Genomic DNA, 144179 nt, shown 5'->3' on the forward strand with positions numbered 1-144179 from the left:
TTTTTAGTCTATTTTTTTTTTATGGATGTTGATCCTAAAAATGTTGAGGAAATGAATTTGGAGGATGAAAAACTTTGGGAAAAGGTCATGGCTAATGAAATGGTAGTCTTGAAAAAAATGAGGCTTTGGATCTAGTGGAGTTTCTAGCTAGAATAAAGGCCATTGGAAGAAAATGAGTTTTTAAGAAGAAGTTGAATATAGAAGGAAAAGTAAATCTTATTCCTAGGTAGAAGGAATTGACTTTTGTGAGATTTTCCCCTATTTCTAAGTTAACAATATTATATTTATTTTATCTTTTGCTACTATCTTTGATTTTGAAGTAAAAAGATGGACATGAAGACAACATTCCTACATGGGGATTTGGAAGAGATAATCTAAATGAAGCATTCATAAGGATTTGTGGTGAATGGAAAAAAAGAGTTGGTATGTACCTTGAAAAATTCCCTCCATGGGTTAAATTAATTACCAGGGATGGGCATAAAAAATTTGATACTTATATATTTGGACTCCACCTTCCAACTATGTGCATTTCAATTTAGTTGGTGATGATCTTATTTATTTGTTCTTGTATGTGGTTGATATGTTCTTGGTTGGAAATGACACTAAAATCATATAGGAAGTGAAAACTTAGTTTCCTCTAAATTTGAAATGGAGGATCTTGGTATTGAAAATTTCATTTTTTGGCATGGAAATTAAGAGATATTATGCAAATAAGAAACTCTAGTTAAATTAGAGGAATTATTTTGGGAGAAAATAACAGGCAAGAATGTAAACCAGTAAAGGTCCTATTCTTGTTGGTGTAAAGTTATATGAAAATCAATGTCTAAATACATAGGAGGAGAAAGAGGACATGTCTGGTGTTCCAAATGTTAGTTTAGTTGGATGTTTGATGTATGGACTAGATTGTACTAGATTAAACATTGCACATAAAGTAGGAGTATTTTACACAATTTTCCAAGATGTAATTTTCTATCATTTGATAAGGTTAAAAAATATTGGTGTCATTATGAATAACAACATTGCATATCTCCACACAAATTTCTATGGTTAAAACACACTACTAGATTAAAATACACTGTGGATTGGGAAGATATTGCACATATTACATTTACAAAAAATTAGTTTGATAGATGTGTACGTGAAGTGAATCCACACAATCAACACCAAAGAAATATTTAAGTTAGACTAAAAAATAATGATCATCCTTGATTAAAGGGAATTAAATAAATATTTCAATTTCATCTCAAGATGGATCATGAAGAACTTTTTAATTGTGTTGAGTGTTAATTAACCTATAATGATAAATATTTGAATGAAGGAAAGAAAAATAGTATTTCTTCATGTAAGGCACCAAGGGATCTATGTGATGAGTCAAACTTTATGTTAATGAGAATGGAGGAAAAAGTATGATATTAGATGAAATAATGATAGATTGAATACACACAATCATGACACATTAATGATGTGGAGGGATAAATAGATTGGGAACATACTCTTTCAAAGTGCTGAATCATTAATTACATAGAAAAATATGTAGAAAAAAAATAAAAATTGACTAGAAACATTCAACAATTGTTGATGCTTGTCTTATCTACTGAAAATCCAATACTGAAAATTCAAATGAACCTTGACAACACATACATAGAAGAGTTTTTTGTGTGAAACCATCGATCAGGACAAAGGTGCATATAATATGTTTCATTTACTTCTAGAGCTTACTCTTTCTATATGTAGCCATCAATTTGTGGTTCTAAATGTTGGTATGAAAGTTTTCAAAGTTGTGAACATTGAGGGATATAATGTTGGCAATAATAATTCTCTTATTGATGCATATATAAGTGGTTGTTGGATATGGAGAACCTTGTATTGATATATGTTGCAAAATCATGGTCATATGAAAAATATTGTTGTAGCAAATAATGGTTACCACTAAATAAAGTAGTTAGCATATGTTTGTTTCCTCGATTTAACTTTGTTCCATATAAAAAAGATGAAAAAGTTTGTAGAATTGTTTTGGTATGAGTTGTTTTTGTACATGAAATTTGTGCACATTTGTATGGATATAGGCCACACATCTAATGATATTGTGCATAATTAGGAAAAAATATTGGTACAACCTTGGCATGTTAATCGCAATACATTGCTTCTAGTGGATTTACTTAAATATGATGAAGAAGGATAAGTTCCAAATGTGCATAGATATTATAGGAAGCATGAGTAGGAGATTCTTTGTGGATCTTATAAATTACAAAGTAACAAATTACAACGAGTTTGAGATACTTGAACATATGATCATGCTGTTATGTATAATTGGAAAATTAATTTTGTGGATGAGGGCACTTACCACGTTTGATTTTGAATTCGATATGATAGAAAAAAATATCAAGAAAAATGTTTCAATTTTTTTTTCTACCAAAGTTCATTAGTATATACCAAGGAGTTACGGTATAAAATAAAAGCAATCTAAAGATAGGAAAAAATATTGTAATATTTTATGTTAAATATTTATAAATGTACACAAAAATTAGAAATACACTCTTTCAAATATATTTGAACTTCTATAAACACAAAAGAATAAACTTAATATTAGTAATGCAAATTATTGACAAAAACATCACTTCTCATTAATTAACTAAAAAATCTTGGGTACAATGGGAATAAGAACCCCAAATTCTAATGGAATCCATAATCTTGAGTTTCTCTATATTTATAAGTCACTCATAATAAAGATAAGAATATATATTCCCTTCTGTATATTTACCAAAAAATTAAACATCTATCGAAACCTACTGAAACACTTTTCTCCATTGAAATACTTTCCTTTTCTAAAAGCTAATCTCAAAGGTGTTTAAGGTTAAGGGGATATCTAAGGACAAGGAACATATTTGATATCACCTCCATATTTAGATCCATATGAATCACTTTATTTGGTGTAGCCAACGCATAAGGAATAATATTTCATGAGAGACCTTAGAAAAGAGGAATAATCCATCCCTTTATCACCTTGATTGTGTGATTAAATATAAAACGATTGGAATGGATATATGGGAAGGAATTCTTGATTGTGGATGAAAATGAAAGGTTGACTACTTAGGTTACTAATGAATTGCATATTTACTGAACTAAATTACACCATATGATTTATATACGAAATCAAACTCCTTAATCTCCTTATTGAATAACCTAGTTTGGCAGAATTTGGTAATTATGCTTCCACTCATGCAATTAATTTCAAATATTAAAGAAAAAATTGAATTTCATTCTTCCTAATAAGCATGTAAAGTCTTATCCTTTTGGGAGTTTGGGCGGTTAAGCAAAAAATCACTTATGATATTATCCTTGACCATTATGGAATAGGTGATGATCCACTATGTATGATAATCCAAGGAACTCTAGTTACCTAAAAGTTATATTTGATTGGAGTTATTAAAAATACCCTTTAAACTGAGTTTCTTCCTTAAAAGATTCCCTTAATTCTTTTAGCTCAGATGGGGGTTGCAACTTTCAACATGTGTACAACAATAGTCCATTATGCACTCCATATCACAATCAAAGAGAACACATTTATGGAGATCACATATAATTACTTTAAAAGAAGATATGAAAAAGTAAAATAGATCTTAATAGATGAAATAATTTCATTGAAATAAATTTATTAATAAAATTGATTCAAGACTTCACCAAGATTTACTAAAAAATTCCACTATTTCTTTTAGAGAGAGCTCAATTATATTGGTTGATATTTGGGATAGCTTCCACCTATTATGGATAAACCTATATATGCGTTTGAAGGTATTGCAAAGGAATTATTGAAATCATTCAGAACATTTGTGACCCATGATGATGTGCCTCAAAAAATGAGCAAAGGCATCAATGAATTTTTTTCATCTTTTGTTGATCAATGTTATGGATGTAATGCCAACTATAAAAGACTAGAGATTATTTATGACGTGTACAAATACCTCCTTGGATGCTTCCACAAAAGAGCCATTTAATAAGGTCATAGATTTGTTTGTGAGAAACTATGGTGTAGAACATCGTAACAATCATTGCCTAATATAACTAGATTGTCCCATTACATACAGTGTTGCTACAAGAGTAAGAAGCAATTATTTTATGGAAACAAATGATTAAGACTTGGAGCTTGAGTTACTTATTGTAGTTGGAGCTAGAGTGATGCTTACATTATGCATGTAGACTAATGTAGGACTTGTCAATGGTATTGTTGGAGTTGTAAGAAAAATTGTATATAATTATCAAAGTTTACACCCAAAACCACCTACATATGTTCTATTAAGATTTGATAATTATGTGTGAGATCCATAGGATGATCATTCCCTAATACTCTTCATAGACATATTGAAAGAGATAATAAAACATAAATTCCATTGAAACTCACTTGGGGCTAAACAATTCATAAGTCATAGGGATTAATTTTTGAGACAAATATCATGGGTATGACGTATAGTATAATATATCAAATGAAATCTTTAAAAGTTTTTCCATTTAAACCACCATTTTGATATAATAATTATGAAAAGATAGAAAAACTAGTCAATGTGGAAGATAGAAAAACTAACAGGTGTGGCTATAAAGAAAGCTGAAGAAATATATTGATATTTATTATAATGCAATAAATTTGTTATTGATTCTATACATCATATTATTTCTTTCTATTTACATTTTTTATCATTCAACATTGTACGTGACTTTATTACCATTCGACTTATTTCTCATGTAACTTTTCTAGTGGCCCTTTTAATAATACTCTTTATACTATAAATGATAGTAAATTTCAAATGATCAAATTCATCTTAAACATACACTAGTACAAAATGGTTAATTAGTTACTAAAAAAAATACTAAATTTTGCATATAAATGACCATTTTTCAGTTGGTGATCAATAGTGTTAGTTTACAATATCTTATAACATGGCCAGCTTTTAGTTGTATTTAGCTTAATCATTATTTGGTTGTCTCAATTTTATCATCTAGTAGTATACTTAATCATAAATTTCGTTATTGATTTAGTCATTGATTTAATCATCAATTGCCACAATTAATTACCAAATACACAACAAAATATACTACTACATAATCACCCAATAAAACCAATCAATAACCAAAGAAATATGACTAAAATGTTGGTCACATTATAAGATACTATAAATTAGCTAGTAATAGTTATATATATGCAAATTTTAGTTGTCGTTTGAAAACAATTAATGACAAAAGAAATATGACTAAATTTTAGTCGTATTACAAGATATTATAAATTAGCTACTAATAGTCGTATGTATGCAAAATTTAGTTGTCATTTGTAATAATAAATTTATCATTTATAGTAGTCATTTATCTTTTTTTGTAGTTTCATATTCATTATATAAACAACTGATTTAGTAGTTTATATTTATTCATTTTATTTTCATTAATAATCATTATAAACAACTAATTTAGTCATTGTATATTAATTTTATTTGTGTTCATCATTAATCAATATAAAGTACTAATTTAATAGTTTTATATTTATTTTATGTGTTCATTATTAATAAACATAAAATAATTAGTATGAGTTTGTGACTAAATTAAAAAAAATGTCATACAATAAGTTTGTTAATCTAATATGAAAACACAAAGTTACATATGTTAATTACGATACTAAATAATATCAAGTACAACTATAAATAATTTTAGCTACATAAATATATTATTGAAATATCAAGTATTACAATATGAGTTTCCAACTTAATATTTGTTAGACTACAATTTATACATGAAATATTGTTTCATCGCATTAAAACATTATCATTATGTTGCCAAGACATTGTAGGTGAATTTACCAACTCAAAAGAATTGACCATCAAGTTGTATGTGTGTGTTTCATGCGAAATATTGGCTTGGGGTTTGTGGTTCTCCGTCATCAACATTTGATGTAGGCAAGTGAGCATTTGCGACACTTCTTGTTGATGGAGATGATGCAGGTGCATCACTAGAAACAAGTACTTCTAGTTCATATGGTTGTGTGACCCTTAATAAAACAAAACCTTAGCATCTTTTCTTAATTGGCGTGTATCTACTGCCTTCAAAAAAACTTGATATACTTTTCTTTTGTTGGTAAAACCCTATTTGGATTTGCAAGAACCTTTGATATTAGTTCCACTTCAGTTTTCTTGTCAGATGTACTATCAACCTATAAGAATAACCAGTAAACCCAATCAAATAAGTGTAATGTATAGTGATAAGTGATGTGAGTGTGTGTGTGTGTGTGTGTACACATAGAGAGAACAATGATAAAAAAATTATTAAGTACATGATATTGGTCAGAACTTAGATATACATAATGCAAAATATATCATGATTTCTTGAGTACTCAAAGTCCCCACACACCCAAATGAGGTAGACTGATAGTAAGGCATGAACTAGAGATTTGGAGATATCAGTTAAGAGAGTCAGTACAGGTGGCTAAAATTCCATTTTTGTTAGACATTGTGTATTAATATTTATTTAACTTATAGGGGCAAACATACCATGAGTAAAACTGGGTTGACATAAATAATTCTTAATAGCACTAGCTTCTTAATAAGTCACCTGAATATTTAAGGGGAAAAATATGGGATGATTTTTGCATAAGATTAGCCACATTTTCAACCTTTTTTGATCAATAATAATATCTGAATTTGGATCCACCCCTTAATACCTCAGAAGAGGAAGGACATTACTATTTATCAGGGCAAAAAAAAAAAAAAAAAAAAACAAAACAAAACAAAACTAGAGAATATAGAAAAAAATAAACACAAATCACCATTCTCCACATAAGAAATGGCACCAATATGTTCATGAGTACTTTTCTAATTCTCTTTTAACAAAAGCCTCTCCTAATAAAATGCACCTAAAAAACAACACTAATTACCTACATTGGTTCACCATCCTTATCACTACATTTTAGGCCCGTTCAAAGCACACAACAACATTAACAGATATAGATGTATTACCATCATCACTAGGTAATTTTTCAACTGTACTTTTATTACATATTTCCTTTTTCCCTCTTGTTTTATCCCTTGCTATTTTTGGCAAAACAAATGTTGGTAACTTTGCAATTAAGGTGGTTCTTGGAGGTTCCATTGGGAAAGGATACTCGAAAAATAAATGTTTTGCATCAGATACAATTCAAACTTTGGGGTATTCAAATCATAGTTAAGCCAAATAAAATAAGTTAGTGTAAAAGATAGGCTCAAAAAGTAGATAATTGGATACCAATACCAAAATTGTGTGAATATTTCCATTCCAATAACAATGGCCATTCTATCATGCTTAGACCTTGTAAGTACTTTAATAGTTACATTCCAGCCACCTACATCTAAAATACTAGAAGCCAAAATTGCACCAATCTTACTCATTGTATCATCATGCTTATCGAGAATTATTTTCTCGAGTTGATGTCTGAAACAATATCAAGAAAACATTTTATTTTGGTGAAAATTGAAATAAATGTATATACCAACATTTTGAAAAAAAATTGGTAAGCGATGGAAATATTTTCTTTTAAAATTTGAACTTCCATGAAGTACTCCTAAGCCATTGCAAAGTCTAGAGGAAAACATACCTAAAGTTACCTACACATGGTTCATGTGATTCATTTTTCTGAACAAGAACCATAGTCATTGTTATTAGAGTTCCTTGATGAAAAAAACAAACTACATTTGATGTTAGAGGCTCTAGCATAAAAAATGACTTCGCTTAATACTATACCAGCACAAGAAACACCAACTGTTATAGATGCTCCATACCTAACATGTGGATTGTAAGACTCAGAAACAAAATATACAACTTCTGGTGTCTATGCAAATACAAGGAAAATTGTCAAATCAACACAAGATGAAAATTCATTCCACTAATGATTATGACTATAAAAAGATAGTTTTGTTGAGATGTGTAGAATCAAGTGTAACACCCTCCTCCCAGGCCTACCCAAAGTAACCATGCCAACTAGGGTAAACATGAGACGAGAGGCTACTATGATCAAATTTGACCTCCTATGTGAACTTAATGAAGTAGAATCGACTGAAGATCACATACAGTCATCCAACATCATCAACAGAACCCTCAAGAGAGAAGTCAGTCACTCATACAGCCTGTCCCTAGGTCCCACTGTTGTTCTGGACCTCTTAGGCCATAGTCGCTCTCATGCTATGGGAAAGGAAGCAACCATAGACCCAAATTTTCTCTCATAGGCCTACATGCTAGTGACTATGGACCACACTTTCCAGTTCTGTGCCAACAACCCCAGGATTTAAGCCACTTTTTCAGGCCCAAAGCCCAAGCCACTTCCCAGAATGCAATGAAAGCTTGAAATCAAGAAAAGTACAAGGAAATAATGAAGCAAAGGTAATAATCCCAACAAGACCTTAACCATACCCCTACTAGCCATGACAGGAATTTCATCAAACATATCATCGACATGTAACCTATAGGTGTAAACAACAAAATTAAGTGTAGGGATCTCATACTTATATGAGAATCACTATGAACCATTGTTCCCTGATGCCATTTTCTACCTTATAATCTATTAGGTCATAGACACATTATCCATTCATGTACAAGTAAAAACATGTTGAGAGCCATACATAATTGTTGTCAAAAAATGTCCATATAACCAACATAATAGGAACATAAATACCATGAACATATCATCCATCAAAATCTATATATACATCAATACATTTTCACATGAAAATCAATGGAATGAATTTCTAATTAATGAATGCAATAAACCAACTAGAGATGGGACTACGACGTTCCACCTGACCATATAATGGCTAATCCAAATCTCTCTTCATCCATTCACCCACATGCCATATTCCAAGCATGAATGTGGGATCTCATAGAGCACGTCAATCAAAACTCATCCAGGTATTCCAGAGACCATCTACCTTAACCCATCAACAACTATTCTACCTCACGGTCGGACATCACAAAACCATCATCAGATTGGTCTCCATCCAAGCCTTCAAGGCTTCCAGAGTGTTTGTCCAACCAAGGCTTCCAAAACTAGTAAGTCAAACCACAACTTATATAGGGATTCAAGAGCATTTGTCCAACCAAGGCTTCCAAGACTAGTAAATCAACCCACCAAGGGCTTCTAGAGTGGTTTTCCAATCAAGGCTTCTAGGAATAGTAACTCAACCCAAGTTTTTATAGGGCTTCCAAAGCGTTTGTTCAACTAGGGTTTCTAGAACTAATAACTCAACCCAAGCTAAGGAAACATCAGAAAAAACCAAAAAAAAAACAATGAAAGTAAACCCACAAACATCATGGCTACCCAAGAAAAGGGCAAGGCTAGGAAATCCAGTGTCGATCCAAGAAATTCTCCATGACAATGACACATCACAACCAAGAAACCACATGTATATGCCCTGCATGCCAAAACTAGTGAAGAAATTATACATGCAAATCGGTACCTGTAAGAAAATATGATATAGTTGCTAATGTCGATGCCTTCTTACGCTTTCCTACTCTTCCTTTTCCTTATTGCTACAAGAATCCAAGTATGCCACACCTTCTAAGAGTGCTCCAAGGAAACTCCAAGTATCCAAGAGTATGAGAGAGAGAGAGAGAGAATAATGAGAGAGAGATCCAACACTGAGATGACAAAAGGTTACCAACTCATCCTCAAAAGACTTTTTATGAATGAGGCCTATATTTTCTTCATTTTCCATTAATTTCCTTCATTTTCCTCCTCACATGAAACCTGTTACCTTTCACCTCCTTTTTATCCTAATTTCCATTATTTGCATAAATAAATGTGCTAAAAATGCCTTTTTTCCTTGTAATGCCATAGCCATTGCCTTTGCTAATTTCCTTAGCCATAAACAACCAAATGAACACCCCCTAGGATGTGTTTCCAAACATTCATATTGGAATAAGTGTCCCATTCATCTGTGGTTGTTGTTTTTAACTTTTATTACATGGAATTTTCACCTTGGCTGTTACAGAACCCTCCCCCTTGGGGGACACCGTCCTCGACGTTCAATCACGCATATACCTCAACAACCTGCTGAAAGAAGACATACGGCTTGTGGATATTTATAACACAACTCAATGAAATATTTACAATGAAAGATCTGCTCAAGAGAAAAACATCATGACAACATCGCAACATACCGCATAGTGGAGCTTTATAACACAACTCATCACAGTATTTACAATGATCATCTAACTGAGTACCAACTCATATAACATCATAACATCATGATAACATAACCACATGATAGAATAATAACATGACACCCATATTTCATAGTGAAGTTTTATAACATAGCTCGTTATAGTATTTACATCCATACACGGGTGTGCATATAACAACATCATCAAAATATAGATACGAAAACATATGGAAAATCATATACCAAAACATATACTAAACACTATGTCTAACATATATCAAAACATCATATAGCATATATCAAACCATCATAAAGAAAATACCAAACAATCATAAAGCATATACCAAACCACCATAAAGAAAATACTGAACCACCATAAGAAAACATCAAACCACCATAAGAAAATACCAAACCACCATGTCAAGATACTTTTATTCAACCTACAAACAAGGAAAGATACATGACCCGCATCTGATCTACCATCTCCCATGTAGCTTCATCAGGCCTAGAGTTCTTCCATTGCACTTTAACTTGCTTGATTTCTTGGTTTCGAAGCATGAGCACCTTTTTCGAAAATATACACTGAGGCTCTAGCTGGAGTTCTCCGTCTGGTTCCACCTGCAATATAGACCAGTGAAACACATGATCAACATCCTTAACATAATTCTTAAGCAAAGATACATGGAAAACATCATGGACTTTCATTTTCAGAGGAAGTGCAAGTCGATAGGCTACTGGCCCAATCCTCTCAATGATGCTAAAGGGTCCACAAAACTGTGGTGCCAGCTTGGCACATGATCCAATCCGCAAGTAGCTCTTCATCGGTTTTATGCGCAAAGTACACTTGTTCCCCAACCTGGAACTCCTTGAAAAACTTGTTCCTATATGCATAACTCTTTTGCCTATCCTGTGCTACCTTGAGATTCTTCTTGATCACTTGCATTTCATGTTCCATATATGTCAACATATCTGGTCCAAGCAATACTCTACTAACCGGATCACTCCAACTAATGGGAGTGTTACAGCTCCGCCCATGCAATGCCTCAAAAGGACTCATCCTCAATGACTCCTAATGATCGTTGTTGTATGCGAAATCTACCAAAGGGAGATACTATTCCCACTTCCTTTGCTGATGCACCACATACAAACTCAACATATACTCTAATATCTTGTTGACCCTCTCTGTCTATCCATCTGTCTGTGGATGCTAAGTTATGATGAAGGAAAACTCAATGCCCAAACCTGCAAATAACTCCTTCGAAAAATTGGAAGTGAAATTTGCATCCCCGTCTGACACAATATTATTTGGAACATCACGTAGTCTAGCCACATCTTAGATGAATAGCTGTGTCACATCACTAGTTGAGAATGTATACTTCACCGGAATGAAGTGTGCAACCTTTGTTAACCTATCCATAATGACCATGATGGAATCATGCTTCTTCACTATCCTTGGCAACCCTGTAATGAAATCCATGGAAATGAATTCCCATTTCCATTCTGGAATTGTGATCGGTTGTAGCAGTCCACCTAGGTGTTTACACTCTACTTTCACGCATTGAAAGTCGAAACACCTTGCCACAAACTCTGCTACATCCCTCTTCAAATTTTACCAATAATAATATCTCTTCACTATTGTCAAAGTCTTCTAATAACCTAGGTGACCTGAATATGGGTTCACTTGAAACTCCCTCAAGATAACCTTCTTAAGCTCACTGCTATCTGATGCATATATCCTGTCTCAAAACCTGACTAATCCATCTCCTTTAAGACAATAGCCCATGCCCTGTGCACCTTCACCTGTACCTGTACCACTACATGTACATGTACCTACACCTATACCTGTACCTATACCATGACCTGTACATGTACCTGCACTATCACCCTCTTGAAACTTGTGCACAATATCCATATACCTGACATTCTATTGTCTTGCTTGTAAGATCATATCCTATAAGTCTATCCCATTGAGCTCATAGCTACCAAGTAATGTACTTGTACCCATCTACTAAGAGAATCTTCCATCCTATTCTCTTTACCTTTGATGTACCTAATCCCGAAATCAAACTCGTTGATCGTGTCCAACCATCTAGCCTGTCTGGCATTCAGATTCAGCTAGTAAAACAAATAGCTCAACCCAATGTGATCACTCATAAGCACAAACCGTTTGCCAAGAAGATAATTCCTCCACATCTTTAGTGCATGTAAAATCGTTGTTAACTCAAGATCGCGTGTCGGGTAGTTCTGCTCGTGCTCATTTATTTTACGCGACTCATAACATACTACCTATCCATCTGCATAATGAATCCACCAAGCCCTCTCTTACAAGCATATGTGCATACCACAAACTCCTTGTCTGAATCTGCAATCTGTAGTACTGGTGCATGTGTCAACAACTTAAGTTTCTCAAAGCTAGCCTCACACTCCTCAGTCCATTCGAACTTCTTACCTTTCTTCTGCAATGATGTAATGGGATAAGAAATCTATGAGAATTTCTTCATTAACCTCCTCTAATATCCTACCAGACCCATGAAAGATCTCACCTCGTCCACACTTTTAGGAGATACCCACTCCATGATGGCCCTTATCTTCTCTGGGTCTACTGCAAGGCCTTCCTTGGAGACAACATGTCCCAAGTAGTGCACCTTAGTATGAAATAAACTACACTTGTTGAGCTTAGCATACAACTGGTGCTCTCTCAACAACCTCAACATTGCTGCTAAGTGCTCAACATGTTCTTCCTCATTTTTAGAATATACTAGTATATCATCAATGAACAAAATAACAAACTTGTCGAAATAAGGATCCAACACACTATTATCAAGCACATGAATGTAGCTAGATAATTAGTTAAGCGAAATGAAACAACAACAAACTCATAATGCCCATATCTGGTCTTGAACACAGTCTTGTAAATGTCCTCCTCTTTGATGCGTACCTGATGGTATCCAGATCTCAAGTCAATCTTTAAGAACACTATTGCTCCCTTTAGCTAATCAAACATGTCATCAATCCTCAGAAAAGGCTACCTGTTCTTGATAGTCACTTTGTTCAACTACCTATAATCAGTGCATAATATGTTAGTACCATATTTCTTCTTCACGAAGAAGATCGTTGTGCCCCAAGGCGATACACTTGGCCTAATGTATCCCTTGTCCAACATTTTCTTCAGCTACAATTTTAACTAAACCAACTCAGGTGTGCTCATCTTGTAAGGTTCTTTTAATGCTGGAGCTACCCTTGGCACTAACTCAATAGAAACATCTACCTCCCTGTGTGGTGGAAACTCTGTAATTTCCTCAGGAAATACATCCTGAAACTATTGAAAAACTGGGTACTTGTTTAACACATCTGCATCCTTAGCCTCCTTACCCTTATCACTAGAAATGTGTAGTACAAATAGCTTGCACCCTTTCCTACGTCTATGCTTTTCTTTTATTGTTGTCACCATCCTAACTGATGTGGCTTTCTTCTTACCTCACAAGACTCTTGGTTATCCATTATCATCAACACACTCAATAGCTTTATCATAGCAGTCTACCTCAGTTCTAAGTAGATACAACCAATCCATGCCCAATAACATACTGTATGAACCCAACGGTAATACATTTAAATGTGTTATAGTAAGCATACCATTTAAGTCAAATGTGCAATATTTTACCCAATGATGCACTTTCTTCTTTGTACCTATAGCCAACTGCACTAATCAAGACTTTGAATGCAACTCCTTATTCAAAGAACACTTATCCACAAAGTCAGGACTAACATAGCTATAAATAGATCCAGGGTCAGTCAAAATAGAAATAACTTGATCACAAAGCTTACCGTCCATCTCAATGATAGATGACTGGTGTTCCACCTACCTATTGTCCATTGCCGCATAGATACATGGAATACTCTGGCCTACATCTCTAACAGTTTGCACCTCCTGTGCACAGTATATATGGTGTCTACCACCTTTATTCTACAAACAATATCTCCTGCGATGATATTTACCACAAGTCCAACATTCTATAAGCTTCCAGGCTCCGTCCTTATTCTTTTCTTTAGTTCGATGTCCCTGTCCTCTATCTGATGCATTGAACCTCTTAGGTGGTGCGACATTCTCCTTTTTATCTATACCCTATGGCCTTTCTCGCTTTTTATCCCATTTTCCTTTGTTATTTACATTACCTCTCCAAATTAGCTTAGTTTTAGTGATGTGCTTCGATTGTTCATAGCAATGCTTCAACTTTCGAATGGCCTCCTCCAATGATCTAGGCTCATCGAATTCAATCCTATCTTTGAATGCAACTAGTAGTCCACTAATGAATCTTTGAATCTTAGCCTTATCGTCCTTGAAATATGGCACATACCTCAACAGTTCCAAGAACTTACTGGTGTACTCATCATCTATCATGGATCCCATCTTTAGTTCATAGAATTCTTTCTCCCAATCATCAAAGTATCTCTCTGATAGATAATTTTTCTTGAATAACTGCTCAAATTCACTCCAAGTCATATCTTCCTCATTTATGTCCCTGACATTCTTCACATCTTCCCACCAGATGTCTTCTTTACCTTTAAGACTGAAAATAGCCACTCTAGCTTTCATGTTCTCTGAGTAGTCATGCAACCTAAAGAAATTCTTCATAACGAGTAACCAAGCCTCTATAACCTGTGATCTCTTTACCTCTCCATCAAAAGGAGGTGTCTTTTCTTTCTTAAATTCATCTGCCAAGTATCCCCTATCACTTCTCCTGTAAGGATGATAATGGTGATTATCATAGTGTTTATCTGAATCGAAACTAGAGTCATACATGTGTCTATTCCTTCTCCTCTCCAGAGTGTCCAACAATCTTCCATCTCAGATTGTGTCCTCTATATCTCATCACTGATCGCCATGGGATCTACTGCCATATGCCCCATTAGTTTTTTCCTCCTACTCATGACTGATTTGAAGTGGCCCTTTCCGCTGCAAATATGGCAAACTCTGGAGTATCATTGAATTTAACTCTGCTAGCTTTTCTTGTGTTTGTATGATTCTGTCATTATCTACCTTACAACTCCTTATCTCTTCCTTTAAACTTCTCAGTGTTACTGCCAAATCAAAAGAGTTCCCAACACCATACTTCTCTTTGGATTCGTAGGGAGAGTCTCTGTAGTTAACCATCTTGCTAGCCATTTGATATTTCTTCTTGCAAGGCATAATATGTCAGATAAACCAAATCACAATAAATCAACAAACACATATTTCATTAAAATTGGAAAAATTATATTACAAGAAAACTGCTAGAATTGAGTTTTATGTGTACTTTGAAATTCTAGATCCATTGTTTAACTCCAAATTTAATGAAATATGTGTTAACATACCTTAGTATAGCTCGGCGAGGATACCTTGTCTGCAAGATCAACAAATCAACATGATCCATGTATAACATAATCATAACAACATATACACATATGAAAATAAATGTATCAACACATAAATATCACTCTAACTAGGGTCCAGTCATCAATGCAAGGCCATATCAACAATGCATGATATTACCTCATGCATGACAACCACTGCCTCATTATACACATTGCTACATGCAACCGAAAATATGCATAAGCAATACCTAACCAACTACAAAGACACATAAACACATGTATTCGAACATAATTGATTAGTTCTTATAGTCAACCTACAATACTAATAAATGTAATCCAAATATTCAAGAATGTAACCTAACATACAAGGATTAAAGTAGGTGCCATAAATTCAACGTGTAAGAGACATATAATCCATATGAAACTAGTCACATTCTCATGACAATTACTCTTCATGAAATCAATGTCAAATTCTCCATGATTACCATACTACAACCCTAATCAATCATCAAGAAAATGTACCAAGTATATAAGTGTAAGAGACACACATGCAATTGACATGCATGCATGACCAACACATTCAACCCATCCAGTCCAAGAGTTGAACCATGCTTTGATACCACCCTGTAACACCCTCTTGCCAGGCCTACCAAAATTAACCATGCCAACGAGGGTAAACATGAGATGAGTGGCTACTATGGTTAGATTCTACCTCCTATGTGAACTTAAGGAAGTGGAATCGATGAAACATCACATACAGTGATCCAACATCATCAACAAAACCCTCAGGAGGCAAGTTAGCCACTCTGAGAGTCTATCCCTGGGTCCCACTGTTGTTTTGGACCTCTTAGGAAATAGTCAATCTCATGCTATGGGCAAGGGAGTGACCATAGACACAAAGTCCCTCTCATAGGCATGCATGCGAGCGATTATGGTCCAAAATTGCCAGTTCTGTGCTAGCGACCCAAGGATTTAAGCCATTTTTTCAGGCCTAGAGCCCAGGCCACTGCCTAGAATGGAATGAAAGATTAAAATCAAGAAAAGTATAGGGAAACAATGAAGCAATAGTAATAAGCCCAACAAGACCTTAACCATACCCCTACTAGCCATGAAAAACATTTCGTCAAAAATATCATCGACATGTAACCTACAGGTGTAAACAACAGAATTAAGTGTAGGAATTTCATACTTATCTGTGAATCACTATGAACCATTGTTTCCTAATGCCATTTTCTGCATTATCATTTATTAGGTCGTAGAAACATTATTCATTCATGTACAAGTAAAAACATACTAAGAGCCATACATATCTTCTATAAAAATAAGTACATATAACCAACATAATAGGAACAAAAATACGATGAACATATCAACCATCAAAATCCATATATACATCAATACATTTTCACATGAAAATCAAGGGAATGGATTTCTCATTAATGAATGCAAAAAACCAACTAGAGATGGGACTACCACGTTCCACCCAACCATAGAATGGCTGAGCCAAATCTATCTTCATCCATTCACCCCCGTGCAATATTCCAAGCATGAATGTGGGATATCATAGTACACATCAAACAAAACTCATCCAGCGCTTCCAGAGGTTATCCACCTCAACCCATCAACAATGATTCCATCTCATGGCTAGACATCACAAAACCATCATCAGATTGGTCTCCATCCAAGCCTTTAGGGCTTCCAGAGCATTTTTCAACCCAAGGCTTCCATAACTAGTAACTCAACCCACATCTTATACAGGGCTTCTAGAGCGTTTGTTCAACCAAGGCTTCCAGGACTAGTAACTTAACTCACCAAGGGATTCCACAGTGTTTTTCCAACCAAGGCTTCTAGGACTAGTAACTCAACCCAAGTTGTTACAAGGCTCCCAAAGCATTTGTTCAACTAGGGCTTCCAGGACTAATAACTCAACCCAATCTAAGGAAACATGAGAACCAACCAAAAAAAAATAATGAAATCAAACCCACAATCACCATGTCTATCTAGGAAATGTCAAGGCTAGGCAATCCACTTTCGATTGAGGCAATCCTCCATTCCAATGACAAATCACTACAAACAAACCACATGCATATGCCATGCATGCCAAAACTAGTGAAGAAATCATACATGCAACTCGGTACCTACAAGAAAATATGATGTATCTACTGATTTCTGATTCCTTCTTGTGCTTTCCTGCTCTTCCTTTACCTTCTTGCTCCAAGAATTCATGTATGCCACACCCTGCAAGAGTGCTCCAAGAAAACTCTAAGTATCCGAGAGTATAAGAGAGAGAGATAGAGCTCCAACATTGAACTGACAAAGGTTACCAACTGATCCTCAAAAGCCTTTGTATGAATGAGGCCTCTATTTTCTTCATTTTCCTCCTCACATGCAAACTGCGACCTTTGACCTCCTTTTTCTCCTAATTTCCATTATTTCATAAATAAATGTGCCAAAAATGCCTTTTTGACTTTTAATTCCTTAGCCATTGCCTTTGCCAATTTCCTTAGCCATAAACAACCAAATGAACACCCCCTAGGATGCCTTGCCCAATATTCATCTTGGAGTAAGTGTCCCATTCATCCGTGGTTATTGTTTCCAACTTTTATTACATGGAATTTTGACTAGGACTGTTACATCAAGAACATGGAAAGAAAATTAACCTGCTTAGGTTCTCAGTATAAAACAAACCCACAGGCCAACTTGCAATTCTTCTCACATCATCACTAATATCTGAGACAAAAAAATGGAGAAGGTGTTGGACAACCTTGTTATTTGTTGTTCCACAGTATGCCATGGCAAGTGCATACATTCCACCATATCCAAAAATATGATCTTGATCCCATGTAGTTTGTTTAATAAGTGTATCTGCCTCCTCCTCTTCCATAAATAGTAAGGGCTATTCCAAGTTCCAAACCCAAGAATGCCATTTCTAAATTGGAACCATATCTTCTAGCAAGACCGAGGAAAAATAAGAAAATTTAAAAGTTAAGTAATAAACTATTTGAAAGTAGAGTTCTTTGTTACATAGAAAACGAATTAATGCCTAATAATATTCTTGTGTTATGTGCCATGTCCATATGCAAGAATTTCACTAGCTTTTTCACTTGCAATCCCAACCATAAGGAGACCCATGCTAATACCTGCAGCTTCCCCATTAATTGCACTATCTAAATAGAGAATATTCCTAATATCCTCATAAATTTCTTCATTGGTAGTTCCTTAAGCTGCCAATCCCAAACCCAAGCATGCACCACATTGAATTGCATATAGAAATGACAACACACATCTATAATGGCTCCCTTTAGAGAAAAACATGCTAGAAAAATAGGGTGAATTGATTTTTTTATTATAAAATAGTGCACATTTGCAAAGAAATGAGATACTTGCTTCAATATTTTCTCTGCGTAAGCTTTCATGAAGAAAATGCTTGATCCTCCTTCATGATTTTCATGTATATGTCCTAAGGGATATAGGGCTCCACCATCAGAAAAGGGACTTTGACCTCCACTAGCACCATTCTGAGGAAGATAAGAAGCCATCAAAGAATGACCTTGTTGAACATGACCCCTATGAATGACTCTCAAGCCAACCATAACATTGAATTTTACCTATTTTGTGGCTCTCCTAAAACTTTCCTGGTAACATAGAAGATCAAAGCCATAAAAGATCAAAGAATTCACATAAATGGTCGCACTGTGGCATACACTATTGTGCATTTCAATAGACTGTTTTATGGTTTTCAATATGAGGAGATTTGACCTGCACAAAATAAATATTGATTTGGTTTAGAAAATCTCATGCATTTAGAAGTAGTAAGGTTGACATATATAGGCTTTCAATTTTAATTTTAAATTTTAATAAATAAATAAATAAGCCAAGCAATGGTAAAAATAGTAACCTATCCATCAGTAGCCCATCCCTTGGAAAAACAAAATTACAAAACTAATTGGAGTGTTTCCAAACTGAGGTATTTAAACAAAAATAAATTGTATTATATGATTTACAAAAGAAAATTGATACACCAAGGCAAACAAGGATAAAATATTTTGAGGGGGTCATGCAGTAAATGGGCTTGTTATTAAATAGTTGGCTACTTTAATCCAGAAGATGATTTTTCCAAAATGACATGAGTAATTAAAGAGTGTAACATCTATCTTCTGTTGGCCTACAAGCACTTGTAAGGGCTAAGGCACACATTGAATTCTTGGCCTCTCTTATCTCTCATATAAATAGAGGAAGGATATTTTTTCCATTAAAATATGTTCATTCACTCTAGTGCACAGGAGCATCATGTAGTTCTACTGTTAAGGACCCTTGGAGATTAGAGATTAAGGTTTTGCGATCAAACCCTAGGGTGGAATTGTGAAGAATAGAAGGAAGATAAGACCTCTTGATTTGGAGGATGTGTTAGAGTGATACTTACATATTGGATATTATTGGTTACTAGGGGCTTGTCAATTTTCCCTAGCTAGGGTTTGGAGCATAAGAAGGATTTGTACCAGACTTGAGAGAATGCCATGATGTGTACATGTACTATTGGGTGTGGAGCCTGATTATCTTCTTTATTCAAAGGTATCACAACATTGGACCCCAATTCGTAATGTGGCGGAAACACTGGCCATAATATTTGCACTGCAAAGGGGGTCCAGGGGGGGCGACAACAATCTTTAGGAGCCACCCCTTGGCAGAGGATCGGGGGCAACACCCCTGAAGCTAAAAATAGATGTAAAATTGCCTTGTAAAATGTTGTAATTTCGTAGTCAATCTGGGCCATTCACTAGGTGGAGATCTGACGATAGAAGTTATCTTTAATTTAGGATTTTTTTTCCCTAAAAGGCAACCCCTCGCTATATATGAGGAAATTTTATTGCGTCTATGTAGATCTGTATTTTGAGTGAGAAAGAGAGAGGAGATTGAGCAAGAGAGAATATGGAATTACAATGGATCTGCTGTAGGTTGTATCTCTTCAGCTTGCTAGATAATATTAAAGGGAGCATTGGTTGTTTTCGTGGACGTAGCCCAAATTGGGTGAACCAAGTATATATGTATCTCTCTTGTTTATGTGTTTTCTGTGTTTATATTTTTGCAATATATTTTATGTGTTCCATTGCTCTGTTATATATCATTTTTCTAACAATTGGTATCAGAGCCGAAGGTCTATTTGGCTGATAAACTCGCAGGAGAGAAGGGTTCGTGGTTCGAGTGGGAGTAATGGTGGAAGATGGTAGGTTTAGGGTTGAAAAATTTAATGGCCAAAACTAGCAGCTATGGAATATGCAGATGGAAGATTATTTGTACTAGAAATATCTATACCAACAATTGAACGGAAAGACAAAGAAGTCGACGAGTATGGCAGACACATAATGGGATATTCTTGACAGAAAGGCACTTGGAACAATACGGTTGTGCCTAGCCTGTTGGTAGCCTTTAATATTTCAAAGGAAGCAACAACAGAAGGTTTAATGTCGACATTGGCCAAACTATATGAAAAACCCTTGGCTTCAAATAAGGTATTTCTTATGAAGCATTTATTTAATATGAAGATGTCAGAAGGTGGATATGTTGCTGATCATTTAAATGAATTTAATACAGTTACCGGTTAGTTAAGTTCTATAGGGGTAACTTTTGATGATGAAGTTACGGCTATGTTATTTCTGTGCTCATTGCTAGAAAGTTAGAATGGTTTAGTTATGGCCATTAGTAACTCTGTCTTTGGATTTAGTACTTTAAAGTTTGATGATGTTGTCGGTGCAATCCTTAGCAAGGAAATGCAACGAAAAAACTCCGGTAAGACATCAGGTAATCCTTTGACCACAGAGACTAGGAGAAGAAAAATGGAAAGAGGAAAGAGCTGAGGATATCGCAGTAAGTCAAGGAAAGGAAAATCCAAGTCTAGATCAGGGATAGTGTGTTGGAAATGCGGGAAGAAAGGACACCTGAAGAAAGACTGCAAGTCTTAGAAGGGAAAAGAAGGAGATGCACAACAAGAAAACAATCATGAAGCGAATGTGCCAAGTGATGTGTTGCAAGATGCTTTGATTATTTCATTAGAAAATATTATTGATGCATGGTGGTAGATTCAGGGGCCTCATTCCATGCCACAACTGATAGGAAACATTTTCATGATTATGTTCAAGGAGATTTTGGACAGGTTTGATTGGGTGATGATAAACCCTGTAAAATAATCGGAATGGGTACATTTTTCATAAAACAACGGAATGGAAATCAATGGCTATTGAAGGAGCTAAGGCATGTTCTAGGTTTGAAGAAAAATATAATTTCAACAGGGTAGTTGGGAGGTGAAGGCTGTGTGACTACTTTTACAGATAAAACCTGGAAGGTCACTAAAGGATCCCTGGTAATAGCAAAAGGAGAAAAGGTTGGTACATTGTATTTATGCAATGGTATTTCTAATTTTGTTAATGCTTTAACCTCTACAAGAGAAGATACAACATTGTGGCATCATAGGCTTGGGCACATGAGTGAGAAGGGGATGCAGATTCTTCACTCAAGAAATTTGTTGCCATGTTTGAAGCATGTTGATTTAAAATTCTGTGAGAATTGTGTTTATGGAAAACAGAAGAGAGTTAGATTCCTCAAAGTTGGGAAAGAAAAGAAGAGCGAAAAATTAGAGCTTGTGCATACAAATGTATGGGGACCTACTCAGGTATCATATCTCGATGGCTCTTGTTATTATGTTACTTTTATTGATGATGAAACGAGAAAAACCTCGATTTATTTTATTTGAAATAAATCTGATGTATTTGATACTTTCAAGAAATGGAAAGCTTTTGTTGAAAATGACACAGGAAAAATGTTAAAGTGTCTCAGATCAGACAATGGAGCTGAATATTGCAGCAAAGAGTTTGATAGGTACTGTTCAGAGAATCAAATTGGCAGATAGAAGACAGTTCCAAGAACACCACAAGAAAATGGTGTATCAGAAAGGATGAACAGGATAATCATGGAGCATGCAAGGTGCATGAGATTGCATGCAGGATGCCTTTACAATTTTGCATAGATGCTATAGATATTGTTGTTTATCTAATAAATAGAGGGCCTTAAAGTTCCTTGGATGGCGGTTTTCTAGAAGATGCATGGACAAGTAAAAAGGTAAACTGCTCATTTTTAAAGACTTTTGGTTGTGAAGCCTTTGTCCACATCAATAAAGAAAATAGAACAAAGATTGAGGCAAAATCAAAGAAATGTACCTTTATTGGATATGGTGTTAATGATTTTGGTTATCTCTTTTATGATTATGAAAAACACAAAATCATTAGAAGCAAAGATGTCATATTCAATGAAAAGGTTTTGTATAAGGATCAACTACAGGAAAAGAAACAGGAAAAAGAAAACAGAGAATACACAGTGCTTGATGAGATCACAGAAAAAGTGATGGTGCCTGAAAATCATAATGATCAACAACCAGAACAACAACAACAACCATAACAACAACAAGCACCTCAAACACCTGAAAGTGGTGTTAGAAGATCTACCAGGATAAGTAGACCCCTGAATGATACTCTCCTTCATTATATTACGTATTGTTGACTAATTCTGGTGAACCAGAATGTTATGAAGAAGCAGTGCAGCTAGAAACCAAGAAGAAGTGGGAGCAAGCCATGAAAGAAGAGATGGACTCCTTATCACATAACCAAACTTGGGACTTAGTCAGGTTTCCTGCAAGTAAAACAACATTGCAAAATAAATGGCTTTAGAGGTTGAAGGAAGAAGATGGATGTAGGAAAAGGTATAAATCTAGACTTATGGTGAAGGGGTTTGCACAGAAAAAGGGTATAGACTTTGATGAGATATTTTATCCTGTTTTTAAAATGACTTCAATCAAAACTATTTAAAGTCTAGTAATAGCTAAAGATTTGCATCTTGAGCAGTTAGATGTAAAGACAACCTTTCTCCATGGGGATTTGGAGGAAGAGATATATATGTAGCAGCCACAAGGATATGAGGTAAAAGGGAAGGAGAAACTAGTGTGCTGGTTGAAGAAGAGCTTGTATGACTTAAAACAGGCTCTAAGGCAGTGGTATTTAAAATTTGATAGGTTTATGTTTGAACAAGGTTATACTAGATGTCAAACTAATCATTGTGTTTATCTCAAAAGAAAAAATGATGGCAACTATATTATATTGTTATTTTATGTAGATGACATGCTTGTTGTAGGTTCTAACAAGTAGGGAATAAATGTGCTCAAAATAAAATTGGTGAACTCATTTGCAATGAAGGATTTGGGTGCTGCAAAACAAATCCTTGGTATGAGAATAACTAGAGACAGGTAGAATCGAAAATTAACATTGTCTCAGAGTGAGTACATAGAAAAGGTGCTGAAAAGATTTAATATGCAAAATGCAAAACCAGTTAGTATACCTTTGGCTATCCATTTCAAACTAAGTAAGGAGGTGTGTCCCAAGACTTAGGAGAAATGACTTATATGTCTAAAGTTCCATATGCATCAGCAATTGGAAGCTTAATGTATGCAATGGTCTGCACAAGGCCTGATATTGCACATGCAGTGGGAGTTGTAAGCAGGGACATGAACAATCCAGGGAAAGAAAATTAGATGGCAGTGAAGTGGATTCTTAGGTATTTGAGAGGTACCACAAATCAAGCATTATGCTTTGGTGGTTCAAACATTTCTCTACAGGGATATGTTGATGCAGATATGGCGAGTGATAGAGATAACATGATGAGCACAACAATGTATGTGTTTACTGTAGGTGGAACAATCGTCAGTTGGGTTTCAAAAATACAAAGTGTTGTTGCACTCTCAACGACAGAAGCATATTATGTTGTTGCTACAGAGGCTAGTAAAGAAATGATTTGGTTCCAATGGTTTCTGGATGAATTGGGTAAGAAGCAGGAGTTGGGCAGGTTATACAGTGACAACCAAAGTTCCATACATCTTGCAAATAACTCTGCATTTCATTCCAAGACTAAACATATACAACTCAAGTACCATTTCATACGGTCAGTGTTGGAAGATGGACAGTTGAAGCTGGAAAAGATACACACTAGCCAAAATCCTGTAGATATGTTAACAAAAGTTGTAACCAGGGAGAAACTGAGATTCTTCTCATTTTCAATTGGTATTTAAGTATGATGAAGAAGATGAGAAACAACCAAGTCCAAAGTGGAGTCATTGTCCAGCAAATGAAGCAGCGGTGGAGTTGCTATAATCAGTCTCCAAGTGGGAGATTGTTGGGTGTGGAGCTCGATTATCTTCTTTATTCAGAGGTATCACCGCATTGGACCCCAGTTCATAATGTGGCAGCAACGCCACCAATAATATTTTCACTACAAGGGGGGTCCAGTGGTGGGGGCCAATGATCCTTAGGAGCCCCCCCTTGGCGGGGAATTGGGGGAAGCGCCCCCAAAGCTAAAAATAGATGTAAAATTGCCTTGTAAAATGTTGTAATTTCGTAGTGAATCTTGGTCGTTCATTAGGTGAAGATCTGACGGTAGAAGTCATGTTTAATTTAGGGTTTTTTTCCCTAGAAGGAAACTCCTCGCTATATATGAGGGAATTGTATTGCGTCTATGTAGATCTATATTCTGAGTGAGAAAGAGAGAGGAGATTGAGCGAGAGAGAAGAGGGAATTATTGCGGATCTACTGTAGGTTGTATCTCTTTAGTTTACTGGATAATATAAAAGGAAGGATTGGCTATTTCTGTGAACGTAGCCCAAATTGGGTGAACCGCGTATATCTGTATCTCTCTTGTTTTATGTGTTTTCTATGTTTATATTTCTACAATATATTTTGTGTGTTCCATTGTTCTGTAATATATAAATTTTCTAACATGTACTTCATCTTGAGAATATTAATTAAGCTTGGAGTTGTCCAAAAATTGTGCAATTTCCAAATTTGATTAAGTTACTTATGTTATTTGTGCATTGTTAGTTATATCCATATATGTCTTGCTTATTTGACACAAGTAAAAGCATAACTATGAAGTTATTTGACATCTAAGTGAAGAATATAACCTTCTTATTTTACTTTCTCATGTTTTGAATATTATTGTTGTGAAAGGGTTTTTTCATATTTGGTTATTGGAAGATAATTTTTCATAAAATGGATTGAAACTTCACCCTTTGATTTGGTATTTTTTCTCCTTGAATTTGCAAGAAGTTTGGGTTTTTCTAAAGTGAAACATTGTACTCTTTCCACTTTTGTTTCATATAGGGTTGAGATCCCAGAAACCTTCTAGGATGATTTTTTTTTTTTTTACATTAAATTTCGAATTGCGAGAGATTTCCAATTTCCAAAGGTGAGGTCCAATTAATATACACGGACAATGCCTAGACATCCTCTCTCATGGACCAATTCAGTTCTAGTCTAGTTGGCAAGGGATGGCTTGGCAAATCTAGAGAGTACTTTAAGTGGGAAAGGTGCTCTACGGAGAAGGTCATCCACTGGGGAAGTCAAGAAGGCTCTTAAAACCAATCTTAGGGACTCATAATTGATTTTGGATGTTGTCAAAGGACACCACTCTGTCCAACATCATAGGATTAGTAGGATAATAAAAAGGTGTCAATTCACCTCGTAGAAATTAAATAAAGTCTTTCAGTAGAAATCACATAAGAAAAAATTTTGGCCGACGTGTTTCGAACCAACAAGTGTGGCTCATCATCAGGACCAGATGAAGAGGCATACCATGGAAAAGGATTAAATAGAGAGCAATGTAGAGACATAATTTCAAGTAACAGCTATATTTGAACAATAATATTTAAATTATGATATCAAGTATTGATATCATACATGTGATGAGAAAAATAATGATGATATTATCTAAATTATTCAATTGGTAAAATAATGCTTTCAGGTCCATATAGAAGTCGTATCTTTGGGTGGGTTAAATATCTATACAATAATATATCAATGTTTAATGGAGCATCTAGAAGGAATTCCATCCCTTTTGAATCTGGAAGAGCCCAAGTGTAAATTTGCATGAAATGTAAGTATTCAATCAAGTAATATGGCAAAAAATTTGGTAGCCATGACATGAATTTAATTGTCATTTTGGTTACAAAAGCAAGCCATAATTTGCATACATTATTCAAATCGATTGTGAAAACTATTTAAGTACGTCATTTTGTCCAAAATCACAATATCAACATCACCATGGAGAAATTTCCAAACACTAAGTTAAAAATATGATAAGAAGCATAAAAAAATGGTTCATGGGATGGAAAATGAGACCATTGCCCTAGTGGGAGAGCTAAATATCCATTTTCTTGACAATGATGTGAATGTTTCAGTCCCAAGTATTTTGTAGTACCACAACCAACACAAATGATTTTCAAACACTGATATTGGACATGTGATGAGAAACAACGAAATCATATTAAAGAGTTTGATGGGATGGAAAATGAGGCCATTTCTACACCAGTGGGGGAACTAGAGATCTAGTTGCACCACAATTAGATCAATGTATTAGTTGCAAGAATTGCTTAGTACCACATCCAGGCCAAATGATTTACAATACGTATCTTGTTACCAACTATATGTATGCAATCCTAGGATTTCTAATAGCTGCAACTTCTTAATTTTCAATTGTTATGTTGATTAACTTTCATTTTTTTCAGAAGCGTAAAGGACAAGGGAAGCATGGATATCTGGCTATAGATTTATATTCTTGTTTCTTATTTTTATAGTTTAATAGCAGTATTTTTCATGTCCAAATCAGGAAAGGGTGCTTCATGTTTCCCTTAGCTTATATATGTAATCTTAAGTTCCATTATTAATATAAATCTTTGTGGATGTTAAGAGAAAAACAATAGAGAACTATGAGCATTTGAATTTGATTCTTAAGTTACCCATTATGTGCCTAACGGTATCTATAATGATGACTGTGAACAAAATCCCAATATAATATACTCACAACATTCATTGATAGAACTTAAAATAGTATTATATTCTCATTATTTTAACATGGTTGCATACTAGTTTCATTAAAAAATCCAACTTCAAATTAAAGCACACAAAATTCGTAAATGCATACCAGGGAATACTAAATCAAATTGCAAAAAAAATTGACATACAAAATCATTGCAAAGGATGAGAGTTCATATCCATTGTGACTTTACAAAATTGCACTATCATATGTATATTCGTTTCACCATATAAAATTATTTTTACCTTTGCTAGTATTTTTGCATAAATGAATTCTATTGCATCCAATTCATTATCAGCTCCATTGGGAACAATAACATCATATGTCATTTAGACATCATAAAATGTATCCATTGCAACAAGAGTTTGAGCCAAAGCATTGTTTCCATTATTAGAAACATCATTAAGAACAACTGAAGATTGTCTAGCATCTTCACTTGTAGTGTGTTGCTTCTTGGGCTTAGGAAGTTGGTTTCTACATTTATCAAGAAAGCATGATCCTCATTTAAAAAATATATATATTCTATATGAAATTCCAACAAGGCATCATCCTACAAAAAAGGGAGCAAAAATATTAGTTTCAATTCTAAACATTGAACATGCAACCAAATATTAGTTTAAGTTCATCCATTATCAAAATTTACATAAACATAGAAACATACAACCAAGTATCAACCTAAGCTCAACCATTATCAACATTTCCTAAAAATTCACCTTGTCCCCTCTTAGGAGTTTCTCCAATATACTTGCAACAATGCCAAGCTCCTTTATAAACATGAGGCACTGACAAATGCTTAAATAATCAGGTGAGGGCAACTTTTGATAAATTCTAACAAGAAGTGCAAGAATCTGCAAAACTAACATATATTTTATAATTTAAATAACATGTTGCATGTCCTATAATGTGGTTATCCGACTCTATATAGTTAGGGGCAATTACAACATTAAATTGACTTGACATATATGAGTCCCAAACTAGAATAACTGTAGGTGATGAACATCAAAATAAAAGCATGAAATTTATTGCAAAGAAAGTGAATTTGCAGTGGATAAGAGTGAAATTATAAAAGAAGATCCAAGCATGTTGACTCCTTTTGAACATGGATTGTAATTTATCAATATAAAACCATATATTTAAATTGGTGCCATAGATTTTTTAATGTACCACCTTTCCATGTTTTTATAAATAAATTTCACCTACTAATTACCATAGGAAAACCGTGCAAATGACATGGAAACTTTCCAATGCAGAAAATGCCAATAATTGACTAAGCATATTCATTTATAGGTACCACCTTTACCTATTTTTATAAATAGAGTTTATTTTCTAATTACCATAGGAAAGCCATGCAAATAAGATAACTTCCAACAAAAAAAAATGCTAATAATTCATTTATTGAAAAATATATACGTGAAATGTTTAAAGACACTTTTTATTCTCTCTAAGTAATTTTCGTAATATTTGAGAAACAATAATACAAGAAGAAAGCAATACAGTTCAATAAGACTGCCTCTTCCAATATTAACCAATATATGGAGTATTCAGTAATGCTTGTAAATGTTTGTGTCCTAAATTCCTAATTACTAGTAAAGTCCCATGCAAATGATTATAGATTAGTGAAAAACACTAGAAGGTTTAACAATCAACTAAGAAAACATATAATTTCTTCATAGATGTGCAAAATTGTTAGACATATTTATCTCATGTCGATACTCTCTTCAACCAACAAATCCATGAGAACCATTAATGCAATATGAAAGAATTCCAACAACATTGTCACTTTTTAATATTGCCTCTTCTAACTTATCAAGTCTTTAGCACTCGAACGCAATTCCGAAATCCTACTAGAACTTTCCATCTAGTATGCACCTACATATATTTTTAAATTTTATACAAATATAAGAGGAAACATTTCCATGTTCTACTAACAAAAATTATGCATATTAAAACACCAAAGAAATGTCAACATTTTTACTACGTACTTGTCAAGCATTCTTTCTACTATTTCCTCTAGTCTAGGATCTATATCCACTAAATCTTTACCAGATTTTGTAGCTTTCATATGAAAAGTGGAGTACTCATCTATGGCTTTATCTAAAAGAGAAATGGGAAAACCAAATTATTAAAAGCTGACAAATCTGCATTTGATAAGCAACTTTGAGTCACCTTTCTATGTTGATGCATGAAAAAATTGAAAAGAAATAAATTACAAATGATTAACATCCAATAGCTAGAAAGATTCCTACCAAGCAAAGTGTGCACGTAATCTGAATCCTCTGACACATTAAACAAATGTCCAACACCTATCACATATGAGAAGGAGTCATTGAGCTCACCAAGGTAATACAAAACCTATCAAGAAAACAATAGAAGCAACATATAAGCCCCATAGTAAGAGTGGGGATAGGAAATTAAGTTACTGCACCAACAATTACAAACATTCTGAATAAGAAAATTGACCTTTGATTGCACTAGTCCAACCAGTTGTTGTTGACCAAAAGTTTCATCCTCATATAAGATTTCTCTGCAGGAAGAGATATAAGTGTAGGTGAACACAACGTTCAATAATCAATGAAGATCAATATTATAAGATTCAAAAAAGTATCACCCAATGAATTTTCACAACATTTTTGTGATGTGTTGGCAAGAATCTAAATGCTCCATTTCATAGAAAAACATAAAATTTTAACTTTGACCTAACTTGGTATAGACAGTGGAAGTTATTCCCATTAAAATGTTTTTTTCCACTCAATGCCTTTATATGGGTTGAACTCTCCATCCTATTAATAGAGTTTAGAATCTTGTAATGTTCATAGTCTAAAGCGCTTGGTCATATTGCTTGTCGGGATCTCTTAAGAGACCAAAGAAAAGAACATTTGTGCAAGTCAACCCATAATAGTGACTTGAGGAAGAAATTGAAAACCGAGTTAGGGTTTACCTAAAAACAAAAGGTAAGCTATGTGAACATTTTCATCCATGCTTTAGGTGCCAGGAAACCAAGCGCAAGATCATAAATTTTTTGTTTCATGCCAAAACTTGGGGTTCATGACTTAGATACTAGGACACCAAACAAAACATCAGAAAAATGTTTTTTAATGCAACAAAGTGAACGGATATAACTATATTTATTAACACTTCTCCCTAAGATTGACATCTAGACTCTATAATAAGAAAATGTACTAGAGTAAGGCCATGACCTTCAGCTTTTTGATGACTATTCAAGGCTATGACAATTGGAAATCCAAGTAGCCTTAAGTCAAGGAATTTTTCCAAGCAACTTGCTTGAAGCCCAAATAACTTGCTTGCTTCAAACTATTAGAGGAAATTTCAGCCTAAAAGTGCCCATGATTTTTCATGTAATGTCCATGTCATAATATTTAAGCTAATCAAAATCCTTTAAATTTAAAAATAGGTACATGAAAATATTTTGGAGAGGAAAGAAGAAAAACTACATTTTTTAATTGTATTTTTGGCTTATCTCCTTATAGATTTACTCAAATTTTAAGTGTAGACACTTTTTGGATGCGGAATTAAATTCCACATCTAACGAATACCCATTATGCATACTTTTGAGAAGACCCACATTGATAAAAATTCATACCTGATATTTTATTATTTTAACTAATATATTATTATTTTTGGTTAGGAGATCACTTTTAGGTTGAAATGTCCTCTAAGGCAGCGTTTCATCCGACACATCAAACAAACAAAAAAATGCATAGTGTGATGGCGAAGACATCATCCTTCACTCTTATTGAGAGGATAATTTTTTAGCACAAACATGAAATTCTGACATGTCAAAGGATTTTTACCCTAAACAACAAAAATAAAACCTTGTTAATAACCAATGTTATTAGAATTGGTGATTCTAAAAAACAACATGTCTTATTTTTTGCAGAATTTTTCCATTTCTGCTCATTTTTTCCCTGACTTATTTTTCCAATCCTATTTGAGTTATTGTTGTACGTTATTTTTGAAACATTGAAAATAAGTTAATAACCCACTCAACACCTTTGTCTACCATAATGTAAAGAAAGGCATAAACTGTGAACAAATCATATATGGACAAGGTTAGCAACTACCATAATCTGACTAATGATCAGAATGACTCAATAGACAATCACTCTTTCCATATCCTAAAATTATGAGAAGTTAAATTCATATTTAACACGAAAACAACATTTGGAGTCATATGAGCTAAAATCAATAACTTTCCTTGAGTTCAATGAAGAAAAGGTGGTGTAGCCATACTCCCAATAGCGAATTTCAAAAGGAATGTTTTCATGTTAGTAAGATATTGCCCTAAAATAGTGTGAGCTTTGTTCAATTTCAATAGCATGGGGTCTTGTAGCATTTAAAAGGGCCAAATTTAAAAATGGATTGACACATATAATATCATTTGGCTTTGTGAAGCAAGGTTGAGTATCCAATATTACCCACGTATTAGTCCATTCACCAAAAATATTTCCTAAGGGCCACTAATCTCCAATATAAAGGGCCTAAGTCATTTCATATAAAACCTTATTTTAAGTTTGTAGGTGAACTTATGACAACCACGACACCGAAGCAAGCTAGAACGTTTATCAGATAAATTATTTGGGCAAGACACTTACCATTATCACTATGGAGCAAGCATGCCTTTTCCCAATATGAGAATATCACAATGCAATGTAATCAAATTACAACATTCTAAAAATATCCCTTCAGCTGAGAAGTCATGGCTGAGGATTATTTGTTGTGCCAAAGTCAACTAATACTTGAACCAGACACCGACCACTTAAGACAACCTACTTGCATAGGCAAGATGGCTCTGAAGGGGGAAAATGTGTCCCTGGGGAATTTGAAAGTTGGCGAGGATTGTGAAACACCCCTTTTTTACCATCTAACCAAAACCCCATAGTGACACAGTGTATAATTTTTAGCATGTGGTAAATATAAATTTGATCTTGTTATTGGTTCCATAATTTATCATTACATTTGTAATAACTTAGCCTCCTTTCAGTAAATGGTAAATGGATACAATTGAGAAAAAACTTGATTATCCCAAGAAGTGGCCACCAAATAGTCATCTTTTGGAATAAGAGAGAGGCTTGATATGCTATCATTTAGGGGTTGCATGATTTGAAAAATAAATAATTTGTGAAGATAATCATCTTTTTTCTTTTCTTTTTTTTTTTCCCGAAGTGAAGACTTCTGTGAGGAGTAATTTTGTTATGAAATATCCATATCACTCACTTTAAAATTATTTTTGGTCGAGGATGATACACACTTGTTGGAACATAATTACCTATCAAACGGGTACTGTACAAAGTTCTCACTTTTTTAGAGTTGCAAAAAATCATCCAGTTTTGAGAAGTGTTGATTCAAAATACACCTTTTTTTTGGAGTATATTTTTGACACTTTAAATTTTCATATGTATTAAGTATGCACATTTTACTTTAAATGTTAGTGATTTTCATGCCAATTTTAAAAGTGTTAATGCAACATCAACCCCTTTTTTTTTTTTTTTGGGGGGGGGGGGGGGGTGTTGGCTTGATGGGACCTGACTCAGGTTCAACGTTAAGGAACCAAGCAAATCCCTACACTACTAGCCCTTTCAGAATCAATCTGCAGAGCGCGGACTGAAGTCTCACCCGAAGCAGCATGGGGGGTTGTAGGAACCAAGTTTCTGCACCCTGAGATAGTTGTGATGTCGATCTTATACCCTCACTCTTGTCTTCACGTAGATCGATAAGCCTTTAGGGATTATCGATGTACTTCTTCTTCCGTCTTTCAGAACCTCCGCGAAGGTATCCGATTGCCCTTCACGCAACCCTAGATGATGATTCAGGCACTTACGCACCTCTATAACTAGGTTACTGACTTGTTTCCCAAATTTTCTTAGGTATTAGCCAACTTTACCATACAATTAAGATTATCCTTGCGTAAACATATATTATTACTTGCGTTCATGTAACAGATGGAAACATATATTTTCATGCATCAACTTAACATTATATCTGAAACTCAACATTCAACATAGCATAATCGCAACATTTATAATAGCAATAAAATAACGCTTACATAGATGGAAAGTACACAGTAAGTTCAAAACACGTCTCTTTATTGATGATTCATATTTTCAATATAAACTCTAACTGCCCTACGCACACAGCTGCAGGGGTCCGCGCACTTAGCTGCAGACTTCTACCCTAGGCCTCTGCGCACTCAACTGTAGAGCCTCTTCCTCCGCTAAGACTCTCACTCTTAGCTCTCACAAACCTATTACATCAATGACTCATGACTATTGAACTGCCTTAGACTCTCTAAGACTCTCCCTTTTATACAATCCCATGGTCCGCGGACCAAGGGTAGATCTCCAAAACTGACACAACCTATCTAGACTAAGGGCGGAAAACAATTTTTGACTTTAGATATATTTGCGCTCCACGACCACAAAATGTAGAGACTTTACATTATTTATACAAAATTCAGGCCTTCTGTCCCAAAACTTGGGTTTGTAACCCCAAAATTGATAAGGAAGCATGCGCTATATGCCAAGCGGTGTCCAAACAATCAGATTGTTAATCCTCCACCTTCCTTGGTCATCTTCCAACCTCGTGATGCACTCTTATAACTCAACTAGGAAGGAACAAAAGAAGATTTCATGTATTTCTCTGTACAAATATTTTTCCAACCACTTTTCTTTCGTCAATCATGGATTCTTATTTTCTTGCACTGCGAATTCATGGATATTTCTATCCAACCAATTCTCGATCTCTTTTTTAGTTGGATTCCAATGATACGACATCACACATCCTTTTATGCATATCTCGGCCTTGGTAACAGAACCATCTGTTGGCTTGATGGGCCCTGACCTAGGTTCAACATTAAGCAACCAAGCAAATCCCTACACTACTAGCCCTTTCGGCATCAATCCACAGAGCGCGGACTGAAGTCTCACCCGAAGCAGTATGGGGGGATGCAGGAACCAAGTTTCTGCACCCTTAGATAGTCGTGATGTCGATCTTATACCCTCACTCCTATCTTCGTGCAGATCTATAAGCCTTTAGGGCTTATGGATGTACTTCTTCTTCCATCTTTCAGAACCTCCGCAAAGGTATTCGATTGCCCTTTGCGCAACCCTAAGCGATGATTCAGGCACTTATGCACCTCTATAACTAGGTTACTGATTTGTTTCCCGAATTGTCTTAGGTATTAGCCAACTTTACCATACAATTAAGATTATCCTCGCGTAAACATATATTATTACTTGTGTTCATGTAACAGATGGAAACATATATTTTTGCGCATCAACTTAACATTATATTTGAAACTCAACATTCAACATAGCATAATCGCAACATTTATAGCAGCAGTAAAACAATGCTTACATAGATGGAAATTACACAGTAAGTTTAGAACACATCTCTTTATTGATGATTCAGATTTTCAATACAGACTCTAGCAGCTTTGCGCACACAGCTGCAGGGGTTCGCACATTCAGCTGTGGACTTCTACCCTATGCCTCTACGCACTCAACTACAGAGCCTCTTCCTCCGCTAAGACTCTCACTCTTAGCTCTCACAAACCTATTACATCAATGACTCATGACTATTGAACTACCTTAGACTCTCTAAGACTCTCCTTTTTATACAATCCCATGGTCCGCGGACCAAGGGCGGATCTCCAAAACCGACACAACCTATCTAGACTAAGGGCGGAAAACCCTTTTTGACTTTAGATATCTTCGCGCTCCGTGACCACAAAATGCAGAGACTTTACATTCTTTATACAAAATTCGGGCCTTCTGCCCCAAAACTTGGGTTTGTAACCCCAAAATTGACCCCCAGGGGACCTGTTCCCAATAGGGGGGCTTAGTTTTGACACTTTATTTATTTTTTTATATAATACGTATGGATAACTTTTTTAGAATATTAGTGATTTTCATGTAGATTTTGAATGTAGCATCAACCTTTTTTTTAGGCATATTTTTAACGCTTTAAATTTTCTTATGTCCTAAATATGCACAATTTTTTTAAATGATGATTATTTTAGCATTTTTCAAGTTGTCTTATTCTCTCCTTTTACTTTCTTTCCTAAGATATTTGTTTTTAAGGGTTTTCCAAACTTGTATTTTTGTTTTTCTTTGTAATGTTTTTTTAAATGATTTTTTTTTGGAAAGTTTAAAAAAATAATAAAGTTAATATTTTGAAGTTATCTTTTTTATATATTTATTTATCGTTAATTAATACTTCAATACACTTAAAATAATTCTCACTAAAATATAACAATTTTAAACATTTAACAATATATATATATATATATATATATATATATATATATATATATATATAGGGACATTTTCCTTAAAAATTACATGTTAAATAAACGTTTTTAATGAAAAAATTGAATAAAAAAGTTGGAAAAATAATAAATTTTATGAATTTTATATCCATAGATAATAGCATAAAAAAAAAATTGATTCACATAAAATTGTAAGTAAAAATAACAAAAAAAAAAATTTGTTTAAAAAACACACACACACACAATTTAAATAATAATAATAATAATACAAAAAAAATGTCCATGGGGTCTTGGATAGACGAGGATTGGGTGCTATGTTAAGGCACTCCTTGATGTGAAGTCACCGGTTCAATTCCCCACCCCCATTGGGGTGATGTATTGGACATGATGAAGATATAGTCACGCCAAACTTACAAAAGAAAATATTTAAAATTAAAAACATAAAAATTAAATTAAATTTAAAAAAAAATAGAACATTTTTTTTTAAACAATAAAATTAAAAAAAAAAAAAAACATTAAAATAATTGAAATAAAAAAATTTAAAATAAAAAATTATGAAAAAAAAATAAAATATAAAAAATAAACAAAACAACACTTTAAAAAAATAAAAATATTTAAAAAAAATTATTAAAATTTTAAAATAACATTGGCCCTACGACGACCCTCTGGCCTTGGCTGGTTGTGAGACGATTTTGGGAATCGACTGACTACTAATCGTGGGTTAGAGGACTATTGTAGGGTTGGAGGAGGGGCGTCAAGGCCTGCTCCGCTAGCTCTACGATGGCCCTCTGGCCATCAGCTAGCTCAAGGAAGATTCCAATAATCGGCCCACAACGGCCGGAGGACCAATTTGTTTTTTAGTTTTTTAATTTTTTATATCTTTTTTAAAGTGTTTTTTCTATTTATTTTTTAAATTTATGTTTTTTAATGCTTTTTTAATTTTAAAGATTTTTATTTTATTTTATTTATGTTATAAGTGTTTTTGTTTAATTTTATTCTAATTTTTTTATTTAAATTTTTGTATTTTTTTTAATGTGTTTGTGTGTGTGTCCTTTTGGTTTTCAGGGTCCTTGACGCTCTTACAAGGTACCTTGTTTTGGTTTCATTACCATTTTATGTTTGAAGCATCATGTATCTATTCTTACAATTTTGTTCTTTTGTCTACCCATTCTTCTCTGATTTGTATCCTCTCGTGGCCACAGAGTGATAATCTCTACAATCAATGGCAGTATAAGCTTTCTCATATTATGGATATCAATATGTTCTTGATCCAGATCTATGACAATGTAAAAAATTCCTTCTTAACGAAAATGCTCATTTTTTTCTCCTAATATATATATATATATATGTGTGTGTGTGTGTGTGTGTGTTTTCTCCATATATATATATATATATATATATATATATATATATATATATAGATATGGGGTACATTTTGCTCATTGTAGGCTATAGATGTAATGAGGCCCTGTTTAAGATTTTTTCCCTTCTATTCTGTTTGTATATGAAGGCCAACAAATCTGGTCTAAGTGAGCCTGATTTTTCACTCTCTCAGAACGTCTCACGATGTAATATTCTCATAATATAATAAAAAAAAGTTGACTTACCAAAAAAAAATATGATCTAAGTAAATTTTTTTAATTGCTTTTAATTTGTTTTTTTCTTAAATTATCCAATTTGCTTTTATTTATTTGTTTTTTTGTGTGTTAATTTTTTTTCCTTAAATTTTGGTTCTTTGGGAAATATTTGTTAGTTTTTTCGTTTTATTTTTTTATTTTGTTGTTTTTTAATTTCTTAATTTTTATCACGTGAGTTAATTTTTTTTTAATAATTTTTATATATTTTTAAATATATTTTATTGTGCTTTTTTTTATTGATGAACCATAGTAAGTGGTTCGAAACCACCGACCTTGAAAACTACTTTGTGATTTCTCCGAAAGATATTTGTATATATTTTTTGTCTGTTCGATATTTTTTTTGTCATTTTTAATCTTTTTATTTTCTTTTATGTTTTAATATATTTTTTTATTTATTAGTTATTTTTTTCTAAACTTTTTGCTTTTTGTTTTCGTTTTACTTTTTATTTTTTTTCAATCTTTTAATTTTTGTTTTGTTTTGTATTTTTCATTTTTATATATTTATTATTTTAATTTATTTTATTTGCAAGGTCCGTGTCAATCCTCAACTAGCAACTTGACCTCATGTATTAATTTGATAGTTCATTTTAAAGTTTTCATTATAATGGATCAAGTTTGCCCCCACAATGTGTCAATTTCATGGTTGATTTTTAATATTTCATTGCAATAGGTCGAATTCGCTTATACTGCATTTCAATTTGATGGTTGATTTTTAAATTTTCATTGCAATGTGTTAAGTAGTTTTAGACTAAGATTTTAAAATAGCTATGCTTTTAGCATTTAAAAATGAAATTACACTTGGTATAATGACTCTTTCATTTAGGTGTTCATTTTTAAAGTTTTTTTAGTCATATAATTTTTCCATAATGCCATGGTTGAAATATATTGAAAACTTAAGCTTTTTTGTAATCGTGATATTTGGTTTTTATTCCATGGTTATAAAATTGTCCAAATTTTAAGGTTTTTTCGAGTCACGATATTTTGTCTTTAATGCTGTGGTTGAAAATAGATATATGTATTTTATCTTTAACATCATCCTTGAAAATTAGTGGAATTTTAAGGATTTTCATATACATGATATTTTATCCTTAATTCCATGCCTAAAAATTATTGAAATTTTAGGGTTTTTAGAGTGATAATAATTTATTTTTAACTCCATTGCTAAAAAGTGTTGAAAATTTACCCAAAAAAAGATGTTATTCCAACATCAACACTTTTTCGTTTTCAAGGTGTTTTTTGCACCAAAAAAACTTGGCTTTTATTGGCGTTTACTGCATTTTTTTCGTGTTTTTTTGGAGTTTTTCTTAGAGTTCTCGTTTTGAGATAATAGTTCTAGATTGATAGATAACTTTGTTTTGGCTCAAAACGTTGACCAAAAAGAATTTTAATGTGAGCGATTTGAAAATGTCAAAACAATACAATCATCTTATTGTGTTACCTAATTCATGAAGATGGTGTAACAATATTCTGCAATAGAATGTCGGTAAAACAATCTAACATGACCCATGCATAAAATTTCCACATATAACAACAAAAAGAAATACAATGTCTATACTTTAGGAGGTCAAAGAAATTTTCTCGTGCTTACCTATAATAAATCTACATGGACATAATGAAATTGTCTGCTATATAAAATATGAATTCCAAGAAGCTTAATAGTCTTGGGGTTGATGGCCCTTGCCTAGAATCCTAAAATAGACATGGGCACACAGAGGTAGGGGTTGGACTTGTGGCTCCCAGAGATGAATATTTAGTGCTCAACATACAGACCAAACCCAACTCATGTTCACCTTAAGGCCTGAGAAGCAGTGATTTTAAGTCATTGGCCAAAGTTTCATTCCCAAGGGCTTTACCAAGCATCTATGGACCCACCTAGAGGTAGGTGTTGAACTTATGGCATATGGAGATGAATACCAAGTGCATGTATTACAAGCCCAGACCTGCTACTTAATTCTAACTTCCCCTGAAAGCTTAGAAAGTAAAGAGCTCAACACCATTAGTCAAAGTTCCATTTCCAAATTCTTTACCAGATAATCATGAGGGCACATGCAGGTAGGAATTAAACTTAGGGAACATATTTCATATAACATACCCAATCCCACCCCAATGTTCCCCTTAAGGCCCGTGGAGAGGGATCTTGACACCATTGACCTAGGTTCCATTCCCAAGGGCTTTACCGAACACCTTAGGGTGGCCTTATGGCACATTGAGGAAGGGATCAAACTCATAACACATGGATATCAGGGCCATGTGTTTATATTATAAATTCAAGCCCACCTCCATGGTGTGGTTTTTGATGAAATGGTAATTCAAGTGCACTTGAACCTAAGTTTAATTGTCTTAAAAGGCATGTTAATGCAACCAAATTTTGTGCTATATGTTCATATGTATCCAGGTGGAGACAATGTTCTGTGTAGGTCAGTAGCAAAGCCCCCATCTTTGATAAAGTTCCATTTGAATAACTCTCTCTCTCTCTCTCTCTCTATATATATATATATATAGACACAAAGAGAGAGGAATAGAGAGGTGAAGTTTTTCCAAACACCTACCAGAAAATAATTAACAAATTATATACTATGAATTTGAGTAAATTGTCTCTTGGAAAACATCCTTGAAGGACTTACAAACAAATTGTGATCTTTATTAAAGTCTTGTGCTATAAATTATTTATGGGCATGGACCAATTGACCTTCAGAAAGAAAATCCAATATAAGTAAACTATATTGTAACATGGTGCAAACTTTTAAGGTAATAGGGATAATCAATAATAAGCTCAAAACCATGGAAGTGTAGATTAGGCATATTTCTGGAGGATTTGACATTCTCCAAATTTATAGGAGGAAAAGACCGGCAAAATAAATGCATACCTTGAAGGATTTGTTGGCATTGTGAGGACTTGTGGCAGTATTAATGGTGCCGAAGGCAACAACCATTAAAGAAACTCTTTAATAATTAACTTTTGGAATATGAGGAAGCACAACATAATGCCTAAAGTGGAATTTACGGTGACCTAGAATCCCTCAATTTTGTCTCATTTAAAAGGTCATGGAAACTATCGCTATATAGAATCTCTCAAATCATGTTTTAACAGAAATGTTTAATATCCAAAACCCTCAAATATCTAGGAACCGTAGGATCTGTAAATTTTCATGTACAATTTTCCTTGGGCCTGTGTCTTAGCTTTGCCTCCAATTGATAACCATCTATATTTCAAATGTTTAACATGTATCCATCGTACCTCTCAATTTTTTAGCATCTGTTTTGCTATGGTCATAGCTCTGGAGCATTTTGTATATTTTGTTGGGCTCATGTGAGTTGTAGAGGATTCTCGCAATGGCCCTGATAGCCACAATGTTGGTCTTTTGAGCATCTAAGCCTCTTATTCAGGTCTTCTTCCCCTTCTCCTTTATTATGATAAATGGCCTCCCAAACACATCAAATTCCAACACCATCCCTAAAAGTAGTGACAAAATGTATCATAGACATTAATGCCTAAACATACAAGAGTGGCTGCAAAAAAATAGTTGATCTTGAACCAAAGATCTGATGTGTGTGTACTCCTCTCTATGTGGAAGACTGAATGTGGGGTAGAAACGCATTGAAGTTAAAAATGGAACATATATTTGTATCATCAATGTACTGAAGGTCTGATGGTGGCATTTGATATTTGGTCCGCTACTTGTAAAACCCTAATTCAAAACTCTGAAATCTCATTTTCGCCTCTGCTTGTGAAAAGTGAACAGATACAAAGTTCTTTTTCTGGAGGGGTTTGCGAAAAGAAAAATCTTAACTTTTCAAAAATGCTAAAATTTTTCTTTGTGAAAAAAAATAGACACAATACTTTATTTTCACTTACATTAGATTTTAGTTGTATTTGAGAAACTAATAGGCTTTTACATGTTGACTCCCTCCTCCCACATTTACCCAAGCTAACTGGTCCACTGGGGTGAATATGTGACAAAGCGGTACTATGATATGATTCAACTCCCCGACTGCAGTTAAGGAAGTGGAACCGACGTGACAAGGCCAATCTAACCTTACACATATGCCACAGAACCTTCAGGAGCGAACCAACCATTCCACGTGACCAACCCCTGAGGAAACGTTCTTTTTCATTACCCTAGAGCCTCAATCACTCCCATGAAAAGGCATGTATGTGACTATGAGCCTCTAGTTTCTCCCACAACAAGAAATCCATGTGATTGTGCCCTTTTCAGGTAGTGTTGTGCCGGCAACCCCGAATTTTGTGCCACTTTTTCAGGGTCAGGACTCGGGTGACTGCCCAAAACTTCAGGAAACTTCTAGAATAGATAAATAAATTATAAACGAGGGTACTAATGCAAACATCCAATCAATGACTTGAATGGATCCCTGCTAGTCATGACAAGAAGTTTTTTAAACATATCACAAATATGTAATCTGCAGGTCATAACAACATATCTAAACATAGGGGTCTCATATTTATATGAAATTTGTAAGTAAGTATTGATGACTTATCACAATAGTTGCATTATCATCTATTAGGTCATATATTCATTGTTTATTCAATTGCTAATCAAAAAATGCTAAGAGTCATACATCAAGACTGACATAAAACATCCTCATAACCAACATATATTCAACAAAAATAACAAAGATATAACAACCATAAAATCAGATATGAATATGTTGAAAATGCTATCAGAAAATCCTAATTTAATTTTGTCCTTGAATTAAATTAGGAATAAAATTGTAATTCCACATCTCATTATAACTTGTATTAGTTAACTAAGTTAATTTGACTTAGTTGGCTCAGTTAATTTGAGTTGGGGGTCTAACTTGAATAATGTAGAGTGCCTCCTACATTATAGGAGCCCCGATTTATTTTATTTTGAGCTGTAATTAATTAATTCAGTCTAATTGAGTTAAAGTCAGTCAAACTAGTTCCAATTGTTGGAGGAAATAATGGGAGGTCTAATAATGTGGTGTTGCATGTAGTGATTAACTAATTAACTGATGATTCACTCATAAATAAATTATGCATGTCAGATCTGAGAGTTACCCAGTTGAGATTGGAGCCCAGGGACAATGTACTATCAATTGTATAATCATATGGATTGTACATGTGGTGCATACAGTCAGAGGAAGGCCTATGGTGGATTGCACAATTCCTTTGAGGAATTTCCCTAATTAATAAGGGGCTAATTCCCAAGGAAACAACAAAAGTAAATAGGGACTTGGGAAATAGAGAAATCGATTAAGTATTGGCCTGGGATTGTCTAAGAGGTTGTGAGACAAATAAAGATAGTGCAGAGGTTGCTCGAGCTTGAGAAAAGCATTGTAATCTTCTCAGATTTTATAACTAATGTGATATACATATATCAGGGATTTTTAGTTGTGGCTTTCCCCAGGAAATCATTGCGTAATGTGTTGATTGAATTCTTTCTCTTGTACGCTTCATGATTTCATGATCGTTTAATTGTTTCCATTGATGAGTAGAGTATATTAATCTATTATTTTAGTAAATTACAATTAGAAGTTTGAATCTACAAGAAATTTATACATGGTATCATAGCAGAAATCACTTTAGAAGAGGAGAATACGAGGCTATCTTTTGCAGGTGAAATTGAATTTGCAGTATCATACTTCAGAGCCAATAGGATGTCATTCTATGGAATGAGACTCTAATATGCCCTTGAGGGTAGTTTGAAATATATTGGATGGAAGGGAAGGACAAAGGCAGTGTTGGAAGACAATGAGCTTAAGGTATTCATAGACAAATATATTCCTAAGCCTCTAGCAACTGATGCTAAAGATATGGCGGAGTGGAGAAAATGTGTTGCAAAGGTGAGAAGGATTATCCTGGAAGGAGTTCGAGATCATATTGTCTTACAACTCCATGGTAAGGAGACTCCATATGCTATGTGGAAGGCCTTGATAGACTTGTTTCAAAAAACAAGTGACCACATGAAGTTGGAACTGAAGTACAAGCGTAGGAAAATCAAGATGGAGAAGGGAGACACAATACCAAAGTACTTGACCAAATTCACCCAATGTTGGGATGATCTTGGAAGTATCGATGTTGTAGTTGTTGAAGATGATATGGTCAGCCTAACACTTCTAAGCCTTCCCAAGAGTTGGCACAACTACCAAGACTTAGTAAATGGGAGGGAGAAGCTACCAAAGTGGGAGCTTTTGTGGTTCGACTTTGTGCAAGCAGAGATTCAGCAAGACACTAGATATGGATTTTCATCCAAGCACGATGATGAGGAGAATTATGCCTTAGAGATGGAAAGGCAAAGAAATGGAAACAAAAGTCATCCCATTCCAAATCAGATTCTAATCAGGGCAGCAAGAAGAAGGAATTATCGAAGATTAAATGTTTTCACTGTCATGAGTTGTTACACTATGTCACAAAGTGTCCGCGCAAGAAGGCCGACAAGAAGCCCTTGGGAGGAGCAGCAAGTGAAGCTTTTGTTTCAAAAATCAAGGTGGATTTCACCATTATCTCTTGCATGGTGATATTGGTGATGGGTAGTGTGTGGTATCTGGATAGTGGATCCTCATTCCATATGATTGGAAAAAAATAATTCTTCAGTGACATGGAGGAGAAGGACCTCCATATGCACATTGAAATGGGAGATGATGGAAGGTATAGTGCGACCGACATAGGTATTGTTACTTTTTAGAGGGAGTCTGGTTCTCCTCTCACATTAAAATATGTCATGTATGTTCCTGGTCTGATGAAGAATTTTGTTTCAACTGTTATGTTGGACGACTGTGGCTACGATGTGATATTTAGCAAGAGAAATTATTTCCTTCATCACATAGTGCCAAGACAAGTGAAGCGGATCGGGGTTCGGGTGAAGAACCTCTATAAATTGGATGTAGAATAATGTGCTTCTTTGAGAAAAAAAGTAGAGAAGGTGCAGAGCCGAGACATCGGTGAGTTGTGGTATAGAAGATTGGGTCACTTGCACCACGGAGCCTTGAAGGTCATCCAACGGATTTCTAAAGGACTTCCCAAGGGTACACTAGAGCAAAGAGATATATGCAAATGGTGTACATTGGGTAAGTACATCAAAGCCACCTTTCATGATAAGGACATTCAAGCGCAAGCAATCCTTGAAAGATTTCACTCAGATGTGCGTTGACTGTTCTCGATTGCATCCACAACCAAGAACATGTATTATGTAATATTTGAAGATGATTTCTCACATAAGTGCAATATTTTCTGCATGCAAAAGAAATTTCAGACATTCTCTAAATTTTGTGAATTTAAAGCACTTGTTGAGAAAGACACTGGAAGGAACGTTAAGGCTCTTAGGAGCGATAACAATGGATAATATGTGTCGAATGAATTCAAGAACTTATGTGCATCAGAAGGAATTCAATGGGATTTAATAGCACCCCAAAACCTATAATAGAATGGGTAGCTGAAAGAAATAACAAAAGTATTGTGGGAGTTGCACAAGCAATGTTACATGATCAGGGCCTACCGTTGCACTTGTGGGCTGAAGCATGAAACACAGCTATATATGTATAGAACATAAGTCCTCATGAGATTCTGGGGATGAGTACACTAGAATAAACTCTTTCAGGTAATAAACCAGATTGGGCACACTTTAGGATCTTTGGTTCATCAATTTACTATCATGTTAACAAGGATGCAAGGGAAATACTAGAGCCAAAAACTAGGTTGGGCATATTTGTGGGGTACAATGATACACCTCACAACTATCGGGAGTACCTGCCATCTCACAGGATGAGAATGGTTCGTAGAGATGTGAAGTTTGATGAAGAGAAGGCCATGATATGTCCCCTTGAGAGGGAGCTTCAATTACATGATTATGAGGAGATTTTAGCTCCAAATGAAGAACCTCAAGATGATGTGGAGCAACAACATGCAAAGGAGAAAATATTGGAAACACCCACTCATGTAGAGACTTCCAGAGTTGGAAGAAAGAGCACCATAGAAGATGATATATTAATGCATGATTCTAGAGAGAATGTTGGAGCACCCACATCACAACGTAGGAAGAGGAGGTCACCATATCGATACATTGGCGACATGGCTTTGATGAGCGAGAGTGTAGAGATTGAGCCATCCTAATTCAAGGAAGAAGTGCAACAACCAGTATAGGTTAATGCCATGGTTGAGGAGTATGACTCCATTATCAGAAACAATGTTTGGGAAGTGTTCCCAAGACTAGCAGAAAAGTCAGTGGTGAATTCCAGATGGCTTTACAAGGTATATCAAGCAGCACATGGGAGTGTGGAGAAATGCAAGGCCGGATTTGTGGCTAGAGGGATCTCTCAAGGGGAGATAATTGACTATGAGGATACCTGGGGCTCATGCATTATTTCCTTGGTATGGAAGTATGGAAAGGAGATGGGGAAATGTTTGTCTCTCAGGGAAAGTATGCCAACGCGATACTGAAGAAGTTCCACATGGAGAGCAACAAACCCATGGATAAACCTCTAGGGAATTGGAGGAAGGAAGATGCTACTTCAGGTGAAGTAGTGGAGGCTACTATTTACAAGAATCTTGTGGGTTCACTTATGTATTTGGTGAACACATGACCAGACATACATTTTGTAGTTAACCATCTTAGTCAAGCAATGGTTAAGCCAACCAAACTCTATTGGAAGGAAGCTAAACATGTGTTGAGATACCTCAGAGGCACCAATCAGTTTGGTCTTTGGTATAGACGGACAGAGGGAGTGAAGCTTCAAGGGTTCACATATGCAGATTAGGTAGGGAGTCCATCTGACAGGAAGAGAACATAAGGGGGAATTTTCAGTATTGGGTTAGCAATAGTTTATTGGTACAATAAGAAGCAAAGATCAATTGCACTTAGTTCGGTAGACGCAGAGTACATCAGTGCTAGTCAAGAAGATTTTGAGGCTATCTAGATGAGGAAGATCATTGTTGGGTTATTTGGTCAACAGATGGATCCTACAATGATTTACTGTGACAACCAAAGTTGTATCAAACTCTCTGATAATCCATTTTTTCATGATCATTCCAATCATATCGACATCTGGTATCACCATCTATGAGATTGTGTGTAGAGGAGAATCATGTTGCTGGAGTACATTCCTACAGAAGAACAGGATGCAAATATTTTGACAAAGGCATTGTCAAGATGAAAATTTGAGTTTCATAGAGGCAAGATCGGGGTAGCAGATAATCCCTTTCTTGTTGAGAGGGAGTGTTGAAAATGCAACAAGAAAATCCTAATTTAATTTTTTCCTTGAATTAAATTAGGAATAAAATTGTAATTCCACATCTCATGACAACTTGTATTAGTTAACTAAGTTAATTTGACTTAGTTGTCTTAGTTAATTCAAGTTTAGGTTCTAACTTGAGTCATGCAGAGTGTCTCCTACATTATAAGATCCCTAGTTGAGTTTATTTTGAGTAGTAATTAATTAATTCAGTCTAAATAAGTTAAACTCGGTTAAACTAGTTCCAACTATATGAGGAACTAGTGGGAGGTCTAGTAGTGTGGTGTTGCCTGTAGTGGTCAACTAGTTAACTGATGATTCACTCATAAATAACTCATGCATATCAGATTTGAGAGTCACTGAGTTGAGATTGGAGTTCACGGACAATGTATTATCAATTGTATAATCATCTGAATTGTACAGGTGGTGCATGTAGTCAGAGGAAGGACTATGATGGATCACACAATTCTTTTGAGGAATTTCCCTAATTAATAGGGGGCTAATTCCCAAGGAAACAATGCAAGGAAATAGGGACTTGGGCAAGCGGGAATTGGTTAAGTATTGGCCTGGGCTAGTTTAGAAAGTTGTGAGATAGATAGAGATATTGCAAAGGTTGCTCGAGCTTGAGTAAAGCATTGTAATATTCTCAAATTTTCTGACTAATGCAATATATAGATAGTAGGGGTTCTCAGGATTGAGCAAAGCATTGTAATATTCTCATATTTTATGAATAATGCAATATATAGATAGTAGGGGTTTTTAGTTGTGGCTTTCCCTAAGAAATCATTGTGTAATGTGTTGATTCAACTCTTTCTCTTGTATGCTTTGTGATTTCGTGATCATTAAATTGTTTCCGCTGATGAGTAGAGTAGATTCAAGTCTATTGTTTTAGTAAATACAATTAGCAGTTTTAATCTACAAGAAATTTCTACATAATAAGTATATTTACCCATCAAATAAAAAAGGAAAGGAGCTCTTAGTAACATATGAAAAATGCAACTAGGTTTGGACTTCTACATACCACCTAACCATAGATTGGTTGAACCAAATATTTCTTTTAACTAATCACCCCCATTCCATATTCCAAGCATGAATGTGGGATCTCATGGAACAAATCAAACAAAACCAAACCAGGGATTCCAAAGGAAAAATCACCTGAACCCTCAACTAGTGATTATAACTCACAGCTGAACATCACTAATCATCACCAGATTCATCTCTACCCAAGTTGTTTAGGGCTCCAAAGCGTTTGTTCCAACCAGGGCTTCTAGGACTAGTAACTCAACCCACATCGGTTGTCAGGCTTCCAGAGAATTTGTCCAACCAGGACTTCTAGGACTATTAACTCAACCCACCAAGGGCTTCCAAAGAATTTTTCCAACCAGGGGTTCCAGGACTAGTAACTCAACCCAAGTTGTTACGAGGATTCCAGAGCATTTTTCCAACCAAGACTTCTAGGAACTAGTAACTCAACCCACAACCATAAGGAACATGAGAACCAACTAGAAAATAAAAGGAAAGACACCCATAACACCATGGTTATCCAGAAAATGGAAAGGTTGGGCAAATCCACCGTCAATCCAGGCAATCCTCCATTCGAACGACAAATCATAACCAAGAAACCACATGCATGTGCCATGCACGTGAAAACTAGCAAGGGAATCATACATGCAACTCAGTACATGCAAGAAAAACCTGTTGTAGTTGTTGATCCTGATGTCATCTTGTGTTTTCCTGCTTTTCTTTTGCCTTCTTTCTCTAAATCCCAAGTATGCCACACTCCTCCAAGAGGGATCCAAGAAAAATCTAAGTGTCCAAGAGTATGAGAGAGAGAGTAGAATAGAGAGCTCCAAGTTAAAATTGACAAAAGTTTGTCAATTGGTCCTTAGAAGCCTTTTTATTAATGAGTCCTATAATTTCTTCAATTTTCCATTATTTTCTTTCATTTCCTCCTCACATGCAACCTATGACCTTTCAACTTCCTTTTCTCCTAATTTCCATTATTTTCATAAATAAAATTCCAATAATTGTCTCATTCCTTTCCAAAGCCTTTTTCATTGCCTTTGCCAATTCCCATAGCCATTAATTAATCACAAGTGATCCCTATCACTTATGTTCTTTCACAACATTTAGCTTGGAATATGTGTCCCATGACCATGGTTATTATTTTTCCTTTATTAACTTTATTACATGGTTTTTTCACCAAGGATGTTATAGAACCCTCCTCTTTGGGTGTACACTGTCCTTGGTGTTCAATGATACCTACAACCAACAAGACCGTTGAAAGGAAAAACATACTACCCATGGAGATTTATAACTTAGCTCGTTGCAGTATTTACAATGATTATGTTGCTGAGAAGCAAACCAACATGAGAAACATAACAATATGACAACTAGACTAACCTGACAACCATACTGCTTATTGGAGCTTTATAGTATAGTTCATGGTAGTATTTACATCCATATATATATATATATATATATATATATATATAGATATATATATATATATATCTATATATATATATATATATATATATATATATATATATATATACACACACCAAAACATCAAACCAAAACATATGCCAAAAATATTTGCTCAACCAGCAAATAGAGAAGGATATGTAGCCAGCATCTGATCTACCATCTCCCATGTAGCTTCATTGGGCCCAAAGTTCTTCCATTGCACTTTAACCTACTTAATTTCTTAGTTCCAAAACATAAGCATATTTCTTTGCAAAATGAAGTGAGGTTCCAGTTGAAATTATCCTTCTAATTCCATGTGTAATACACACCAGTCAATCATATGATCAACATCTTTAACATACTTCTTAAGCAATGACACATGGAATACATCATGGACATTCACTGTCAGAGGTAGTTCAAGTCGATAGGCTACTCGTCCAATCCTCTTAAAAATATTGAAATGTCCGCAAAACCAAGGTGCCAACTTGGCACATGATCCAATCCTCAAGGAGCTCTTCTTGGGCTTGATGTGCAAGTACACATGTTCCCAAACCTAAAACTCCTTAAACAACCTGTTCTGTTCTACATAACTCTTATGTATATCTTGTGATTCCTTAATATTTTTCTTGATGACCTGCATTTCCTATTACATCTCTGCCAACATGTCTGGTCCAATCAACACCTTGTTCACATGATCACTCCAAGTGATGGGAGTATTACAACTTCGCCCATACAATGCTTGAAACAAACTCATCCTCAAATATTCCTAGTACCCATTGTTGTAAGCGAACTCAACCAGTGGAATATACTCTTCCCACTTCCGTTGTTCATGCATCACATACATCCTCAAAATATCCTCCAATATCATGTTGACCCTCTTTGTCTATCCATCTATCTGTGGATGCTAAGATATGCTAAAGGCCAACTGTGTACCCAAATTTGTAAATAACTCTTTCCATAATCTAGAAGTGAACTTGGAATCCCTGTGTATCATAATCTTCTTCAGAACACCATGAAACCTCACTACATCTCTGATGAAGACCTATGCTACATCATTAGTTGAATAAGTAGACTTCATTGAAATAAAGTGCGCTACCTTTTTCAACCATGATGGAATCATGTTGTCTAGATGTCCTTGTTAAACCTATAAGGAAGTCTAGGGAAATGACCTCCCATTTCCACTTTAGAATAAGAATTGGCTATAGTAGACCACCTGGATGCTTACACTTTGCTTTTACTTGGTTACAATCCAAGAATCTAGCCACAAACTCTCCCAATTCCTTCTTTAGATTTAGACAATAGTAGAATGTGTTGACTATTGTCAATGACTTTTGATATCCTAGGTAACCTGAATATGGCTTAGCATCAAATTCCCTCAAGATAAGTTTCTTAATCTCACTATTATATGGAACATATATCCTGTCCCTAAATCTAACCAGGCCATCTGTTGTGATACGATAATCCACATCTTGGTCACTTGTACCCTGCTATAACTTGTGCATAAGCTCCCTATACCTGTCATCATGTTGTCCTACCTACAAGATCTGATCATATAAATCTATCCCATAAGAACTCATAGCTGCTATTTGATTTAATTGTATCCGCCTACTAAGAGCATTTGCAACCTTGTTCTCTTTATCATTAATGTACCTGATCTCAAAGTCGAACTCACTAATAGTGGCCAACCATCTAGCTTGTCTGGCATTCAAATTCAGTTGGTTAATTAGATACCATAATCCACAGTGATCACTCATTAAGATGAACCTCTTACCAAGAATAAAGTTCCTCCACATCTTCAAAACATGGACGATCACTTCCAACTCAAGATCATGTGTTGGATAATTCTGCTCATGCTCATTATGTTTCCTTGATTCATATCATAATACTTATCCTTCCTGCATAAGGAATCCACCAAGCCCTCTCTTGCAAGCATCTATACATACCACAAACTTTGTATCTAGATCTTGAATCTTTAGAACTTGAGCATTTGTCAACAACTGCTTTAACTGCCCAAAACTGGCTGCACATTCCTATGTCCATTCAAATTTCTTACCTTTCCTTTGCAATGACGTAATAGGATAAGAAATATGTGAGATGTTTCTTGAAGAACCTAGTGTAGTAACCTACTAACCCCATGAATGATCTTACCTCATCCACATTTATAGGATTTTCCCACTCCATGATAGCACTTATCTTTTCTAGATCCACTACAATTTCTTCCTTGGAAACCACATGTCCCATGTAATGTATCTTTGTCTGAAAAAAGTTGTATTTGATAAGATTGGAATAAAGCTGTTGCTTTCTTAGCAATCTCAATATTATTTCTTAGTGTTCAGCATACTCTTCCTCATTTTTAGAATATACCAATATATCAGAAATTAATACAATAATAAAATTCTCAAGATAAGGACGCAACACATTATTTATCAAGCACATAAATGTATTTGGAGCATTATTCAAACCAAATCAAACTACAACGAACTCATAATTCCCATACCTGGTCTCAAAAGCAGTCTTGTAGATGTCCTCTTCTTTAATGCGTACCTCATGGTATCCTGATCTCAGATCAATCTTTGAGAACACTATTTCTCCCTTCAAATAATCAAACAAGTCATCGATCCTCGGCAACTGATACATGTTCCTGATGGTCACTTTGTTAAATTCCCTATAATGAATGCATAACCTGAGAGTACCATCCTTCTTCTTCCCAAACAACATCGGTGTACCCCAAGGCGACACACTTGGCCTAATGTATCCATTGTCAATAATTTCCTTCAATTGCAAATTCAACTCCACCAACTCTGGTGTGCTCATCCTATAAGGTGCCTTTGATGCTGGTGTTACCCCTAATACCAACTCAATAGAAAAGTCCACTTCCCTGTGAGACAGAAAACTTGAAATCTCTACCGGAAACACATCCTAAAATTTTTGTAAAATCGGGTACCTACTCAATACATCCCCATCCTCAACTTCCTTACCTTTGTCATTGGAAATATGCACCCCGAATAACACACACCCTTTCCTATGACTACGCTTCGCCTGCATAGTTGTCACCATTTGAACTAATTTTTCCTTCTTCTTACCTTGCAAGACTCTTTGTTTCCCATTGTCATCCAAACACTCAATAGCCTTGTCATAATAATCCACCTTGCTCCTTTGAAGATACAACCAGTCTATACCCAACAACATATTGTATAATCCCAACAACAATACATTCAAATGTGTTGATGTAGGCATACCATTCAACTCAAATGAACAAGCTCTTACCCAGTGATGAACTCTCTTCTTTGTACCTGTAGCCAACTTCACTAACCATGATTATGCATGCACGTCTATCTCGATAATATATGTTTGATGATATGCCTGCATGTTCTCTAATGTTGCATAAACCATGGAATACTTTGTCCAACATCCGCCACCCCCCCCCCCCCCCCCCGCCTGTTTGTGCCTCCTGCGCACTATAGATATGCGATATACCACCCTCATGTTATGGGCAATCTCTATTGCGATGCTCTCATCCACAAGTCCAACAATGCAAAGGCTTCTAACTTGCACCCTCATTCTTCTCCTTAGACTCAAATCCCTGTCCTATATCAGGTGCATTGAACTTCTTATGTGATGTTGCATTCTCTTTGTTACTTGTATGTTGAGGTCTTGTTCGCTTCTTGTCTCATTTTCCTTTATTCTTTGCATCAACTTTCTATTCTGGCTTCAACTCACATCTACGCTTTGATTACTTAAAACAATGCTTTAGATTTTGGATGGCCTCTTCCAATGATCTCAGCTCATCAAACTCAATCATGTCCTTGAATGCTATTGACAACCCACTGATGAATCATTGGATCTTGGCCTTCTCCTCCTTGAGGTCAGAAGCATACCTCAATAAATACAAGAATCTTATAGTTTACTTCTCATCAGTCATAGATCCCATCTTTAGCTGATAAAACTCTTTTTCCCTGTCATCATAGTATCTCTCTAATAGATACTTATTCCTAAATAGTCTCTTGAACTCACTCCAAGTCAACTCCTCTTCACGAATACCTCTAACATTATTTACATCTTCGCACCAGATATATGCTTTACCTTTAAGGTTGAATCTCGCTATCATGGCCTTCATGCTTGCTAAGTAATTATGCAACCTGAAGAACTTATTCATCCCAAACAATCATGCTTCGACTGTAACACTCTCCTCCCACATATAGCCAAGTAATTGACCAACCAGGGTAAACATGTGACGAGCATGGAAAATTTTAGGGGCTAATGTTCGCCTCGTGGGCTAATTTTCCATGATTTTTCCACAAAAAAGATTCGCCAATTTCAATTTTTATAAAAGACGATTCGCCCAAATTTTATAATATAAAATTATTTTACCTTAAAAATCGCCAAAATTATATAGAGAATATATATATAATTATTATATAGTTGAATAATTTTACAAATATGCCAATAAACATTTTATAGTTTGCATATTAGGGATTAGTGAGATTCGTCAATGTTTTTAAACTTCAAGAAAATTTTCCATCTTTAAAATTTTCCTTGGTCACGAGAGGCTACTATGATGGGATTCAACCTCCTAGATGACCTTAAGGAAGTGTAATCGATAGAAACACACCATACAGACCTTCCATATCAACAACATGACTCCCAAAAACCATCCCAACCTCTTAGGTAACTTGCCCCTGGGTCCAACTAAAGTTTTAGACCATTAAACTCTTGGACACTCCCTTGATATGGGAATGCGTGTGTGTAGAGGGCTCTGGATGCTCCCACAGCATGGTATGCCAACATCCAGGGACTTTTTTGCCCAGTACTGTGCCTGCGTCCCTGGGATTTGAGCCACTTTTTCAGGCCGAGAGCCAAGGTCACTACCCATAACTAAATGAAACCTTCAGAACATAAAGATAACAGTGGAATGATGATACAAATGTAATTACTTGAACAAGGGCTTGATTGAACCCCTACTGGACATGACATGCATTTCTTAAAACATATCACGAATAGATAATCTATAGGTTTAAACAACAGATCTAAGAATAGGGGTCTCAGACTTGAGAATATCTAAGAAGCATTGTTCCCTTATATCATTAGCTACATTATCATCTATTAGGTCATAGATACATGTTCATTCATTTACAAATCAAAACATGAGGAGAGCCATACATCATCACTGTCATAATACATGCTTATAATATGCATAATAACAACAGAAATATCAAGGACACATCAGCCATAGAATCCACATATAAACTAGTACATTTATACATATGATATCAAGGAAATAACCTCTTATTAATGAATGAAAAATCCAACCCAGGATGGGACTACCACGTTCCACCAGACCATAGAATGGCTGAGCCAATTCTCTCTTCATCCATTCACCCCTGTGCCATATTCCAAGCATGAATGTGGGACTCAAACCAAAAGAACCAACCAGGGCATGCCGAGGCTAAACCACTTCACCCTCATCAATAAAAACTAGGCTTTACCGCAATCCATCTCAGATCCCTAGGCCAACACGCTCAACATGTAATAACACGGTTTACCATGATCTCCAATAGATCACTAGGCCAAAACAAGCATGGATTCCATCGGATTTCTCCACCTACACCATGAGTACTTTTCCTGTCTCCTAGTCTCTCAAGTTTTACCGTAATCCACAGTCTGATCCAGGGATCACTATGCCCTAAACCGAGACACCACTCTCTAGGCTTTATCGTATATCCCTCCATTCACTAGCAAGGATTCCTTGGCCTAGTTAAGGGAAACCACCTCTAGGCTTTACCGTATATCCCACCATTCACTGGTAAGGATTCCTAGGCCCACCGAGGAAACACAAAATTCGGCTTTACCGCAACCCATTGTCTGGTTCAGAGGTTACCAAGCCATGTGTTCTATCATTTAGAGATCCACCTCACTTAGCCTCGAATCCATATAGAAATCCAGCTCAACCAAAACATGAGAACCCCATCACACCATGGATATCCGAAAATGATAGGGCTAGGCTGAAAACACTATCACACCTGGTAAAACCTATGCCATAACAACAAAGAAACACATGCAATACCATGCATGCCAAATCTAGCAAGGAAAACACACATGCAAATCAATACCCATAAAGAATCTTGTTGTAGCTACTTTTCTTGCTCTTCCTTGCCTTCGCCTTACTTCCTCTTGCCTTATTTTCCTTTCTTGATCCAATGCCAAAGTGCTCCAATAAAACTCTAAGTTTCCAAGAGTGGGAGAGAGAGAGACCAATGAGAGATCTCCAAAATTGAACTGAAAAAAGGTACCAACTGATCCTTAGAAGCATTTTTATCAATTAGGCCTCTAATTTCTTCATTTTCCATTATTTTCCTTCAATTTCCTCTTCACATGCAACCTGTGAGCTTTCACCTTCCTTTTCTCCTAATTTCCATTATTTTCATAAATAAATGTGCCAAAAAATGCCATTTTGCCTTTCCACAGCCTTAGTCACTGCCTTTGCCAATTTCCCTAGCTATAATAAACCAAATGAACACCCAGTATGATGTTTTCCCAACATTAAGCTTGGAATAACTGTTTCATCAACCGTGGTTATTATTTTTTCCTTTATTAATTTTTATTACATGTAATTTTCACCACGGTTGTTACATCAACATCTTGTGACTTCTTCATCTCCCCATCAAATGTATGAGGATTTACTTTCTTGAACGCATCTAACAAATATCCCCTATCACTCCTTCTGTAAGGATGATAACGATGATTACCATGATACCTACCTGAACCAAAACTAGAGTAAATCCCTTGTCCACTACCTTGTCTATCGAGTGTATCCATGAATCTACCATCTCTAATTGTGTGATCTCTATCCAACCTGTTCCCACCATCTGACCTGCTACCATATGCTCCATTAGTCATATCCTCTTGCCCATGACTAATTCTAAGTGGTCCCTGTCTCTGCAAGTCTGAAAAGCTCTGAAGAATCACCGCATTGACCTCTGCTTGTTTCTCCTGTGCCCTAGCAAGTCTCTCTTGTGATTGAATGATTCAGTCATTATCTTCTTTGCAACTCCTTATTTCTACCTTCAAACTTATCAGAGCACCTGCTATGTCAGGAGAATATCCCTAATAATGTTGCTCATCTTATCTATAGGGAGAATCTTGTGAGTTGTAGTCTACCATCTTGCTAGTTATCTTCGATATTCTCTTCCTGCAAGGTACATCATGTCATCTAAACCAAATTATAAACAAACCAATGTACCTCAGTGTATTTTAGGGGAGGATATCTCGTCTGTAAGACCAACCAGATTAATGCAATACATATATAAACATAATCATATCAACATTTAATCATCATTTAAATCATTGTTGAGTCATACCAACCACATACTATGACTTCATGCACGACAACTATCATGATGTCAATATATTCATAAGAACATATAAACAGTGACATGCATGGCCAATGCACAATTAACATGCACTCATGATGACCACATCCAACAAAAACACCATCAACTTTTCACATGGCGACACCACTGCAACTATGACCAATGACATGCATATGCAACAAGCATAAGGAACACATATGTAATCTACATGTATGCAAGACCAACACATACCACCCATCCAGTAAAAGGGGTGAACCACGCTCTGATACCACTCTGTAAAAACCTCCTCCCACATTTACCTAAGCTAACCGGTCCACCAGGGTAAACGTGTGAGGAAGAGTTACTATGATATGATTCAAGTCCCCAAGTACAGTTAAGGAATTGGAATCGACATGAAAAGACCAATCTGACCTTCCATGCATGCTAAAGAACCTTTAGGAGCCAACCAACCCTTCCAGGTGACCAATCCCCGAAGAAAATTTCTTTTTCACTACCCTAGAGCCTCAGTCACTCCCATGACAAGGCATGCATGCGATTGGGACCCTATAGTCACTCCCATAGCAAGGAATCCATGCGATTGTGGTCCTTTTTCAGGAAATTTTGTGCTAGCAACCGTTGATTCTATGCCACTTTTTCAGGTCCAGGAGTCAGGACACTGCCCAAAACTTCATGAAACTTCAAAAAATGATAAATAGCATAGTAACAAGGGTACTAATGAAAACATTTGATCAATGACTTGATTGGACCCCTACTAGCCATGACATACATTTCATCAAACATATCACAAATATGTAATCTATAGGTCATAACAACATATTTGAGCATAGGGGTCTCATATTTATTTGAGATTCATAAGTAAGTATTGATGACTTATCACAATAGATGCATTATCATCCATTACGTCAAATATTCATTGTTCATTCAATTGCTAATCAAAACATGCTGAGAGCCATACATCAAGATGGTCATAAAACATCCTCATAACTAGCATATATTCAAGATAAATAAAAAATATATAACAGCCATAAAACCACATATGAATAAGTATATTTACCCATCAAATATAAAAGGAAATGAGCTCTTATTAACATTTGCAAAATGCAACTAGGTCTAGGACTTCCACATACCACTCGACCATAGATTCGTTGAACTAAATCTTTCTTTTAGCCAATCACCCCCGTGCCATATTCTAAGCATGAATGTGAGATCTCATGGAACAAATCAAACAAAACCAAAATAGAGCTTCCAAAGGCCAAACCGCCTCAACCCTCAACTAGTGATTCAACCTCACGGTCAAGCATCACTATCCATCACCAGATTGATCTCTACCAAAGTTGTCTAGGGCTTCAGAGAGTTTGTTTCAACCAAAGCTTCTAGGAATATTCACTCAACCCACAGATGTTGTCGAGATTCGAAAGAATTTTTCCAACCATGGCTTCCAAGACTAGTAATTCAACCCACCAAGGGCTTCCAAAGTGTTTGTCCAACCAAAGCTTCTAGGAACTAGTAACTCAAACCACAGCCATAAGGAACATGAGAACCAACCAGAAAACAAAAGGGAAGGCACCTACAACACCATGGTTATCCAGAAAATGGTGAGGCTAGGTAGATCCACCATCAATCTAGGTAATCCTCCATGCTAATGAAATATCATAACCAAGAAACCACATGCATGTGTCATGCATGCCAAAACTAACAAGGACATCATACATGCAACTCGGTACTTGCAAGAAAAAACTGTTGTAGCTACTGATTTTGATGTCCTATTCCACTTTCCTACTCTTCCTTTGCTTCTTGCTCCAAATCCCAAGTATGCCACACTCCTCCAAGGGTGCTCCAAGAAAACTCTTTGTGTCCAACACTATGAAGAGAGAGTAGAATAGAGAGCTCCAAGCTAAATCTAAAAGAATTCTGTGAACTGATACTCAAAAGTTTTTTTATTAATGAGGCCTCTAATTTCTTCAACATTCCTTTATTTTCCTTCATTTTCCTCCTCACATGCAACATGTGACTATTCACCTTTTTTTCTCCTAATTTCCATTATTTTCATAAGTAAAATGCCAATAAATGTCTCATGCCTTTCCAAATCCTTTGTTATTGCCTTTGCCAATTTCCATAGCCATTAATTAATCACAAGTGATCCCTATCACTTGTATTTTTGCCCAACATTTAGCTTGGAATATGTATCCCATGACCATGGTTATTATTTTTCCTTTATTAACTTTATTACATGGATTTTTGACCAGGGTTGTTACAACATGTTTTTGATTGAAAATATTTATTGCATATTAGGTGGTATTTATAATAATAATAATAATAATAATAATAATTTAATTTTAAGATTATGGTTTCTATGCAATGATTTTGTTGTTAAAGTTTATGGAGGTAGAACCTTAGATGTTGGAAGAAAACAAGTGCTCTTAACTTGGTTGTATTGAAAACATTTAGGTGTTGTTGCATATTAGGTGAATGCAAACAAAAAAAGAGTATATAATAAGGGGATTTAATAGTTAAAAAGAAGTGTTATCTTTGTAAAATTCATCTATCAAATTTGGAAGGAGTAAGGTATGTACCCTTCTTTAGGTTAAATATATTCAAATTGTTGTGTGAATGGGGTTGTAAGACCCTATTCTTTCATCTTTAGAAAATGGATTCCTCTCTTAGTCAGTCACATAGTTTAGGTTGTCATAAGAAAACTAGGTGTTTTTCCTTAAGATGTGAACATTTCATTTTAAGCAATGTTATAATGTAGTTTCAACGAGGCACTAAAAGAGGGAACAATCGTGCACATTTGGGATGCTAGTTTTATGTTTTGCTTAAGGCATGAGTGCACGTCTAAGAAGACTCTAACAAGAGTTGAAAAGGTTGAATATTTAGACACGTTGGGGGATTGTAGTCTCACTAGAGTTGTAGACAAATAAGTTAAGCACCATGAGAAGTTGTGAAGCAAACTTAAGACATTTGACATGTTGCATGAAGGAAACTTAGCAATGGTACTAAGTGAGCATTCCTTGATTGAAGTTGATACCCTCTCCTTGTTACTACACTTTGCAAGATGAAGAAGGAATGTGAAATAGATGTGCAACCCACTAACTAATTTGGAAAGGTTGTTGCAACATATATAAGTGGTTAGGTCATGTTGCAAAAGGAGGTGTTGGCCCACTCCCATTTTGGATAATTTATCAACCTTTGAATTTAATTCGTTGTGAATAACAATGTAAACTTTGAAACGGGAACTGATACTATTACTTGTTTCATAGAGATAGCAAAAAAGTGACCCGATTTTGAAAAGGAACGATGCAGAACACACACATTTTTTTAGAGCATAGTTTTTGACACTTTAAATCTTTCTATGTACATTACGTTATAGAATGTTAGTGATTTGCATGCTGATTTAAAAAAGTAGTGATTCCACATCAAGCCATTTTTTTAAAAGACTTTTTTTTTTTACTTTAAATTTTTTAATGTATGAAATGTAAATAACCTTTTTCTAAATTTAACAATTTTTGACACTTCAACTTTTTAATGTATTAAGTGTGGATATTTTTTTAAAATGTTACATTTTTTTACACTTAAAATTTTTTATGTCAATTTTTTTTTGACATAAAATATATATATATATATATATATATATATATATATATATATATAAAACCAAAAAAGAAAAAACATAAAATATATATATATATATATATATATATCGATTGTAAACCATTAAAAAAAATTGGAAAAAAAAAAACAACAACAACAACAAAAAAAATTAAAAACTATAAAACTAAATAAAAATAGAAATATTTTTAAGAACATTAAAAAAAACTAAAAAAATTAAAAAAAACAAACTAGATTAAAAAAAAATAGAAAATAGAAAATAAATATATAAATAAAATAAAAATAAAAGCCAATAAAAATCTAAAAAACTATTAAAATCAAAATATATATAAATAGAAAATAAATATATAAATAAAATAAAAATAAAAGCCAATAAAAATCTAAAAAACTATTAAAAAAAAAAAAAAAAAATATATATATATATATATATATATATATATATATATATATCTATATCTATATATATATACTCAAAAAAAAATATTTATATATATATATATATATGAGAGAAAAAGAAAAAAAAGAAAAACTGAAAAGATTTTAAATTTTAAAATATATATATATATATATATATATATATATATATATATATATATATTCAATTTTAAAAAAATAAAAAACAATTAAAACTTTACGGGTGGTCGGGCGGTGGCTATCTGATTCTCGGAATCGGATAGTCACCGCCCGGTCGCCCATTGGGGGTTGTCGGGCAGTGGCTATCTGATTCTTGGAATCAGATAGCCATTGCTGAGCCGCCCATGGGGGTGGTGGCAAATAACTTACTTTTTTTTAATAAAAAATAAAGTTTGTTAAATATGTTAATTGTATATATATATATATATATATATATATATATATATATATATATATATATATATATATATAATATTTTTTAAAATTATATATATATATATATATTTGTAAAATATTTTTTTTTTAATATTTTAAATGTTATTTTAAAAAATATTAAAAAAAAAAAAAACCATCGTTCCAGTGTCAACACTTTTCATTTTTGTTTTCACTGCCATTTTTAAAACATGTTCAAAATTGACCCTAAAAAAAAATCTATCATTCCAATATACACACTTTTCGTTTTTAGCACTGTTTTTCATGTTTTTTCGGGGTTTTTTGGCCAGAGTTCCCATTTTGAGTTTATAGTTCCCGTTTCAAAGTTTACATTGTTCAATCTGATCAAAGGATATAACCCTGGAGATTCTAATCAGCTCCATAACTTTAATCATCTATTGATCCAATAAATAAGTGTTTACAGAGTTATAACCTTTCAACCAATCTATAACAACGTTTGAATCCCCTATCACTTGTAAGTTTAGATTGTTGAAGTGAATCAATTAAAATGACTAACATAAATGATGGATTCGTATAATTGTAATACTTGTTAGGCAGTCATATTTTTGTTCCTAGAATAAATTAATCATTCATGTTAGTTATTTTTAGTTGTATTATTTATTAGCTAGTCATATATTTTAACCCGAGACTAAATTAGTCGTTTATAGTTCGGTCACTTAAGACTGCTATTTTTTTGTAATATTTCACTTGGAAAAACTGAGATAACTAGCTTTTTTACTCACCTAGTCACTAATTTCCCCATTGTTTACTAGCGATACATGTACATAATGATGATAAATAAAAATTTTCATGAACTCCGATCTAAATTCATTTTAGCTGCAACTTTGAATTTACCAAATATTCAAAGAAATACAACTTTGAATTTAACAAATATCTAGACAAATCATATTCGTGGAGGTGAGTCAAATTTTGTACTCTTAGAAAAAATTACACTTTGAATTTACCAAATATTTAGACAAATCAAATTCGTGGAGGTGAGTCAAATTTTGTACTCTTAGAAAACATTACACCTTGAAGTATTTGATCCCTCTTGATATTTCGTAAATGAAAAATTAAAATAAATTTTAAAATTCAAAATTTAACATAATATAATAAAACATCTCCAACAATTTACAAATTTAAAAATTATATCATTTTAAATTTTGACATAAACAAAAATGTCCATATATCATGTTTTAAGCTATATACCATTGATTAGAAATATACATATATCCAGAGGGTGGTGGCACAAAAGTTGTAATTAACACTCTTTTTTTAGGAATAATAGGTTGATAGCATGTTGCATTTAGCACGATGAATGATATTTTTTTTAGGATATAGGCTGAATAATTATTGTGAAGACATTATTGAGCCGAGAGGCTCATTCTACAACCCAATATGATGTGTAACCATGTTCATCCGTCATCAAAGTTGAAATTTTGCCAAAATAAAATTATATAAAAAATAATAATAATAATAATAATAATAATAATAGAACATATTATATAACTATACAAAACATTTAAATAATGCCTGCTCATAAAAAAATTTGCAAATTAAGAAATTGGATCCCTCTTGTCTCATGTTAGTTTCATATTTTTTAAAAAGAGACAGAAAATGCATATCATTAAATCATTTTGAAAAGTTTAACAACAGTATACTAACTCATGTTTCTGCTTCCTTTGCTATCATCACGGAGTCTTCGCTGACAAAGAAATACCATATCATGTGCGTTCATATTGGGGCTTAAAAAATGAGGAAAAAATGAAATAATATATTGAACATATAATAGGGTGGTAAAGGGTTTTTATATGTTGTATACCAAGATTTTTATTATAAGGTATTGTTTATGCAATACATTGGCCACACGAAGGCAAAAAACAAGTGGGCTGGATAAGTAGAGGTTTAGGAGTATTGTGGGAGTATCGAGAGTGGGAGGGATAAATAAAAACTATGGTAATATTGGGTCCATAGAAGACTAATATTAAAACCTATGGCCCTAGTATTGACATGCAATTCATGGTAATGTTAAATTCTTAAAGTAAAAGTGGCATTCTACTTTATCTTTCATTTTCATCATTTTACTTAAATTTTTAACATTACCATGAAATGACTTGGGATGTTTGAGAGTGGTTCCGACCTCATTAGATTTCATATGGAGAAAGTAGAATTTTAGATCTCACTCAAAATCTAGCAGACTTATTAGTTTTTTAGGATTTCAAGATTGGGGGATCTCAATGTTTCCATTGGATTTTGTCATGTACTAGGGTATGGAACTCATATTTAATCAAGAGAACCAAACCCTCTATGTACCTTGATGTTAGTGACATTGGTTTTCAAACTCCTCTATCATGACCCTACTAAAAATGTACCTATCACTCAAACAAAATCTTGACTTGACATGCTACATTTTTTTCTATCTTATGTTAATGCTTAGAGGGTGATATTAATGACAAAGATCCCAATATAGGCAACGATTTTGATGATATGTAGGTATTTGTTGTAGCATGATTTTTTTGGATGCTAGAGGCCATCCAAAGGCTATTTGTTGATGTATTTTCTATTAATAGATGGATTGCACTCGATGTTATTTTGGTTATGTGCACCCTTACATTCTATATACATGAGAACTTGCAATTTGTGGACTTGAGGTTGATGAAGATTATAACTACTAGATAAATGATGTTATATGGTTTAATCCATGTTTTTATTTTTATTTTATCACAAATTTGTCATTATAGAATCTTTTGTTGACATATATGCATCAAAATATATATGGATATATATTATATAAAATTCACTCCCAAAATTGCTCCTAACATGGGAGGTTTGGAAAATGTTACTCCTCGCTCCTCCTTCCATTTCCACTTCCCGCTTCTACTCTCACTTCCCACTTCCGCTCCCACTCCCAAGCATCCTTACTCTAAAACATACATGCATCACATTACTAATACCTCTATGATCTATGTTTAATGTGTGTGTTAATATTTTATACCTGTTGCAAAGCTATTGATCCTCCCAATGATGGGGGAGTAGATAAGACAACGTACATGGCACCTTAACCCTTTCCTTACGTTAGTGATGAATAGGTTGAATGAAAGTGAAGGAGACAATGATACATATTATTGATTGGTATAGGGCACATGCATCCCACAAGAGATAGTTAAATAAACTATTGTTTGGAAGAGGGTGCATGCATGCTAAGGGCATGCATGTCACACCTTCAATTAATTCCAATTTAGATGTTGTTTGAAATTTATCAATTTTAGTTTTTGATAAACATTTTCTATTATTAGAGGTTTTCTTTTGTTATTTTTAGCATGCATGATCTATTCTTACTAAGAGGGAGTAGATCCTTAGTAAATTTGAATACTTATGCATGAGAAATTCCCATATTAGGTAGAGGATACAGATCTCAATGAAGGGATGCATGCTTGCATGCTCCAATTCATCTTTTGATGGAGATGCGCTTACTTGGCACTCTTACCATGCAACTATGGTGCACTAGGTGACTAGGTTAGGGTTGTGATTTGAGAAAGTCCAACGATATAGGATTTTTCATGTGTCCATATTCATTTTACTTTCTCTCCTCTTCATATTCTATAAGTGAGATGAAAGGTACGCCATTGTGTTGGTTATCAACGTTTTGTTTTGCATTGTTTTAGTGTATCTTTTTCAGTGTTCAGTAGAATATAGATGCAATTGAGAGTTCAAATCTATGTATTTTCCATTCAAATATTCCACAGTATGTATTTGTAAATCAACCAACTTATAACTGCCTCTTTTTTGTTGAAACTTTTAGGTTTTCAGCTACCTAGTATTTAGGTTATTCTTTCTAGGTGCAGAATTTTCTCACCATTCTTAATGAAAATAAATGGATATAAATATAAAGGGGTATAAAAAAATGTTAATGAAAAAACAAATACCTACAATATCTAGTGAAATTAGGGGCTTTTTAAATTGGGAAGCTATATTGGGTTTGTATTGGTAGGGGGTTAAATAATGTGATTTTAGAGGTATTTTCCAATATGTAGTCAAATTAAAGGTATTGTTTAGTATGCCATGAACGCACATGTTATGTTAGAGGTTCATTGAGTGAAGCTCCCATGACTACCATTTCTACTTATTGTTTTGGTAATAAAGTGTTTGACGGTAGAAAATCCATAGAATTCATTAGAACCTTAAAGCATTTGCATATTCATGAGTTGAGAATGTATTGTTGTGAAATGAAACTACTCCGTTAAAGCATTTACATATTTCATGAGTTGACAATATACTCTTGTGAAATGAAACCGTATGTGTATATATGCATCCTTTCTCCCAATAACCATATTTTAGGTTTAAAGGTAGGTTTAAAGTTTTTTTTTGTATTTTTTAATTAAATTTATTTAAAATCCGATAAAAAATTATTGGAATCATAAATTTTTAAATTCTCTACAATTTAAATGCTAACTTTTCAAATTCGTGTTCCATAAAATTTTCAAAATCTAAATCAATTTATAAATTAAAAAAAAATAAAAAAAATCAAACTAGATATTATTTATTTCAACTCTTCATAGTAAAAGATTATTTCAGATTATTCTAACCAAAAACTTCATAGAAAACTCACTTTGTGGTCCACTGAAAGGTGGGTGCATATGATGTTTCTCCACCGGTTCCTTGGTTGGATTTATATATTTTAGTACATTTCAAAAGAAAACTCACTTTGTGGTCTACTGAAAGGTGGGTAACATGCCTTAAGGTCTTCATGGCTTCTGAGCATATGATGTTTTTCCACAGGTTTGGGTAGTTAGATTTATATATTTTAGTAAATTTAAGTTTTGAAAGTTAGTTTAATTAGTGGTCGTTGATAAATATGTTTTTCCACTGGTTTGGGTAGTTGGATTTATATATTTTGGTAAATTTAAGTTTTGAAAGTTAGTTTAATTAGTTGTGGTTGATAAATATGTTTTTCCACAGGCAGTTGGATTTATATATTTTGGTAAATTTAATTTTTGAAAGTTAGTTTAATTAGTCGTTGTTGATAAATATTTAGCTGATTGAGAAATTATAGAAAACTCATTTTGTGGTCTATTAAAAAACATGACCAAGGTTTTCATGGCTTAGAAGGATATGATGTTTTTCCACAGGTTTGATTAATTAGATTTATAAATTTTAGTAATTTTAAGTTTTGAAAATTAGTTTAATGAGTCGTTGTTGATAAATATTTAGCATTGAGAAATTATAGAGTTAATTTTCCAGGGTCAATCCTTCAAGGTATTTTCAAAATTAAGCTTTATTAATTTGGCCAAAAATATTTCCTCATACATTGATCTGTTAAAATTTTCAAAAAATTGAAAAACAAAAAGTCTTTCGACGGGATGATTAATCGTAGATGGTGATTACGACTTCTGATTGAATAAGGTGAGGTATAAAAAACTTCAATCCACCCTAAAACTTCCCCGTAGCTATGCATACATTGTATCCTTTTTTGACATTGTACACTTTCGAGGACGTCCGTACTCGTAATGAAGGGTTAAAATGTTAAAAATGTGGATTTCAAATTTTAAAATATTTTTATAAAAAAAATTAATAGCATTTAATAGAGGTAATTGTTTGAGTCAAAATATGTTGGAATTTGATTGGTGGTGGTGGTGGTGTTGTTGTTGTTGTTTAAAAGAGGGTATGAATTTTATTTTTAATAAGAGTGTGACAATTATAATTGGGATTTCTAAAAAAATTCACAAGATTTTTAATAAAATATTATTGAAATTTCCATTATTTTCTAAACAAATTTATAACTTTATTAGACTAAATATATAACATGGTTACCAAATTGGAGTACAAATTCATATTTGAAACATAAAAAATGGACTATCTAAAATTCAATATGGAAAGAATTTGAATATATATATATATATAAAATTAAAAACAAAAATCAATATACTCAAATCTCAAAAAAAAAAAAAAAAATCATTAAATCTTTATGTCACAAGAATACTAATCATGCTATATGGTTAAAAAATAATAAAGAAGAAATTACATCAAATTTATTAATATTGCAAATTAAAAAAACATGTAAAGTAAAATATAATAATATAAGTAATAAGAATTTAATTTAAAAAATGAATATTGAATATTAAAATTGAGTTTCAATTGATCCACATACTAAGAAATTTATGTCTTAATCTTTAAACGTATATATATAAGCTTTAAAAATATAAAATCATTTTCATTTCTAAAAAGAAAAGCATGCATTAGTTCAAGATTTCAAGCGGCTTTGGGTTTAATTAATGAAAGCTGAATTATCACCTCATGGATGGAGATTTGAATACAATAAAAATTTCATGGGGCTTTGGGTTTAATTAGTGAAAGTTGAATTATCACCTAATGGATGGAGATTTGAATACAGTAAAACATCAGATTATTAAATCCAAAATTTAAATACTTTTTTTTTAAAGGGGTACAAAACCCTAGAAGAAGCTCACCTTTTGCTTAATTCATGGAGCGGTACATCAGACATATACATCATAGTTGCATCATCAGACATACAACATAATCTCCGACTTAATTCACGCAGCGATACATACATCAGACATATACATCATAGTTGTATCATCATATATACAACATAGTCGCTTCTCATATAGTTGTGTTATCAGACATACAACATAATTGCTTCTCATGAGACTGACACCTGTGTGGAGAGATTATCATTAAACCCTCCCAACCACCCTGAATATCTTTCATTGATCAAAATTTAAATACTTATAAAAAACTATATTAAAAACATCACATAAATTTCACATCCAAATTTATTCAACAAAAGACAAATTAATATTAAAATAATCACATAAATTTCACATCCAAATTTATTCAACAAAAAGACATTAATATTCAAAGACAAACCTTTTTATTATAAAATGTAAAAAGAAAAAGATATATTTAAATTTTGCAACGGCCTACAACCTTGGTCATCGCTATCGTCCCACCTCTATCGTCCAAAAGAATTTGAAATGTGTTTTAGATTTTTTACAATTTTTGAAATAAAAAAATTATCTTTTTTCACATTTTTTAATATAGAACTTTTCTGGATGGGTTTTTTTTAATATAGAATTGGTGATAAATCGAAAATTCAAAGCCGTACTGTATTTCACGTGTTAACACACGAATCGAAACGAATCAGCGAATATTTGATTTTTTAAGCCAATTCACCTGAATTGGTTAAATAGGGTATTTAACAAGATGAGTTGCAAGGCAACTAGTCCCTGCCTAGGGGTAGCGCGACGGTTTCACTCTGCGGTTAAGGACTACTAACCGTAACCTCTGCTTGTTTGCCAGACCACTCACGTGCTGTTTGATGCAGTTAGAGGCCAGCGGTTAGCTTTGCGGTCAAGACAAATGTTAACTGCAACCCCGATGGATAGCATACCCCGATCACATGGCACAATCCTTCGTTGCAGTTACAGTCTCTGCTATGGTTTTGATAACCCGGCGGTTAGTACTGCACTGATCACATGCCCCAACGCGGTTAGCTATCCCGATGCCGGGTACACCTTTCATGTTCTTCCAAAGCATAACACCTGTGCAGATAATTCATTGGCCGCATGTTTTTCCAGAGCATAACACCCTGCACATAAACCATTGGCTCCGTCATCACTATGCCAATCTGTAAGCATTGCCATTATCGCCTTCACTGTCGAATACTGGAGCTGTTGCAGAACGAGCTCTATCTGCTCAATGGCGAAGCCGTGGAATTCGAAGTTAACAAGATACCGAAGTACTTGCAAATCCTTGCCATTTAGATTTTGCGTGTATTCAAAGTCACTTGCTTTGCAAAATTCAGTTATATTTCTGAAAATCAATGTTTTGAATGAGATATGGAAGAATGTGTTGCAGAGGTTGTTTTGAATAAGATATAGAAGAATGTGTTGCAGAGGTTGTTGAATTGAGCTTAAATTCGGTAATGGTTGTCGCTGCAATAAATTCGTGATGAACAACAGAGGTAAATTGTCTTTATTCGTTTTTAAAAGCTCTAACAGTAAAAGTTTTTCTTCACTGCATACCGAGACAGACAAAGTAGAGGTCCTGGGTGTATCAAGGGCTTGCAATTGACAGGCCGTGTCCTTTAATTCTGCGATGTAACTTGCTATCAGGTTTGAATCTTTAGCACCTATATTTTTCGCTACTTTTGGTTGCTGTAGCTGGATACATTCTGATTCGGCTTTTAGTTTGCTAATACATTGAAGTGCATGCCTTTTATGTATTGCCACTCTGTAGTCTCCACGTAACACTTACCAGTCAGCTATGGGAAAACAAGCGATGGGTATTTATGTCACAAATTACCAGCTTAGAATGGTATTGTATTGTTCTGGTCCTCTGTTACTTTTTAAATTTTTTACTGTAGGACACCTTGCCATATCTACTCTATTATCTGCAGAAGTTAGAACAACTCCAGCTATTGAGGTCATCAATCACTTTAAATTTGTTACTCTGCAGGATACCTTAGCGTATGTATTGTACTATCCACAAAAACCACTTGTAACAACGCGTGCCATGGAACATTTGCACTTTAGGGAGCTGCTAGCAGGGATCGTAAGTGTTTTTCTAATTTAATTTTTGTTCACAGATTTTGATTTTGGCTATTTCATGGCTAGTAATAATCTTTCACACAACTTTCTGGTGATGTATATTTGTTTTGCTATTCTTTCGATTCCCTGATTTTTAAACAAGTCTAACATGATTTCCTTCAGAATGCGAAAATTTCAAAAGTTTGAGCAGTACATGAGAAACATAGGCATAATAATAGCCATGCAGACTCCTTGATTACGAAGTCCCTTACATGCGGTTTTTGCATGAATGACAGGTGTCTTCTGCATTGCCAAACAGGCCTACGTATACCGTCTGCACCCCAAATATCCAGCAGCAGATGGTAATGAAGGAGGTGTCACCTTATTTGTCCATATGCTGACATCTGTCATTTTTTACTTGCCAGATCTCTTCACAGGCTTTGAAACTTGAACGGATGGACTATCCAAGCAGAACGATTTATATTCATTCTTCCTCAGAAACAAAATTGTGACTGGAAGAGGAAAGGTATGTTACAATATTTAGTAATAGTAATGCATTCAGATGGTAAGAACTGGTAACAAAAAATAAAAATTGCAGATTATGAACCAAGTTTGTAAGGCAAAAACTGAAAATTGTGACCGGAAGAGGAAAGGTATGTTACAATATTTAGTAATAGTAATGCATTCAGATGGTAAGAACTGGTAACAAACAAAAAATTGCAGATTATGAGCCAAGTTTCTAAGGCAGAAACTGCTTGTGCTACTTGCAATTTCCAGAAAAAAGAAAGCTCAGAGAGAAATGTGTGCTCGGTCATTTCTCACAGAACGATCCAAACAATTTCCTATTGGTACGCAGATTATTCGGAAATGATCATGTCATAAAACTACTACAGGTTAGTTGGATTGTTTTCAATTTTAGTATGACTTTACAGCATGTGCTATGTGATCAAGGCAGCAATAATCAGTTGAAATGCAAACGTATTTGATTCCAGTTTGAAAAAAAAATTATTTAGTATGATGCACAACATTAATTCTTGAAACAGAAAGCACTATTAGCTTAGGTTAGTTAATCAGCTTTCATAATATTGTAGATCCCTAATTTCATAGTGACACTATCTCAACTTTATTGAGCATGCAAAGTCAGCCATGGATTCTCAGAAGAAACCTGACATCAAAGTTGGGGCGAAAACAAGTCAACATTGTTCCATATGGGTAATGTAGAAGACAATCAGAATTTCATTCTTAGCTCTGAATTCATGGTTTGTTTTAGAATATGCAACTGATTATGGTGGAATTGCAGACTCTATTATGTTACTATGTTAAAAAGTTGTGTCATATTATAACTACCTTTCGTGCTCGGATATTGTTCAATGCCCGCTCAGCGTGGACCTCCTTCCTCCTTCTTTGACAGGTTTTGTTTGCTCCCATTGGTCATGCTACTTTTTACCTGAAACATCTGCAGGATGCAAGCAACGTGCCTTGGATCTGTCTTTGCAAGATCATGCATGGACGCAAGGCATTATAACAAAGAAAGAAAGCTCAGAGAGAAATGTGTGCTCGGTCATTTCTCACAGAACGATCCAAACAATTTCCTATTGGTACGCAGATTATTCGGAAATGATCATGTCATAAAACTACTACAGGTTAGTTGGATTGTTTTCAATTTTAGTATGACTTTACAGCATGTGGTATGTGATCAAGGCAGCAATAATCAGTTGAAATGCAAACGTATTTGATTCCAGTTTGAAAAAAAAATTATTTAGTATGATGCACAACATTAATTCTTGAAACAGAAAGCACTATTAGCTTAGGTTAGTTAATCAGCTTTCATAATATTGTAGATCCCTAATTTCATAGCGACACTATCTCAGCTTTATTGAGCATGCAAAGTCAGCCATGGATTCTCAGAAGAAACCTGACATCAAAGTTGGGGCGAAAACAAGTCAACATTGTTCCATATGGGTAATGTAGAAGACAATCAGAATTTCATTCTTAGCTCTGAATTCATGGTTTGTTTTAGAATATGCAACTGATTATGGTGGAATTGCAGACTCTATTATGTTACTATGTTAAAAAGTTGTGTCATATTATAACTACCTTTCGTGCTCGGATATTGTTCAATGCCCGCTCAGCTTGGACCTCCTTCCTCCTTCTTTGACAGGTTCTGTTCACTCCCACTGGTCATGCTACTTTTTACCTGAAACATCTGCAGGATGCAAGCAACGTGCCTTGGATCTGGCTTTGCAAGAGGATGCATGGACGCAAGGCATTATAACAAAGAAAGAAAGTTATACTACAAAGGAAATCTGGGTTGGCAAGATACCAAGGCAGGTTCATGACACCTGCCGGCATCCACGGACACCTGCTGCGCAACACCCGTTAACACCAAACCTTACGAAACCTTAGCATACCCCTGCAGATAATACGAATTAATCGAATTAATGTTAACATTAAAACGAGACCGTTGACGGTTAGCGATAATGCACTGGGCGTAAAAGCAATTTAAGCTATGATCGAGCCTCTTCCGCCTCGGGAAGAGGCCAAATAAGATGGCGAAGCCTCAGGCGGAAATGAAACTTAGGTTATCTCGGCACATCGTCGCACAGGGCATTTGCAAACCTTATGATAAACAACGAATAACACCGGGCAGCGACTAAGAACTAATGCTAACTCAGACTAATTCGATTACTATAGTCCCTGCCGAATGCCAGATGGCAGGGACTAATAAATTAATCGTATAATTTTTGTTAGCATAATTCACAGAGATTTTGGTTTATTTTGTTTAACATTAAATACAGATTTCTTAGAATGGTAAATTTGAATATTTTATGGCAAACATTTTATAAATATTTCAAAGACATTGAATTCATTTCTTAAATTCTGTTCCCCTTTTTTGGGCACATTCCTATATTGTCGGACCATGCAATGTGGAGAGTGGCCACACTTTAACCCCACCATCAACGGGTCCTTATCCGCAAAACTTGTGAACAAAACATAGAAATCTCCATTTCGTATTTTGTTTTAGGGTTGATGTCAAAGTCTCAACGTATGTTTTAGGGTGTGAGTTTTTGGATTGGTAGCGAAAGTTTTTTTTTTTTTTTTAAAATCACTGTAATGTTTGTTTTCGATGTAGTTTTTAATTAAAGTGGGAGTTTCTTGAATGTGAGTTTTTAATTGAAGTTACAACCTTTTTTCTTTCTAAATTACTAATATTGATATATTGGTATGTTGAGGGTATGTTTATTTTATTAGTTTATTAGCTTTTATGATGTTGGTTTTGCGTCGAATTTTTAAATTAATGTGAAAATATAAAATTAATTTTTAATTTTTTAAATTGAATTTTTGGAAATTTTAATTCTTAAAATCTAAGTATTTTTTTGTAATAATTAAATTTTGTATTTTGACAATGACGATGATGATTAGCGTCACTAAGACAAATGCATTGTATTAGGCTTTAAGAAATAGATTAGTTGCAACTCTTTAATATTTTATTTCTATGATAAAAAAGAAGAAGAAGAGAGAAGTGCTCCAAGATCACTCTAGTTTTGGTGACTTAACAATTCAAGAAGGTTGTAAGTGTGGCAAACGTTATGGAGTTTTACTGACTTAACAATTCAAGAAGGTTGTAAGTGTGACAAATGTTATGGAATTGAGAACAAATGTGAGTAAGAGCAGGGAAACCTAAGAGAAAGTGTTTTCATCTTCAACCCTCTTAGTATCACAAAGATGGAAAATTCGTTCATCCCAAGGTGTTTTGGGAATAGACCAGCACCCAGTTTCACTTCGGAGCTCATGAGAATTAGTTCTTATCCTTGCAATGTTCATTTTCTTCTTAGCATTGGTCAGAATCGAGAGATAATTTGGTTACCAAGGATGGGGTTGATCACCTCCTTATAATACCTTAGCTTCCTTTTTCCCTATAGCTTCTTATCATCCCACAATTTATCTTTAAATTTTGAGGCAATAATATTTTTAATACTATATTTATTCCCCAAAATGATCTCCTCTTTTATCCCCCAATGGCCAAGCCCAGACTGGGCATTATTGTGTCATCTATGATTGCGACAGAGGTGGGGTTTTTGTGTAGAGTTAGAGGCAATTTTGGGAAGCCTCATGACTTCCATGTTGTAAAGCTTCTTCCCGTACATCAAATATCTAAACATAGCCATGCTTTGAATGGGGGGAAATCTAGCTTCAATCAAGAGGATCAAATAGGTAGTATTTCCCTTAATCTTGAGGTTGTAGGTTATAAATTGTTTTTGAAGAAGTCCAATCTTCCTCATGATTCTCTAGAAATACTGCAACCCCAAACCTCACAGCCATATAAAATAACAAGGGTGACAAAAGTCTCAAAGAGGAACCCTTTTGTGCTCCAAATCTAGAGATCGCCTAACTTACATTGTTTTCCAACTGATAGTAGGTTTTCCATCCTCCAATAATCCTTTTCTCAATGTTATAATTCTAATTGATCTTATGATGAATGTCAACACCTAAATAATTTTAGGAAGAAACCTACTCCAAGTAATTGTTATCATAGATGAAATTATCATGGTTAGTCTTTTTGGATTTAAAAATCATGACTTTAGTCTTGTTAGTATTAACTATCATGCCCATCTTAGAGAAGAAATCATGGAGGGTCTTAAGTTGCTTGTTGAGATCATCATGACTTATGGCTAGAAGAATGATATCCTTAGTATAGAGGAGAAGAGTAATGACCATACCAACGAGCTCGAGGCCATTGCAACCTGTGACTTCCAAACACTCTTCTAGCTTATCAATGTAAATACCGAAAAGGGTAGGGTAAATAGGACACCCTTGCTTAACCTCAATATTACAATTAACCTCTTTAGACCACCCCTGATTGGTTTGAAGCTTGGCAACAACATTCTTGTACAGTTGAAAAACAACAATCCTCAACTTAGAAGGGATCATTATCTCTTTACGTCTTTTCCATAGTTTATCCCAAGCAATAGTGTCAAAATATTTTTGAAGTCAACAGAACAACAAAACTAGAGATTAGTTTTACTGTTGCGACACTCCTCAATAATGATCCAAAGCATGACAAGATGATCAATAGTCGAGTAATGTCTCCTAAAACCAGCTTGCCCTTTAGCCTTTCTACTATGGCTTTCAAGCTAGAGGCTAATATTCTTTTCTAACATGATCCAATATAGTTTTGATAGAGTGTATCTAATCATAATGGTCTTATAGTTACAAGGAACATTTTTATCTCCACTTTTAAAGATAGGCACAATAAATATTTGAGTCCAAATATTAGGAAAGCAGTGTTTTACCACCATATTGAGATTTTTATGGACATGAGAGATGAGGATAGACTTTCTCATCTTGAAGATTTCAACTTGGTATCCCTCAATATCCCTGGCTTTTCCATTAGCGAGTTTCATAATCCTAGACTTCCCGTCTTCCAAAGAAAAGATATATTCCTTAATTTTAGTGTTTAATATGATCCCCATGGTGTTGTGAGAGTCATAAAGCTTCTTAAGATAAATATAACAGTTCTTTAAGGGTATTGAATGATTTTCTTTATTTTTATGATCAAGTATATTTCGTTGAAGCTTTCTAGGCTTCACTTTAGAAAGGTGAAGAAGGCGCTCTTGTCTCTTATTAATATATGATCGTTTCTTCATTTTGATAAGGGATTTGTATATACTTATGTTTTAGAACTTTACAGTTTCATTAGGGGCGCCTTTAATCGCTTTCCTAGCAATTTTACAGTCCTTATCACACCAATGGTTGGAAGTTCTATTATTCTTATTATACGATACCTTGGTATATAATTTATTAATGGTAGTGGAAAGGGTCGTAGGAAAATGCTAATAGATTTGATCAATGTTATTATTATAAGTTAGGAAGCCTAAGTCCCTCTTTAGATCCTTTACGAAGGCATCTTTTTTACTTCTATCAAAGAAAGTGTGTCTTTGACTCTCATAGTTATTTTGCATGGGGCTGGTATGTATGACAACATTGAGAATTAAGGATAAAGGTCTATGGTAAGAATCAGGATCGTGACCATTAAGCAGTTCAAAGTATCAATACGGTTGAGAAAATGGGTGTCAGCTATAGCGTAATCAACAACATTATTGCCTAGCTCATGAATACAGGTCATCTGACTGGAGGTTGTCCACTTGTCAATTCCATTCCATATTATCAAGTCTTGGGAACTACAAATCTTTAGAAGTTCACTACCAAACAAGTTCTCAGTTATTTCTTTTGAATCTATTAGCTAAGTCACCATCTTCATTAAAACATAGGGTGTCAGGGCTAGAGTTATTGCAAAGGACAATAACATGATTAGTAGCAGCTCTATCGTGAAAGTACTCAAACGAAAGGATATTACCTTCATTCCTTAGGATATTGATGTCTCGTTCCAAGGTATTGAAGGGGCAGTTCTTATCCAAATTCTTTTTCTTATAATAAGTAGAGTTGATAGGGGCAAAATAACATATTAAGAAAAAAAATCCTATTGGATTTAGACTTGGAAATTTCGATCCAAAGGTATTGATTGAAGGGGTCAATTTTATGAAGTTGAATGTGAGAAGAAACATGAGTCTTTATATAAAAGGTTATACCACCAACACCTCTACGAGAGGATTTCATGTTCCAGGAGGACTAGAGAATAAACCCGTCGATGTGAGGGACCCTAGATTCATCATGCTCCCAAGTTTCAACTAAGAAAATAAGATCAATATCACTTCGGATCCAACTTAACATAAGAGCTTTACATCATGAAAAACCACGAAAACTCTAAAAGAGGATCCAAAGTGATTCTAATTGCTATTTATCACTCTAATTTTGGACTCTATCTCTAATAACAACTTTCTATTCCTAATGATTGCTCATTTCCCTTCCTTTCTTGCCTCTTCGACCTTTTGGACCTCTTTCCTTAGCTCATCTTGGTCTTCTGAAATAAGATCTTCATTTATAAAGATTCCTAATCCTTTTAGGCTTGGGGATTTTCTAAGAAAATCACGAATTAGTCTGTGTTTATGTTCAAGTATATTTCCCACCCTTGTTTCTTTTGTGAGATAAGTTGTTTGAATTTGTGATTTGGTTTTCAAATGTTGTTTTACTATTTCCAAAGTGTCCTCATCATTTTTCTCTTCTATGCTAGCTATTATAAAGTTTAGGGCTCTCTTGTGGCGTTCATGGTCTAGTTCAATTAGTTTGTTTATTTCTTATGTTATGGGTTTGATATCAAATTTATTCTCTATGCTACATAGGGTTGAAATATTATTTAATTTTTCTTTTATATCTTTAATCTCATCTCTCACGGTGCAGTTTCCCACTGCCATTGATTTGTTTTCAATTTCATGCATTTTATTTTTTTACTTCTTTAAGTTCATTAAGTGTTATCATTTTCTTTTCTAAATATTTGTAGTTGTTGTCAAATATTGTAGATAATTTGAGCTTATGCTCAACCAAAATTGTGTGTAATTCTTGTTGAGCCGACAGGCTCATTTTACAACCCAGTGTGAAGGAGATGTGTAAGTATGTCCGTGCTCAATTTAGAGTTGACACATATCCCTCTTAACATAAAATAAAAATATTCTCTAAATAGAAAAAAAAATGTAGATTATAATAAAAAAGAAAAAACTATATGCTATGCATGTTTAATTAGTTGTTCATATAACCTAATATAATTTCATATAAAGTGATTAGAAGTAAGAAAAACATGTGAGTAAGATGTTTAACCTTATACTTTAAAAAGATTATTTTAGCAGGTGATTTAAATTAACTATTTGAATATATATGTTAACTAATTTATGTGGAAATTAACCTCATATATATCTATATATACAAAAAGAAAATGTTAAAAGAAAATATTTTAGTGTTGTATGTATCTATTATATTCCATATGGATTATGAGTAAAATATTAATTTATGAATTAATATTGACCTATACTTAAAAATATATTAGTAACCAGAAAATATTTTAATGTGTTATGATAAAATAGCTGAATGCACATGTTATGTAAAATATTTTATATATTGTTTTAAAAAATTATCTATATATCATATAAAGTTATTGAAAAAAAAAGTTTTTATGGTTAAAACATTTAAAGTCGTTTTATTATTTTATGTAATCTTTATAGCATTCAAAAATACAATTTAAACTATGAAAATGACACATTATTTTTTGTATTTTAAAATAAGTTTGAACCCAAAAAAATTTGATCCTTCTCGGCTCGTGTTACATCTAGGATTAAGATGAATCTATGCTGGTTTAAGTTCCATGTCTTTCTCCTATCTTCTGTTTTTTACACCTTTAAAATAGTCATGCATTTCTTGCTTAAATTGCTCTTCACAATTTTTTTTTGGTGAAATTGTTCTTCTCTTTGATTTTCTATGGATTCAATGTAATCATAAATATTCTCTAAAGTAATTTTGTGGGGCCTCCCTTCTATAGAAGGAAGTTTAGAAATATAAAAATAATTACTCACAATTTTAACAAATGTCATTTAACAAAAAACAGGAGAAGAGAATGTATGCACGTGGAAGGTCAAATATTGTCAGAGAGGTTGAATATTTCCACAGAGATCACCACAGATGCAAGTATTGATGATTCAAGCTTATCTTATTAGTCCCTTCCGGTAGGCGGCTGGGACTATAGTAATCGAAAATGTGTTGTTAGCATTAATCTAGGCTAATCTGTATGGCAAATAACCTAAGTTTTTAGCTGCTGAAATTTTTATGGCTTATGAAATTTGTTTTACAGTCTTATTTGGCCTCTTCCCGAGGCAGGGAGGCCAAAGCATAGGTTATATTGATGTGTTCCCATAACATATTGATGTGTTCCCATCACGTTTAGAGAAAATGTAAACTAATGCTAGCATTAGTCGAAGAAATTAAATGTTATGCCACTGATCTTAGAGGCGATATCACTTAGCTAGGCTGGTATTTGCATGTTGACCCAACCCAGAGCTCTTATTTTCTTTAGCGCTCCTCTCCTTTAGCGAAACTTTTTCTTATTCCTCTTAGACCCATCAAAAAGTCGACATTGGTAAATGAAACCACTAAATGGGACTTTTTTCTGCGATAAATTCAAAGTGAAATTATAGCTTGCCGTGAACTTGGTCGGCCATTGAAAAAACGATATCTGAGAATGTATCTAAGCTTGAGTATTATTATATACGTAATTAACCACTATTTGAGATTAGCTCCTATAAGCAGCATTGACCAGAGCTTCTAGGAATGAGTATCCCAGCCCAGCCGCCTCCTCCTCGTCAAACCCGGGATGCTACACTCACAAGAGCCCAAATAGGAGTAAAAAGGTTTCCCAGCCTGTTCATTCTGTTGGTTCAGTCGATGAAGCAGGCAGTTGGTGATTCAGTAGTTCCAGAAGGGGCACAAGCAACAATTGCAGTCCCAGATGCAGATATATAAGATCGAGATGGAGATCCAGTATTTTCAGCCTTGTTTAAGCAGCAGGTACAGTAGCAGATCCTCTGGTCTATCAACGATCTATACGCCTCAGTTCAGGGTCGCGGATGATTGACCAGTCGATTCAACCTGGCTATGACATCAGTTGGCCTGTTGTGATTGAAGTCTCATATATAACTGCACGTAGGTGAGGCAGAGACCACTCAAACACAACCAGCGGTCGACCAACTCAACCCCACAAACCAATCATCAAGTCAACGAGTAGTCAGTTATACTGAAGAATAAAAACAACTGGGCTCAACATCGCATTTTTGGGCTCAGACTCGCTCTGCAATTTGTTTCGATGTCGATAGTACCACCGCGGGCTATAACTACTACCATCAACTGGCTACCAGCGGGTACCATACAGTGTCTGCCGGTCGATATGTTTACTACGTGTACCAGTTGAAGGGTCGGTAGAATCGTAAGGTTCAGGGTCAAAAAGTTCTCGAATTTTCTGACGAACAAGACCAGCTGCTATAACTCTCGCTCTACTACCAACCAGCACATCCTAGGTCTCTAGGGAATCATGGGTCTATACCATCCACACCAGTACCTGGTCCGCTATGCAACGCCAAATTGAGACATTCATTCGCAATTACCCTTTGCAGTACCAACAAACGTACAAATTGGAAACACGACCTTTATAAGCCTTTACATGTTCCTTTGTGGCCATGTGAATCTTTATCTATTTCTTTTCTGGGTAATAGTTTGTGTTCCAGGCTTTGAACCTATCTGCTTTGTTGCTGGGGTGGCGTTACAATAGTAAGACGGTCCTCAAGCGAGGGGTGATTCCATTTAAGTTTTTCAAGGCCATCTATTTTACTAGGATAATGACATGTACATGTCTCATTTCATAATCTTATTGCAACGTGGGCTAGTTTCATAATCTTATTTGCAACGTGGGTTGCATGCAATCAAGGCATGAGCACCCATGAGTCTGAAGTTGGTACACATGTTTCTTTTTTTGGTTTTCTTGTAGCATTCATTCTGATATTTTATGATTAGGCAGAAAATACATTATGCATTCGCATTGATACCAATGTTATGCTCATATTTTGATCAAGGAGTTGCGTTTCTCTTTATTAATGTGTTTGGAAGTTTTCAGGACATAGGCTTATGGTTGTTGTTCTATATGTATTTTTAGTTGGTATTTTAATTTTGATAGCTTCATTTTTCGTTGTAAAGTGCTGACCCATCTAACCTAATCTATCTTTTTCATTGTAAAGTGTTGACTCATCTAACATAATCTATCTGTTCTACTTTCATTTGGTCTTTATTCTGTTGTTTATTCTGCAAATAAAGTTCACTTTTGCATTGGTACCAAGGTTAGTTTCATTTATTTATCTGGAGTGAAGCTTCTTTATGTTCGCTTGTAAGAAAGATTTCATGAATTGGCATTATGGTCTATGTTTTGTATGTGTGTTACTAATTGTATTTTTATTATTTTATATTTTTCCTTTGTTAATCATGGAATTGGGTTTCTCCTTGTTCATAAAGTTTTCCAAAATTGGGCTTATGGTCTCTTTTCTGGTCTCTTTTCTGTAAAGTGTTCATCCAACTATATTTGCATTGATGATGGACCATCTTCTTACCCTGCAATGTATACAGAAATGTTTTCTTCAGGTGGAAGAAGAAACCACAAGAGGTGTGGCATATCTCAGAGCTCTACTAGTTGTGATTAGTATAATAATGGTTGTGATTCGTATAATAATGTTTGGCATATTCCCAAAGTTTCTTACCAGGTAAGAAAACTTAACAATAACTGCTACAAACTTTTCTGTATAGTTGTTACTTCTGATTGTCTGTCAGAGTTGAATTCTTCTGGATAATTTAAGGCTAATAATCAATCCAAGAAGTCTGAGAAATGTAAATTCAAGCAAGATATCTCTCAGAAAATGATGCCAAGATTCTACTGAGAACCAAAATGGAACTCAAGTCTATGGGCTCTCTTCTCATTCAATTTCAGTTGTAGGCAAGCATCTTCAAACTTCAGATGAGGTTGTATAATAGCTTTTCAAGCTTACGTTGTCTTCTCATTCAATTTCAGTCGTAGGCAAGCATCTTCAGACTTCAGTTGAGGTTGTATAATAGCTTTTCAAGCTTATGGTATTGTTTTCTTTTTCTTAGTATTTTTCCCACCAAATTTATCCACTGCATATTGTTTCTAATATATGAGTCCTGTGCCCTACACTATTTCAGAATCTGAATGATAAAACCAATCTTGAAGTTGTTTGGAAGGCCATTAAGGCTTCTTCTCATTCTAGTTCTGTAACAAGGACAATAGAGAGCGAGGTAGAGTTCGAGGTTCGAAGCTCTAGTCTATTTATTAGAAGTGGGGTTGATTGCAAGGGTAACTAATTAGTAGCAGGCTCGGTAGTAAGGAGGTGGGTTGTTCAGTAGCACTTCTTAGTAGCAGGCTCGGTAGTAAGGAGGTGGGTTGTTCCGTAGCACTTCTTTCTATATATCCCACCACTAACTAACATATCGGGAAGACTTATATATTGCATTCCACAATGACTTATATATCGCTCAAGGCAGAGAGCTCTCCATAATCGTTGAAGTAACTGTACTACTGCTCCTGTATTTTGAGTTGAAGTAACTGTACTGTTGCTCCTGAATTTCTTCAAAATGGGCGTCTTTAGGTATAATAAGCAAGTTGAAAGCACCAGTTCAAACTCATTATTTATAGCTTAGACTCTTCTATCTTTCTACCTTCACTACTTTATTAAGTTCGGTGCCTGTAGCTACGTTCCACTTAGCCACCCCTAGCTGACCTTGAACGATTTATTGACTAAATGAAATAAGTGAATGTGGTGCTAGTTGGAATCCCAACATTCGAGCCAGTTGTTGTAGCATCCTTACTTGCGTCCCTCCATGTTCTTACATTTCTAGTTGTTCCCCTCAGTGATGATGTTACAGGATTTTCTTATCTTCAAAGAAAGAGTCCTAACATTAGGATCTTGACTATAGTGGTCTCTTATCTTGTTCCTACAAGTGGTGCAGTGAAGCCATTTGTACTAGTTCCTCGGACTTCTCAAAGTCTTATAAGGCTTTGTAGTGTTGTTCCTAAACTTTGTGCCGGCATTTGCTAGTGTTCCCACTTGTGGTGCTCTATTATTCCATGATGCTCCGACTTGTGCTGTTATGGCATCCGCTAGTGTTCCAAGATGTGGTGTTCTAATATAAGCATATGTTGCTATAAGCATCTCTACTTGTTTCTACAAGTGTTGTTCAGGCATTAGCTAGTGTTCCTACTAGGTGCATTGTTGTTCCTATATTCTATGATGTTCATCGAAGTCTTGTCGTGCTCTCTACGTGGATCTGGATCTGGATTCACTGACACTGAATCTTCTGTTTCAACAACGGGGTCTGCTGCTGCGGTTCCAAAAGCCGTTGATGAACGGGAACCAGTAAATGATTCCGCAGAGGAAGGAGTTTCATCCTCAGTGTTGTTTGGAAGGCCATTAAGGCTTCTTCTCATTCTAGTTCTGTAACAAGGAGTTAAAATTGCAGTATGTGTAATTTCACCTAAGAAAGCAGGTACAACACAAAAAAACTTGGACTTATGTTTTCTCAACGATTTGAAGGACGGTAAGGCAAATTTAGGTAAGGCATACTCAGCAGGTGAGATGGGTAAGGCAGGCAGACTCAGGTCAGGCACAAAGAAGCCTGCATTTGTGTTCTCATTAGCACTAGGGAAGCAACCTGCATTTGTGTTCTCATTAGCACTAGGGAAGCCTGCACTGGCCTACATGTGTCAGAAAGCTTGTCAAACACTTTCATAGTCTGTCAAACACTTTCATTAACCTTTGGCTTTTTCGAACATAGCGTTTTGGCAGGGACTTGCTGCTTAGCAGCCTCTCTTGTTCATATAAGAATTAAAAGGCCGCAAAGAGTTGTGGTTATGCCGCAAGTCTGTAACACCATAGACAGTGAAGTCTGTTGATTAGAGCGAAGTTGTGGAGTAAATTTGTGTCCATTTCTGAGACCGTTGAGTATTAATACCATGAATATCATCAACTAACTGGCTTTAAGATCACATATGATCAAAAATCTGCAGATGGTCCAAGACCACCAATGTTCAAAGGGGCCACAAATTTCCAGAATACTGCAAAAGGTCCGAGACTGCAGACGTTCAAAAGGCCGCAGAATATAATAATTAAAAGGCTGCAAATTTTAGTTTTTTTATGGCCTTAGAGAATTGTTATTCTGCTGTAGAGTTCAAAGTCACAAAGAATATATATGTTATGGAGTGATTTTATTAAAAATATTGATTAGTTTTTTTTTAATATTGTGTACAAAAAGGTTTTTTTGTTTGTTTTCTTGTTTTTTTTTAATACAAAGATTTTAGGGTTAAGTGGTTTGTAAAGCTAAGAAAATTTAAGGTTACAAAGTTGAAATTTTTAAAATAAGAAGGTTTATGTTCATTTTTCACATAGACAAGTTTTTTTAATTTGATAATGAAATAAGGATTTTGGAAATCCGGGACATAGAGTGGTATTGTACCTATCTTTAAAAGTGGGGATAAAAGAATTCCCTTTTATTATAGGACCATTATGATTAACTCAATTTAGACAAGCTATCCAAATTTTTTTTGGAAAAGAAGACCACCTTATGGCTAGAAAGTCATGATAAAAGAGATAAAGGTCAGGTCAGGTTTTAGAGATATCATTCTATTATGGACTACCTTGTTACTCTTTGGATTATTACAAAGGAGTGTCACAATAATATAATTGATCTCCTTCATTTATTCAATTACTTCAAAAAAATATTTTAACACTATTCCCTAGACAAGCCTTTGGAAGAATTTGGAAGAGATAAAGGTTCCTCTCAAATTGAGGGTTGTTGTGACAAGGTTATATGATAATGTTGTTTCCAAGGTTAGGAGGGTTGACGATAAGTCGAAATAAATTTGTTGCAATGTGAAAGTAAAATAGAGTGTCCCTTGTCCCTAACCCTTTTTGGCATATCCATTGATAAGTTAGAAGAGTATTTGGAAGAAATAGGTTATGTTGTCCCTACTCTCAATGATATTGTCATCATTCTTCTTCTTTATGTTGATGATATTGTTCTCATGGCAAGGAGTCCTTATGATCTTGGTAATCATCTTAGAATCCTCCAACATTTGTGTGCAAGATGGGTATGACCATTGATGTTGAACAAATAAAAGTCATGACAATTAAATCCAAGAATATCACATATGATATATTCATACGTGACAATGACAACATGGGGAATTTCCTTCATACAAATGTGTTGGAAAAATAATCCATCATAAGCTCAACAAGAATTATGGCATTGAGAAAAGGAAAAATGGAGGATGAAAATCTTATTATGAACACGAAAACAATTTGAAATTAATAGATATATGGATATTGTAATTAAAAAACAACTCTTCTTTAAGACTATTGTCACCCGTGTTATTTTATATGTATGTGAGTTCCAGGGATGTAGCTTCTCCAAAGAGTTGTGGAGGAACATAAAATATATCCAATACTAATTTATAAGCTATAATCTCAAGATTAAAGGAAACAAGCCCTATTATATCCTCCTCACGTAAGTAATTCATTCTCCCACTGAAAGCATGGCTATAATGAGGTATATTATACATAAGAAGATGTTAAATATCATGCAAGACAAAAGGTTTCATAAAATTTCTTTTGACTCTAGCGAAAACATCCTTTGGCTGATGTAGGGATGGCATAATGATGCCCAATATTGGGTAGACCATTAGGGGATAAAGGAAGAGTTCATTGTGCAGAATAAGGATAATATTAAAATTATTGTGACATCAAAATTTAAGGAGAAATTGTGGGGTGATAAAGACTTATAAGGAAAAGAAAATCGAGATAATATGAGGTGAGTAATCTAAATATTGAAAATCCAAGTATTTTTCTACCTTAACTAGTGTAAAGAAATGCATATTCCATATGAAGATGAACCACCGTTGCTGGTTCAAAACGTCGATCTAAAAAGAAATTGAATGCGATGGATCCAGAAGAAAATCTACACAAATATACATCATGTCACTTGCAAAATTTGAACTTTGGTGTGGAGGATTCCATTCCTTGCTCCCAACTACCTAGGATAACTCCAATTGACAATTGGATTATCTAGGTTATATTAACCTAATTTTCAAAATATTTGTGACATTACCAACCTTCCCAACTTTTATAATTCAACAAAAATATGGCTTTCTTGGAATGATGATCTTAATGGTTGCCTAGCATAGAAATAAAAGTATAAATAATTCTAAGTAATCTCTTACCTTTTTAAGGTCTAATAAAACATCCTAGACCATACTTGATATTGGTGGACATTAATCATCATCACCATCAATGTTTATTTGACGGTAATATTTCAACCTAATATGAATTTTTTTTTCTATAAAATTGTTAATAAATTGACACATCAATTTCATGACAATAAATCATTTGTATTCTAATTAGTTTTAAAGTATTAATTTTTACATTATGTAATAATTTAGCATTAATGTTATGATTTAAGGGTCATTTTTAATTTAAGTAATGTTGAAATTTTTTTCACATTAATATTGACATTTTTGTGTCAAGTTAATGTTCATTAAAAAAAATTATAATGCATAATTCTTTAAATCAATTTGATAACTATCTCTTAATTGCAATATTATAATTATTTCAGCTCATTAATGAAAATAATTTAAGAGCGAAAAATTTATAAACTCCAATTACTTTAATTTAAGAGGCTGAAAATATATTTAAGAGTTAAGTATATTTCATAAAGAGTTTATTATATTATATACAAGTTTTTAATCATGAATATTTGCCATGGATATTATTAACTTCTATGTAGGTTTTTTACAATACCATGGGCTACTACCATGGGCCATATAGATTTTGGATTATTATGTTATGGATCTACGCTTTTAATTGTTAAAATACCATGGGCCAATACCATGGCTTATCAATACCACATGCCCAAAAACAATAACTTATAACTTTTGAGGTATATCTAAACCCTCCATCCTCACGACTACTAACAATATTTTCATAGAGATTAAATGGAGGTTTTAATAAATTAAAAAATGAAAATATTTTTATATATACATATGTGAAATTTATATAATATAAATAATATTATAATGAACTAGGATAGATGCATCTTAACCAAGGATCCAAGCGAAGTGAGAAAGAAAAGTGATTAACAATGATAGAGGAAATATTGTGCGTGATTCTTTTAATCTTTTTATTATTGTATTTTCTTTAACATGATTGATCCAAAATATAGGTTTAATATTTTACAACCAATTATGTTTTTTATTAATTTAGATATTTTTCTTAAATACAATACAATGGGATGATATTTAAGAAAGAGAGAGATGGAACGGGGAATAGAGTGTGGGAGACATAGATAGAGGTGAGAGACAAAGTGAGAAAAAGAAAGGAAGAGAGAGAAGAGGGGGAGGGGGAGGGAGAGAGATGGATTTGGAGGGGGAGAGAGAAGGAATGACAAGGGAGAGATGAAGATGGAATGAGGGAGAGGGAAGACGATGGACGAGAGAGAAAATGAGAGGATAAAGACAGGGAAATAAGGGGAAGACATAGATATGGAGGGGGGAGAGAGAAGGAGAGAGGGGGAGAGAGAGAAGGAGAGCGGGAGGGAGATTGTGTCAGAGTTGGAGAGTGGAGAGAGAGTGTGTGTATGATGGGGGGAGAGACAGAGGGAGGTGGGAGAGAAGGGGAGAGACAGGAAGGAAAAATAGAGAGGATTTGAGAGAGAGGAGAGAGAGCGGGAGAAAGAGATGTAGTTGGAAGGGGAAGAAATACATAGAGAGAGAAAGGTGGAGAGGGATTTTCAAGGGAGAGATGGAGAGTTAGAGAAAGAGATAGAGACATAGATAGATATGGAGAGTGTGTGTGTGTTTTTGGGGTGAGAAGGAGAGACAATGGGAGATAGAGATATAGATGGGGCGGGGGAGCGGGTAGAAGATAGAGGCAAAGAGAGGGAGGGAGGAAGAGGGACAGATAGGATATAGAGATATAGATGGAGAGAGAGAGAGAGAGAGAGAGAGAGAGAGAGAGAGAGAGAGAAGGGGGAAAGATAGAGATGGAAAGGAAGAGGGAGAGATAGATGGATAGATAGATAGATATGGGGAGAGAGAGAGTGTGACATATGTTAAGGGGGTTGAGATAGAGATGCAAATAAGGAGATATGGAGGGAGGTATAAATATAGATGGAAGGGGGGATAGGAAACAAGAGAAAGATAGAGTAAGTTAGGGAGAGGAAAATAGAGTGATACATGGGATAGAGGAAGGGGAAGAGAGAGAAGGAGAGGGGGAGGTAGATAGACACATAAGGGAAGGTAGAGAGAGAGGGAAGAAGAAAGAGTCTCATAGAGACAAATACAGACACAAAAGCTAGATCTAGAAAGTCATGAATATTTTAGATTTTCAGTAAAATAGATGTATTGATTTCAATGTAGGTGTTGATTTCTAATTCTATTTGATCACATGCACTATATGCACTGATTTCAATGTCAATGTCGATTTATAATTCTATTTAATACCTTACACTAGATGCATTGATATCAATGTCGATGTTGATTTATACTCCTATTTTATGACTTGCACATGATGCATTGGTTTCAGTGTAGATATTGATTTCTTATCTTATTTGATTACTTGCACTAGATGAATTGATTTCAATGTAGATGTCGATTTCTAATCATATTTAATACCTTACACTAGATGCATTGATTTCAGAATAGATGTTGATTTCTACTCATATTTGATTACTTGCATTAGATGCATCGGTTTCAATGTAGATATTTGTTTCTACTCTTGTTTGATTGCTTGCACAAGATGCATTGGTTTCAGCGTAGATATTGATTTCTAATCTTATTTAATCACTTCCACTAGATGCATTGATTTTAGTGTAGATGTCGATTTCTAATCATATTTAATATCTTACACTAGATGCATTGATTTCAATGTAGATGTTGATTTCTACTCATATTTTATTTCTTGCATTAAATGCATTGGTTTCAATATAGATATTGATTTCTAATCCTATTTGATTTCTTGCACTAGATGCATTGATTTCAGTATAGATGTTGATTTCTAATCCTATTTGATTGTTTGCACTAGATGCATTGATTTTAGTGTAGATGTTGATTTATGATTTGATGCAACAAGATGTATGATGTACATTAATTTCAAAGTAATTAGATTAATAGTGTGCATTGATTTCAGTGTAAGCACATCTTTACCTCCTCCATCTATATCTCTATCTCCCATTGTCTCTCCTTCTCTATCTCTTTATCTCAGCCCCTAAATATACACAGTTTCTCTCTATATCTATCTATCTCTCTCTCTCTACCTCCCTTTCCCCTCCCTCTCTCTCTCTTCCCCTTCTCTCTCTCTTTAACATTTATCTCTCCATATATATATCTCTTCCTCCCTCTCCCTGCCCCATCTATATCTCTATCTCCCCTTGCCTCTCCTTCTCACCCCCAAAACACACACACACTCTCAATGTAAGCACATAAAAATTATTCAACCATAAATACAATACTTGAATTTTCATCTTAAATAAAACATTTGCTTACCCCAAATGTTTGCTTCTTGAAACTATAAACTATTTATAATTGGGTACATTCTTATTATTCCCATTTTCCATCATTCAACATTGTTAATTACTTTGCATTCAAATGCAGTAATAGAAAATAACTACCATTGAAAATTATTTGGAGTTTAACAATCCAGAAGTCACAATGATTGACTATGGAGAAAATGACTATTAATATTGGAAAGAAACATAGACAAGGTATGTTGTTTGGTATAGTGGGTCGAGTTAAATATTTGAATGGTCTATGATTCCAACTACTCTTTTCATATGATCGATATGAGAAATTGGAAAAAATAATAGTTGTGACAATAGGAACAATTAAAGAAAATAGTTTCAGATTGAGGTGTGAAAATAGGAACAATAGAAGAAGAAAATAGTTTGAGATTGATTGCAATGAAGATTGTTTGTAATGAATATATTCCTAGTATTCACATTTTCTATCTATCAAATTGTTACATTGACACTTTGCACTCAAAATTTGTATTTCATCATTTTTCATCATTCAAGTTACTAACAATCTCTCTCATCTCAACAAACTGAGGTAACTAAGCAAATTTTAAATTAAATTGACCAAATTAATCTTACACATATTTAGCATATTTAAAATGATCAAAATAATTAGATGTTCAACAAATTTTGTATGCCCTCACACGACTGAAACCAACCTAGATCCATCTTAACACCGGATCTATCAAGCGCCGAGAGGGATCAAATCTCTCGAGGTGCAAACCTCCTCAATTTTTGCACTCAAAAAATAGGTTTGCACCTCAAGAGATTTGATCCCTCGCGATGCTTGATAGATCCGGTGTTAAGATAGATCTAGACTGGTCGTAAAATATATTAACATAAATTTATTTTAATATCAAATTTAATACATTTTTGTATTAAAGAAAAAATATGTATAAATAACTGAAACATTTTAAGTAGAAGCCAATATTTGATATAAATGTTGTTCTCTATCAAATAAGAAAAGTAACAGTCTAAATTGACCTTTTTTTTCCTAAATTTAAATAATAATATCACAAAATTTAATATAAAAACCAAATAACAAACTCTCCCAAAAAAACTACCAATATGTTTTAAACAAATAACACTAATATTAAGCATTAACTTGAACATTATTTCATTATAAATAACCCACTAACTTAACCATTTCACAATCATTTTTTCATTCATGATATTAGATTCTTACGGGAATCTGAACCAAACTTATAATGTTAATACAAAACTATAGTTACATATAATTATATTAAAAAATAATAACTTAATATAAATTTTCATACTAAAATATGTTTTTATGTTTTAAAATCATAATATGAAAAAACATATACTTCATATAAATCTACATTCCAAGGGAATCCTTTTTGAAAAATGAGACCTAAAATAGCTGCAACACATCTATCCTAGTTCATTATACATTGATAATGAAAAACATGTAAGCAGTAAAAAGAAATTGAAAGGGAAAATATTTACTAAAAAACATGAAACATATCCCAATGATGTTCTAAGTAATATGAGGATTCCTAATGATTTTTGTTCTCTTACCACCTTTGCAATCATAAAGAGGAGTTTAATCACTTGCCACCTTTACAATTATAAAACTATTTACACTTACCATCGGTGGCGTACCTTTTAACAACATCACATATCATATCATCCTTTTGTTCCTAGGAAACCATTTCATATTCACTTTATTTTAAAGTACATTTGAAGATTACATCATGATCACATCATAATTTAGTGTTTGTATCTAAATGAGTAGAAGATATAAATTCATAGTTTAGTTTAGTGTAGTTAAGAAATCTTGCTGGCACATTTACATGGACTAAGATTATATGGTCCAACCTTTCCTATCTTGTATCAACAATATGTCGGTGATGCAGTTCTTTATGGACTACTAACGATGAAAGAGGGACGGAAAATTTTTAAGGTTCTCTAACTTTTTATGAAATCATATGGTACAATAGTAAACAATGAAAAGATAAGTGTTTTTTTCTCTAATTGCCTAGATATCGTCTAGAAACAGTTGATCCAAGCATTTGGATTTCGTAAAAAGTTTCTCCCTTCCAAATACTTCGGCGTCCCTTTAATCATTCACTCCAATCAGGTAGTATCTTGGTAGGATCTTCTCGAGAAGACGAGGACTAAGTTCAACAATTGGACGTTCAGATCTTTGAATTTTCCAAGTCGACTCACATTGTTGAACTTGGCAGTTCTACAGCAAATGCCGAATTATCAACTTCTTGTCGTGCTTATTCCCTTAGTAGCTACACAACGATTTCTCTCTCTATGGACTCCTTTCTTGTGGAAAAGTGCAACTAAAGTGGGCACTCATTGGTTGGGACAAATTGATTGTACCTAAGTGTAGCGAAGGATTAGGTCTTCAATACCCACAATTGATTAGCCAAGCGCATGACATGAAATTATGGTGGTTTTGGATCCAGGGTGGTCCACAACTTTAGAAACAAATTTGGCAAAGAAAATATTTACTCCTTTTTTCTCCAGAGGAGAGATTACAATACAATGGAAACATCAAAGGATATGGTATATGGAACTTGACTATTGAAGCCAAAGATTTTGTCTATAAACATGCATTTTTGGATATCAAAGATGGAAGAACAATGACTTTTTGGGAAGAATCTTGGAAACAATTCCTATTCCTACAACAACATCAACAATTTCAAGCAATAAAAAATCTCTCCAAAAGACTTGGGGATCATACCTTGGCATATTTTTGGAAACCTCAAACAGGGAACCAAGAATGGAAGGTGAGGAAAGAAAAGGAGGATTATATAGGCAGTGGCAAGAACTCCCCATGGCAGGAATTCAAAGAATTATTAGCGAATAGAATTATCAGAGTATCACATGATCAAGATATTCTAAGATGGGGATATCTATCATCTGGTACATTCTCTCTAAAGGAAGCATATCAGATTCTTGTAGGTGAACATTCAGAAGCCAACACAGGGTTATGGAGGAAAATATGGGATGAAGAGATGGCCAAAAATTTGTCTTTTCCTTTGGTTTGTTGCACATGGATGGACCCTCACATGGGATCGACTACAAAGAAAAGGATATAAGGGACCATCAATTTTCTCCCTATGTTGTCAATAAGAAGAGAAACCACAACATATTTTTATGAATTGTGTTTTTGTGCACAGTACTTGGGACATTATAGTGCAAGTTTTTCATTGTTCTATGCCATGCTTTGGCACAATCATATATTTTCTCTCTCATTGTTTTGAAAATAAGTTTAAAAATACCATAGTCTTGCAAGCTTGGTGCTTCGCTTGTGGATTTGTTATATGGAATCTGTGGAAAGAGCAGAAACGTAGAGTATTTGAGACAAAAATAAGAGACATTGTTGCTCTTCAAGAGATTATAATCAGAAATATCCAAGAAACTATACTAGTATCCTCTTTTACATAGGATGACTCGATAAGTACGAAGACGGAGGATTATATACTAAAAAAAAATTGATTTACATCCAAAGATGTTGATTTCTCCTCCAAATCAGTTATTCAGGTGTAGGTATTGTGGTTCAAATATTTTTACACCTCTACAACCAAAACTTTGAAATTTTAAGCTTTGATGGTGCCTCGAAGGGAATCCTGGGACCAGTGGATTATGGTGGTATATTTCATGATGATAGTTCTTCACCATTGCATCTTTATGCATTCTATTGTGGCACAATAAAAAATAACATGGAATATTTCCTTGGGTTAGAAAAGGCCTTAAAATAGTAGCTTGTGAAGGATATAGGATGCTACAAATCCATGTTTATTCGCATACTTCCATACAATGTCTATGTAAGTTGTTGTAGGACCAACCGGAATACCAATTAAGTCATAATTGGAGATTACATGGAGTAATAATGAGTATCAAAAACCTATTATCCTCATTTCACTCTATTATTCCACATCATACAAGGCTCGAAGATAATAAGGTGGCAGAAATCTTCGTTGATTGGGGCAACAGATCACCAAGCCTCACTTATGATAAACCTTGGTCGAATGAAAACCCTATAGAGGAGATCCAATGCATCCAACAATGCTTACAACAAAATCTATCATAACTCAATGGTCTTAATTCCTGGTCTAGTTGAAGTCACAGGTCAGCGAATGATCGAATAATTCCACAAGACTCTATCCCCAATGGGGGTGAGTTCATGTCATTAACTTCTATCAGATTGCATTATTTGCATGAGAAGGTGCACACTAGATAATATGATGGTGATCCTAGGGATTAGGACCCATGTCACCATGTGTCTAGCAATAATCCATGCATGGTGACTACACCTTCCATAGGCTCAACCATGAGTTTGTATGTCCAATCAGTTTAAATGAAGGCAGGCGGTGTGTGAGAGATTTTAATACAACATTCCTTTTGCTTCAAACGCTCTACCATGATGCTGGTTATGGATTCCCTACACATGAATATGGTCTTTAATGCATATATTAACCTATGTGCCAATAAGCACACATGTCCTCCACAACTTCTCCATAGTCGGGAGCTCTTTTCGGCTTGTGTCATCCTCAGGGTATAGGTTATTTATATAAAGCACGGGATCCCAATGAGGTTTTCAGCTACAATAACCCATTCATTCATTTCCTCCATTACAGGTCAACAAAATTTTTGGACAGTTAGTCTGGTGAAGGCGAGGTGATATTTTTTAGTACCTTGGGTTTTCGTGCTTGTCGTTAACTCATAGTTTATGGTGAAATTGGTTTTCGTTGTCTAGTTCAGTCTTGTAGGAATCCATGTTTTTCTTCCTTTTTTTACATAACACAACGACATGCCCTTCATTTGAGTTGGCCATTGCGTTACCCTCTTCCCCCTCTAAAATCGCCAATTATGCGGGTGTCTCATTCAATTGCCCAGTCACTGTTTGTGGTGTCTGGTACGTAGGAACATTCCCAATTTGGTTTTCATTGAGTTCTTCATTGGGTGGTCTATCAGCCTTTACATTTAATTTACATAGGCCTTGCATATACACAAATCCAAATTCAAGAGGAGGTTTATTTTGGTATCAGTTAGGGAGTGTCCATCCTGTTCGTGGTTGATGATTTTTCCCTCACGTATTCCCCTCCAGTACCTAACCCGTCTTCATAGTCTAATTTTCCATTTGCATTCCATTATGTTCATTCCAAAACTCTAACTCTGCTACCAATTCAGTCATGGGGTTCGATTTTGGGTCACGTATTTGGAGGCGGGTTTGACTTGCTACATTACTCTAGTCTTGTCAAGTTTGGTTTTAATACAAGTTTTCATGGCCTCGAGGCTATGCCAACCTAGTTGTCGGCATTGTTTTGCTCGAAGCTCCACCTCTCAACGTTAGCCCCTCTTTGGTTAGCACTCAATGGCATATCACTTTGAATTTGTTCCTCCAGAAGTTCAAAACAAGATTATTCATTTGGAAGTAAAAGAGTTTTGCGATAGGATATATTTCTCGGATACAAAAATCAATGGGCATACTTCTTGGTGGATTTCAAATCCTTGAAAATTTCATAAAAGAAGACTCCACTTCTTATATGAGTGGCATTGCACCACAAAATTGAAATTTTTTTTCATCCATACTTATGTAGGAACACAACAAAATACATAAATACACATATACACAAAGATGTAGAAGAAATAAAACTTCATGTCATTAATATCAAAGAACTAAAATAGGCTTACATATAGAAATGGAAATAAACTAGCTCAGGTGATGGTAACTTATCTTTGAGAAGAGATATGGAGGCTACATGCCCGTAAACTGTGTTACAATGAGGAATGAAGGCCTATTTATTCTAGAAAAATATTGGAAAACCATAAACATCCAAAAACCTAACCCTAGGAGACGAAGCGCCAAAACTATGGGCCCCGTATGGGTAAATTGGTACATCAACTTCCCGGGGTCGTAACTTTGGCATACGATCTCCGTTTGACGTGCACAATACCTTGTTAGAAATATATATCCAAGGACTACAAATTTTGGCTACAAACATTAATCAAAATTCATTTTTTTTTTCAATTTTCTACAAAAAAGTCGTTTAGGGCCTCAAAACGGCTCCAAAAGTTCAGGACTCAAAAATTGCTAAAAATAGTAAATTGTGCTACAGTTAAGGAAACTAAAAAACTAAAAGAAAAAGTAGTGGGGTCCAAGTGAAATAGGTGGGTGGACACCAATATCCACCTGTATTAGACCTCCACCCTTTAGAAGAAATGGTCCCAATTGCGTTGAGTGCCTCCATGAGATGAGGAAACTTTTGCTCAACTTGGTCCCTGATGAGCCACTTGCCTTAGTGCAGGAGTTGGCTAGCTTTGGCAACCTGATATAGTTGTATATGTTGTTGGAGAGTATTATTGATTTGCGTGTCTATGATTCGATCAGTTGTGGCATGTTCCATGTAGTTTGGGTTTAACTCTATTGGTGTGAGTTGTTCTACAATGTCTGTTGTGTCCAGTAACAATGGAAAGTATGGTTGAAGGCGATCCACATTGAACTCTGGGTGCAGGCCAAGGAATGTTCAAATGCTGAGATCAAAATAATTATGTACTACAGTCTTAGTGATGTTTTAAGGCCCATATCAGAGTGGGAAAATCTTGTGGTGGGGCCTAGCGAGGCGCTCCTTCTGCAAATGTAACCAAACTTTGTCGCCCACCTGGAACTTGTGTGGCACCCAATGTTGATCATGAAGCTACTTGTACTTAGCATTGTCTCTATCCAATATGTCGTGTACCTATTGGTGGATCTGCTGAATGTAGTCAATGAAGTTGTTAGCCCTTTCATCTTCAGACTAAACATGAGTCGAATCTACCAGAGTAGCTGCAAATGGTATGACCACATCAATGGGATGGTGGCTGGAATCCCAATCCCACCTAAAAGGGTTGTGTCTAGTTGATCTATGGAGAGCTCTGTTGTAGTTGTGTTGGACATAGGGGAGGCTTTCATCCCATGTGTGTGGATGCTTCGAGTTGTACATGCACATAATGTGTATGATCATCCTGTTGAAGACCTATGTTTGGCCATCAGTTTGGGGGTGGAAAGTCATTGACTTAGTGAGCTTGGTATCCAGCATCGACCAGAGACTTGACCAAAATCTACTTAGAAACCTATTGTCCTGATCCGAGATAATGGATTGTGGGATCCCAAAGTGTACCCACACTCATTCAAAGAAGAACTTAGTAGTGACTTTTGTTATGATACTCTTCTTGCAGGCCACCAGAATGGATATCTTAGAGAATTTGTTGATGACCACAGAAACGCATTCATTTCCATGCTTAGTAGAAGGAAGGCCCGACATGTAATCCATGGAGATGGATTCACAAGGTCGAATAAGAGTAGGAATAGGAGTATATAGGCCTTGCTTCTTGATGGTTGGTTTGGAAATGATGTAGGCAGTGTAGGATCTGATGTACTTCCCAACATCCCATCGGAGGTTCGACCAATAAAAATATTTCTACAAGACTGCCAATGTTTTCTCTACCCCGAAATGTCCAGCGACCAGACTGTAGTGCACCTCCCAAATCATCTTGCCATGCTCACTTGAAGGAACACAGAGATGTCCCAGGTGGCATAATAATGCATCTTGGAAGTGAAAATTTGGAACTTGCTTGCCTTCTAGAAGCGTTTGGTATGTGTTGTCGAATTCTTGATCGCTCTTGTAAAGATGTGGCCACCCCGCAGTCTCGCGCCCACAACAGTTGAGTACAGTGGTTAGTGCCATGAACGAGTTAAATGAGGAAATTTGTAACATTTTTGGTGTTTCCCTTCTTGTACTTAATGTTCAAATGGAATTGTTGCAGGTATGTGGACCATTTCTGATGTCGTTCGTTCTACAACTTCCCTTGTATCTATATGAACTACAAGGGTCCATGGTTTGTGTGAATGATCGTTTCCTTCCCCAGAATGTAATTCTTCCATTTTCAACATGTTTTCACAATGTAATACATCTCTTTGTCATAGGTGGGATACTTTTGGACTGTGTCTGAAAGTTTCTCACTGTGATCTGCCACTCGATGACCCTGCTGAGTAAGAACTGCACCAATAACATAGTCAGAAGCATCTGTCTCGATCTCAAATGGTTGTTGCAAGTATGGTAATATGAGCACTAGTGTAGAGGATAGGTGATGCTTCAACTAGGAAAATGCCTTATGTTGGGATTCAGACCAAAAAAGCTTTTCTTTCGCTCCTACCTTGGTGACTTGAATCAAGGGCTAAGTGATATGAGAGAACCCCCAGACGAACTTGCAGTAGAAGTTGGCAAGGCCCAAAAATTTGCAGAGCTCTATTAGAGTGGTTGAGGCTAGCCAATATTGAATGACTTTTATCTTGGTTGGGTCCACATGCACACCCATATCATCAATAATTTACCCCAGCTATTGAACCTGGGTCATACCAAAAGTGCATTTCTCCATATTAGTGCACAACTTGTGTTGCTGCAGGGTTTAGAGGGCCTCTCAAATATGGTGGAGGTTCTCTTCCCAACTCCGGATGAAGATCAAAATGTTATCCAAATATACCACCATGAATGAATTAGTGAAGGGTTATAAGATGTTGTCCATTATCCTCATGAAGGTTGTGGGGGAATTTGTCAACTCAAAAGGCATGACCAGCCATTCGAAAAGGCCCTCCTTGGATTTGAAGGCAGTCTTCCACACATCAGATGGTTCAATTGGTACCTGGTGATAACCGAACGTCAAGTCAATCTTGCTAAAATAGTTTCCCCCCTTAAGCTAGTCTAGAAGGTCATCAATCCATGGGATTGGATACCTATTATGGACAATGATCTTATTCAGTGCTCGATAGTCAATACAGAGTCTCTAGGTCCCATTCTTCTTTTGTACCAACATGACTGGGGTCCCACAGGGTAATGACATTGGCTTGATGTTCCATTTCTGCAACAACTCTTGAATATTCCTCTTGATTTCACCATTCTCTAGAACAAAGCATCGATAGATCGGTCAATTGGGTAGTGGTGTGCCTGTGGTCAGATGGTTGGAGTGCTTGACTTGCTAATGTAGAGGTACCCTTGTGGGTGAGGTGAAGATGTCCCTGTACTCCTCCAAAACTATGTCCATCTACTATTGTTGAGTGGAGGAGCCCAGTCTGGAGGTCGTGACCACAATCTTCTTCTTTCCCTGAGGGTGAATCATAAGGAATACAAATTTCCCGGTCCGGGAAATGATCTTACTACATTGCTTTGCAGTGATCAAATAAATGGAGGTAGGCGGTGCTACCTCTGGTATCTTTTACAACTTATCAACCAAAGTACTAATAACAGTGTGAGGCCTAGACTCATATACATCATGTCGCTTCCACAAGTATGGTTGGATAAATCATACATCACAAACTTCAAGAGGAGAAACATCACACAATACCTCATTCGTAAAGGGCTTGATGTTGTAGGGAAGGTGGCACTATTGGATGATGTGGAGATCTCACCCTTGGTGAAGCCACCCAATGGTGTACAATTGCAAGTATGGTGTGGTCGGTAGGCCCAATCACTTCACAACCTATACTGAAATGAGGTTCTTTTGGATCTTACTATTGACATTAAACTGCAGTGGGGAACCCTTCACCCACATTTATGAGTGGAAGAGCTACTCACCCTCCCCTAGATCTTCGGTCTCATCCTTCTAGATCTTGGTGGTGGCAATGGTGGCAATAGGCTTTGCATCGATAATTTTCTTCCCTTTTTCATTCCCCTTGTTGATTTATGACTCATAGTCAGAACATGCATCTGATTCAGAAGCCTTCAGCTCAGCCACCAGTGACTGCATGTCTTGTCACTCACTTGTGTTGTGAGTGGGGCTCTTATGGAACTCACACCTTTCCCCATGTCCTTCTTTGTCTTCATGGTGTTGTTATTTGCTTGCAGCTTCAGTAGGTTGTCTTGGGTCACTCCACCTTGGATTTTTCCTTTGTTTTGCGGCTTGGGGGCGCCTTTCCCTTTCTTCTGATTCAAATATCCAAAGTCTCACTTCTTCTGTTTAAATTTATGCTCGATCTTGACAGTGTATTGATAGGTGGTGCCAAGCGAGGAGATATGTAGGAACTCCCCACTTTCCTGCATGTACTTGTGTAGATATCCGTGATACTTGAGTACAATTTTTTTCTCAGAATCCTTAATACCTAGCTTCGTGTGAAGGGTATGGAAAACATTTGTGAACTCTAGCACATCTTGGTCCCTTACCTACCGCAACATGGTCCACTTTATGTATTTATCTTCATAACTCCTAACAAGGTAATACTGTTCCTTGACAGCGTCTCGGAAAGAATTCCATGTGGGTGCAGCTGAAAAAAGCGAGGATTCCCTCTCATCCTTTTGTTCACAGTAGGTTTCTAGCCAGTTCTTGGCATGTGGGGCGGCTTTCAGAAGTGTAAAAGGAATATTTTCCCAATTGGAAAAGTCACGAACTTGGAAATATCCTTCCAACAGATTTAACAATCTATCTACGATGTTTGCATCTATCTGGCCTTCAAATGTGGGAATATCAAATTTAGCTTGTACCTTAAAAGGAGTGACACCTCCAGAGTGGTTGTTGGATGAAGATGTGGCCCCTGTGGGTAGCCACCGAAATATCTGGGCAAATTTATCCATCATCGCATTCCTATATCACTCGAGGGCTTCCTTGAGCACCATTTTGAAAGTATCTAGTACCCCCTCGTCTTTCTTTTATTCTGCTATGTGAGGTCACCGGGGTTTGCAAGGTTGGTCTTGCAAAGGTTCAGCTAGTTCGATCCATAACTCCTTATATCTTGACCTCATTAGGGACATGAAAAGAAAAATTGAGAAAGAGTACATCGATCTTATACCATTGATCCAGACTTATGCAGGAACACACCAAAATATAAAAATACACATATACACAAAGATTAATCAGAAATAAAACTTAATTTCATTAATATCAAAGAACTGAAATATGCTTACATACAGAAATGGAAATAAACTAGCTTGGGCGATGGTAGCTTATCTCTGAGAATATATGTGGAAGCTACATGCCTCTGAACTGTGTTACAAAGGATCAGAGGCCTATTTATTATTGAGAAATAATGGAAAACCCTAAACATCCAAAAACCTAACCCTAGAAGATGAAGCGCCAAAACTATGGGCCCTGTTTGGGTAAATTGGTACATCAACTTCCCGGGGTCATAACTTTGGCATATGGTCTTTGTTTGATGCACACAATACCTCGTTAGAAATATTTATTCAAGGACTACAAATTTTGACTGCAAACATAAATTAAATACCCATGTTTTCTTTTTTTTGCCAAATAAGCATTATTTAGGGCCTAAAAACAACTTTGGAAATTCAGGACCTGAAAAACTGTCAAAAATAGTAAATTGTGCTACAACTAAGGAAACCGAAAAACTGAAAGAAATAGTGACGAGGGTCCAAGTGGAATAGGCAGCTGGCCACCAATATCCCCCTGGATCACTGTTTCATATGGTCATCAAGGACAAGCAAGTTGATCACTACTAGTTATTCGCAGGACAAGAGGAGATTAAAAGGATCCTCTAGGACATAAGATATAATCTTGATGATATATTTTTCCAACCCACAAGGTTGTAACGCCATGTTGTCTCCAACTCCAACTCTGGTTTTGACTCGCAACACCACACAACAGTAGTGATCAATGTATCTGAAGAGGATTCTACCCACAGTAACTCCAATGCTCTCTCTCTAGTCATTGTATTGGATCAACAGTCTTTTATGGCACTTGATTTTACGTATAGTCTATGTTTTCTTTCTATATTTATTATGTCTCTATGTCACTCTATATTGTGTGTTAACAATTTTGGTTCGTTACCCATCAAGTAATCATGCATGTAAACTTTAATGGCTACATATTTTGTTAGCTACTAAGTTTCTCTAGATACCTTTTTTCGCTAATATTGGGATTAGGTCAACATTAGTTGTTCAATATTCTAGTTTAGAGGACCCCACAGAAGTTTTGGTACAACAACGCTATCAATGTACTAGTAGTTTTTTGATAACATAAATATCCTTATATAGCTTACAAAAAAATAAGTAGAAGAGAAAAATAACTAAGTCTCACCTACCTTTATGACTCGTCAAGATCATTTTAATAGGAAATCATTATTTCTATATCGATGTCTAGTTATAAACTTCAGGCACTTTGGGCTTTTAATAGGAAATTTATGCAACACACACACACACATGTGCTACTAGTTTCCACTTTTATGGTTGCAAGGAGTATAGTAAAATGATAAATATTTATAATTTTAACTAAAGTTTTACAAATTGATTGTGTGTTTCAATTTTTAAGTGATATTTTATTTAGCCTCCTTTAAAGGTATGGAATTACATTTTGTTCTACGATGCAAATATTTAGGATTTAATTTAAAATATGATATCTAAAGTTGAAGTAAGCTATTGTTAAAATGGCATTTGTTGGTTAACATTTTCAATCATGGTGTTTTATTCTCATGTAGATATGTTTATCAATACTATTTCCTTAATCTCTTTACACAATGCAGGTTTCTACATGGGTTTTCCATCGTTGTACTTTCCATTTCAGAGAACCGTGTTAGGCGAGGGTTTGTGCATTTCCAAATTGCTAAACATTTCCTCTACAACTCCAAGAACATAGCTTTTCATTCCAAATAGGTATGGTGGATGGCCAAAAGTGCAATTGGTAGAAATTTGGAGCCCAAGATATCCTCAAGTAAGAAAAGATTGTATATCTTGCACTAATCAAACTCAACTTTAAAAACTTCCAAAAAAAGGGTTCGAGCTTGGACACAAATAAGACTCACAATTTGAGATATTTATTCCTCCTCCAATCAACTTTTCACTTTTAATTATCATCATATCCTTGCTCATATAATTCTTCATTTAGAGACTTTTTTAAAACCTTCCACAAGATGTGACTAGATTTGGATGATTTGGATAATCTAAAAATCTAGACTATCGAATTTACTTTGTACTTAAAATCTTTAACAAGTATAGATATGAATATAGCTTGGAACATTGAATATTGAAACCATCAATTCAAGTTCATGGAAATCCAAAGTTCTTTTATTAAATCATTTAATGGATGAATTAACCTTTAAAACTTAAATGGAAGCTTGAAATGAAACTTTGATAACTGGGTACTCCACTCATACACATACTAAACTTCAATTCAATCCACTCCTCTTCAATTGGAAAAATTTAACTTAGGTCTTCAATCTCATTACATCAACTATAAACCTACAAGTTTAGACTTTGTATTTGATTTCCTGCAGAGGATAATGTTTATAGAGTTAGTTGCTAATAGAGATACAATCTGTCACATATAGAAGATCAAATGTAACAATTACACAATGTACACCATGTTACGTACAAAAGCATTCATCAAATAAACCATGAAATATTTGATTCAATTAAAAGTAATAACATCAAGGATAACATCAATTGAGCAATGCAAAATTCTTGCATTCTCTTTGACATTCATGGCTCCAATCCTCTTGTTGTAGTAGTCTCCCTTTTATCTTTTGTTCTCTTCTACACTTCCCCCTTACTAATTCAAAGGTTTAGTTTATATAGATTGAGAGGAGATGCCTAAAACCTCTAAGATGAGTTTGTATCCTTTATTACCAAAACAAAATCCTACAATGACTTCTTCCTCAACATTCTATTTTTTTAAAAAAATTCTAACTTTGTTCAAGATACAAAATAAATAGTGTTACATTAGTCTTTTACAACTCCTCTAAACATTCCCAATCTAAAATTCTATATAAATCTAATAAAAATTTAAGAAAATATAATGTTGAAATATTCTCATACATAACTTCCTTATTAACTCTATTATATTCACCCTTCCATAATCATCCTTCACTACTATACAAAGAATACTTCACAATAATGTCATATTTTTTTGTAAAAAAATAGTAATCAAACTTATAATTTATGCCTTAGTTGAAAGTCCAGCTTAACCGGGAAAACAAAATCACACTTCACACATTAAAAATTATCATAAGATATCAATATTCACTTACAGTTATTCTTTCCATGCTTACAAAATCATTATACAAGGAATAATTCACAATAATGTCATATTTTTTTGTAAAAAAATAGTAATCAAACTTATAATTTCTGACTTAGCTGCAAGTCCATATGATCTTTGCTTGACTGGGAAAACAAAATCATACTTCACACATATTAAAAATTAGCATAGGATATCAATATTCACTTAAAGTTATTCTTTCCATGCATACAAAATCATTATTTAACCGAGTAAATAATACTTTTAAACTCATACTTACTAGCTAAATATTTACATATCTAACCTAAATCAACATGAAAATGGCATATTGACCATAAATAAATAAAAATAAGTGAAAGGGAAAAAATATTAAAAAGGATAAAATGCGGAATATAAAAGTGATTTATATGGAAAAATTATGACTCCTATTGGTATAGGAACCTAACAGTGGTGGAATTAGGGTGATAACAAGAAACGATGGAAACTGGTAACTCAGGGGATTGGGGTTAGGGCATCGAGCCCGGTGGATGACCTAGTTCTGAGCACGAAGCTCCCCGGTGGGTGCCCTCTTGAATAGTTTACGGTTTTTTCTCGGCATCAACCACAGTTTTATCCCATAGTTGTTTGCGGTTTAGGTCGGTTAGTGTTTGGTCTCCCCTAGACGGTTTGTGTATACCTCTCCGACTGTCCAGCAGGCAGCTGTCAGCTCGGGTCTTAGACAGATATGGAGGACAAAACCGCTTATTCCGCGATTCCGTCGGAAAACCAGCCGATTTGGATGCAGTCGGGGACCACAGTGGAGGACTTTCTAGATTTCGACCATGAACTAACAGCTGAGGTCGATGCGCTTCCTACTCTCTCTCGGCACATTCCTTCCATCTCGGTTCTGGTTGGAGTGGCTGCCATTAGGGATTACACAGGCCCGCCGCTACTCTCTGACTCTCAGGTGGAGGCTGCGCTTTGGAGTGCCCCAGTGGCTCAAACCCTAGGGCTAGACCAAGGTTCCATTCCTGCAGAGATAGTGGCGGAAAAACCCTTGGAGGAAGGCCCTTCGTCTCAGGTGGGTAGACTACAGGTACATTCAACGTCGCAGGTCTCAGGGGACCCTTCTACGGGCAATTTCACTGGTATCGGGATCATTTTGGGGCATTTCAACAACCTTGGAGCTAAAGGTCCCCTGACAAAAAAGGCCCCGGCTTCACAAGAGGGTATACAGGAGGATTATTTGGCTGGTGGCATGAACGGCAAACAGAAAGGGACATCCAAGAGAAAAAAGCGCCTCCCTCTGTGTAGTAACGAAATCTTTCTCAAGCTTGCCGAGGACACGACGTTCTGTGAAGCCATGGATTCGACGGAGAAGGTACTGGTGGGGTGTGTGAGGGGCAGACACTACAGTGTGGAGAGGCTCCAAAAATGGACAATGGAGGTTTGGGGACATCATCTGTCGGAACCTCCAAGGGTACAGACTTTTGTTCGTGGGTGGTTCGCTCTGAGGTTCAAATGTCTTGCCCACACTAACTGGGTTCTCTCCACAATCTGGCACATAGACCAAGCTCCTGTCCTTCTCAGAAGATGGATGCCTATGTTTGACCCAGAACTTGAAAGGGCGGGGGCAGGACCAATTTGGGTTCGCCTCCCTGGTCTTCCTATACACTTCTGGACTGAGCAGATTTTCAAACAAATTGGGGATGCCATGGGAAAGTTTCTTACCTATGATGACTCTTTTCACTCCACCGGGAGAATGGCATTCACCAGGATCTTAGTTTATTTGGACCTCACAGATGGGCTTCCGGAGTTTATCAACATTCAGTGGAGGGACGTAGCGAGGAGGCAGTTGCTGGATTATGAGGGAGTCCCGTTCAGGTGTCGCCGCTGCCACAAGGTGGGGCACTTATTCAAAGACTATCCTCTGAACAAGTGGAATAGCAGACAGTTTGAGAGACAAATCCCTCTGAATGCACCTGAGCAGGTGGCTCAGTCACATGAAGACCCTGACGGAGAGGAACAGCCTCATGCATCAGTGGATATTCAGAGGATGGCTACTCCACGTTCTGGAGGTACTGCCACTCTTTCGGGACCTGTTTTGAGATCTCCGACACCTGCTCTCAGCGCTCCGAGGAAGCGTGGTCGGCCACCCCATCGAGCCACGCCTTCTGTTCCTGGTTCGGCCGCTGCTGCCTCAGGGGACTCCAACACTTCAGGTATGCAATCCACCCATTTTCCACCCTCTCATTGCATTTCTGATGTTCATAATTCTATAGTTGAACAGTTATTGGGTCTGGGTTCTGCTTTCTCATTTGAGGCCCCTGTTCATAGTGTTTGCGAAATAAGCCCCCCCCCCCGCCACTCTCCCTCCCTCATCTCCTACTATTTTATGCACCCCTCCCCCTCTACCCCTGGCAGCCTTGACGTCGGCCTTGGTTCCTAGATACATCACTCGGTCTCGCTCGAGGAACATGGCCCCTGATCAGGTGGGTCTTGATATCCTCCACCCCCCACCCTCTTTCAAGGCAACCCGAGGCCGCCCCTCTGAATTCAAAATCGGCCAAGCCCAAGCGGATGTTGACATTGCTATGGGAAAGCAATCAACCATTCCTGGGGTTCTTAGAGCAAGAACAACCCCCTCCGAACCCCCTCCATGAAGATTCTATCCTTTAATTGCAGAGGGCTTGCTAGGCCCGATAAAAAACTAGCACTTCGCCGATTACTTGCTGCGGAAGCTCTGGACATCATTTTCCTTCAGGAGACCCTGGGTCCTGCAAATGACATTACTCGAACTCTTGAACAATTTCTGCCAGGGTGGAGATTTACGGGGTTAGATGCCCATGGCCGTTCTGGTGGCCTTGCTGTGGGCATTAATACTCGGTCTATAGAGGAAATTAATGGTTGGGGTGGTCAGGGATTCATAGGAGTCGATGTACACTCTGCAGTACTGGGAATCTCCTTCAGGATTGTCAACATATATGGACCTTGCCAGAACCGACCTGAATTCTGGGATCGACTACTGAAACTGGAACTTTTTTCGGCTGAGAATCTTATAGTTGGAGGGGACCTCAATTTTTCTATAGGCCACGCGGAATCTTGGGGTCACCGAGCACAAAGGGATTCCCTTTCAGACTACTTCTCTTCCATATTGGATCAACACCATCTCATAGACATTCCGGCTGCAAAGCTTCAAGCTACTTGGAGGAACAATAGAGTGGGGGAGAATGGACTAGCTAGAAGGCTGGACAGATTTCTTGTCAAGGAACAGGTCATGGAATTGGGGCTTAACATCCGGCAATGGGTTGGCTCGGGTGGTCTCTCGGACCACCTTCCTATTTTTATGGAGTTGGATAATGGTAGAGACAGGCCGAAAGGGCCTTTCAAATTCAGTTCTACCTGGCTTAAGGATGCATCATACATCAGCATGATCACCGATTTTTGGAAAAGGAACCCTCTGAGGGAAAGGGGCTCTGTTACGGCTGGCTTTATCCACAACCTAGCTGAGCTGAAAAAGATGTCCAAAAAATGGGCTCATCAAAAAAGATTACAGGAGGATCTAGAACTGAGACAGATTGAGATCGATCTAGGGGTTTTTGAGCAGGAGCAAGGTGGTCTATTTAGATCAGAAGAACACAAGCAAAACATCACTACCCTCTACTCAGCTCGTGGAAATATACTCAAGGATAGAGAAGAAAAATGGAGATTGAGGAGCAGAGCCATCTGGGTTCGGGAAGGGGATGCAAATACAAAATTTTATCATAAGTTTGCTAATGGCAGGAAAGCTATTAATACTATATGGAAAATGCAGGATGGTCATGGAGGTACAACTAACACTTTCCCTCAGCTTGCCTCACTTGCAAACTCTCATTTTAAATCTGCCTATCGGGACCCCAGGGACACTAATTTAGCAGAAATTATCAGAGTTGCTCAGCTTTTCCCCAGATATGTGGAGCCTGAGGATGAGGAGGAGCTGGCTCGGGAAGTCACCTTGGAAGAGCTGGAGGCCACATTGAAATGGTTCAACAAAGATAAAAGCCCTGGACCTGATGGCTGGTCCGTTGAATTTTATTTGACATTCTTTGAAGTGATAGGGTCAGATCTTCTCAGAGTTGTGGAGGAGTCTCGGACCTCGGGGTGCTTGGAAGCTGCCATCACCTCCACATTTATAGCCCTCATTCCGAAGACAGATAATCCTTCCTCTTTTGATGATTTTCGTCCCATTTCGCTTTGTAATTGTTTGTACAAGATTATAGCTAAAATTATTGCTAACATGGTGAAGCCTATCTTATCAAAGCACATCCTACCTGAACAATTTGCTTTCCTGAAGGATAGGCAAATTCATGAGGCGATAGGGACGGCACAGGAAGTATTACACACTCTCCACTGCAAAAAAGGCAAAGGTATGATTATGAAGGTGGATTTATCTAAAGCTTTTGACAGGGTTAACTGGTTATACCTGAGGATGCTTCTAACCCATCTTGGTTTTCCTTTCTCGTTCATTAAATGGATCATGGGATGCATCACTAACATACCTTTCAGTGTTCTGGTTAACGGTAGTGCTACCCCCTTCTTCACCTCGGCTCGAGGTCTGAGGCAAGGGTGTCCTCTTTCACCATTGCTTTTTCTCCTGGTTATGGAAGGATTCAGTAGAATAATATCGGAGGAACATAGGCGTGGTAGACTCAGAGGTATAAAGATTACGGAGGATTGCACTCTTACACACCTTCTTTTTGTGGACGATGTGCTGGTTTTTCTCAATGGTAGCGTTGGGGACCTAACATCAATCAGAGATATATTTTCCTTATTCCAGAAGGCTACAGGGATGATCATTAATGAAGGAAAATCCACATTGATGGCCACAACTTGCACTCAACACGAAATTCATTATGCTCTCCACAGGTTCCACTTCACGCAGTTGGAACTGGTTGAGGGATTGAAATATCTAGGTTACAAGTTGAAACCAATTGGGTACAAGATTGCGGATTGGACTTGGCTCATTGCAAAGCTGGAGAAAAGGCTCAGCATATGGTACCTTAGATTTCTTTCTCGTGCCGGCCATTTGACCCTCATCAAAAGCGTTCTGGAAGCGACCCCTATTTACTGGATGTCCCTGGCCTAGATCCCTAGAGGCATTCTGTCCAAGATTCAAAATATTTGCTGCAGATTCTTATGGAGAGGTAAACAGCCTGGGAGGATATTCGCTTGGGAAAATTGGGATGCCCTCACACTCCCTAAAAAATGGGGGGGTTGGGGCCTCAAGAAACTGGATGATTTTTCATCTGCGCTGGCAGCGAAGCTAGGTTGGCAATTGGTAGCTTCAGACAGTTTATGGACCAGGGTTGCCTACTCGAAATACATTGCACTGGCACAAGTAGTGGATTGGATCCGTAGTCCGGTGGGACCCTAAACAGGTATTTCGATTATTTGGAAGGCTGTTCTGAAGGCATTGGAGCCCATTCGCTCAGGCATTACCTGGAGGATACATTCGGGGACAGAGTGCACATTGGGATTGATCCGTGGATAGGTTGTGGGGACATGCATAGATTGCCTCCAGCTTTAATAGCACACTTAAAGGAGTAGAATATAACACTCTTTGCCCACATTGCTGATGAACACAACTCCTTCCTTCAACAGGCATGGAAATCAGATACCCAACTCAATATCCCTCCTCATTGGAGGCAGCACTGGAGGGACTTTACACAGGCCCTATTGGAGGCACATATCTGAATCACGGATGGGGAGGACGAGATTATCTAGGCCCTGGCGAAATCTGGGAGATATACACCCAAGGAGGGTTATTTGGTCCTGGCAAATCCGCGTAAGCCCCAGGTCATTCTTCATTGGTGGAAACTCCTCTGGAAGCTTAAGGCGCCTCCTAGGACTAGAGTTCTTATGTGGTGTATTTTGAAAAACAAAATCCCCACTGGGGATAACCTGTTGAAGAGAGCCTTTTATGGCCCTCACTGGTGTTACTTTTGCAACAAGGAAGGAGAATCTACTTCCCACATTTTTCTACATTGCCACGTTGTGCGTAGTGCTTGGAATCTGGTGTCTGCAGCTGTCCCCTCTAATTATAATTGGTTATCAGGCTCTCTGGTTGAAGCCTGGAATCTATGGTACCATTTTGTCTGGCCTCATAAATTGAGAAACCTTCCCCTGCTGTTCTGTTGGGCTATCTGGATAGCTCGGAATCAATTGATATTCCATAACACCCCCCTAGATGGTCTAGTTTGGCAGCCATGATCAAAGCGGACTATGATCTTATCCCTGATGACCCTTCCCCCCCATCCCCCGTACTATCTCCCGGGAACAGGCATACTTTGATGGGGCAGCACAAGAAGATGGCTGTGGTGGGGGGGCTATCCTACACTTATCTGGGAGGCACTCTTACAGCCTATCTATGGGCTTTAGAAGGGGCACAAATAACTTTGCAGAGCTTTCAGCAGCTTATCATATCATTCGTTTTGCTTTGGAGAAGGGCTGCAATGCATTACAACTGTTTGGTGACTCTAAGATTGTCTGTGACTGGTTGAATAGAGTATCTTCTTGCAGGACTTACACATTGAGACACATACTTGATGAGGCTTTAAGAATGATTTCCATTTTTGACCATTTTTCATGTAAACATATATACAGGGAGCGGAACACAGAGGCTGACCGTCTTTCCAAAGAAGGCACGATCCGGGAGCAGGGCAACTGGCTGATCATCGAACAGATTGATGGGGAACACCACCAGTTCTATCACAGGCCATTTATGGACATTTTGAATTAATGTTTGGACTCTGGAACATAATTTGTACATATTTCCTTTGCTGTATTTGATCTGATATGCGGCCATAGTTTTGGTATTGATCATATTTTTTGGTATTATCTCCCTGCGTGGAACAAGATAATATATACTTTGTTGTTATTTTGTATCATTTTGACTCTTTTTCAGACACTGTCTGGGCTACTCCTTGAGTGGATAGGGTAGCTGATGTTTACTGCCTCTTCGGACGCAGTGTTTATCGATAGAAATATCAGAATATGCATATGCATCTACAGAATGTAATTTCTTTTACTAATGAAATTATGAATTTTCCATGGGAAAAAAAAGTGATTTATATGGAGACAAGGGTTTTGATGTCAATATTCACTCAAGGTTATTCTTTCGATGCTTACAAACTCATTATAACCAAGTAAATAATACTTTTAAACTCATAACTACCAGCGAAATATTTACCTATCTAACCTAAATCAACATGAAAATGGCATATGGACAATAATTTGGTAAAAATAAGTGAAAGGAATTTTTTTGAAAAAGGATAAAATGAGGAATATAAAAGTGATTTATATGGAAACAAGTGGTTTGTTTTACATAGAAACAAGGGGATGTGAAAATCATTCCCCATGATACTGTACGATGATAAAATGATAAAAGAGAGGTTTAACCACCAACCACCTTTAAAATCATAACATAGGAGTTTAACGAGTATTTAAAAAACCATTATATATATATATATATATATATATATATATATATATATATATATATATATATATATATATTTTAAATTAGTTTAATTATGTAAATTAATGATTAGTAAATATTTTAAAAATTAAAAAATTTATTTAATTATATATCTCAAAATCATAAAAATTAATTAAATTATAATCCGGATCATGCTACTCCAAAAACCTACCACAAAAGCTTAAAGTCTAAGATAAATTATAATTTATTTTAAATTATTTTTATTATTATTAATTACAAAAAAATCAATATATAAATTTAAAAATATGTAATATGTAATTGTGGAGATTTATTCCTATTTTACCATAGATATTTTTAATCTATAAATAAACTTTGTTACAATACCATAAATTAATATCATGTCTCTAATACCATATATTCTAAATACCATAACTAATGTTAATGTTAATATGAGACATACTTATTTAACATTTTTTTCTAATTAATCAATTTAATTAAAATGGTAGAAATAACATAACTACTTTTAAGACAAAATTCATTTTAACATTTGTGAATATTATAAAGAATATTTTCAAATATTATGTGGAGGTTAAATTCATATCATCCTCTTAATAATTATTGATAATTAAATTAAAATTTTAGAAACCTTATTCCAAAATAAACACACCTATTGACATAATTAACATACATTTTAGAATTACATTACAATGGAAATACAAACAAGGGATGTATGGCACCTTAGTCCCTATCACACAAGTTTGGAAAAAATATATGGAAAAAGATATTACTTAATCATTAGCCTAAACCAAGTGATTACAAAATCATTTAATTCAATTTTATATATGGATTTATATGAATTCAATCTTTATGACCTTATCTTAATGATTTTGTGTAGTTGATTTACAAAGAACTAAATGAACTTGAACCATGAGTGATATCAGAACTACTCATAAGATTATTATGATAGCCTAGTGAAGCATGCAATTCAAATCTTTGCACCTAGATCCATGTATGACGAGTATTATGCAAAAATGATTACTTTGTTGTGTCATTCAAAGGTTTGGTAGATAATTTTGACTTAGCTCCATCAAATGATAAAAGAGTTTTTATTTCTTTTATTAATTAAACAAAAGATTGATTAAAAATAGGAACATGTTTTACAAATAATTATTTTCCTTTTTAATAAATTATTACCTACATTTTGTAGATTCTTGAAAGTATATGAGATTAATAAAATTAAGATGATGGTGAAGGTGGGTGATTTTAGATAACAATTACACACTTGGAGACCACTAAGCTTAACTAAGCATCTAGGAAACAATTCAACAATAACCTATAAATAATTGTCCATAAAACCTTTGTAGAGTCTATATGCTACTATAAGAAATCAAAAGTTCATTTTATAGATCAATCATATTTTAATTTAATTCTTTTCTTTTCTTTTTTATCTAGGAGGTCGGTTAAAACATTTTATTAGTGTATTACTTAAAATGAATAGGATGTGAAATTATTTCCAACTACTGCAACCATTAGTCTACTAGGATGCCCTTCGCATACATGGTTCTGTCAACCATTATAATTTCTTGCATGTACCTATACCTGCATATCCCCTTCCATCATCATCATTGTGGGTTTTCTAGGATTACCCATAACCATTCTCTGGGTTTTATCGGCTTACCCTCAACCATGCCCAGGGTTTTCTCGGCTCACCCTAAACCATGCCCAGGGTTTTCTCGGCTCGCCCTAAACCATGCCAAGGGTTTTTTCAGCTCACCCTAAACCATGCTAAGGGTTTTCTCGGCTCACGCTAAACCATGCCAAGTTTTTTTCTCGGCTGACCCTAAACCATGCCTAGACGAATCCTTGTCCACTTCACTCTCACACGTGATTTTTGGCTTACCACAAACTGACACTACAAAGTGGTTTCTGGCTTACCACAAACCTACAAGTGGTTTTTGACTTACCACAAACCTGCACTTACATAGTGGTTTTTGGCTAACCACAAACCTGCAATTACAAAGTGGTTTTAAGATTACTACGAACTTTATGGGGATACACATGCCTATCAATCTTTCATTACACACTCCACCCCTTGGAGTTACCAGGTACATACTTTAAAAAATAATGCTACAAAACATCTTAGACTTGCTTACATAAATGTATGTGATGCATAATACACCATCATCATGAGTCTATTCCACAAACCCACAAAAACTTTAACTTAGTTGTCCATCATAATCGATGTTGTTGCTCCTTTACCTCATCTTTTGAAATTGTTCACATCATGGGCATCTTTGTCTTTGACAATTAAATCTTGGAACTCCTTGCTTAACCTGTCATTTGTTAGAGTAGCCAATTCTAACAAAAAAATAACTTCATATTGAAGTGGCTAATCTCAATATGTATATTGATTTTAATTCCAAGATACTTTCACCATAAAAATATCATTTACCCATGTAAAAACAAAACAACCATGCTTTGAAACAAACAATCAAATTTATATTGGCTCACTATAAATACAAAGATGAGGAAGAGCATCTTATAATCCAAGCGACCCATTAACTCTTTCACTCGAAACAATGCCCTCAAACTACTTCACATGCTTCACGTTGCAGTTACACCAGTGAGGAAGACACACAACTAGATTTCCAAAAATTGAAGCAGGATTACAACAACAAAAGCCCCAAAATATTAAATATTAGGGAAGGCGTGGTAACAATGGTATTTTGTATCAAAACGCTAGACAACTGAATTCAACCCTCCTCTTCAACCAAAAATTCGAAAACAAATTATGGATCAATCAGAGAGAATGAGTGAAGTATTTGAAGGCCACAAACGGCTTTAATGTGCTTCAATTCGGCAAGAATATGGAAAAAGTCTCGCGGAACATCTATTCACAAACAGAACTAGGCAACGACATCCTTGGGTCAACACTGGACAATACACACGGTGTTGGACAATGCTTCTGTTAAACGTTTTGTGCAATGATATGCATCCCCTGGTTGGTCATGTATAGGCGGAGTATCCAGTTCCATTTCATCGTTCTCATCCTCGAAACCTATATAGTGTGAGGTAAAAACTAAGACCACAATGGAGTATGCCAATAGTCCATTGCCGATATCCCTTGAAGAAAGCCGTCAGAATATCTTCACAGGGTTATCAGATATTTTTCAATTTTAAAAACATCATAATGCCCAAAAAAGAATTCAAAATTGCTGACTTGACAAACTAATGGCCTCCTCAACACAATTTGATGCACCATTGGAGCTCTATCATTCCTCACTAGGTTGAACAAGCCGCCAAATAAAATTTTCAAAAAAAAATGTTTTCCCTCTCACACAGTTCAGGCAAGACAACCTCCTCCACATGGGATGCACACTCTTCACAATCATGTTGCGGCCCTTCACTTCTCTCCACGCCTGATGAGTCAATCATGTATCTTTTGCGCGCTCTATCCAGCCACATAGCAGTGCCCGATGACTCGATCTTGTAGCTTTTCCATATTCTCTCCAGTCAACTTCATTAACAGGTGGGTCAACATCCCTTCCAAAGTCGCAACAACAAAGTGAATAGGAAACTTTGAAAGCTATGGAAACACTGGTCCACCCTTTTCCAAGCTCGGCTTGAATGAATGGAAAAACAAAAAAATAAAACAATACATATATACTATTTTATTTCCCTCGGTCTAGAAGGGGCCAAGGCCCCAGGTCTTTACGGGCTCTGATACCAAGATAAAATTTGATGATGCACTCTAACTCACTATTCACATCAAATAAGGTTACATATAAATACATTTAATGTTGTCTCAAGATAGGTAGACTATCTTGAACACAAAATCACTTGGTTGAGAGAATATTTGAACCACACATCTAGATCTTAACAACTCCTAAATAATAGGAATAGACTCCTTTACATAGAAAGGGTCACAACTCAGACAAGCAAGAATTATATTTCCAAGTCTTTTCAACCACTGAATTGTGATTTTGTCTTATAATTAAAATATGTTTTTTCTTGAACCACTTACATTAGAAACTTTTGATTGCAAGTAATGGTTGTTAAAATTGGCGAAACATATATCAAATCAATATATTATATATGTGGATATATATATATATATATATATATATATATATATATATATATATATATAATTAGGATTTCTTAAAATGATAAGCATGCATTATGTAATATACATAATATATATTCAAAAACACATTTTAAACAATGCAAATTCATAATCTCATAAAAAAATTCAAGATCACATTCCAAAAAATAAAAACACAATTTAAAATATACAAAATAAAATATAACACATATACCAATAATAAAATATACAAAACTTAAAAATCTAGAGTACACCATAAAAATATAATGGCGATGCATCCATATTTAAGAAACACTATTACAATATCTAATCCACATCAGTTTGGTCAGTTTCCATATCAATTACTCCACTATTATCATTGTTTACCATATTCTACTCCATTATCATATTTTATTTTAAAACAAAATGACACCTCCAATAGGCTGGACATGATACACATCATTTTCTTCACATAATTATCTTCATAGTATTCTCCTTATACAAAGTTTTAACTTATTTTCCACTTCATATGAAAGGAATAATTCATTTTAACTTATCAATATTAAAAAACGAAAATGAAATTAATTTTTCAAATTGAAATGTAATCCTTTATTTATCCTTATCTCAGTTTGTTTGTAAATTTAAAAATATTGTGAATATAACGTTTGACTTCGCGGGTTATCGAGAACATTTCTAAAATATTTGGGGGTGAATACATGAAGATGGGTTACACTTATGGGCCAACTGTGGCAATGAGATTTCAAGTTTTTCCTCTTCTATCGAATTTAAGCCTTGGAGAATTATGTTGTTGTTCTAATGATCTTTTTTGCAAAAATATTTAGTATCGTATAATATATTAATTTTCCATTAAATGAAATGCTTGTCCTTGAAAATTTTCACGCATATTAAGAGGTATGCTTGTGCTCACATAACATAACTTAGTCTAAAATGTGTAATTTTAACATATCCCATACCATTCCCCATTTTTTTTTATTATCCTAATTATTTTCCTTAGTAAATATAACATTATCAATAATTTATAACAAAGAGGAGACAACTTTTTATTCCTTATTATACTTGACAGAGAATAGTTTATTTCCTAATAAAATTTTATATTTCCTTATTACTAATTAATACCAAAGGTAATCCTATACAACATACATATATATATATATATATAATTTTATTATTATCATCTCCTTATGTGGATAAGGATGCTTACTTTAACTATGACAATTCATTACCAATCTGTGGCAATGCTACTTCTTATATTAAGAGTAGTTCAACTTAATGTAAGAGTTTAGTTTTATTATGAAGCTGTATGATAATAGGGATTATGTTATTTTTCCTAAGTTATTATGGTACTAATTGTTAGCGTTCTGCGTGCCTTTAAAGTAAAGTTATGGTATAATGTGACTTCTCATCTAACTTTTGAATTAGATCTATGCCTGAAATAATTTTTTTCAAGATATATATAAACATTACCCTGGGTACATATCGAATTCTCTCGAAGTTAGTTGTTATAGGACACAATGCTTTCCGAGATATCATAATTTGTACATTTGTGATGAACCCGATCATCAGGCTATCTAGACTCAGATTCAGATGGTCTAGGTTCTTGCAGTTCCTGTAAGGCTAACTTACCACTTTTCCTAGTCTTTCTGCTGGTGATTTTCGCCTCTTCATTACCATAATAGCTTTGTGGTGCTTCTCAACTAGGGTTATACAATACTTTTGAGCTATAGAACTCTGCCCACCACAGGTATGGTGATGCAATTTTGTTTTATTAAAAAGGGTTTAGTTATATCTATATATATTTATATTTTGTCTCTTTCTTTTCCATAATACTAAACCAGAGTCTCTGCCTAGTTGCGGGACTTAGCGTGAGTTTTTTGGTTTAAGATTGGAATGGATTCAATGGCAGATTCTTGTACTTAGGTCTCATATAGCAAAGTAAGAGAGTGGTAGCCATTTTATCGCCAGAGGTTATAGGTATTCAATTTCAATTATTTCTAACTTTTTTCTTCTCATTTGTAGCACCAAAATTATGCATGCAATGACAAGTCCCTCAGGTAATAACTCGTTCTTCCTTCTTGGCCTTTTTTTTTAGTTTCCTTGAGTCTTAAATTCACTTATTTTTTGTAATATGTTGCATACTTTATTGTGTAGGTCAGGGTTTTATTTCCTACACCTTTTATGGGGCTTTCTCACTTCTTGGAGCTTTTTGGTGTTTCTCTCATGATGTTCTCCTCCATATGCATGTCTTTCCTCCTTTCCCAGGTTCTCTGGTGATCCAGGTTTAAACAGGAGCGCAACAAATTACAGAGGTAACCATAAACATGGAGATGCAGAGGAAATAATACTTCATTTCATTAATGTAAAATACTGAAATATGCTTACAAACAGGAATGGAAATAAACTGGCTAGGGCAATGGTAACTTATCTCTGAGAAGAGATGTGGTGGCTACATGCCTCTGAAATGCCTTACAATGAGGCTCAAGGGCCTTTTTATTATTGAACAATAAGAGAAAACCCTAAACAACCAAAACCCTAAACTGAGGAGATGTAACACCAAGAGTTTATGGGACTCTTTGGGGTGAGTTGGACAACCAACTTCCCAGGGTTGCAACTTGGTAATATTATCTCCGTTTAACATGCATGATAGCCCATTGGAAAGATCTGTCTGAGGACTACGACGAAAAAGATGATTTTGGATATAAAATTGCTAGTGGTAGATTTCCAAAAAAAGTCGTTTAGGGCCTCAAAACGGCTTCAGAATTTTAGGGCCCGAAAAATTGCTAAAAATAGTAAATTGTGCTACAATTAAGGAAAATGAAAAACTGAAAGAAGCAATGGTGGGGTTCCAAGCGGAATTGGCAGGTGGCCACCAATATCCACCTGGATCATTCCTCCCCCCTTAGGAATCAATGGTCCCCATTGCATTGAGTTCCTCCATGAGATGAGGGAACTTCTGTTGAACTTGGTCCTTGGTGAGCCACTTGCCTTGGTGAAGGAGTTGGCCTGATTTGACAACTCGATACTGTTGGATATTCTATTGGTGAGTGTGCTTGATTTTTGTGTCCATGATCCAATCAGTTGCAGCTTATTCCATGCAATCTGGATTTAACTCTATGGGTGTGATCTGTTCTGCAATGTCGGATGTGTCTAGTAATGGTGGAAAGTATGGCTGAAGGTAGTCCACATTGAACACTAGGTGCAGGCCAAGGAATGGGGGAATGCTGAGCTCAAATGCATTGTCTCCCACAGCCTTGGTAATGTTGTAAGGACCATATCAGAGTGGTCTGAGTTTCCGATAGGCTCCATTAAGGCGTTCATTTTGCAAATGCAACCAGACTTTGTCGCCCACCTGAAACTTGTGTGGCACCCGATGTTGATCATGTCGCTACCTGTACTTGGCATTTGATTTCTCCAGAATGTCATGGACCTGCTAGCGAATATGTTGGATGTGCTTAATGAAGATGTTTGCCTTATCTGTTTCGGACTGGACATGAGCCAAATCTGCATGAGTAGCTGCAAATGGCATGGCCACATAAATGGGACATAGTGGATGGAATCCCAAGCCCACCTGAAAAGGGTCGTGGCTAGTCGAGTTGTGCAGAGCCTGGTTGTAGCTGTGGTGAACATAGGGGAGCCTCTCATCCCATGTGTGTGGATGCTTTGAGTTGTACATCTGCAGAATGTGTACGATCATCCTATTGATAACCTCTGTCTAGCCATCAGTTTGAGGATAGAAGGTTGTGGACCTAATGAGTTTGGTGTCCAGCATCGACCAAAGACTAGACCAAAATGTACTGAGGAAACTGCTATCCTGATATGAGATGATAGACTGTGGGATCCCAAAGTGTACCCACACTCATTCAAAGAAGAGTTTAGCAGTGGCTTTTGCTGTGATATTCTTCTTGTAGGTTGCCATAATGGCCATCTTTGAGAACTTGTCGACGACCACAAAAACACAGTCATTTCCATACTTAGTGGAAGGAAGGCCTGACATGTAATCCATGGAGATGGATTCCCAAGGTCAACTAGGGGTAGGCAAAGAGGTATAGAGGCCTTGCTTCTTGATGGTCTGTTTGGCAATGGCACAGTGTTATAGACATATTTGGGCACTGCAACCCCAATCACATATGTCCATAAACCAAGGGCTTCTAAACCCCTAAAAGTGTTGTTTCATACCCTAAAGGAACAAGGTCAGCTGATTACATCATCTCCTAGAAGTTCTCCATGAAAAACTACTCAGAACTGGTCAAAACTGGACCATACAGACTGCTCCATGCATAGGGTGCGATGCATCTCACCTATTACACATGGGGGGTGCGATGCATACTGGAAATCCCTTCTGTAGGGTGCGATGAGCGAGAGCAGACAAATGGCAGAAGTAGTGTGCTAGGTGGAAACCTAGAGAATCTTCTAGAAACTGCTCATATGACACTTGCCTCTCTGAATTCGCCCAGGGATGAGTAAGAGATCTGAAATCTCCAAGTGGAACCAAGAACTATCAGTGAAATGACACTAATCAAAATCCCAGAAGTTGACTCACTCTCCCATAAACATCTATATATGGATCCCTCATCTAAGAGATCCAGGGGCTAGAATTTTGTAATTTGCAAGGAGGTGTTGTTGCTTTCTCTTTGAAGACATTGTTGGGTGATCTTGCTTTGTATGAGATGAAGAGGGATTTCATGCTAGGAGGATGATGCTAGATTAGACAGCTTGGTTGTAATCCTCTGTTCTACTACTTCTATCAATAAAGCTATTTGAGTTTTCCTCCATATGCTTGTATATATCTTGTTTGTGTATGCATTTATATGGTTAATGTACATCTAATCCTGCATTATTTATGGTTATAGATCTCTATGCTTTGATGGTATTTTTCTGCCTTGACTCTATTGGTGTTCTTTGAAGTGGGACAAGCGAGAAAGGAGTGGTGAAAGCTCTATCAAAGGAGAGAGGAAACAAGCAAGGAGACTACCGAAAGACTGAGGTTGGTGCTATTTGCTTCTCTCTCATCTATCTCTCATAAAGGAAAACACAAGTAACTTTAATTTGTTTGTTTCTAAGATAGCTACCCATCTTAGTGGGACTAGTAGCTTTGAATGGACACTAGTTTTCCTGATAACAAAATGGTGAATCCACTGGGGAATGAATAGTTTGTTTGTTTTGTTACTATTGTTTTCTTTATAAACCACAGATGGAGCTTGAAGTTAAGCCATCTAGCCTTCGAACTGCTTTTGCTATGCAACTGCAAAGTAGATCAATGCTGCTTCAGTCAATCTCCAGGTTGGTTTATGAACTAAACATCTAGCTTGCAAACATCCTAAGTGCCCTGGGGGTAGCTCAAATAACCTCATTAGATCAGCCCTATACTTTATGTTTACTGACAATCATTAGCTGATCTACAAATCACCCTATGAGTGACCTCAGTTAAGATTTATTAAAAAAAAGGTATTACAGACTCATGTGTTGGTGTGTGTTCTGTGTTATTGAAACAATGGATCGATCAGATTGCCAATACACAGACATTTTGAATGGAAAGACAATAGAGAAATACAGTAAGCAACACAAAGACATAAACAATTTTTAATAAGGAGTTCACCCTATTCTCCAGGGCTATGTCTCCGGTCCAGCTTCAGTGGTGGCCTTGTTTTATTATGTCTTTGAGCAGAGAAATTACAATACAGGGACTCAATATGACTTCTCCTGAAGCAGATTTTGCTTGGCGGGGTGGTTCTTGGATTTCCCAAGCCACTTGGAGTACACAAATTCTTGTTCTTCTTACCAACTCTGTGACCCTCGGTCTACAGTGGAAAGAGCCAACTGTGATGCTCAATCCGGACAGATTCCTCTATGGAAAGGCTTGATACTTCAAGCTCTTTGGTGCTCGATGCTTCCTACGGTCATCTCGACCCTCTTTCTCCTCTGCTTGGCTTTACTACTCTCTGTGCTTAGTCCTCCTCTAAGGGTTCACTCTTCACTGTCTCTCTTGGTCGCTTGGACTCTTCGATCTGAATCTCTCTTCTAATCTCCAATCTGAATTCGACTGTCTCCGTTCATGGCTTTAGTCATTCGATCCTCAGCCTGTTCGGTTCCTCTCCCACCTGTGTCGATTCACCTGTCGCCTGTGTGCTTGGAATTCCTTGTTCGGTGTCAGCATGAACGCTCGAGAAGTAGCCACGTGTCCTCATCGGAACAGCGCCAGCCCGCTCGTCGATTCATTCTTTTCTCCATCGTGGCAGTCAACGGATCTAAAATCCCTTAAATCGCGGCTTAACTCCCTGTCAGTTCTGCTCTGTCTATCAGGCGCAATCTTAGCCATCCGATCTGGGCTCCTCCAAATCCAACGTCATTCGCACGTCGAGCGCGGTTGACTTTCTCGACTGATAATGTGCGATCGTGGCGGTTTTTCTCTCACCTCCGCTGCCACACGTCGATTGCTGAGGTTGCTCGCTCTGTTTTCTCCAAAACCGCTTACCATTCAAGGGTGCCCCGATCAAACCGCCGGTTTCCAGGGTGTGGGTCCCACCTTCGTACGATGGCGCTTTACCTTTTTCCACCCACTGTCCTCTGGCTCCCAACATGACCGAGTGCTTAAGCCCTATCATTTCAGCCCTGTTTGCCCAGCGATGCGCGTTAGCGCGCATCGAAAACCAGGTCCTTTTCCCATTCCAGGGACCCCAGGGGCTACTTTGACCTCCTGTGCAGTTTCCATGGGCCTCAGTCAGCGTGCTTTGACTGAGGTCCTCGTCATTCCATGCCGGTTGCCATGGCCAATGGTTCAGGGGGTTTTCGAGTGTTGTTTTGGATTCTTCAAGGATTTGTCTCGTCCCGATATGGTCATGGTTTTATGACAGTCGTTATGGATCTGATTCGGATCACGGCCTCCCAACTGAAAAGCTTTTGGACCACCAAAAGTTCGTTTTCTTCAAGCATCGACTAAGTGAGGAAACTGTTGTCTCACTCGTCCAATCTCAATCCACTTTGCACTGCTCGGCTTCAAACCTTTAAGCCCAATTCTGAGGTATTCCACCTGTCCACTGCGCGTCGTCCTTACCTTCCTGTCCAGCATTGTATCTTCCTGCAACTCATTAAGATATTCAGGTAGTAGGTCATCAATAGAAGGCAATTGACTCTGCTCTTCAGGGTCCTCAATCATTGAAGGTTCAAACAACCTCAAGCAATCTGCATTTACGACTGAGTAGATGTGCATGTAAGCTGGCAGATCAAGGCGAAAAGCATTTTCACCAATCTTCTCAAGTATCCTAAAGGGTCCATACCTGATAGGTTTTAGCTTCTTACCTTCACCTTGCATCTTGTCCTTGCTGATATACAGCCAAACTTGGTCTCCAACTTGGAAACTATACTCCATCCAATGCTTATTGTGCCAAGCCTTGTACTTGGCCTAGCTCTTTTCCAGTTGTTCCTGTACTTCCTAGTGGATCTCCTGGATCTGCTCAATGAACCTAGTTGCTTTGTCCACATCACTGTGTCCATCAACCATGGTATCTTTACCAAAGACAAAATCCAAGGGAGACCTTGGTATGAAACCAAAACAGGTCTCAAAAGGAGATCTCTGTGTAGAAGAGTGTTTGGCTCTGGTGTAAGCATGTTGCACATAACAAAAGTGTTCATCCCAAAGCTTAGGGTGTTTGCTGCAATATCCTCTCAGTAATTGGATCACTGTCCTGTTAACTACTTCTGTCTGGTCATCTGCTTATGGATGAAAAGTTGTGATTTTCTTTAATTTGGTGTCCATTAGTTCCCACAGACTGGACCAAAACTTTCCCACAAACCGGGTGTCTCGGTCAGATATAATGGAAGTGGGTAATCCAAAATGAACCCATACATGTTCGAAAAATAATTTTGCAGTTTGTTCAACTATAATCTGTTTGCTACAGGGTATCAAAATACACATTTTGCTGAACCTATCCACAACAACATATAGATAATCATGACCTTTCCTAGATTTAGGCAGTCCTCCAACAAAATCCATGGAAATTCTCTCCCAAGGGTGAGAAGGAATTGGCAATGGAGTGTACAAGCCTAGTTTTCTGTTGCTGGGCTTGCTTTTAGCACACATAGCACACCCCTTTACATATCTAGAAACTGTCTCACTCATTTTTGGCCAATAACAGAACCTTTGCAGCTGTGCAATTGTTTTACTTACCCTAAAGTGACCCGATATCAGAGAAGTGTGTGCTTCCCTAATTATCTTTTCTCTCTCAGTTTGTGGAATGCAGAGTTTCCCACAATGATACAAGAGTCAGTCCTTCACATGATAGTCCAATTCTTCTACTCTTTTGCCTTGACTCAAAGTTGCATATACATCTTTAAAGTCCATATCCTGAGCACACTGTTCTATGTAGCTTTCATGTAGCACAGAATTATGCTTAAGTATGGTAGATGCGTTTATAATGGGTCTAGATAACATGTCTGCAACCTTGTTATGTATGCCCTTTTTATATCTGATGACTAAATGAAATTGTTGTAGAAAACCCATCCATCTATAATGTCTTGATTGTTGCAACTTAGTTTGGGAGTGCAGATATTGAAGTGGTTGATGATCAGTATGTATCACTATTTCTTTGCCCATTAAGTAATGTTTCCACTTTTTCACACTCTGAACTAATGCATACAATTCTTTATCATATGTAGGATAGTTAACTACTACAGGATTAAAAGTCTCAAAATGATAACATATGGGTTTACCGTGCTATGTCAACACTGCTCCCATGGCATAGTCAATGACATCAGTTTGGATCTCAAATGGTCTTTGTAGATCTGGTAGTGCTAGTACGGGTGTTGTACTAATTTTTTCTTTCAAGGTGTCGAAGGCTTTCTGCTGTTTGCCTCCCCACTAAAACACCTTGTTCAATCCTGTCAAAGCATGTAAGGGAGTTGCAATTGAGGAGAAATTTGAAATGAACTTCCTCCAATATTGTGCTGCTCCTAAGAAGCTCCTCACTTCTGTAGCAGACTTGGGTTTAGGCCAGTTTACAATGATTTCCACTTTAGAGGGATCTATTTTCAGTTCACCTCCCCCTACTATGTGACCCAAATAATTTAGAGAGGTTTTTCCAAATTCACATTTGGAGAGTTTAACATAAATTTTTTCTCTTTTCAAAACATCTAATGTCTGCTTAACATGCTTTAAATGTTCTTCCCACGTTTTACTAAAAGTCAGAATGTCATCCAGATATACAATAACAAAATCATCAAGAAAAGGTCTGAGTACATCATTCATTAATCTCATGAAAGTAGCAGGGGCATTGGTCAAGCCAAAAGGCATAACCAACCATTCATACAATCCCTGCTTTGTTTTGAAAGTAGTCTTCCATGCATCTTGCTCTGCAACTCTGACCTGATGGTATCCACTGTGCAAATCCAGCTTGGTGAAATAAACAGCTTCCCTCAATTGATCTAGAAGATCATCTATGCGAGGAAGGGGATAACGATTTTTGATCGTTATTTTATTCAGTGCTTGGTAATCAATGCACATTCTCCACGAGCCATATTTCTTTCTCACCAAAACGATTGGTGACCCACATGGTGATGTGCTAGGCCTGATGAACCCTTTCTCGAGCAACTCCTACACCTGCTTCTTGATTTCAGCATTCTCTAAAGCAGATAACATGTACATCCCAATGTTAGGCAAAGGAACATCTTGCTGCAAAATAATATCATGTTCTATTTCCTTTTTGGGTGGCAGACCTTGAGGTTCTTGAAACAAGACATCATACTCTGAAACAATCTTTTCTATATCAGCTTGCTGATCAGAATTACAGTGCTCAAATACATTGGTTTTATCAGTTTTCTTTTCCTTTACAACCATTAGTAAGAACTATTTGCATGAATTTATCATTCTTTTCATCTGTCCTGAGTTTATGACAATATAATTATTCTTGAGCTTATGAGCTCTTACAAAGTATTCGATTCCATCTTTAACAAGTAGATACTTGTTCTTAACTCTATAGAAAATAGCCTTTCTATCATACAAGGACTTCCTAAAACAATTCCACATATATCAAAAGGAATTACATCTAACTCAACTTCATCTACAAATGCTGACCCAAAAGAAAACTTGAGTTTGCACTGTCTAGTCACTTGTAGTTGTGCTTTATCATTCAACCATCCTAATGGGTATGACTTCTTATGAGGTGTAGTTGCTAATCCCAATTTCTTTACAATTTCTTCAAAAATCAGATTTACTTGTGAGCCACTATCAAACAAAGTATCAATCTTTTGATATTTGGAAACAACTCGAATATGGAAAAGCTCATGCCTTTTTCTCTCATGTTCTTCATTAATAACAGATTGAGCAGAATTACTAGTAGATGCTTCAGAATTCTTACCTTTTATACCTGTGGCTGCTATGATTGTTTCATCTCCCAAGTCTGACACCAAATCCTTCTAAATAACTACATCAGTCGTCTTCTTCTTGCCCTCAGACTTCTTAGGTCTCAGCTCTGGATGCAAAATCCAACAATGCTCATCATCATGCCCCTCCTTTTTATAGTGAGTGCATGAAGCTTTGCCTTTTTGTGCAGTGTTATCCTTCCTTACTTTCCATTTTTGCTTTATTTTCTCCTTGCTTTTGCTTACAGTGGGTTGGGATGGTCCCCCAACTTCTGGATTTCCATTCTTTCCTCTAGCTTCTAGATGAGTAGCTTGTACAGATACCTCATCTATACTGGTGGGATTAAACATGAGGATAGTGTGCCTCATGTAGCTGTGTAGACCACCAATGTACTTCAAAAGAGTTTCTAGTGAGTCTAATGAAATGCCTAGCATCAATGCTCTCTTTCGAAACTCTTGAGTATACCCTTGTACACTTTTCCCTTTCAACTGCCGAAGAGTTTGCCAGCTCATCATGGCTTGTTGCATGTAGGCCAATGGATAGAACTGCTTTCTGATGGCAGAAACAAAGTCACTCCAGACAGAGATGGTATTACCATGCTTCTTCATATCAGCTTGGGTTCTGCCTTCCCACCAAACCAAGGCAGTGCCTCCTAGGCGTAGGCTTGCCAGCTGAATCTTACTCCTGTCTGAGTCTATATTTTGTACTCTGCAATACACATCAATTTGTCTTATCCAATTGTCCAACTTTTCAGCATTAACTCCCCTTCATATATAGGAAAATAAAATTTAACATCTAACTTAATCAAAGATGCCTTCTTCTTATGCACAGGGCTACTAGGAGGTGTAGGTAAGCTTTCTTCTTTTCCCTTCCCTTTGGAGTGGTCATAGGAATGAGATTCATCTTCTCCTTTATATTTCTTAGAGCCTAATGAATCCTCACCCCTATGCTTTCTAAAGTCCCTATACATTTCTTCCACCATGGACTTGATAGCTAGGAAACTTTCTAGGAATTGGGGGTCTGGCCCTATAGAACCTTCTTTTGACATTGTCTTTCGAGAATAGACTCTCCCAATTTCAGGATTAGTTTCCACCAATTCTCCTTCTCCTAATTTGAGCTTTGATCTAGTGATCATTCACAGCTAAACCAACACAAGCTTGTCTAACCTTACAGCCTAGAGCTCTGATACCACTTGATCTGAAAATCACCCTATGAGTGACCTCAGTTAAGATTTATTAAACAAAAGGTATTACAGACTCATGTGCTGGTGTGTGTTCTGTGTTATTGAAACAATGGATCGATCAGATTGCCAATACACAGACATTTTGAATGGAAAGACAACAGAGAAATACAGTAAGCAACACAAAGACACAAACAATTTTTAATAAGGAGTTCACCCTATTCTCCAGGGCTACGTCTCTAGTCCAGCTTCAGTGGTGGCCTTGTTTTATTATGTCTTTGAGCAGAGAAATTACAATACAGGGACTCAATATGAGTTCTCCCGAAGTAGATTTTGCTTGGTGGGGTGGTTCTTGGATTCCCCAAGCCACTTGGAGTACACAGACTCTTGTTCTTCCTACCAGCTCTGTGACCCTCAGTCTACAGTGGAAAGAGCCAACTATGATGCTCAATCCGGATAGATTCCTCTATGGGAAGGCTTGATACTTCAACCTCTTTGGTGCTCGATGCTGCCTACAGTCAACTCGGCCCTTTGTCTCCTCTACTTGGCTTTACTGCTCTCTGTGCTCAGTCCTCCTCTCAGGGTTCACTGTTCACTGTCTCTCTTGGTAGCTTGGACTCTTCGATCTGAATCTCTCTTCTGATATCCAATTTTCATTCGACTGTCTCCGTTCATGGCTTTAGTCATTTGATCCTCGGCCTGTTCAGTTCCTCTCCCGCCTGTGTCGATTCGCCTATCGCATGTGTGCTTGGAATTCCCTATTCGACGTCAGCATGAATGCTCGAGAAGTAGCCATGTGTCCTCATCGGAATAGCGCCATCCCGCTCGTTGATTCGTTCTTTTCTCCATCGTGGTGGTCAATGGATCTAAAATCCCTTAAATCGCGGCTTAACTCCCTGTCAGTTCCGCTCTGTCTATCGGGCACAATCTCAGCCGTCTGATCTGTGCTCCTCTAGATCCAACGTCATTCACACGTCAAGTGCGGTTGACTTGCTCGACCGATAATGTGCGATTTCGGTGGTTTTTCTCTCACTTCCGTTGCCACGCATCGATCGCTGAGGGTGCTCTTTCCATTTTCTCCAAAACCGCTTACCGTTCAAGGGCTCCCCGATCAAACCGCTGGTTTCCAGGGTGTGGGTCCCACCTTCGTACGATGGTGCTTTACCTTTTTCCGCCCACGGTCCTCTGGCTCCCAACGTAACCGAGTGCTTAAGCCCTATCATTTCAGCCCTATTTTCCCGGCGATGCGCGTTAGCGCGCATCGAAAACCAGCTCCTTTTCCCATTTCGGGGCTCCCAAGGGCTGCTTTGACCTCCTGCGCAGTCTCCATGGGCCTCGTTCAGCGCGCTTTGACCGAGGTCCTCGTCGTTCCACGTCGGCTGCCATGGCCAATGGTTCAGGAGGTTTTCGAGTGTTGTTTTGGATTCTTCAAGGATTTGTCTCGTCCTGATATGGTCATGGTTTTATGACAGTCGTTATGGATCCGATTCAGATCATTAGCTCAGCCTAAATCCCTGAACTTAGCTGCAAACTGTGAGTGAAAACCAAGCTCAGTATCGTCCCTGGTCCATCGCACTGTCTCTTCTTGGCAACTTGGATGCATCGCACCTCCCTTTTGTTGCAGGTGAGATGCATCCCTGTTTCCCTATGTTATAGGTGTGATGATTGAATGAGACTGTTTCTGCCTCCATATTTTGGTTTTTTCTTCATTGTCTTCAACTTTATTCAGTAGTTTTGTTGTCTATGATCAGTATATCGTTGTTGAGACCATCTTCCTTTACATTATTCAGCCTCCATCAAAATGAATTGTGAATGTTTTTTATGTATTTTTCATCATTTGCAGTTCTCCTTTGCAAATAGTAGCTTAATCGAACTGTCATCCTTTGATTTGAAAGTGTCGCAAGCGTCGTTTTCAGTAAAAAAAAAAAGAGTGTCACAAAGCATTCCTCTTTTAGATAGTCGATTACACTTTTTCCATTGTATTTGATTTGAATCATTAGTATTTCAAGTGTCAAAAGTAGTTTTAAATTCAAAATCGCAAAATGTCGACTTGACCTTACTTTCGTTTTTTTTTTTTTAAATAAAATTGTTAGTACTGTCGCTTTGAAAGAAGATAGTTCAGATCTATATTTAGTTTTCTTTTTGTCATTCTCACAGTAAGGAAACTGAAAAACAATACATGCATGTGCATTTGCATTAAGACTGCGTGCTGAAGGTTATTTAGGAAAAGTTCATCTAGTGTGTGCTCTCTGCTCTATGTTGAAAGAATTTCATCTCTCTTTCCTTAGTAGCTAGGATTTTCATTGCAAAAAGAAAGTAAACGACTGTTTATCATCTTAGATTGCATATTTAGGAATTGTATATCTACATCACGCGGTGAACTTTAAAGGAAAACTTCTTAAGAAATATCAACTGTAAAATAAACTTCAATGAACATAAAAACGCTTTGGAACTTAACGCACAACATCTAGAAGTCTAGGCTAGAGACGTATTCCGGCGTCGTAAAGCCTGGTAACTATCGCTTTCATCGTAGGTTGGGTGATTCCTCCTCCTTGAGACGACAAGTGCCAGTACAGAATTGTGCTCCCATGTACCGTCGAGTATATATTGGGAGATCACAATAGGATACACCCTTTATCCTTAGGAAGCTGTGTTTGCCGCCCTATCGATCACAATGCAGTGAACACAACATTCGGGAAGATTGACTGCCATACCGTAAAAAGTATTCTGCAGTTTTGCGATTCGTTTGGTAATCCCTCTATCTGGATTTCCAGAGTAGTCACTTTCATTTTTTTCAGACTCCTTAAAAGAAAAGGTCCATCTGAGCACTTGTCACCTGAGGCTCATTAAAAATCGAAGGTGACTAGATTCATCTTTAGATTTTTCTCGACTCTTAAAAATTGAAAAAGCAAGTTGTGTCAAAGCGTCATAAAATTCATTTAATTCGGAATAACATTTTCCCCTTTTTATTTTGAGTTGATGAAGTAATCCGCAATCGTGGAAGAAAGTCAATCAAAACCCCATTGTTCGTGGAGACTAGCGAGTCAACCGTCTTTGACTTTGTAAACGAAACCATCCCAGGCAAGTCATTCTCATTTAATTGAGTCAAATTCACCTGATTTATTTGAAACTTGTTTTTCAATATCGTCAGAAACTCCAGTTACTCCAACTATTTCTGGTATCCCTTCCTCTACAGAAGAAGTTCCATAGTTACAAGAGGACACTAGAAGTAATCCTATTGTAATGGTAAACACATCTATTCCTAAACCAGTTCCATTTAGGACTGACTCGGAAGGTGTTAACCCTCCAACACCTGTCACTGCAGAGTGTACACCTTCTTCGGCACCAGAAATATTTTATGGACCTGACGATCTGCGTCTTCCACCTAGATTGATTGCAATAGAAGATATTATGGAGGATATTCCATCCAGTACCCCATTGCATTTTGGAACTTGGATCCACCTGTATCCTTCTAATTCATAAGATAGTCAACCTTCATCGCAAGTTCCTGTAGAATCACTAGGAAGTCTTTTGGATAGACTCAATATGTCTGAACAACCATCGACATCTAGGACTGTGTTATCTGATACAGCAGTAGTATAACTTCCTGCCACTACTCCGACAATGTTCGCTGGTGTACCATCTGTCCCAACTAGCTCTCAACCGCTAGATGGAGTCCACCTAGGGATTGTTTCGACAGTATGGTCTGTTCCCGTTTGTTTGTCCGGAATAATATCTGGAATTTCTTATGTTGAGTCTCAACAAATTGATCCTCCACAATAGCATCAATTTGGGAAATCCAGTCTACAAGGACCAAATTTTCCTTTGAACACTGGATTACCACCATATGGGGGGCAATATGCCTTTTCATTGTTCCCTCCAGGAGAACAACCATATGAGAGTTCACAACAAAATTCGGGTCAAGTTGGAATTGCATCCAGTGGTTGGGTGCCAATACTACCTCAACAACCAAGAGTTGTATATTCAATGCAACCAAATCTACCCGTGTCGAATATTCCCACTACACCAGCTATTGTAACGGTGTCGCAAGTACAAGCGCTGCCTGTTGTATGTCAACCTCAAGTCTCTCAGGTCGTAATACAACAGCCTCTTGTCTTAACGACTCAACTACAATCATTGATTAGTGGCATCTTAACTGAAGCGAGTCAAGCTCAAACGAGTACTATCACCCCTCATCTTGGTCAAACATCCAGTATTGGACAACAACAAATGGCTTCACAACCATGGCTGGTGCAATATCAACAACCGCAATTCTAGCAAGCTTACCGAGGACCTGAGCAACAAAGCTTTGCAGGTAATGGGCAGCCATATATTCAAAACGGTCACCATCAATCATATCATAATGGTTATGCCCATCAACCTTATCAAAGTTATCAGCATCAAATACATTATGCTGGTATGCAAAGACCCACTGCTCAGGCAATCCCATCTTATCCTGGGTATGCTTCGCCAAACCTGAATCAATAGTTGCCTTTCGTTGCAACATTAGAATTACCAGATCTAAATCGGCTAACAAATGATCCAATTTCTTACGCCCCTTGGTGGCCAGCGATTCCTCATAAACTTCTGTCAGATATTCCTAAATTCAATGGAAATCTGGGTGAAGATCCGTCGAATCATGTGATGACCTTTCATCTATGGTGTTCGTCCAACACTCTCAATGATGATTCGATTAGGCTTCGCCTCTTTCAGCGAATGTTAACTGGTCCGATAGCAAAATGGTACATCGAATTGCCTAGAGCTTCATTCGATAACTTCAGCGCCCTTGCCACAACCTTTTTAACCCATTTTCAGTTACCCATAAGGTACGAAACAAGAACGGAGCTTCTTACCAATTTTAAGCAGACGATAGCCACTCACATATCTGATCATATTCATGAGTGGTGACGTCATCGTAGAATGGTAAAAACATATGTTCCTGATCAGCTGCTAGCTGAATGGTTTATTAAGTCATTATTACCTTCTATTACAGAAGATGTGGCAAAAGGAGGGGTTGTCACTGAAGAGCAAGTCATTGCTCGTGCACAATATCTAGACTTGATCTATACTCAATCTGGCACGCTCTATGACAAAATTCCTGATGCTCCTAGACCAGAGTTTTCCATTCCTCCTCCTCCTAAATCAAGCAAAGACTCTCATGCCGACGATGGCGTGATAGGCACAACCAGCGCGAAAACCGTGAAGGTTACATCTAAGAAAGCCTGTACGGTTTCTGGTCAAAATGCAAATGACGAACTTCTTGCCTCAGAGGTTAATGCCATGTCGACTGACAAAGGCAAAGAACCAAAGAAACTAGGGGGCAAGAAAAAAGGGAAAAGTAGAAAGAAGAAACAAGATGATTCGCCTCCTGAAAAATCTTCTGAAAACCCTGTTGGGCAAAAGAAATCTCGTTATCCATGTTACATATGCAACGACGAGCATTTCACGAAAGATTGTCCACATAAAGCTGTGGTTATGAAATTTTTAAAAACTTCAAATACCCCAGCGGTGTTGACTAATCCGTTTCCGAGCCCAGAAATAAACCTAGTTGCTAGTGATCATGCTTCCCCATCCCAAGTACTTATGTTATCCATCTCAAAACACCAAAATGATGCTTTGATATCAACAAGGAATAAAGATCATGGAAATCCACAGTCATCGAACAGCAAGGCTACACATCAACCCGGTAGTTCGATAACAACTTCGCCAGAAGTTGTTTCACCAATCATTCCTGAATTGAAAATAAAAACGCCTAAGGGAGTAGTACATAAATCGACGTTTAATCCTCGTGCTTGAGCAGCACAGAATTATAATATAGTGGAGGATCGGGCCCAATCACCATCCGCTATGTCAACACTTGAAGTACTGCAGAATTGCCCCTCCCAAAAGCAGGCTTTGTTATCAGCAATAGGTGGGATTGATTCAGCGGATTCTGCTCTAGTGGCCTTTAATCATAAAGGATACAAACCTCGGTTATCGGCCTAGCTCCCTTTCCTCATACAGGTAAAAGCCCTCAACAAAACTGTTCATCGAACAATCATTGATGAGGGGGCATCTACCTATATTATGTCAATGATTTGGTGGAAAACTTTAGGCTCTCCACCCTTGTCACGATCATCAATGACATTAAAAACGTTTGATGGAAGAACATACATGCTGTATGGGATATTAAGTAACTTCCAAGTTGAACTGGGGGGCAAGACAGTAGAAATTAACGTCGAAGTTATCGATGGAAACCTCGATTACAATATCCTACTGGGAAGGCCCTAGATTTATGCTATGGCTTCTGTTGTGTCAACTTACTTTAGAAAGATTGCATTTCCCTTTCAAGGAGGAATTACAATTTTTGATCAACAAACCTTTCTCCCCAATAGTTCTCAAGTTACCGAAAGCATTCCATTGATCCATGGAAGCTCTCAATCGCTTCAAAATATCAGAGTAGGTCTCCTAAAAGACCCTTCCTTAATGGGGACTTTTGCCCTTCTGCCTCCGACTAATCTGGTAGAAGTGGCCACAGTGGAAACCTGTCACATGATATCTTCTACATCAACAAAGATGAAGAAGAACTCTAAACATTTTGATAATGTGGATCATCGTGAGGTATTGCCTCCAAGCCCTACCATACCTACATTATCTGAAGATAAATTCAGTGATGTTGTACATTATGTACTGGGGGCATTGGAACCAGATCTTTCCTTCATAACCCCTTATGAGTTGTGATCAAGGGTCGCTAGAGGACAGTTCATTGACTGGTGTCAACCTTGTTAAAAAATGAAACCAAGGATCTGAGCAGAATTCCTTGTCTTGTGTCAAGCTCGTTAAAAAATGAAACAAGGCTGAGCAAAGTTCCAAGTCAAGTCTTTCACTTGATATTGTAAAGGAACCTTCATTCCATCCACCTAATTACCGTGAGTAGTCTGGTGAATGTAACGAAGCTTAGGGGGCATGCACCCTTGTCTATTTTGTGGACAAACACAGCTGTAGAGGTAAGTTTCCCTGTAAGTTATGTGATCGGTCCGGGTGACCTTTCACCTTTGTCTACTTGGCGGACAAAGTGCAGGAAGTGTTATGTCTAAGTATTGACATAAAATCATCCTGCTTAACCACAATAAGTTTCCATATGGTTACTAAGGAATTTTTCATGCTGGGGGCATGCAAACCTTTTTATTCAAGTAAAAATGGACCAATTTAGTGTTTTTAGCTTTTTATCTTTATAGTTTGGTCATTCCTAGCTTACATAAAAAGGAAGCACAAGCAATTTTACACAAAGTTCAAGCTCGTTAAAAAATAAACCTCGCCATGAGCAGGTTTACGCGAAGTTCAAGCTCGTCAAAAAATAAACCTAGCAATGAGCAAGTGTTCCCATAGAGTTTAAGCTCATTAAAAAATGAACCCCACCTCCAGTAAATAACCATTTTGATCGCGTAATTATTAGCTTTTGAACCTTGGTCGTGTTCTTACCATCACCTCCACTCTTTTTTAGTCGATCATACGCCTCCATTTGATTGTTTACCATTTTGAGGAATAGTTGCGACGAGTGATTCTATTAGCCACCTTCTTTACACTGTCGTGATTGAAAAGTTCCAAACCTTACCTAGAACCAGTTGCTATCCAAAAACATCACACGTTCCTCAAAAAATGAGTCTCCTTTAAGCTCTTTTCACCTGACTCGTAAAATATGAAAATATTGCCGAGCAATTGGCCTCTCCAACTCGTTAAAGCGATTGAAAGTTCCATCCCTCCTCTAGATTTTAATCTTTTTGGACCCGAGGGATTATTACACAAAATGATCGAGCGCTTGTCTTGTTCGGCTCATTAAAACTATCGAAAAGTCATCCCTTTTGTATTATTTTACACTTTTTCAAACTTAAGGGATTACATTATGAAAAGGAACCACTGGAGTTGCCTTTACGTCCCTTTTTAGACTCTCTAAAATTGAAAAGGACCAAGTTATCTTTATCATTAGACTCGTTAAAACAATAGCGACAAACTTGTCCATGCAGACAAGAGCAAGTTTAATTGTCGCTAAGCTCATTAAAACATAGCGATGGGTTTGCTCGAACGGCAAATTATAGAACAAGCATATGTTATCCTCCTCAAGCTTGACAAAAATAAAGAGGTACTGGTCAGCAATGACTGGGGAGAAAGGCAAGAAAACTTGAATAGCTTAATTGGTAACAAGTCGCTCTTGAACATGACACTTTCACTCCGTCACCATGATTGAGTCGGGTTGGGTTATTCCGTTCACCGGTCATATCACCATTGGTCCACCGTACCATCCACCTTGGAGTTAACGCTACCAATCCATTTCAGTGTTGCCGGTATGTTCAAGAGAAGTCGCTCAGAGAATTCACCAACCTAGTTAATGCCTCATCTGTTGCGATTCCTTCACTCTCCATTTTCATGACCGCCACCCTGAACCTTGTATCATCAGATCGTTTTCACCTCCACAAAATCATTTGATCCATTCCGTGTCATAGATGTGGGATTCATTAGGGCCCTCCTATGACAGGTCACTTCTTGTCGACGTCAGCTCATTATCCAAGAAGTTGACTTAGGAACAACCCTTTCAGTACTTTGAAGCTTGCATGCCTCAATGGCAAGTTTCTCACTTCCGGCGACAGGTTTACATCAATGGCCTTCAACCGAAAGATTTTGCGTGGTGTTCAACATCAACTCATGTATTCACACCATGTGAATTGTACTACAGTACCTTAAGGGTCATTATCATTATCGGTGATTCTTTTCACGCCTGTTAACAACTTACACCATTGGCTGGTAATCAAGCAATGTCTTTCCATGTTCGACATCAGAACATCTTCTCACATGGATCGACTTGTACTTCGGGCAAGGATTGAACGAGTTTGAAGACCCCGGATCTAGTTTCATCCATCTGGGCTGCAATATATTCAGGAAAATAAAGACATCAAATGTACATCATTACTGCACAGATAATCATCCAAACTAAAGGATGATGGCTCTACTAGAATCATCAGTCTACCACACAGACAATTGTCTATCTTATGTACATGAATATGAATTTATAAAGCTGAGCATGGGAATGCCCACCTCAGCTAGATCATGAAAATATTATGAAGATAATGTATTGTATTGTATCTTATTATAGGTCACCTTCCAGTTCGAAAAACCTGGGATCCTCATTATAAAGCATTTCACCCGACATCAAAAGATTTATGACCTCATGCTTTAGTGGGTAACTGTTATAGACATATTTGGGCACTGCAACCCCAATCACATATTTCCATAAACCAAGGGCTTCTAAAACCCATAAAAGTGTTGTTTCATATCCTAAAGGAACAAAGTGAGCTGATTACATCATCTACCAGAAGTTCTCCATGAAAAACTACTCAGAACTTGTCAAAACTGGACCATACAGACTACTCCATGCATAGGGTGCGATGCATCTCACCTATTACACATGGGGGGTGCGATGCATACTGGAAAGCCCTTCTGTAGGGTGCGATGAGTGAGAGCAGACAAATGGCAGAAGCAGTGTGCTAGGTGGAAACATAGAGAATCTTCTAGAAACTGCTCATATGACACTTGCCTCTCTGAATTCACCCAGGGATGAGTAAGAGATCTGAAATCTCCAAGTGGAACCGAGAACTATCAGTGAAATGACACTAATCAAAATCCCAGAAGTTGACTCACTCTCCTATAAACATCTATATATGGATCCCTCATCCAAGAGATCCAGGGGCTGGAATTTTGTAATTTGCAAGGAGTTGCTGTTGCTTTCTCTTTGAAGACATTGTTGGGTGATCTTACTTTATATGAGGTGAAGAGGGATTTCATGCTGGGAGGATGATGCGGGATCAGATAGCGTGGTTGTAATCCTCTCTTCTACTACTTCTATCAATAAAGCTATTTGAGTTTTCCTCCATATGCTTGTATATCTCTTGTTTGTGTATGCATTTATATGGTTAATGTACATCTGATCCTACATTATTTATGGTTATAGATCTCTACACTTTGATGGTATTTTTCTGCCTTGAATCTACAGGTGTTCTTTGAAGTGGGACAAGCGAGAAAGGAGTGGTGAAAGCTCTATGAAAGGAGAGAGGAAACAAGCAAGGAGACTAGCGAAATACTGAGGTTGGCGCTCTTTGCTTCTCTCTCATATATATCTCATAAAGGAAAACACAACTTTAATCTGTTTGTTTCTAAGATAGCTAGCTGTCTTAGTGGGACTAGCAGCTCTGAATGGACACTAGTTTTCCCGATAACGCACAGGCAGTGCATGATCTGATGTACTTCTCGACATCCAGTCGAAGATTCGTCCAATAGAAATACTTATGAAGTACTGCCACTATTTTCTCGACCCCGAAATGCCCAGTAGCCCGACTGTAGTGTGCTTCCCAAATCATCTTGGCACGCTCGCTTGAGGGAACACAATGGTGACCCAAGTGGCATAACAGGGCATCTTGGAGGTGAAAATTTGGAACATGTTGACCCTCAAAGAGTGTCTGGTATGTGTGGTCGAATTCCGAGTCGCTTTTGTAGAGAAGTGGCCAATCAGAAGTCCCGTGCCCACAAGAGTTGAGCATGATGGTTAATGCCATGATTGGTGGTCGACTGGGGCAATCTGCAACAGTATTGGTGTTTCCCTTCTTATACTTGATATTCAAATGGAACTATTGCAGGTATGTGGATGTGTTGTGGTCGGTAAGCCCAGCCGCTTCACGACCTCTACTGAAATGAGGTTCTTTTGGCTCCCGCTATCAACAATGAACTGTAGCAGGGAGCCCTTTACCCACATCTGGGAGTGGAAGAGGTGCTCCTCCTCCTCTGGATCTTCACGTTCCTCCTTCTGGATCTTCATTGTGGCAATGGTGGCGTTGGGCTCTGCATCGATAATATACTTCCCTTTATCATTCCCCTTGTCAGGTTCTAACTCAGAGTCGGAACATGCATCTGATTTTGAAGCCAGTAGCTCAGCCACCAGTGACTGCTTGGCCCAACACTCACTTGGGTTGTGAGTGGAGCTCTTATGGAACTCACACCACTTTCTCGTGTCCCTTTTTTGCTTCGCAGCGCTATTCTTTGCTTGCAGCTTCGGCAAGTTGTCTTGGGCCGCCCCGCCTTGGCTTTGTCCTTTGTTCTGTGGTTTGGGGGCACATTTCCCTTGCTTCGGATTCGCAGATCCAAAGTCTCGCTTCTTCTGTTTAAACTTTTGCTCGACCTTGACGGCATATCAGTATGCAGTGCCGAGCGAGGAGATGTTCAGGAATTCTATTTCTTCCTGGATGTACTTGTGCAGGCAACCACGGTATTTGAGTACCAAATGTTGCTATGTATCCTTGATACCTAACTTTGTGCGAAGGGTATGGAAAATATTGGTAAACTTCGGCACATCTTGGTCCCTTCCCTACCGCAATGTGGTCCACTTTATGTATTGATCCTCATAGCTTCCGATAGTGTAGTACTGCTCCTTGATGGCATCCCGAAATGAATTCCAAGTAGGTGCGGCTGAAAATAGTGAGCCTGTACTTTCATCCTTCTGCTCGCAGTAGGTTTCCCACCAATCCTTGATGTGGGGGGTTGCTTTGAGAAGAGCAAAAATAATCTTTTCCCGACTGGAAAAATCATGAACAAAAAAATAATCCTCTAGCAGATTTAACCATTTATCGATTGCATCTGTGTCTATCTGACCCTCGAATATGGGGATATCAAAATTAACTTGTACCTTAAACGATGTGGCGTTTCCAGAGTAGCTATTGGAAGCCGATGCGTCGCCCCTGGGTAGCCGCTGAAGGATCTGGGAAAATCTGTCCATCATCGCGTTCCTTTGTCGCTCGAGGGATTCTTCGAGCAAGATTTTGATTGGATCTCCTGCCCCCTCATCTTTCTTTTCATCCGCCATGGGAGGTCGTCAGGATTTGCAAGGCTAGTCTTGCAAAGGTTCGACTTGTTCAAGCCCTAACTCCTTATATCCTGACCTCGTTGGGGACATGAAAAGAAAAACATAGAAAAAAACAGATCGCTTTGATACCACTGATCTAGATTTAAACAGGAACGCAACAAATTATAGAGATAACCATAAACACAGAGATGCAGTGGAAATAATACTTCATTTCATTAATGTAAAATACTGAAATATGCTTACAAACAGGAATGGAAATAAACCAGCTAGGGCGATGGTAGCTTATCTCTGAGAAGAGATGTGGCGGCTACATGCCTCTGAACTGCCTTAAAATGAGGCTCAAGGGCCTTTTTATTATTGAACAATAAGAGAAAACCCTAAACAACCAAAACCCTAACCCGAGGAGATGTAACACCAAGAGTTTATGGGCCCCGTTGGGGTGAGTTGGACAACCAACTTCCCAGGGTCGCGACTTGGTCATATTATCTCTGTTTGATGCACATGATATTCCGTTTGAAAGATCTCTCCAAGGACTATGACAAAAAGGATAGCTTTGGACAAAAAATCACTGGCGGTAGATTTCCAAAAAATGTCGTTTAGGGCCTCAAAACGGCTCCAGAAGTTTAGGACCCAAAAAATGCTAAAAATAGTAAACTATGCTACAATTAGGGAAACTGAAAAACTTAAAGAAGCAATGGTGGGGGTCCAGGTGGAGTTGGCAGATGGCCACCAATATCCACTTGGATCATCTGGAATACTCTACTGCACGTAGTTTACTTATTGTTTCTGAGCAATATGACGCCACACGCCTGTAGTGTTCTTGAGTTCTATTATTGTATATTTTATAGGTTGCGACTAACATGACACTTTGGAACTTACAGTCTTGTTAATATGAAAGTTATCGGTTTTTACTATGACATCCCCATGATCAGTGGTTAAACTAATACGTTGATGACAACATGGAATAATTTCTATTAAAGTTGAAACAAAATAATAAAGTTATGTTGGTGCTGCAAATTCTTTTTGTTTGTGTTCTGTGTATAATCCTTACGAACCCTAGTTGGTAAGCAATATTTTATTGATTGCCAATCCTTCTCTTTATTTTAATTTTTATGGTTTCATGGTTACTTGGGGTTCAAGTCTCTACTTATATATTCGTATCACCGTACGCTTATTCTCGTCCTTAGTTAGCAATAATTTTCTCCATAAAATCTTCTTGTGGTTGCTCCCGTGTAATCGGGGTTTGAGTAAGCCAATGGGAGTTGGAAGTCTAATAGTGTGAAGACCTGAATGATTGATGTAATGGAGTTTCATTTGTGTATTATTCCATTAATATTCTTGAGTCAGCATATAGCAATTTTATATATGATATTGTTCACCTTATTTTGCTTGTATTCTATGTATCTTTTTTTTTAACATATCAAGGAAGGATATTTAAACAATGGCTGCACGATTATCTTTTGTATTTCTGTAACTTTTTTTTTTTAATTTCTGGAGTTCTAACCCTAACTATGTTTATTTGGATATTACTAGATAATATCACTGTTTAGTAGGTGAGAGGGACTCGAACCCCTTTGGGACCTGCCATTCTTCCTACTGTAACATATGGATATACTATTGGAATATGGATTGTTCTCTATATGGGTTATCACATGTTAACTGGAACTAACCATTTCATCTTTTAAATGATTATAATGATATTTCATCTCCTTATTCAATCATTCTCTCGTTAACATTATTACCTTCTACAGTTTTCTACCAATATTCCCATAATCGATACAATTTCCAGGTAATTTCAGAACGCAATTAGGTTACATTTTTTGGGCTACTGTTTATACAGTTTCACCTGAAACTTCCACTTGAAGCATCATGTAATGAAATAATATTGTATACTAAACCCATACACAAGATTCATATAAAAGAAATATTACAACACAGCTAGGTTTACTCCCTTGTTAAATAGGAAATAATTATCACAAGTCACAAGTCAATACTTATCTTTGTTTACTATCTGATAAGCCACAAATCACTAGGAAATGGAGTCCACCTCCCAACCATTGAGAATAGCTATCACGTCCATTCTCCCCTTGAGCCAGTTTCCTTCAAGAAAAATTACGTGACAGAGACCCACTCAGGTCTGTTAAGGGAATCAACAATTTTCCAGACCAGCCCAAGAACTCAAACTTACAAGTATGTCCTAAGGATCCCACTAGCCACTCACTAGCTCAAGGATTCCCCAACTGGAAGTGTCCTACCAACCTTCAACAATGTTTTGTTTCAGGTTCTAAAGCTTGAAGCTTCTACTCCTCTCTTGGAACCCCTTCCACTAGGCACCAAGTCTCCAAGGTTTCCTTAGGTTTTATTCCCTCTTACACCCTTCTCTCCCTTGTCCCAACTGAGATTATTTATCTCTTGGGATAGGAATAATTGTCTTCTAACTTTCTGGTGAATGGAACTCTATTTTATCATTTTTTCCTGTAATTTCATTTATGTTTTACCATCCATCCTTGGCCTTTACCTGATCTACAATTTTACCAAGTTATTTGCAGTAAAACAAAACATTTACATATTTATTGAGGGGTGTTACATCTCCCCCCCCCCCGAGTGAAACATCGTCCTCAGTGTTTTCTTAATCCTCAATAATATAGAATATGCCTCGCATATATAATCCTCAGCTTCCCAAGTAGCCTCTTTTGGCCAAAGTGTTTCTAATATAGGTGACCACTTGCTTCTGTAGCATGTTTTCTGCTCTGATCGAGAATGCGTTGAGGTTCAACCACGATTACTCTGTCTTTTTAGAACTACATCCATAATCAATATGACCATTAGTTTCCACCTGTCAATATTTACGAACACACACACACATATATCATTTCAGTCTTCATTACAAATGCTACTAGTTGTTTTTTATATATACCAAGAAAAAGGTCACCAACATACATCACAACCCTACCAGGGCTAGCAACCTGCACACTTTAAAAGTTATAAACATCCTTATAAACTCATCATTGTAAATTATTTTACTCACCCAATGGCTATGCCAATTAAGAAAGACCCCAGCATGTGGTTCCACTATATGTTTCAAACCATAGAGGTATTAATTTTTTCTACACATTGTGCTTCACAATAATAATATGTTCAGAACCATTTACTATTCTTTTATAAGAAATTACAACTAGTGCATTTTGTACTAACTATCACTATTGTACTTTATTTTAATTGAAATATAACATATTCATTTGTCAGTTATGTATAGAGTTTAGGGTAACTTTCCTATTCATATTCAAGATGACCATATTTTTTTCTACTTTATCCAAGTAAATTTAGTTATTACAAGTCATCTTATATTATAGGTCATTAATGTAAATTTATGCCATTTTTATTTTGTATACAGTCATGGGACCTCTCCCTTTTATGCCCATATGCATGTCGATTGTTTCATACTCGCCATGTTACTATAATATGGTTCTTCTCTTATAAATAGGATCACATCCACTTCCTTTACAACTAATTATTTCAATATACTTGATATGAAAGGTGTGATAGAATATTAATATACAATAACTCTATTCCACCCTAAGAGTAGTTTATTATCCTATCATCCTCTCATACTATATCCTTACTTGTCATTGTAACAATGAAGGGTTCCTTGCCTTATTCCCATGATAGCCTGAAACCAACAACTTATTTTTTTGGCACCATCATACTTTTATGATGTTAAACATATCACAACGAAATGCTACCAAATTCTAGAGAAATTCCTTGAACTTACCACTTCTGTGATAAATATTATCTTGTCCTTTGTGCAACTAGACCTCATTATGTCCATGCCACTTATCCGTTTTTCATTTCATGCAAAAATCAGGGTTCCATAATTTAGCTTGTTTTATATATATATATATATATATATATATATATATATATATATATATATATATATATATATATATATATACACACATTTTGTGATGCACCACCTTTTTCTTATTTGATTACCTAACTTGAATATTCACCCGTTTTTCTGATCATATCCCCCTTATACTCATTACCAATCCTTTGGGTCATGTTAGCACAACAAATACCTTAGGATATTAATATACACTTTCATTGTTGGGTGTATTCATGTTTTCTCAGGTTGTCCCTTTTCTAGCTTATGGTACTGCCATCATAAGCATCCCCCCCCCCTTTACATCCATCAGGTCCAGGAAACTCAAAATATTTCAGCACATCTTCCTATACTTAGGGGTCGTTAAATATTTTTCAATTTTTTTTGTATTCTCTGTATAGTTACTAAATTTGATGTGAAACCAATATCCTTTCGGGTATCAGCAACATTGTGTCCGATCTGCTTTTGTCCTTGTTTGATGTCTTAGAGTAGCTGGGTTGATTTCAAATTACTAGTCGCATATATGCGACACACCTCACTATTTCTGAGACTAATCAGTTCAAATTATTCTGACATCTTATCATAATTTAATTCTATTTTGATGATTTTAAAACAGGTATTTCATCTCGTGATTATTTTTCAATTCTCATTTACTTGACTTATGCAATCCTTTATGCTAGAATTGGTGCCAATTATTCTAATGTTGTAACTTGTCTTTCCGAGGCTCTGCTCCATTTATGAAGAGACTTTTCCAATGAAGAAGCTCTTCAATTTTCTTATTTGTCTGCTCTTGTTAGTCATTAAGTCTATACCAATTAGCTATTACCATATTAGACATATTTATTCCTGAGTTACACTATTGACATTTAAATTCTTTCTTTTATTGTCACCATTACCGATGCTTGACATATCATTTGCTAATTCTCTATTTGATGAACATGATTCCAACCATTACCCAAGACAACTTCATTTATCTTATATCCTTAGTCAATTTTTGTCAATATTCATCATTAAGTAGGTTGAGGCAGCTTCCTTGGGTATACCAATACCTCAAATTTGTCCCTGACCTTTTTCCTAATTTATATATCTACTTTATTTTGTGTATGCCATTTTTATTTATGGTTTGATCTTAGGTTTTTTTTAAAGCATACAATGATCATTGTTACACAGTTACTATAACCTCTTTTCTTTTCATCTTGCTTCCTTACATAGGAGAATTGACTCTTCTATTAGGATTGCAGTTATTTTTACTTCCAAGTATTTTGTTTATTTCACTTCTTCATCTGGATTATTGGTCAACATTCAAGTGTGAGGAGGTAATTATTCCTATCAAATAATTACTTTCCAATTGAGAGTATTACTTAACAATACTATCTTTAATTTATGTATTGAAACACACACACACACACACACACACACACACACATATATATATATTGTAATTAACAAAAGGGCTCACAATTAGAAATATTAATTATCACACATATAATCCCGAACCTTTCAACGTGATTTCATATGCAACACAGTCTTCTCTGTAACACACCCCTCTAAGGTTTTTATAATTGTTTGACAGTATGGAACTTAATATCCTACTTCATTTATTCACAACTTATTTCCACACATTATCTCGACATGACTTACTAATTAACCTGTGTTAATACTTAAGTCATCCAACCACACCTATCATTTCAATTCTTGTAAGTAAAGATGCCCTCAACAATAAATCACTTAGTATTTGATAACTCAACTCATATAATGGAGTTACTTTAATGTTCTCGTGACAAGATTTTTCACTTCTTTTGTTTTCATTTAATAATATAGAAATTCATCTAATTTATTGTTCATTACAAACTATTAATTAGTAAATTTTGCACTTCATTCTGTATTTTTTTATTTATTTCCTATCTGGTGTTTTTTTTCAAAACAACATAGTGAATATGGACTGAGATTCCTCACTTAACTACACCCATATTTTCAAGATTCAATTTACGTAAGGGTGTAGAACTGGGTCCTATAGGCAGAGTTTCCACATTCCCAATTCCTCTTTTCTATGGAACAAATCCATGTTCACTGTTATTTTCTCTTCATTAGGCGACAATGCTGAACCCTTCAGCTTTGATACCACTTGTAACATCTCTCATACCATTCCCCAAATTTTTTTTATTATATTAATAATTTACCTTAGTTAATATGGCGTTGTCAATAATTTGTAACAAAGAGGAGATCCACTTTTTATTCCTTATTATACTTGACAAAGAATAAGTTATTTCCCAGTAAAATTTTATATTTCTTTAATACTAATTAATACCAAAGGAAATCATATACAACATATAATTATATATATAGAATTTAATTATTATCATCTCCTTATTTCGATAAGGGATGCTTACTTTAACTGTGATAGTTCATTACTAATTCGTGGCGATGCTACTTCTTATATTAAGAGTAGTTCAACTTAATGTAAGAGTTCAGTTTTATTCTGACATTGTAATAGCATAGGGATTATATTCTTTTTCCTAAGTTATTATGGTACTAATTGTTGGTGTTATGTGCATCTTTAATGTAAGGTTATTTTTTAATGTGACTTCTCATCTAACTTTTGAATTATATCTATGCATGGCATAATATTTGTCAAGAGATATATAAACATTACCCTGGGTATGTATCAAATTGTCTTGAAGCTAGCTATCATAGGACACTATGCTTTTCGAGATCTCATAATCTGTACACTTTTGATGAATCCCACTGTCAGTCTGTTCGGACTTGGATCAGACGGTCTATGTTCTTGTGGTTCCTGTAAGGGTAACCAAACACATTTCCCAGTCGTTTCGCTGATCATTGTCACCTCTTAGTTACTAGAATAGCTCTGTGGCGCTTCCCAACCA

General features: G+C 36.1%; 1 pseudogene; it reads right to left on the bottom strand.

Annotated features, from left to right (window-relative positions):
* Window positions 1-28126: 28126 nt before the first annotated feature.
* LOC149203708 (26S proteasome non-ATPase regulatory subunit 1 homolog A-like) lies at window positions 28127-68395 on the bottom strand (annotated as a pseudogene).
* Window positions 68396-144179: the final 75784 nt, after the last annotated feature.

Source organism: Pinus tabuliformis, chromosome 2_1 (genome assembly GCF_031772625.1).
Source record: "Pinus tabuliformis cultivar Carrire ecotype Pingquan chromosome 2_1, CPIR1, whole genome shotgun sequence".
Classification (NCBI taxonomy): Eukaryota; Viridiplantae; Streptophyta; class Pinopsida; order Pinales; family Pinaceae; genus Pinus; species Pinus tabuliformis.